This window comes from Gossypium hirsutum, chromosome A07 (genome assembly GCF_007990345.1).
Source record: "Gossypium hirsutum isolate 1008001.06 chromosome A07, Gossypium_hirsutum_v2.1, whole genome shotgun sequence".
Taxonomy (NCBI): Eukaryota; Viridiplantae; Streptophyta; class Magnoliopsida; order Malvales; family Malvaceae; genus Gossypium; species Gossypium hirsutum.
This window is the reverse complement of record NC_053430.1, coordinates 97,744,610-97,887,834: the sequence shown is the minus strand read 5'-3', so window position 1 is coordinate 97,887,834 and position 143,225 is coordinate 97,744,610. Positions and strand designations below refer to the sequence as shown.

At 32.6% G+C, this 143,225-nt stretch overlaps 12 protein-coding genes, 1 long non-coding RNA gene, 2 other non-coding genes and 1 pseudogene across 20 annotated transcripts; 8 read left to right on the top strand and 8 right to left on the bottom strand.

Annotated features, from left to right (window-relative positions):
• Positions 1-1,565: 1,565 nt before the first annotated feature.
• LOC107926421 (pectate lyase) lies at positions 1,566-3,286 on the bottom strand. Its single transcript, XM_016857275.2, has 3 exons — positions 3,143-3,286; positions 2,308-3,048; positions 1,566-2,225 (listed from the first exon to the last, which is right to left on the bottom strand). The coding sequence occupies exons 1-3, from the start codon at positions 3,256-3,258 to the stop codon at positions 1,865-1,867; spliced, it is 1,218 nt and encodes a 405-aa protein (XP_016712764.1). The 5' UTR covers positions 3,259-3,286; the 3' UTR covers positions 1,566-1,864.
• A 40,618-nt stretch (positions 3,287-43,904) lies between these two features.
• LOC107926566 (mitochondrial inner membrane protease ATP23) lies at positions 43,905-47,127 on the top strand. 2 transcript variants are annotated; one of them, XM_016857450.2, is made up of 6 exons: positions 43,905-44,153; positions 44,255-44,372; positions 44,867-44,988; positions 45,136-45,273; positions 45,361-45,444; positions 46,516-47,127. In XM_016857450.2, exons 2-6 carry the CDS (start codon positions 44,294-44,296, stop codon positions 46,648-46,650), a joined length of 558 nt encoding a protein of 185 aa, XP_016712939.1. In that variant the 5' UTR covers positions 43,905-44,153; positions 44,255-44,293; the 3' UTR covers positions 46,651-47,127. The 2 variants fall into 2 exon arrangements, with proteins under 2 accessions (XP_016712939.1, XP_016712940.1); XM_016857451.2 differs by having other exon boundaries at positions 43,958-44,153; positions 44,236-44,372.
• A 1,132-nt stretch (positions 47,128-48,259) lies between these two features.
• Positions 48,260-52,906, top strand: LOC107926567 (mitochondrial inner membrane protease ATP23-like; annotated as a pseudogene).
• A 3,372-nt stretch (positions 52,907-56,278) lies between these two features.
• On the bottom strand, positions 56,279-56,350 carry TRNAT-UGU (transfer RNA threonine (anticodon UGU)). The gene has a single exon. It is a non-coding gene; the product is annotated as a tRNA-Thr (tRNA).
• Positions 56,351-57,349: 999 nt separating this feature from the next.
• On the top strand, positions 57,350-57,421 carry TRNAT-UGU (transfer RNA threonine (anticodon UGU)). The gene has a single exon. It is a non-coding gene; the product is annotated as a tRNA-Thr (tRNA).
• A 504-nt stretch (positions 57,422-57,925) lies between these two features.
• Positions 57,926-61,589, top strand: LOC107926569 (proteasome subunit beta type-7-A). 2 transcript variants are annotated; one of them, XM_016857455.2, is made up of 10 exons: positions 57,926-58,068; positions 58,168-58,360; positions 59,225-59,366; positions 59,517-59,613; positions 59,702-59,771; positions 59,867-59,971; positions 60,193-60,291; positions 60,383-60,470; positions 60,804-60,855; positions 61,279-61,589. In XM_016857455.2, the coding sequence occupies exons 2-10, from the start codon at positions 58,217-58,219 to the stop codon at positions 61,307-61,309; spliced, it is 828 nt and encodes a 275-aa protein (XP_016712944.2). In that variant the 5' UTR covers positions 57,926-58,068; positions 58,168-58,216; the 3' UTR covers positions 61,310-61,589. The 2 variants fall into 2 exon arrangements, with proteins under 2 accessions (XP_016712944.2, XP_016712946.2); XM_016857457.2 differs by lacking the exon at positions 60,804-60,855 and having other exon boundaries at positions 57,943-58,068.
• Positions 61,590-63,072: 1,483 nt separating this feature from the next.
• LOC107926356 (ras-related protein RABB1b) lies at positions 63,073-65,662 on the top strand. The gene is made up of 6 exons (XM_016857195.2): positions 63,073-63,305; positions 63,411-63,550; positions 64,355-64,437; positions 64,613-64,817; positions 65,133-65,201; positions 65,397-65,662. Exons 1-6 carry the CDS (start codon positions 63,260-63,262, stop codon positions 65,484-65,486), a joined length of 633 nt encoding a protein of 210 aa, XP_016712684.1. The 5' UTR covers positions 63,073-63,259; the 3' UTR covers positions 65,487-65,662.
• A 75-nt stretch (positions 65,663-65,737) lies between these two features.
• Positions 65,738-68,119, bottom strand: LOC107926354 (pre-rRNA-processing protein ESF2). Its single transcript, XM_016857194.2, has 8 exons — positions 67,983-68,119; positions 67,536-67,800; positions 67,358-67,427; positions 67,194-67,261; positions 66,705-66,794; positions 66,461-66,591; positions 66,130-66,276; positions 65,738-66,039 (listed from the first exon to the last, which is right to left on the bottom strand). Exons 2-8 carry the CDS (start codon positions 67,789-67,791, stop codon positions 66,022-66,024), a joined length of 780 nt encoding a protein of 259 aa, XP_016712683.1. The 5' UTR covers positions 67,792-67,800; positions 67,983-68,119; the 3' UTR covers positions 65,738-66,021.
• A 1,416-nt stretch (positions 68,120-69,535) lies between these two features.
• On the bottom strand, positions 69,536-72,297 carry LOC107926366 (E3 ubiquitin-protein ligase RGLG2). Its single transcript, XM_016857206.2, has 9 exons — positions 71,643-72,297; positions 71,487-71,571; positions 71,258-71,398; positions 71,068-71,181; positions 70,812-70,989; positions 70,633-70,738; positions 70,413-70,540; positions 70,145-70,328; positions 69,536-70,067 (listed from the first exon to the last, which is right to left on the bottom strand). The coding sequence occupies exons 1-9, from the start codon at positions 71,910-71,912 to the stop codon at positions 69,927-69,929; spliced, it is 1,347 nt and encodes a 448-aa protein (XP_016712695.1). The 5' UTR covers positions 71,913-72,297; the 3' UTR covers positions 69,536-69,926.
• Positions 72,298-77,372: 5,075 nt separating this feature from the next.
• Positions 77,373-80,154, bottom strand: LOC107926408 (transcription initiation factor TFIID subunit 13). 3 transcript variants are annotated; one of them, XM_041116849.1, is made up of 6 exons: positions 80,009-80,154; positions 79,500-79,756; positions 79,304-79,341; positions 78,051-78,110; positions 77,894-77,968; positions 77,373-77,805 (listed from the first exon to the last, which is right to left on the bottom strand). In XM_041116849.1, the coding sequence occupies exons 2-6, from the start codon at positions 79,537-79,539 to the stop codon at positions 77,695-77,697; spliced, it is 324 nt and encodes a 107-aa protein (XP_040972783.1). In that variant the 5' UTR covers positions 79,540-79,756; positions 80,009-80,154; the 3' UTR covers positions 77,373-77,694. The 3 variants fall into 3 exon arrangements, with proteins under 3 accessions (XP_040972783.1, XP_040972784.1, XP_040972785.1); XM_041116850.1 differs by lacking the exon at positions 80,009-80,154 and having other exon boundaries at positions 79,437-79,723; XM_041116851.1 differs by lacking the exon at positions 80,009-80,154 and having other exon boundaries at positions 79,501-79,563.
• Positions 80,155-83,017: 2,863 nt separating this feature from the next.
• Positions 83,018-85,580, top strand: LOC107926549 (GDSL esterase/lipase At5g14450). The gene is made up of 5 exons (XM_016857433.2): positions 83,018-83,521; positions 83,599-83,808; positions 83,914-84,086; positions 84,804-85,077; positions 85,172-85,580. The coding sequence occupies exons 1-5, from the start codon at positions 83,284-83,286 to the stop codon at positions 85,417-85,419; spliced, it is 1,143 nt and encodes a 380-aa protein (XP_016712922.2). The 5' UTR covers positions 83,018-83,283; the 3' UTR covers positions 85,420-85,580.
• A 480-nt stretch (positions 85,581-86,060) lies between these two features.
• On the bottom strand, positions 86,061-89,463 carry LOC107926383 (SAGA-associated factor 29 homolog A). Its single transcript, XM_016857228.2, has 9 exons — positions 88,983-89,463; positions 87,963-88,056; positions 87,760-87,836; positions 87,251-87,360; positions 87,077-87,159; positions 86,924-86,977; positions 86,543-86,696; positions 86,391-86,404; positions 86,061-86,288 (listed from the first exon to the last, which is right to left on the bottom strand). The coding sequence occupies exons 1-9, from the start codon at positions 89,098-89,100 to the stop codon at positions 86,186-86,188; spliced, it is 807 nt and encodes a 268-aa protein (XP_016712717.1). The 5' UTR covers positions 89,101-89,463; the 3' UTR covers positions 86,061-86,185.
• Positions 89,464-93,364: 3,901 nt separating this feature from the next.
• Positions 93,365-99,219, top strand: LOC107926384 (uncharacterized). The gene is made up of 15 exons (XM_016857229.2): positions 93,365-93,633; positions 94,070-94,209; positions 94,748-94,859; positions 94,955-95,071; positions 95,187-95,291; positions 95,430-95,513; positions 95,761-95,876; positions 95,973-96,074; positions 96,568-96,684; positions 96,763-96,819; positions 97,232-97,298; positions 97,396-97,449; positions 97,736-97,810; positions 98,384-98,431; positions 98,900-99,219. The coding sequence occupies exons 2-15, from the start codon at positions 94,190-94,192 to the stop codon at positions 99,035-99,037; spliced, it is 1,212 nt and encodes a 403-aa protein (XP_016712718.1). The 5' UTR covers positions 93,365-93,633; positions 94,070-94,189; the 3' UTR covers positions 99,038-99,219.
• A 30,991-nt stretch (positions 99,220-130,210) lies between these two features.
• On the top strand, positions 130,211-130,603 carry LOC121203781 (uncharacterized mitochondrial protein AtMg00860-like). Its single transcript, XM_041074234.1, has one exon. The coding sequence runs from the start codon at positions 130,211-130,213 to the stop codon at positions 130,601-130,603; it is 393 nt and encodes a 130-aa protein (XP_040930168.1).
• Positions 130,604-135,355: 4,752 nt separating this feature from the next.
• LOC107926452 (uncharacterized) lies at positions 135,356-137,419 on the bottom strand. Of its 2 annotated transcripts, none has more exons than XR_005929971.1 (7): positions 137,157-137,419; positions 136,460-136,657; positions 136,293-136,369; positions 136,052-136,102; positions 135,885-135,971; positions 135,699-135,795; positions 135,356-135,606 (listed from the first exon to the last, which is right to left on the bottom strand). It is a non-coding gene; the product is annotated as an uncharacterized lncRNA (long non-coding RNA). The 2 variants fall into 2 exon arrangements; XR_001692201.2 differs by having other exon boundaries at positions 137,257-137,414.
• A 1,338-nt stretch (positions 137,420-138,757) lies between these two features.
• Positions 138,758-142,306, bottom strand: LOC107926348 (serine/threonine-protein kinase STY13). The gene is made up of 6 exons (XM_016857183.2): positions 141,553-142,306; positions 141,327-141,459; positions 140,436-140,631; positions 139,626-139,750; positions 139,382-139,540; positions 138,758-139,295 (listed from the first exon to the last, which is right to left on the bottom strand). Exons 1-6 carry the CDS (start codon positions 141,681-141,683, stop codon positions 138,975-138,977), a joined length of 1,065 nt encoding a protein of 354 aa, XP_016712672.2. The 5' UTR covers positions 141,684-142,306; the 3' UTR covers positions 138,758-138,974.
• Positions 142,307-143,225: the final 919 nt, after the last annotated feature.

The following is a 143,225-nucleotide window of genomic DNA, read 5'->3' as shown; positions in this document are numbered from 1 at the left end:
CGATCTCATCTGTATAGATATTCTACTAAGGTCATCAATCCTAGTATACTAAGAACTTTAGCAAACTCAAATAAACAACCAATTTCAGATAAATAATCATTTAATTAAATAATCAGTTGATCAATCAATCATGCAAGATACTAATTATAGCATCGATTTTATTCTCATATTTAAATAGACATTCAATTTATAATGTAATGAATAAGATATAAATAAAGAGACTAAAGAAGAGAATGCTCATTGTTAATTCAAGATGAGTGCAAGCATCTGGAACATTCTCCGTTTGCAGCGAATAAACTTCATAATAGAGAGATTCTGATTAAGAAAACATAGTGAAAACCTAATCTACTAAAAACTAAAATTCAATTTGTAGAAGTCTTAAAAGCCTCCCTTCATTCTGATTACAAAGTTGATTATATAGGTAATAGTTCGAAGACTAAAATGTCTTATCATTTAATACAACAATTAAGGCTTTAAATTAGAAAAGACCCTAAATTGCCCTTGAAATCACTATTGTCATGCATAGAGAAATGTCGGGACATGGAGTACTTCCTCGTCATGACATGGAACCAACATTGAGGCTTTCAGATCTCAATGTTATCAGTCGCGACAGTTTCATCTTAAGAGTTTGTTATTGTGTTTGTCTTCAATGTCGCGACTTCCATGGCCTAATGTCGTGACATCAACAACAATTTCGTCCGGAAGTTACATTTTTAGCTCCCGATCTATCCTCTATAACCACATAACCTTATTTAGATATCAAATACTATAAAAACTACTAGAAATCATAATTTGACTACTTAAACTGTAAAAACATAACTTATTACTAAATTAACTTACTTTTTCTGTTAAACAAGTTAAAATTATACGAAAATGGATACAAATAATATGATCAACTGTGACATTAAGATGGTGAAGGGAAGAGACATTCAACACAGAATGGATACTTTATTCATATCATTTTCTCTTTATCTATTTTTTTCTCACTTTCTTACGATGACTTCATCACTTACAACCTTTATATAGTTTTAACAAGTGACTATTTATTTCAATATATTCATCTAATAATTAATGTGTATCTAGGACATACATGCATATTAAATAAATACATTCATGCATGACTATTAGATTCCCTAGCTTTATCCATTCTAAACACATTGATTACATGCACACATTCATCACATCACATTATCCAACATAAACAACCCCAACTGCAAACCATGACAGATATGAAGAAGTCTACTTCCACTTCTAGACTTTTTTGTTGGTCAAGCAAAATCAAAGTTTTATGTATAATTATGAATTGCAATTCAAGTTTTAAGTGTACAATAGAACCAAATCATAGTTCATATATCAAGTTGTATATTACACCAAAATTAATGTATAAATTTAATATTTATCCTGTAAAGAAAAGTAGTAGCACTCAACAATCTTAGCGAATGATTCGTGCCCAAGTCAAAATATAATGATCTCCAGATCAAATAAGCAAACTTTCTTATGAATAAAATAGATAGTCATTATATCATGAAAAGTATATCATCATTTCATAGGAAATAACCGTAAAATCAACACTAAACTGCAGTTGCATGGTTTCATTACATTACATAAGAGTACAAACTGCATAAGATTGATCATATATTAATCCAATCTATATAGCAACATGCAGTGGTTGTCACTTCATCATATAACATTCTTAGCTATAACCAAACACGAAAACTAGAAATACATTTGATTATTTTAACTCATTATATCGTCATTAATCTCTCTTTTCCACTGGGTTTTTTCCGCATACATACATGCTTTTATATGTCTGCGTGCATGCAGGTATATATGTATGTATGGTTTACTGCTGCGTCAAAATTATCTAGCAGTGGGATCCAATCTTACAGCTAAGTGCACCAGCAGTGGCGGTAATTGGACCCACAAGAGAAGATGGTCTAGCACTCAGACTAGAAGCCCTAGCATAGGTCGATGATGCTCCGCCTCCGGTTTGCCTGAAGAAAGCTCCGTTCAACATCAAGTCTCCTTCCGACCTCCAGTTCCAGTTTCGCCACTCGCTCTCCGGTGCATCCTCATGCTTAGTCACCTCTTTCTTAGAACCGTCATCTGGCGCTAGGAATCTATTCCCTTGGCTGTTGATTGTAGGGTTTGCACTTCCTCCAATGGCATACATTTCCCAATGTGTATAATCATTGTTCACCACATGAAAATATCCATGTCGACACCTACAATTTACATGCATGCGATGCTGAATATAGATAATGGAAAGAATCGAAATTAAGGGTGAATTAATGAAGAAGTAATTACCTTGGCATTCTCTGAACAAGACCTTCCCCAAAATGGTTAAAGGCAACAGTGACTTGCATGTCTTTGTCTTGCGTATACTCATCACTGTGTCCCAAAAGCATGACTTTATCATGATGGGTCATGTAGTTGTTTGAGATGGTCACTGCTGTGGATCCATGGATCACATCAATCAATCCATCTTTACAATTAGAAAGGGTACAATGGTCAACCCATATATTCTTGCTATTAAAGATGGATACCCCATCACCATCCGACGGAGTCCAATGGCCAGCATGCTCAGGTGAGTCTCTTATAGTAGTACTCCCACCTGGTTTACAATCATGTATGTTGATGCCGTGGATGATGATGTTGGATACGTAATGTATGGTAATGCATGGCCCTCCCGATATGTGAACGCTGGCACCTCGTCCGTCGATTGTCTTGTAAGAGTTCATCACCAACTCTTCCTTCAAAGTGATCACCATATCCCTCTTGAATATGATCCACAATGGCTCGTCTTGAATCACGGCATGCCTCAAAGTACCCGGTTTAGGATTTACAGGGTCATCGTCACCGGCATCCGTAACGACATAGATTCGACCGTTCTTTCCGCCCATCGCGTCCTTTCCGAACCCGATTCCGCAATCAGCTAACTTTTGACGATTACTCTCCCAGTTGGGGTCACACCTCCAGCAGTCATCAATAGGGTTCCCCGTTCCACATGACAAGTAACCCAAGTGCCTCCTCGAAGCATTTATGCTCCTGCAAACCAAACACATATTAAAATACTAATCTTTATATGGCAAATCGAAACCTATAAGGAAAAATGTTAAACAGTGTCCAAATAAGTGGTTACTTATGAACTTCAGCTACGACAGATTCAGGGTCTCGAACTGCCGAAGAAGAAACAAGAGATGGAAAAAGGAGAGAAAGGATGAAAATGTGAAAGATTGAGAATGTTGAGAAATCCATTGTGTAGGTGAGAAACGAAGGAGGAGATTGGTGGGATAGGAAGGGCATGCAGAATGGGGTTTATATAAAGGGTAAAAAGCCGAGAGGTATGGCGTGATAGGTCCAAGTGAGTCGTAATTTCGGGGGGTTTTAGCTATGGGAGTCATATGGGTAGTTTAAACCGTTAATCAAGCCTATAGAAGTTCGTAATTAGCTGTGAATTAAAGTCAATTTTATTGAATTTATCCAGCGATGTATTTCATCTACAGTAGCCGTCATGTGTTGTATATTTCGGAACATGTTTATATTTGGTGGTTTATACCCATATTTTTGTACATAATGTTAGATATTATACTTTAAAGCAAAATAAAAAAAATCACAGTAGCCGAACTACATTTTACCTCGTGTATGAATCGAAAGTACCCATCATCAATCATCATTCTAGTGTTTGAGGAAAGAAAAACACTAATATTAGTTAAAGAGATCATCAAGCTTTTTTAATATTAGAGCCATAATGTGCTCTCCACAGGTTCAATGGAACATGTTTTGCAACCATTCTTTTGAAAAAATGCTGATCTTAGTTGACCTTTTTTTTCTTACTTTAAAAGATGAAATTTTGGAAATTTGGTTGCTTTTATTTGACTTGCTAAAAATTCGATAAAAAGCTACCATGCATGCACAGTGAGCCGCAAAGACACAAGCACCAGTGGAGGCATGAAAACACTTTATATACAGAGCAAAACCAGAGGGCCACCAAACACATCATATAAAACAATCATGCACACAAAAACCAGCAATGATTGGAAGATAGTGTAGAGGGTTACTTGCTCTGAAAACAAAAACTGTGATTAAAGTAGTGTAATTGGAATTATGATCATGGTTTCAATTATGAAATTAAAAGAACACTAAAATTAAAGATGAACATTGAGATGGTTTACGCAATTCCACTTCAATCTATGTGTGTGAGGTCTTATCCAAAGCAATGATCGACTATGTTACTCATAGTACAACCAATGATTTCAGTTTTAACACTGGTCTAACACTTACCAATTTAGTGACTTCACCGTTGTATAAAGACTAGATCACTTTCCCGCTAAGCTTCCCCTTGAAAGCTTAGCTTTGCAACTCAAAAGACTCTCTTGATTGCTTACAAAATCAATTGAGACATACACAGTTTTTTACTTAAACAAATTTGTGTTCTTTTAAACTCACGGTTACTCTCCCATCCACTTGACCTAGGCAAAACTTAAGTTTATATACTACTTAAGTTTTGTTTATATAAGAGTTATAATCTAATCACTTTTCTCTAAAGTAAGGCTAAAAATCAGCAAAAGATAATAGTTCTATAAGAGTATCTGTGCAATCCAAAGTCTTCAACTATAGAAAGTGATTTTACTTGTTCCGCAAGTAACCTGACTTAATTTGCAAGAACCCAATATTTAAGTCTTCGATTTCTACACAATTGGTCATCACATTTTGGGCTTTAATTCGTCCAAATAATTCCACAGTAGTTAGCCCAATACTTGTGTTCCAAAATTGACAACTTTTCAAATAGACAAGTAAGACAATGAAACATTGCCTGAAGTTGTGGCAATTGTTTTAGCCACTAAATCTTTCTTGCCATCAAATAATTGTGTCATCAATCTCCCCCTTTGGAAATTTTTGAACAAAACATATACAAGAAAAATAAATTCATTGTAGTTACATATTCTCCCCTTAAGTAACTCTCCCTTAACCAAACACTTTCATCTTCATTAAAGTATGTATTAAGTACAAGCTTGTTAATATGAACCAAAACACATGAGGATAGGAGTACAAGATTATTGGATTGGGTGAGCATTTGAACAAAAGAATCATCATGCCAAACAAGAATCGAAACCCTAAATTTGTGGTTATTGTTACAATAAAAATAATCATACCACCACCATCGTACCACCATTAGTCCCCTTTTTTGTTCAATGATTGCAAAGGGATCATCGAAGTTGTCTTGATAAGACTTCCAACTTCATGGCCAATAGCTTACTGTTGCGAGTTTTGAGGTCTTTATTTGCCTCTTATTAGAAACAATATAATCAAAAAGTAACTTGAGGAGCCTCTGATCAATAGTACCTGAGGTGCTTGAAGAATTAGGAACTATGCCAATAGTTTTAGACACTATTGTGTCCTCAGTAGGGCTTCTTCCTCTTAAATTTTTTCAAGGTCCAAGGGAGCATGTTTGCCTTCTAACCACTTGTGAGAGAACTTCAGATCAAGAGGCAACTTTTCATACTTCTCAATAAATTTGAAATTCTTTTTTCATTTTTCAAAAACAAGATTTGAAATATGAGAGATGGATAAGGGAAATCGAGCTTATTATAAACCTTCTCAGCATGTCATCATATCCCATTAAAGATCAAGTGTCCAATATCGAATTGGATTCAAACTCCTACCTTCCTTAACAGAGCAACCATCTTCTTTGTCACATTATGCTTCTAGTTGTTGGGAAGCCAATTTCTAGTTGTTATGGAATACAAGGTAACATAGGTTGGTTCCAAGGCAAATGAATGAAGTTCTGAACCAACAAGCCATGTGAAATGAATTCTATTTGTAATTTGAGTAACAATGGTGTCCTCTGATTCTCTACATCCTTGGTATAGGGGTGGTGAAGTAAGTGTCTAATTTTTACAAGCCCGAACTTGTACCATATACCTCACACAGAGACCTTGTGGTGTAACTTATTGGTTGGGTCATCAATGCTCTAAAGCAGGTTGGCATAGAACTCCAAGACCACTTTGTTAAAATAGGGCCTAACAAATTGAGTGTAGATGAGAAGATTATTGTTCTCTAGGATAATGTCAATACCATGATCACCAAAGCTTTTCTTATTGATATTTTACTTATCGATGATGTTGTCCTTGGCCAAGGAGGCATATCTCTTAGCACTTGTTGTGGTGATGTAGACCCTATCATAGGTTTGCAACAACTCTTCTTCATATTGCTTTCTATTTTTTTCATAAAGATTTTGAGAGTTTACATCTATTAAGTTGTTTATAGGTTGCATTGGAGTGAGTGACACATTGGGCCTCTTTGTTCTAGCTATTCTACCGAGCACTAGTTTCTTAATGGGCACATTGTCATCGGAATCAACCTTAGATGGCTTTGATTAACTCAATCTCTTCCTTTTAGAAATTCGAGTGGCCTTTTATTTCATTTTCTATTCAATAGTAGCCTTTTTCTTTAAACTAACTATTGATCTTGTGGTTATTTATCTAACCACATGAGCTTTTGAACCCGTTTCTGCATTTATGGTCACACTTTTGATCACAACTTCTTTCTCTGTCTTAGTTTCAATGTCAGGCTTGACCGCTTTCTCACATTGCTCCTCATCAACCTCCAAGGTAGGCTCTATAATGTTTGTAACAAAGTACCCAACCATAGAAGATGGACTAGCATCAGTTTCAAGTTGAGGAGAAAAAAGTGCATCATTCAATGGAATAGTAGAGGGATTGAAGCTACCTTATTCTACAACCCCCACTAGGGACTCCAAAAAAGATGTAAAAGATTCAAGAGTAGGAGGGTTGTTGAAAGTATGATTGATTTCAACAAGAACTTGGGAAATAACCTCTATTGAATGAAAGGTTTCTTCTTAGTCCTTTGCAACATCATGGAACTCCTCTTGGGCCACCTCAAATGATTCATCAACCCTTAGTATAGTCTTAGGAAATAATGAAATATGTGCAACACCGCCAGGAAAAACAGTGTCTGAGATACTGCCCACAGTTTGTGGCACTATTTGAGAACCTTTAGGGATTTTAGAAATAAGAACCTCAAGGCTGGTAATGGCTTTCCTTGAGATTTGGACATCTTGTACTTATGCTCTTTCAAGAAGAGACGAGATTTTCTCAATATTGGTCATTGGTAAATATTGTTAAGTTTTCTCGAACCCAATGAGGAGAAGAAAGTAAGAAGATCAATAAAACAAGGAATTGTTTAGGGCTTGAAATATTCAAAGAATAGATGTGAGGCTTTTCTTATGATTTGATCTTTATTTATAGCCCTTAAATTTATTTTGGCACGATACATTTTAATTTTTTCCTCCAAGAATTTGGAAAGAAATCTTTTCTCAAACATTTACCCCCAAAAGTAAAGAAAATACCACCAAAATTAAATGCCAAAAATTTCCATCAAAACACTTTAATTGGCAACCCGGATATGCTTTTGGTTTCCTTTCCAAAATAATAGACGTGAAAAACCCAACTGAGCTCCTCAGCACTTCAAACCTTAAAGCATCCAGTAGCTTCATAAACAAGTCATCTAATTGATTCTTTGTTTTCACATACTCTAGCTCAACCTTTCCTTCTTCAACAAACTCTCTGATGAAGTGGTGGCAAATGTCAATATGTTGGTCCTTGAGTGTTGAATTGGATTTCTTGATATTTTAATTGCAATCTTTTTGTCATGGAAAACAATGGCCACAAAAGTTGCCACACCATTGTTATCAAGCATTTGCTTTATCCAGAGAAGTTGTGTACAACAACTTCCAACTGTTATGTACCCTGCCTCAACTGTGGAAAGTGAAATGGAGTTTTGCTTCTTGTTATACTAAGAAACTAAGTTTCAACCAAGGTAGAAGCAACGACCAAATGTGCTCTTTTGATCATCCACATTGTTGGAAAAAATTGATTGGAAAACAGTTTTCTAGTGCAGTGGAAAAATAAAATTTTGAAAAACTGATTTGGTTTATGATATTTATAGCAATAAACTATTCTCAAAATAGTACTTGTGTTTTGGGCTAGACAAATTCTAGACGTTCTCGACTATCAATCGAATGTTTTTCTCTGTTGTTCTCGCACCACAAATTGCTTCGAGTGTAGGCTTGAATAATTCTAAATCAAACACAGAGCCATAAATAGTTTTCTTACTTTCAGTAGGAAAATAAATCTCTCTTATTGAAATTGATAGAATTGTTATTACCAAAAAAATAGAATTTTTTCGTAGAAATAAATTCTCACTATATTTGGGCAAAATAACATCTCAAAAGTTGTATGTAACTTCTTATGTTTTTAGCCTTAACAGTGCCATCTATTTATAGGGAAAAGAAGTGAAACCCTAGTTGAATTATTAGAATGCATTTATTTCATATTTAAAAAAAGAAAAAAAAAGCCAATCTCATAGTTGAATTAGGAGAGAGGGTGACTAATAGGGTGTGCCTCACCTCATATGTATTATGATGAGGATTCGAGCCTCTCCTGTATTGATCCCATCTATATGTGCTTCCTGAACTTTTAATCCAGCATTTTATAATTTAATTCAACCTAGTACATGTTTTTCTATTTCTCAAAATAAACATTATTTATTAAATTAATTTAAATTAATTGATTTTTTCAATTAAATACTTTTTTCAAAATGATTTTAATTATGTTAAAATCATGGTAACTTTACTGAAAAAGAATTTATGAGAAAATATATTTAATTTCAACATTCAACGGATTCACAATAATTAATTAATTTAATTCTATTTTCAAATTGAAATTAATTAAATAAAAATTTTAAAAACTTAAATTAGTTCTCAGGTCTTTTCCATACTTAATGAGAAACCACATTCATTTTTAAATGTAACTCATTTCTTTAACTTTATCATTTCTAGCCATTTTTATTCATTTGATTCAACATGCAACTCATTTCTAGTTTCAACGAACTAGCGGAGGGATTAATTAGACATATGTGATTAGGACTCAAATGATTTAGAATTAAGTTCAATTTTTTCGCCTATTAATTATAAACTCATTTATTCATGAAGTCATTCCACTATAGTATTGTGACTGAACTCTCCCCAATTACATACCATTACGAAAGCTATTCAATCAGTGCTAGTCCAATGACTTTGTCACAAATGTGGTACCCTCATAGGATATCCTTAATCTCTTTGGAATAAATGTATTCGCCCAATATGATTTTATTTAATCCCATAGTAACCATTACATCTTCCTTCATGAGAAGTCAACTACTATCAAATAGTAATTAAGCTATTCACCACAAAGACAAACAACTCATAGTCACTTTACTTTTCATCTATCATGTAATGTCAAGGAGAGAATATCATTTACCCTTACCTTGGGCTATGAATTCCACTATTGTGAATGATGATACATACTGTAGAAGTCGTATACCAAATGCACCAGCTTTCGATTCCTTATCTATTCAAACTCAGACTTTTACTTACATTAAAGTATCCAAGTCACACATACATAGTCCATCATCCACTCGGGATTAAGGTATGTCACACTATGAACGTCACAAGTGAATAAATCCATAAACGGATTCAAGATCTATTCAACTTGGTTCCAATCTGATGTACTATCATTTCATTCAGTCACATCTATGTTTCTATCTTTTGGGAGTCATCTCCTCTGATGCCGAACACAAAGCATCTCCCCAATTGGACTTGATAGACGAGATATTAGTCTTTCAATCGGTTTTCTCATTTCTGATTAGACTAAGGGCATGTTTAAGTTCGTTTACTAATATAAGTTGTCTTTCCATATTATAATCCAACCACGTAATACCGCTACAACCAATGAGTTAATATTTGCTTCTATTTTCCTTTACATGCAAAAACCACGTAAGGAAAATATACAAATGGTATTAATGTAATTCATGACTAATTTTATTAACCAAACAATTTCAAAAAATTACAAGTGTACAAACGAATATACTATACTTAGGGAACTAGATCCAACAGTCACCTAGTTGCCCTAGTGTAGTAGATGAGACATATTTCATATTCTCATGCTCTTCACGTGTTTCTTAAAACTCCTAACTTGTAAATTTTTGGTACATGGGTCCAACAGGTTGTTCTTTGATGTAACTTTGACTCAAAACTCCTAATTTCCCTTGAGAAGTATAAATGAAACATTTCTCATGTTTTCTATTTTTTTCGCTATCTTAGGATAGTCCTCTAAAAAAAGATGAAATCTTGATACAAAGGGCTGAGCTCCCTTATTAGAATCAGTCATTGCATAACATTTTATTATCTTGTCTATGTATGAAACTTGAGATAATGCCATCACTTTATTCTTTTTATCCCTTAGGATTCGAATACCTACAACAAACTTAGCGTCTCCTAAAACCTTCATGCTAAACTATTAAGTTAACCACAATTTAACCAATGACAATGTCCATACATCATTTCTAGTGAGTAGATTGTCATCGACATACAGAATGAGTAAGACCACCTTTCCATCCCTAATACATTTATAAACACAAAGTTCATCAACATTTTGCTCAAATCCAAAAATTTTGATTGCTTGATCAAATCTTTGATTTCATTAGCAGGATGTTTGCTTAAGTCTATATATGGATCTAAGCAGTTTGCAAACTTTATTCTCATTTCCTTTAGCTATATATCCAGTGGGTTGCACAATATAGATGTTCTTTTTAAGATAGCCATTCAAGAACATTGTCTTGACATCCAATTGCCAGATCTCGTAATCGAGAGTCGTCGCAATGGATAACAATATGCGGGTTGACTTGAACATGACAACTGGATAGAAGGTTTCTTCATAATCGATACCTTCTTTCTGAGTATAACCTTTTCCTACAAATATGGCCTTGTGATAAATATAAATATATATATTTTTTCATTGTATAATTACATATTTATTGTTTTGTTTATATAAATAAAAGAGATATTGATAAAAACATGAATTAAAATACAATTAAAAAACTTGAAAGCAACATGTTTATTAATTAAAAAAAAAGAAAGAAAATGCTTGAAACAACATGAAAAAAATAATAATAATAAGAACCTTCTGTATAAAGTGCTTTTTGAAAGTCATAGCAAAAGATCCCCTAAATAACAATATATCTCACAAATAATAATATTCTCTAACAACTACCAAAACCATCAAGTAGTTACTCAAATTCCTAATGAAAACAAAATTTCCTAACCAAATACTTAAAGTCCTAATGAAAGCCCAAGTTTGTAAAGTCCAGTTAAAAATTTTAAAAATCATAAAATTTATCTTTTTTTTTGGCGTTATAAATTTTAAAATTTTTAATTAATAAAATTTTTAAGAATTTTTACAATGTTGGGTTTTCAATTGAGTATTTGGTTAGAAAATTATGTTTTTTTATTAGGAATTTGAGTAAATAGTTGACGATATTGGTAGTTGTTAGAGAATATTTGTATTTGTAAGATATAGTGTAATTTAAGGGATATTTTGTTATGTGTCACATAAAGAGATTGTGAATTGACGATGTGACACATTGACCCCGGAAGTTGATGGTGATGGTGGCATTGGCGGCGGCGGTAATGGCTCTTAATGGTGACCGTGGTTCGAAGATAGATCCATTCGATGTTTTTTCAAGTCTTTTGGATTTTAGGAAACCCAAAACCATGATATTTGACTTTCAACCAAAAGACCTAAAAAACGCTTTGAGATAATAAATGTAAATTCTTTTATTATCTATTTTCTATGATAAAATTATGGAAACTTTGGATGGGTAGAGTCATTTAATTTTATGCTTTTATATGATAGCATGATGTTTTTTAAATTGACTAGAAAAAATATGTTTATGGATATGTTTGACAAACATGTAATATAGTTCAGGAAAAGAATGTCGCATGTACTTGTCATGACATATTAATTATATATTATTTAAATTGAAAATAAAAACCTTGCATGTTTTCTAAAAGACTGAGTGAAAGAAGGTCCTTAAACAAGACCTACAGGCTCCATTAATGATCTACTGTGATAGCATGACAATTTTTTGGCTTTAAGGTAGATATTGTCATGTAGATTTCACTGAGAAGATTTCCTTAAAAGAGATAATTATCCTATGATAGCATATGATAATTTGTCAACCTTAAGGTAGGTATTATCATGTGGAATTCACTAAAGAAGTTTTCTTTTCTTTTTTTTATAGAAGACAACTAGTCACACATGTTACTCGTTGAAATTGTCCTAAGATGACTTGCTCATGGTACATGTTATGATAGATGTTGAGTTAAGTAACTTCCTATAAATCTCTACTTAAGTTATAATGATGGTGAAACATAAAAGGACTATTAGTATGTGTAAATAATTAAGGGATTAAGTTCATATATTAATTGGATGGAAATCCAAGTTCTTACTAGTTAATTAAGATTCCCCTAAGGTGACTTAATTCAATGGGTGTAGGAATTATCGTTGCACTAGCTTACAAATGTTCTTCAAGGTTTAATGTAAGACACATACATCATTTTCATGCATATTGAATGTCACAAAAAAAATTCAAATATTTGCTTAATACAAATATATTAATAAATGAATATTTCATTTTCAATTCAAAAATAACACCAACTGTAACACCCTTCACCCATATTCAACGCCGAAATAGGGTTACAGAGTATTACTAGACTTACAACATAAACAACCATCCAATTTGAATAAAAAATCATCAACCAAAAGTAATTCCAATCAAATACAATCACATTGTCCCTATTACGAGCCTACAAGGCCCTAAACATACTTTGGGAGTAGTTCGTGACTAAATTGAAACTCAAGAAATTTTTACAAAACTTAAAAAATTTTCTTAAAAAAGGGGACTTACGCCCGTGTGGCCCGGCCGTGTGTCTCACACGGCTAAAGACATGCCCGTGTCACAGGCCGTGTGGACAATCGAAATGGGAACACATTGCCGTGTCCCAGCTCGTGTCTGACCCTGTGTAACTCTCTGACTTGGGTCACACAGCCAACACGTGCCCTAAAAATGGCAGTACACGCTCGTGTGCAAGCCGTGTGCTAGGCCGTGCCAAACCTGTACGGTATACTAACTTATGCCACACGGCCATGTCACACGCCCGTGTGTGAGGCCGTGTGGAGCATACTAATTTGATTTCTAATTCAACACTAGGGGAAATATGGCCGTGCAACTTGAACATGTATCGTATACGGCTGAGACATACGCCCGTGTCTCTACCCGGTGGATAAAAATAGGCTATTTACCAAGCCAATTTGCCACCCAAAATTGCATGTACCTACACAACCCAAATGGTAATTCATAGCATAAATGAACATCTAACTTAACCTCAATCAAGGCTAAATCATACCATTTCCAATAATAGCAACCAACATGCTTATAAACTCATATTTTACTTATTCAAAACATACCAAACACACATATACGAATCAACTAACTAAACCTTTCCCAAACATATATCATTTTGCACCAATTCACAAGCATAATTCATATCTAATATCAACCATTTAACAACCATATTACCTATCACAAACAATTATGAACTCATCAATAAAGAGCATTAACACACATATATATACATCACCGTCTTAGACAACATAAACCAACACAAATAGCCAAAATACATATACCAAAAAGATCAAATCCCTATACATGCCATATACTTAAAATATCAAAGTTCATAGGTACCAAGTGTAGGTGGATAGTGTGAAGCGATCTCCGACGATCCTCGAGTCCGAGCTATCTTGATAACACTATAAAACACGGAAAAATAAACAAAGTAAACTATAAAGCTTAGTAAGCTTGTACACCATAAACTTAATTCATTCTCAAGATTATAAATCAACAATTTGAATATATTAACATTTAGCATATATTAGCTAACAAACCTTTCATATACACAATTATGATATTTATCACATTCTTCACAAGTTTCTTCAAACCAAAGCTCATACATATGTACGTACATGTACCATCTCATATCATGCTCATACTCAATCACATCTTTCGTTTACCCATTGAACCATTCGGAATAGAAATCGGATACTCAAGAGTCTTGCACACTAAGTTCCTATACCACGGCTCGAAGCCAAATCAAGGTGGCTTATATCTGAAATACTGATATCATGGCCCAAAGCCAAATCAACTGATATTCATGGCTAGAAGCCAAGTCGGTATAACTCGCACCTGAAGTGCTAATATCATGGCCCGAAGCCAACTCAATGTATCCCCTAATGACTTGTCACTAGTATCCTAAACTATTGCTAAGGTTCAACCGGGATTTCGAATGTCGAATCACTATCGATCATATCCATAGTCTCGTATTCACAATTTATGCAATATCAAAGCATATGAAATACATTTGTATTAAAACTTATGATATACAAACTTACCTCGGATGTGAAAACGACAAAATACGTCGATTAGTCGATAACTTTAGTTTTCCCCTGATCTAGATCCGAATTTCACTTTTCTTGATCTGAATATATTCAAAATTAACTTATTTAATAATCTCTGCATTCATTTAATCCAAAACACACATTTAAGCACATTTACATTTTTACCCTTAAAATTTTACAACTTTTACAATTTAGTCCTTAGGCTCGTAAAACAAAATTCATTCAATTTCATCATAACCCAAGCCTATCCGAATTGCTATTATAACCCTAGCAGCCCATATTTTTCATTTATTTCACATTTTAACCACTAAATTTTCACATTTCACAATTTAATCCTTAATTTGCATTTTCACTGAAAAGCACTTAACAAAACTTGCATATCTATCAACAAGCATTCATAATCTATCAAGGAACCTAAAAAAAATGCTATTTCATCAATGGAAACATCTAAAATCTTTAAAATTTTTGCAAATTAGTCTCTAGGCTAGCTAGAATAAGCTGCAACGATCTCAAAAACGTAAAAATCATTAAAAATGGGACAAAAAAGGACTTACAATTAAGCAATGAAGTGGCTGAATGCTTGAACACCAAAAATGGCTTCCCTTAGGCCTAGTTTTCGGTTTCAAGAAGATGAATGAAAAAAATAATTTCATTTGTTTTATTTAATTATACTTTAATTACTAAATACCAATTTTAACCTTAAAAATATTTAATAACTACACCAAATACCACTCTACCTACCTCCACTATCTCATAAATGAGTTAATAACCATATAAGGACCTTTACTTTGAAATTCTATAGCTATTAGACACATATAACTAATAGCATACAAGTTTTACAATTTATGCAATTTAGTTCTTTTTATCAAATCGAGTACTCAAACAATAAAATTTTTTAACGAAATCTTCACACAACCACCCAAATGCTTCAAATCCGCGTATGATTTTTGTTTATCTGAAGCTGCTTTCAAACTGTCGCGAATTACTTTCACTTTCTCTTCAATCTCTCGGATCAAATCAATCCCGTGAATCTTTTTCTTTCTCAACTCGGTCCAGTATAATGGGGTTCGACATTTGCGACCATACAAAGCTTCGTATGGTGCCATTTTTATGCTAGATTGAAAGCTGTTGTTATACGCAAATTCAACCAACGACAATTATTCTCCTAGTTGCCTTCGAACTCTAAAACACAAAATCGGTGCATATCTTCAAGAACCTGAATTACTCTTTCAGACTGTCTATCAGTTTGCGGATGAAATGTTGTACTAAAATTCAACCTTGTGCCCAGAGTCTCTTGCAATTTCTTCCAAAATCGCGATGTAAACCTCGGATCTCTATCTGAAATAATCAAAACTGGCACCCGATGCAAACTATCTATCTTAGAAATGTACAACTCAGCTAATTTATCAAGCAAATAATCTATTCATACCAGAATAAGATGTGTTGATTTCGTCAGTCGATCTACGACAACCCAAATAGCATCTTTCTTCTTCGGAGACAAGGGTAATCCCGATACGAAATCCATCATAACTTTATCCCACTTCCATTCTGGTATCATAATAGGTTGTAACAATCCCGAAGGCACTTGATGTTCAGCTTTAACTTGTTGACACACTAAACATCTCGATACAAATTCTGAAATGTCTCGTTTCATACCTAACCACCAATACAATTGTTTCAAATCATTGTACATTTTGGTACTCCCTAGGTGAACAGATAAACAACCATTATGTGCTTTATGCAGAATTTTCTGAATGAGTTCGGAATTCTTTGGTATGCAGATTCCGTTTTGGAACATTAAACAATTACCATCTTTGATCTGATAATCTGAATCATTATTCAACTTATATAGCATTCTTTTGGCTTGTAACTCAGCATCACAATTTTGAGCTTCAAAAATTTACTGAAGAAAAATCGGTTTAGATTTCAACTTGGCTAATATCGAACCATTATCAGACATATTCAGTCTTATATTCATCGCTCTCAAAGCAAACAGAGATTTTTTTACTCAAAGCATCTGCGACTACATTTGCTTTCCCCTGATGATAATCGATTACTGACTCATAGTCTTTTAGTAGTTCGAGCCATCTCCGTTGTTGCAAGTTCATATCTTTCTGAGTCATAATACACTTTAAGCTTTTATGATCGGTAAAGATATGACATTTTCTACCGTAAAGATGATGTTGCCAAATTTTCAATGTGAAAACAATAGAGGCCAATTCTAAATTATTCGTCGTATAGTTCTTTTCATGCGGCTTCAACTGTCTAGAGGCATAGGCTATCACTTTTCCCTTTTGCATCAACACATATCCCAAACTGTTCAATGATGCGTCGCTGTAAATCACAAATTCTTTACCCAGCTCAGGTTAAACCAATACTGGTGCCTCAGTTAACAATGCTTTCAACTGATCGAAACTCTGTTGACATTTCTCGGACCATTCAAACTTTACGTCTTTCTGTAGTAATCTGGTCATCGGTGTAGCTATCATCGACTATCCTTTAACAAAATGTCTATAATAACCAGTTAACCCCAGAAAGCTTCTGACTTCAGATACATTCCTTGGCAGTTTCCAGTCAACAACTGCCGAAATTTTTCTTGAATCAACACTAATACCTTCTGCTGAAACAATGTGCCCCAAGAATCTGATTTTTCTAAGCCAAAACTCATATTTACTGAATTTAGCATACAGTTGTTTATCTCTCAAGGTTTGAAGCATAATTCTCAAATGTTTGGCATGCTCAGACTCATCTCGTGAGTAAATCAAAATGTCGTCAATGAACACAATAACGAATCTTTCTAAATACGGTCTAAAGATCTGATTCATCAAATCCATAAAGACTACAGGAGAATTAATCAATCTGAAAGCCATAACAAGGAATTCATAATACCTGTAACTCGTTCTGAATGCAGTTTTAGTACATCTAAATCTTTAACTCGTAACTAATAATAACCGAATCTCAAATCTATCTTCGAGAACACTGTTGCCCCTTTCAACTGATCAAATAAATCATCTATTCTTGGCAATGGATAATTGTTCTTTATTGTAACCTAGTTGAGTTTTTGATAATCAATACACATTCTCATTGACCCATCTTTCTTCTTTACGAACAATACTAGTGCACCCAAGGACGAAAAACTCGGTCGTGCGAAACCTCTATCTGTTAACTCTTACAACTGAGATTTAAACTCCTTTAATTCTATCTGAGCCATTCTGTAAGGAGCTATAGATATTGGCAATGTTCCCAGTACCAGTTAAATAGCGAACTCAACCTCTCTGACCAGTGGCAACCTAGGCAATTCTTCTAGAAATACATCCGAAAATTCACAAACTACAGGCACTGATTCAATCTTCATTTTAGACACTTTGTATCTAAAACATATGCTAGGTACGCATCACAACCTTTTCTCATATATCTTTGAGCTGACATCGATGAAATTGCTATAGGCAAACCACTCGATTCATCGGATTCAATTAGCGTGATTTCACTATTCTGACATTTCAATTCAATAGTTTTTCTTTTACAATTTACAACAGCATCATGCAGAGCCAACCAATCTATACCCAGAATCACATTGAACTCATCAAATGGTAAAAGCATCAAGTCAGCCGAAAAATAGCAACCTGAGTTCTCAAAGGGAAATCCTTGCAAACTTTATCAACTGGAACATACTTGCTTAAGGGGTTAGATACTTTAATCATAAACTCAGTAGACTCAACAGGCAAATTCTTACTAAACACTAAATTTATACAGATATACGAATGAGTCAATCCAGGATCAATCAATGCAATCAAATTAGTGCCATAAAGAGAGAATGTACCAGCGATAACATCGAGTGACGAAGCTTCTTCACGAGCGCGAATAGCGTAGCAGGTGCTCTGGCCTCGAATCTCAAAGTAGAGTCTTTCATTGTACCTCTACTACTGGTCACATTTCCAGCATTTCTTGGTGGCCTCCCTCTAGTGGTTGTATTACCGGGTCTTACATTTTGAAATTGGTCTTTCTCAGCCAACATAGGACAATTGCGATTAAAATGATCTGGTGAACCACATTCAAAGCAAGCTTTTATTAGTCTTTTTCCAGCACTCTCCAAAATGTCTTCTCCCGCACTGTTGACACTCGAGTTTGTTGTTTTTCACACTGCCAACACTCGAGACAGAAGTAGCTTGAGCTTTAGGAATCACATATTGATTTCCTCGATCTCTATTCTGGTATCCCACTAATGCATTTGATCGCCTATACGAATCTCAAGATTTCTTTAATGAAGAATAATATGGCTTATTCATCAGTCTTTTTATTAAGTCTATTGCCTTTGAATCTGTTTTTCTCTTTTCTTTGTTAAGTTCCTCGGCTTTGCAAGCTTTGTCAACCAAGACAACAAATTCTTTCAATTCTAGAATTCTGACTAGAAGTTTAATATCCTCGTTCAACCCATCAACAAACTGCTTGCACATGATTTCTTCAGTAGAGACATACTCCCGAGCATTCTTTCTCAACCGTACAAATTCTCTTTCGTACTCAGTAACAGTCAAACGGACCTGTTTCAGTTTTAGAAACTCTTTATGCTTTTGATCAAGAAATCCCTGGCTTATATATTTCTTTCGGAATTCAGTCTGGAAAAATTCCTAGGTCACTCTTTCTCTCGGTACCACTAATACTAGAGTATTCCACCATTAATACGCTGTATCTCTCAAGAATGAAATGGCACACTTTAAACTCTCAGGTAGAGTACACGACAGTTCATTACATACCCGAATAGTATTTTCAGGCCAAAATTTAGCTCTCTTGGGATCGTCATCAACGGTAGCTCTGAAATCCTCGGCCCCGTACTTACGGATTTTATCAACCAGAGGCTAATTTAGTCATTAAATTCCACAACTTGAAGGGCTACAGGGATCGATTGAGGATTAGGTAGGGGTGGAGGTTGTTGAGTAGCCGGATTGGTCCGGACATATTGAGTGAACCACTTATTCATCATTTGGAAGAAGGCTTCTTAAGCCTTTCCTCTTTGGCTACCCGATATGGGTCTAGATCAAGATGGTGCTGTCTCTTGAGTGGGAGTTGGCGCATTACTTTCAACCTCATTAGCTACAACTCGATTGGGATCCATTTACTATATGAAAACACATTTTAAAATAACATGAATCATCGCACTATCACAATTTGTATATGGCATGTATAGCTAGACTCTCACATATGCTATGTTAGTATTAAAATAGATTAAATCGTAGCTCTGATACCAATAAATATAACACCCATCACCCATATTCAACGCTGAAATAGGGTTACAGAGTATTGCCAAACTTACAACATAAACAACCATCCAATTTGAATAAAAAAATCATCAACCAAAAGTAATTCCAATCAAATACAATCACATTGTCCCTATTATGAGCCTACAAGACCTTAAACATACTTTGGGAGTGGTTCGGGACTAAATCGAGAACTCAAGAAATTTTTACAAAACATAGAAAATTTTCATAAAAACAAGGGACACACGCCTGTGTGACCCGGCCGTGTGTCTCACACGGCTAAAGACATGCCCAAGTCACATGCCGTATGGACATTCGAAATGGGAACACATGACCGTGTCCCAGCCTGTGTCCGACCCCATGTAACTTTCTAACTTGGGTCACACGGCCAACATACAAGCCCATGTGGCTAGCCCATGTGCCCTAAAAATAGGTATGCACGCCTGTGTGTCAGGCCGTGCCAAACCTGTAGGGTATACTAACTTATGCCACACGGCCATGTCACACGCCCGTGTGTGAGGCTGTGTGGAGCATACTGACTTGATTTCTAATTCAACACCAAGGGACACACGGCTGTGTAACTTGACCATGTATTGTACACAACTAAGACACACGCCCGTGTCTCTTCCCGTGTGGACAAAAATAGGCTATTTACCAAGCCAATTTGCCACCCAAATTTGCATGTACCTACATAACCTAAATGGTAATTCATAGCATAAATGAACATCTAACTTAACCTCAATCAAGGCTAAATCATACCATTTCCAATAATAGCAACCAACATGCTTATAAACTCATATTTTACTCATTCAAAACATACCAAACACACATATACGAATCAACTAACTAAACCTTTCCCAAACATATATCATTTTGCACCAATTCACAAGCATAATTCATATCTAATATCAACCATTTAACAACCATATTACCTATCACAAACAATTATGAACTCATCAATAAAGAGCATTAACACACATATATATACATCACCTTCTTAGACAAAATAAACCAACTCAAATGGCTAAAATACATATACCAAAAAGACAAAATCCCTATACATGCTATATACTTAAAATACTAAAGCTCATAGGTACTAAGTGATAGGTGGATAGTGTGAAGAGATCTCCGACGATCCCCGAATCCGAGCTAGCTTGATAACACTATAAAAATACAGAAAAATAAACAAAGTAAGCTATAAAGCTTAGTAAGCTCGTATACCATAAACTTAATTCAATCTCAAGATTATAAATCAACAATTTGAATATATCAACATTTAGTATATATTAGCTAACAAACCTTTCATATACACAATTATGATATTTATCACATTCTTTACAAGTTTCTTCGAACTAAAGCTTATACATGTCACGTACGTACTTGTACCATCTCATATCATGCTCATACTCAATCACATCTTTCGTTTACCCATTGAACCATTTGGAATAGAAATCAGATACTCAAGAGTCTCGCACACTAAGTACCTATACCATGGCCCGAAGCCAAATTAAGGTAGCTTATATCTACAATACTAATAACAATTCCCGAAGCCAAATCAGCCGATATTCATGGCCCGAAGCCAAATCAGTATAACTTGCACTAGAGGTACTAATATCATGGCCCTAAGCCAACTCAATGCATCCTCTAATGACATGTCACTAGTATCCTAAACTATTCCTAAAGTTCAAACTAGATTTCGAATGTTGAATCACTATCGATCATATCTATAATCTCGTATTCACAATTTTTTGGAATATCAAAGTATATGGAATACATTTTTATTAAAACTTATAATATACAAACTTACCTCGGATGTGAAAACGACGAAATAGGTCTATTAGTCGATAATTTTAGTTTTCTATCGATCTAGATCTGAATTTCACTTTTCTTGATCTAAATATATTCAAAATTAACTTATTTAATAATCTCTACATTCATTTAATCCAAAACACACATTTAAACACATTTACACTTTTACCCCTAGAATTTCACAACTTTTACAATTTAGTCGCTAGGCTCGTAAAACAAAATTCATTCAATTTCATCACAACCCAAGCCTAGCCGAATTACTATTATAACCCTAGTAGCCCATATTTTTCATTTATTTCACATTTTAACCACTAAATTTCCACATTTCACAATTTAATCCTTAATTTGTATTTTCACTAAAAATCACTAAATAAAACTTGCATATCTATCAACAAGGATTCATAATCTATCAAGGAACCTAAAAAAAATGTTATTTCATCAATGGAAACATCTAAAATCTTTAATATTTTTGCAAATTAGTCCCTAGGCTAGCTAAAATAAGCTACAACGATCTCAAAAATATAGAAATCACTAAAAACGGGACAAAAACAGACTTACAATTAAGCAATGAAGTGGTCGAATGCTTGAACACCAAAAATGGCTTCCCTTAGGCCTAGTTTTCGGTTTCAAGAAGATGAATGAAAAAAAAATTCATTTGTTTTATTTAATTATACTTTAATTACTAAATCCAATTTTAACCTTAAAAATATTCAATAACTACACCAAATACCACTCCGCTTACCTCCACTATCTCATAAATGAGTTAATAACCACATAAGGACCTTTACTTTGAAATTCTATAGCTATTAGACACATATAACTAATAGCACACAAATTTTACACTTTACACGATTTAGTCCTTTTTATCAAATCGAGTACTCAAACAATAAAATTTATTAATGAAATCTTCACACAATCATACTATCATGCATCAGACACTAAATTAAAAATAAAATAATTATTTCAAATTCAAATTTGTGGTTTCAAAACCACTATTCTGATTTGACTAAAAACGGGTTGTTACACCAACTCCCTTACTAAGCATACTCACTAAGAACAAACTAAATAAAAATAACTATAATGAATGGAAAAGGAACCACACGAATGTCCTAAGATGTGAGAAACTTAAGACAATTCTTGATAACAAATGTCTTTCGGCCAATCAAGCTAAGGCTAGAAATCACTAGGAGGAATCTAATGAGATAGCTCGTTGCTACATGCTAACAAGTGTGATCATCACCCTTTGTAAGCAACTAGAGAGTAGTAAGACTACCAAAGTGATTATAGAAAAACTAGAGGACATGTTTGGAGGTCAAGATATCTTGGCTCGAAAGTCAACTATAACTAGTTTGATGAATGCCCAGTAGGAACCTAGTACTCCAATCAAAGACGATATGATTACTCTTGTTGCTTTACTGAGGTTGTAGATAATAAGGCCAATTTGGACTAGAATACAAAAAATGAAATGGTGTTCAAAAGCTTATCTAAAGACTTTGTAGGCTTTAGGGCAGCATATAACCTTGGAAACAAGAAATTGATGCTTACATAACTCATGAAGGAGTTATAATCCTATAAGTTGATGTTTAATGGTGATCAATTGATCCAAAAAGCAAAAGTTAACTTAGTAGTTGTTTTTTCCTCTAAAGGGAAGAGAAAAGCATACTAAGAGAAACAAGATAAAGTCCTCTAGGCCACCTAAAGTGGAAAAGAAAAGAACTAAAAAGCCTAAAGACATATCTAAGTATAAGGTTTTTTTTTTGTAATAAGAAAGGGCGTTTCAAGGCCAACTGTAAAGAACGGGATGAGCACCTAGCCATTAAGGGCATAGGGGTTTAAGGAAATGAAAGATCTTAAAGATAAAAAGGTTATCATTGTAAACTAAAGATAGGACAAGTGTGGCAGCTGAAGTAGTGGAATATGTACATTTTTATTTTAATAATTTTAGGAAAATTAATTTAAAAGATACTTTCTATGTACCTAGTTTCTTTTGCATGTTTATTTAAAGATCACTTGATAGTGACTTTTAATAATAATTTAGAAATCATGCTATTATCTATAATGGATGGTTTTCTAATAATCTCTACTTTATCCTTAAATGTCATTTTAATCTAAAAATCACTTAACAAAACTTGTTTATTTTTCAACATATATTCATAATCTATCAGCTAACACCAAAAATCATACAAAATCATTCATGGTAAGTCCTTCAACCTTTAACAGTTTTGCAAATTAACCCCTGGGCTAGCTAGATTAAGCTAAAACGAACTCAAAACATAAAAACCATTAAAAACGGGACTCGAAATCACTTACATGCAAGGAAATAAGCTTGGATGAATACCCTAGCTTTTTTCAATGGTGGTTTTCAGTGGAGATGTACACAAATGAAGAAGATGAACCTTTTTTCTTAGTTATGCTTGTTTTATTTACCAAATTACTATTTTAACCTTTAAAATCTATCATAATTTCATCAAAACCATGTCCGTGCACATCCATTGTCACCTTAAATGGTATATTTACCATTGTAGTCCTTCAATTTAAAGTTTTATAGCCATTTGACTCATTTATCTATTAGAACTCAACTTTTACACTTTTTTATGATTTAGTCCTTTTCACTTAATTAACTATTTAAACATCAAAATTTTTTTACGAAATTTTAATACGACCTTAATTATATCACATAAACCTATAATAAATAATAAAATAATAATTTACTCACCAAATTTATGGTCCGAAACCACTATTTCTAATATCACTAGAAAACGGGTTGTTAGAGGTAAGATGAATAAACGATCTTTTAATGCAAAAGGAACAAGGCTCATGAACCCTTTAGAACTTATGCATACTGATGTATGTGGCCCCATAAATGTCAATGCTCAAAGGGTTACGATTATTATGCAACATTCATAGATGATTATTTCAGATACGGGTATGTGTACCTAATGCACCGCAAAAATGAAACCTTTTATAAATTTAAAATGTTTCATGCAAAAGTGGAGAAACAACTAGGTTTACCCATAAAGATGTTTTGATCTAGTCGAGGTAAGGAATACTTATCAGATGAGTTCTTAAGTTACCTCGTAGAAAATGAGATATTATCCCAATCAATCGCATCAAGAACTCCACATGGCGTAGTCGAGAGAAAGAATTGAAGTTTGTTGGACATGGTTTGATTGATGTTAAGTTCAGTTCGAATTATATAATTCAACATTGTCTAACCTTTACAAAGAAAATAACTAAATTATTTATAGACTAGCCTAAGTAGATGAATGGTCAAATTCAGCCATAAATCTTGTACATGAATTGGACCGTACAATGAACCAAGCAAATTCATGAATTCAACATATTTACCCCGCTTTTAATGTGCATGTTGTTGGAAAAAATAGGTTTGGAAAACACAAAGGAAAAAAAATTTAGGGAGAAATCAAAGTTTAAAAAAAAATTCCAAAACAAGATCTTGGTTGTGATATCCAAAAGTAATAAACACTTAATTGTACATTTTTTATTTGTCTAGGATGAGCACTTCGACCAAGTAGTCTTCTCTGCTATCCTCAAGCTCACGTCTACTGGGTGTAGGCTCGGTTCGAATAAAATAATTTTCATAAAAATTACCAATGGGCTAATTTCGTAATTTCTCTAAACTTTTGGGTCAAATTGTAAATTAAAAAAATATCTCTAGAAATTTATTTAAATTATCTCTTTAGAGAATTTTTTCTCTACAACTTTCTTGAATTATGTGTAAAATATAATATTTAAATTAAATTTAATATTAAATCTTATCTACAAGATAAACATTAAAGTAATAAAATCTTATCTACAAGATAAACATTAAATTTAATTTAATATTAAGATAATCACTTTAATATTAAATTAATAAAATACTATTAAGATAAGTATTAAATTTAATTTAATATTAAACTATTAAAATAATATTATTTTTAAAATAGTTAATCTAAAATCAAATTTTCTGGTAGAATTCCAATAGGAGTGTAAATCTTTCACTGCTCAACCACCGAAGACCAATTGCTGCCGGCCAACGGGACACCGTCATCACAGCCGTCGGCACCGTCGTGTCCAGTGATGCAGATGTGACACCCTTATGGCACCCCGAGTCGATTTAGTTGCTGCTAATTCGGTCCTGGTCAATAACGACCCGACCAGTCTGATCTAGCCACCGGTTGGATCGTTGGTCTCGTTTCACATACCGAACCCGATTCGACCAATTTTTAGGTCTTGATATCGATTTTGGGCTCTCAAGCCCAATTATGATCTCAAGTCCAATTTTCAAGTTCAATTACCCATTAGGCCAATTGTCTGGCTTGAAAATTAGTTTTCAAAAATATCATATTAATTTTAATTAATTTGATTAATTTAATTTTACTTAATCAAAATTAATTTTCCCAAAAATCACTTAGATTTTCCAAATTAATTTTTCAAGAAAATTCTTTAATTAAATTCTCTAGTTGAACAATTCTCACGACCACCTAATTTAATTTCACATTGAATAAATCGACTCAATTAAATTATTTCCAAAGTCATAGAATTTTCTTCTGATTTAAATGCAATCTGATCAAGTTTTTCTTGAGCTAGCGGAGGGACCAATCGGACATATACAATTAGGCTCTAGTAATTGCAATTATGTCCAGAAGCATTGTTCCGATAATTTGCAATTACTTAATCATGGAGTTAGTCCACAAGAAGTACCATGATTGAAAACTCTTTACAAAAGCAATTCATCCAACTACTTTGTCCAATGACCTCATCATGTGTGTTTTACCCTCATATGATATCGTTGATTCCTTTAAGTTAAATTTGTTTACTTAATACAATCCGATTTTATCTCATTGTCACCATTGTGTCTTCTTAATGATTAATATGATTACTATCAATAAATAACTGTGATGAATTGCTTGTTCAAGAACGAGCAACCCGTGGCCACGTTCCATATTTATCAATTCACACAATGCCAATAAAAGGCTATCATTAACTCTTTAATAGAGCTATGAATTCTACTGTTGCTAGTAAAGCCAAGCCATACACAAGTCATGTACCCAACATATCGGCTATGGGCTCGATCATCTTTAGAGCATAAGCCTCCATTTTTATCAAAGCACATGAGTTACATACGCATCGTCAATGGCTAGCTGAGGATTTAGGTAAATCACACCATAAACGTCACAAGTGAATTAATTCACAAACGGATTTAGACTTAATTCATCTTAGGACCAGTCTAATGTATTGTTCTACCAATGAATACATCTATGTCTTTATCCATGGAGTCAACTGCTTTGATAGCCAAGACTAGCTATCTCCCCAACTGGAATTGTAGACGACATAATAATCCTTCTCAACATTTAAATCAAATGCTCACTTCGATTCTTTTACGGGATTACGAACTTATTTAGATTATCTACTGAAGTAAGTTGTCTTTCTCGCAATGTAAACATTCTTACAATGCCATTTATCTTCAGCTTGAACTTAGACAATCAATGAGCTAATATTTGCTCGTCACAATTTCGCTGTGCATGCAAAATATGAAAGATAAAAAATACAAAAGACATAATAGTGAAATGTGAAATTAATTTTATTTATTTATTCATCGTTCAAATAAATTAAAAAATAGTTATATATTTACTACAATATGAGCACAGTTCCCAACACATGTATGATGAGATTCATCCCACTTGTCGAATGTACATGCATCCTTGAAATTCATGTATCTTTAAGCATTAATGAATGGACAAAAACATCTTCCCTTGGTTGTACATGCATTTGGGTGTTCAATGAACAATTTAATTGGTTATTCACCTTCCTTGAACGTCCATACAACTCTTAATTGTCATCCATGCATCTTTAAGGTACAATGTAACTTCATTTAATTACCCTTGAATGTATATGAACTTGGCAGGTTCATGAATCAGCCAAAGATCATGTTAATCCCCCTTTGTGATGCATGAATCTTCCAAAAAGGCATATACATCTCCCTTAGGATGTCCATGTATGGCAAATGAATCTATAGGTGCATTGGATATTCGGTTGCATGAATTTGGAGAAGAATACAAATGGTCACAGGTTGCCCTTATATCACATATAAATAAAACCAACATAAGCTCATTTTCAACATAAGACATGACTCAAATAATAAGATGATGTATGATAAACAATCAAACACTTCTATGACTCAACAATGCAAAACACACGTAACTTGACTTTAAAATATGTATCAACATTAAAAGAAGCATATATCTTAACATACAAAATAAGAACGATAGACACATAATAAGTAATCAAATGACATAATCATTTAGTCTAAAAACATGCTTAATCATTGTTGAAACAAATAAATATAGCTTAAAACGAATATGCAAATATCCACGTCTAATGATATTTCATTTTACACTTGGACCCTTCACACTTGGGCCAATCGCGAGTCTTTCTAGCTGAATCAACACATGATGTGACTGAGATCACATCATACTCGAGGAACTTTTCAGAAATACACTAAACCCTATAATAATGGTTCTAGAACCAACTCTTAATAGTAGACCTGCAAATGATTAACAACATAAGGAGCTTCGTCGTAGTGGGAGGGTCCCTTGTAGGCCTGAGTTATTTTAGTCTGGTGGAAGTGCTTTAAACACCGAGTTTGTCAAATAGGAAGATAATGACCCACTCACATTTGACAAAGTGATGCAGACGCTGATTCCAAGCTCTAGGAAATAACTATGAAAGCTAAGATAGATGTTATGAAATCCAATTCAATATGAGAACTTGTAGACTTACTAGAAGGGATAAAACCCATAGGGTGTAAATAGATCTACAAGAAGAAAAGAAATGCATATCGAAAAGTGGAAACTTATAAAGTTAGAGTTGCAGCAAAGGGTTATACTAAAAAAGAAGGTATCGATTATGAAAAAACCTTCTTTTTGATTGCCATACTCAATTCAATTCGTATATTGTTATCCATTACAATAGTTCTCAATTACGAAATTGGAAAAATGGATGTCAAGACATTGTTTTTGAACAATTATTTTGAAGAGAGCATCTATATGATGCAACCCACCAAATATATAGCTAAAGGAAACGGGTATAAAGTTTTCAAATTGCTTAGATTCATATATAGACTTAAGTAAGCATCCAGATCATGGAATCAAAGATTTGATCAAATGATCAAAACTTTTGAATTGGAGAAAAACGTAGATGAAACTTATGCTTATAAACGTATTGAGGATGAACAAGTGGAATTTCTCGTTTTATATGTCAATGACATTCTACTAATTAGAAATTATGTAAGGACATTGTCATTGATTAAACTGTGGTTAACTCAACAGTTTAGTATTGAGGACTTGTGAGAAGCTAGCTTTGTTTTAGGTATTTGAATCCTAAAGTCATTTTATAACCTACCTCTCGATTAGGGGAGGGACTCAATTTGGACCCGGTTGGAATTGGGTAGGAGCCCTCACTTACCTATAAATACCCTAATGATCAACATAGTAGGGGAACTCCTCTCATTCCCCCCAAACCCTAATACTAAGCATTCATCTTAATTTCTACTTTATCGACTCTCGACCTTAGAATGGGTGAACTGACTTTCCTCGACACCCCTCTCTCCTCTACTTCTGTTTATACTACGTATCAACAATTATATATGATCAATAATGATTTAACAGCCACATCAGTTCAGTAACCATTTTATAACATTTTAAAGTTAAGTGACCAAAGTGTAAACTCAATAATATTTCATTGACCTCGAAAGTAATTTAGCTTGTTGATTTTTTCTTCATTACCAGTTGTTTAGTGGCTTGATTGCAAATTTTAACCTTAATATTTGGATTTTTTTTAATTTCACCCTAATCTGTTTTTTAGATTGCATTTCTACTCTTTCAATTTTTATCAAATAGATCAAATTTAGATGAATAAGCTGATTTAATGTGGTCAACCATTTTACTGATGTGGCATGACACATTTGTTCCAGGTTTACTGATGTGGCATAACTCGCCTATAACACCCCTTACCCGTATTCGTCACTGAATAGAGTACGGGATATTACTAGAGTTCACCGAATTAATTTTTCGTTATTACAAGTTAAATACTATTCATTTACCGAAACATGTCATGACGTCCTTTAGATGGGCCTCTAAAGCCCAGAACATACTTCGGGACCAAATCAGAATTAAATCGAAACCATAGGGAATTTTTTGCAAAATCCCAAAGTTTTTTTTAATTTATAAGCTCAATATAACCCCTTTATAAATATTTAACCTTCCCTGTAATTTTAAAACTAAGACCAATCCAAACCAACCAATCCATTTCAAGCAATTTGATACCAAATCATACTTCTATTATAATTATACCGTTTAGCATATTCATCACTCTTTACTTTAATACATATTCATTAAACAAATCTTAACATTTATTTAATCATCAAACCATATACATGCCATATAAACCAAAAAGGAAATTTACAAAAGTTACCATAGATAATCTGGATAGTGTGATAATCAGTGTTGATTCGATCCTCTGTATATTTTTAGGTCAATCTGCAAGAGACATTGAATACACTCAAGTAAACTTATAAAAGCTTAGTAAGTTCATAGGCATAAAACATAAATCTTACCAAATATTCATACACTTATCAATATACACAATTATTAAGTTCACCTGTCAACCACAATCATTAGTGAATTCCCTTGTATAAACTCACTACCACTTATCCATTTACTTTAATTCTTTTGGGCCCATTTGCAACATATCATTCTTAATCAAATTAGGGAACGGTTACGAAAAATTGAGTACTTCACTACCACTTTGCCATAGTATAACTACAATCTTAAGTATGATCACCAAATCTAACAAATGAGTAGAAAATATTATTAATTTATTGAATATAAGTTAAATGTGAAGTTAGGAAAATTTTTGAAATAGTGAATAGTGTACTAGAAATAAATATTAAAATAATTAGAATCGAAAACGAGGTATCGAGACTTTGGAAATTTTAAACCGAGCCATAAATATTTTTATAAATATTTATGGAGTGTTAATAAGTTATTATTAAAGTTTTTTTAAGAAATTTTAAAGTTCCAATAATTAATTGAACAAAAAAGACTAAATTGTAACAAATGTAAAATTATGGGAAATGATTAAATAGCTTAAATGATAAAAGAAAGAGGGTTTAAAAGGCAAATAGAACCAAGGTCTATTTGGACTGGATGGCAAGGGCATGAAACCAGCTAGGACTAAAGGGGAATTATCTAGATTTCTCTTTATTTTCCTGCATTCTCATCAGCAAAAAAACCATAGAAGGGTTTCCTTAAGCTGGTTTTTCATATTTTTGCTGCAAGTAAGTTCAATTCTTGATTATTTCTTGAAATTTTTATGTTTTTGTGACTTTTACAACTAGGTCCACTTGTTGAATTCATTAGTTTTTGATTCTATGAAAGAAATTGAAAGTTTCTATGAATATTTTCTGGAAGTATATGATGATTTAGCATGGAATTAGAACTTTAAACTATTTATATGCTGATTTTATTGAAAGAATTGAATAGAAAGTGAATGTTTGGGACCTAATTGTAAAAGAGTTTGAATTTAGGGTTTTATGTGGAAATTATGAATTTCAATAGTTGTGAAATAACTTATAATGTCTAGGTAAAGTATTAATTGAGAAAAATTAGCTTAATTGAGGGGTTAATTGAGAAAGGACTGAATTGTATGAACTGTGAAAGTTGGGGCAAAATGGAAATCAACATTTTGCACTAAAATAGTTTTAGACAGCAGCAGTAGTCTAACTTTGAAAAATCACCAAAAATTTTAGAAATCGAATTAGAGGATGAATAAAATATGAAATTAAAGCTTATTGAGTCTAGTTTCTTATAGAAGAAATGATGTAAGCAATAGAATTTTAAATCATGAGATATAATAAATTTTGTGAGACAATGTCAGAATGATTTTGGGTTCCCCTATTTTGACTTTGGAAAATCATAAAACATTGGATAAAAACAATTAGGGGCTTAAATTTACATTTTTAAAATCCTGAATGAGTCTATTTTCAATAGAAATAAACAGGAACATCATCTGAATCCTGTATGAGCAAATAATTAATTTTTAGTGAAGAAGGGTCGGAACTATTAGACAGCAGAATAGGGGTGACATTTAAGAATAAACTGTACTTATTGGCTAAATCAAAAAATTCTGAAAATTTTATGGTAAGAAGATATGTGAGTCTAGTTTCAGGAAAAATTAGCGGATCCTAATTTAGAGTTCTGTAGCTCAAGATAAAAATAATTTAATGACCATGACATGGATGGACAACATTGAATATACATAAGTAAATTGTGAAATTATAGATAATGTTACTTATAAACGGGATATAAACATTAAGGATGTGAAATAGAGTGAAAGTGAAGTCAATACTGATAAGTGAATGATTTTACAATGATAGATCGAGAACCCGAAACAAGTCAAGGAAAAGAAAAAGTAGCTGATTTGTCCCCGAACTTTCACAAAATTTTACAAATCGACCCAGGTAAGATCATATGGCTGAAATTTAATGATTAAATGTTAATTTTATGAATTATATAATGTATGATGAGATATATTTATTGATGAATTGAGAATAAAATAACAATGCAAGAACCGAATAAATGATCAAATTGAGCGAAACCTCAGAATTGAGAGCTTCACTTCCACTTTGCCATAGTATAACTACAATCTTGCGTATAATCACTTATCATTTTCCGAACCATAACCCTACCACGGTCTTACACAGATCACATTTATCACTTGTCACTGATCAGATAAGTGTAGCTAAAGCTACCACTTATCACTTGTCACTTGTCACTGATCAGATAAGTGTAGCTGAGGCTACCATTTATCACTTGTCACTTGTCACTAATCAAATGAGTGTAGCTGAGGTTACCACTTATCACTTGTCACTGATAAGAAGTACTCAATTCCGACATCCCACTCAATTTGATCATTTATTTGGTTTTTCCATTGTTATTTTATTCTCAATTCATCAATAAATATATCTAATCATACATTATATAATTCATAAAATTAACATTTAATCATTAAATTTCAGCCATATGAACTTACCTGGGTGGATTTGCAAAATTTGTAAAAGTTCAGGGACTAATCAGCTACTTTTTCTTTTCCTCGACTTGCTTCGGGTTCTCAATCTATCATTGTAAAATCATTCACTTATCAGTATTGACTTCACCTTCACTCTATTTCACATCCTTAATGTTTATAACTTGCTTATAAGTAACATTATCTATAATTTCACTATTTACTTATGTATATTTAATGTTGTCCATTTGTGTCATAGTCACTATATTTTTTGTATCTTGAGCTACAGTACTCAAAATTAGGATCCGCTAATTTTTCCTAAAACTAGACTCACATATCTTCTTATCATAAAATTTTTAGAATTTTTTTGTTTGGCCAATAGGTATAGTTTATTCTTTAAAGTCACCCCTGTTCTGCTGTCTGACAGTTCTGACCCTTCTTCACTAAAAATTAATTATCTCCTTGTACGGAATTCAGATGATGTTCTTGTTTATTTTTCTTGAAAATAGACTCATTTAGAATTTTAAACATTTAAATTTAAGCCCATAATTATTTTTATAATTTTTTTATGATTTTCCAATGTCAGAACAGGGGAACCCAAAATCATTCTGACCTTGTCTCAAAAAATTTATTATATCTCATGATTTACAATTCCATTGCTTACATCATTTCTTTTATAAGAAATTAGACTCAATAAGCTTTAATTTCATATTTTATTCATCCTCTAATTCGATTTCTAAATTTTTTTTTGATTTTTCAAAGTTAGACTACTGCTGCTGTCCAAAACTATTTTAGTGCAAAATGTTGATTTCTATTTTGCCCCAAATTTCACAGTTCATACAATTCAGTCCTTACTCAATTAACCCCAAAATTAAGCTAATGTTTCTCAATTAATACTTTACCTAGACATTATAAGTTATTTCACAACTATTGAAATCCAAAATTTCTCCTTAAAACCCTAACTTCAAACTCTTTTACAATTAGGTCCCAAACATTTACTTTCTATTTAATTCTTTCAATAAAATCAGAATATAAACAATTTAAAGCTCTAATTCTATGCTAAATCATCATATACTTCCAGCACATATTCATAGCAACTTTCAATTTCTTTCATTGAATAAAAAAACTAATGAATTCAACAAGTAGATCTAGTTGTAAAAGTCACAAAAACACAAAAATTTCAATAAATAATCAAGAATTGAACTTACTTGCAGTAAAAATATGAAAAACCAGCTTAAGGAAACCTTTCTATGGTGTTTTTGCTGATGAGAATTGTAACACCTCTAACCCGTATCCGACGCCGGAATGGGGTTACGAGGCATTTCCTAACATAACACAACTCAAAATAATATTCATTACATTTCATACTTCGTAACTCAATCTCATGACAAAACTTATCTTTTAAAACTTAGACATAATCAAATAGGTATTAGCAACTAACAAAAACTTATGCATGTGATAAAATATACCATTTCATGATTGATACATTTACTGTAACACCATATACTTTCCTTATTCATACATAGCCGAAACACATCATTAATCATCATCAAATTTAATCAAAACAAATAAATATGTATTAAACTTATAATAACCCTATCATACGATTTGATCCAAACAATCCAAAATACTAGCTCAAATTATATACTATAATCATATATAGAATACCAATTTACAGTTAATCACTTATATATATATATGTATATACTACATATAACTTCCATTCAAACACATGATATGATAATTTGAAAGAACTTAAACATTGTCCAAAACGTATAACACTAATCATATATACCATTTTAATAACATATAGCATTATATCCAAAACGAATTAAACCATGACTACACATAACCAAATTCAAACTTAGTAGTTAAGCCATATTCGCATGGCTGAAGTTTTACATATTAAGGTTCGAACAAAAATACATATTTTCCTATACATGCCATAATGTTAAATTAATATTTACTAAAAAGGGTACCAAAACGTTGCAGGTAGGTGTGATGACTTCGACGATGGTTCCGAGTACGCAAAATGGGTCGAAGGAAAATCTAAATAAGAGACAAGTAAAAACACCAAATGAATTTTCAACTCAGTAGTCGTAAGTAATAAAATGCAATAATTGACTCAGATAGTGTCGAAATAGAATTAAAAAGGTTCATATATTACCTAAACCATTAATTCAATACTAGTCAACTACCACTAGTAAATCAAAATATTACATAACTGATTTCTCACATGTAAGGCTCAATTAAGGAATTTTGCACTCATAGTACCATGCTAACCCGCACACAAAGTGCTTTAGAAATCCACACGCGAATCTACGATTCAACTCCGCACACATAGTGCCAAATAATTCTGCACACATAGTGCCTTACATATATGCACACATAGTGCCATACAAATACGCTCACATAGTGCCATACAAATACGCTGACATAGTGCCACTTAAATCCGCATATCTAGTAACCAAAGTCATTTCGTTATAAACAAATGATTGATTCAATTAACTAAATATAACTAGCCACAAATCTTTCAATCAAGAATACATGAACGTGAGTAATTCCTTTATGACATGTATATACCAATTATGTATAGAATAGCCAACTTCAATTGCTTATAGACTTACCTCTTGTTGGATAAAAACAGTTCCAATCGGCTACTCGATGTTTTTCGCTTTGCCCTTGCTTGATTCCCCTCCTTTAAGTTCTTGAGCTTAATCAAAATAAGTTAACTAGTTTAACCACCTTGCTAGTTATTTGTATCCAAATAAAAAAAATGATTTTTATATCATGAGAAACACATGGTAAAATTTGATTCCTTTCTACTTTATGCTTTTGAGCTATTCGGCTAATAACCACATAATATCATATTACTATCAATAATCAAATCAATATTTCCATTACACATACATATAACACACACACACACACATATATATTTGTATATACAGTAACTACCCTTGCTAATTTCTCACATATATAGTTTAATGATTTTCACAACACTTTATAACCATAATTGATCAAGACATTAAAACTTCCACACCTATTCATCTAATGCCTCAAGGCCGAATGCATTATCACCTTCCAATATAACCTTTTCTCAAATATGTTCACAAAGGAAATATATATAATCATGAATCAAACTCAATTTATAACGAACCTCACTCGTTTGATCAATTATATATAATCAAAGATAATATCACAAATGTGCATACCTATATAACCGAATGTGCAAGATCAAATTCAACATCACCTATGTACTTAATTAGATGGCCGAATATACAATATTATTTAAAATATCATTTTTATTTCATTTAAACACATAGCTTCATCTCATGAACCTTTTGACCGAATTCTCCTAAACTAGCATAGCTCACATCAATTTATATCATCATATAAATCCACATATATCTATATATTTAGCTAAATTTTCTTTCACCTTTCTACTATTTCCATTCACAACATCAAAAACACCTTCCCCTTAGCATTTACTCCATCTAACCGTATGCCCATTTAATCACCGATTTAAGTAGAATATCAACATATGGGTTATAACAAGACATTGACTACTAACTAGATTTTCAATAAAATTTAATAGAATTAACAAGAACCTTACCTTAATCAACCCTTTAGGAAGGCCGAATGTCCTAGAAAATTTCCTCATTCTTTCCCCTAGTTACGGCACTTGCAAGAGGAAGAAGATGACCACACTCTCTCCTTTCTTATTTTATTCATCTTTTTCTTATTAATTTATTTATTTTATTTAATTTATTTTAACCATTAGCTAATAGAAAATTATAACAAATTCAACTTACTTGGCCGGCCATTACTTGAATTTTGGGCAATTTAAGATGCAAATCCAAACTTTCACACTTTGTAATTATTTAATCCTTTCAATTACCTATCATAATTTTCTAAGTTTCTCAACTAAGTCCTACTATGAAAATTTACATTTCTTAGACTAAATTAATACATCAAATTTGCACACATACACCACCACACATAGAATATACGTAGTTAAATTTAAATTAAATTTTTATGACTCGATTTTGTGGTCCCGAAACCACATTCCGACTAGGGTATAATTAGGGCTGTCACAAGAATGCAGAAAAATAAAGAGAAATCTAGATAATTCCACTTTAGTCCTAGCTTTATTAAGTAAATTTTGCAATATTCTAATTTCACCCTTAATTCTCCTTATTTTCTTGCTGATTTCATGCCCTTTCTGTCCAGCCCAAATTGACCTTGGGTTTATTTGCCTTTTAAACAGTCTTTCTTTTATCATTTAAGCTATTTAATCATTTCTCATAATTTTATATTTGTTACAATTTAGTCCTTCTTGTTCAATTAACTATCGAAACTTTAAAATTTCTTGACGAAACTTTAATACTAACTTATTAGCACTCCATAAATATTTATAAAAATATTTATGGCTCAATTTAAAATTTTCAAAGTTTCGATACCTCGTTTTTGATTCTAATTATTTTAATATTTATTTCTAGTACACTATTCACTATTTCAAAAATTTTCCTAACTTCACATTTAACTTATACTCACTAAATTAATAATATTTTCTACTCATTTTTTGGATTTAGTGATCTTGAATCACTGTTCCAACACCACTGAAAATCCAGGTTATTACATCACCTGTAATTTTTAAATTAAAATTTTTTTTTTAAAATACATTAAATTTTTTACATTAAAAATTATAATATTTTTATATTTCTTTTCCCTTCTATTTTTTAATAAATAAATGGATAAACTACAAAAATAGTCACTTTTGTTTGTCTTATATTACATTTTAGTCACTTATGTTTGAAATGTTACGCTTTAGTCACTTACATAATTGTTTTGTTACGAAGTGGTCACTGTACCATTAAGTTTCATTACCTCCCTAATGGCGACCCTAAGTGGTAGTCCAAATGGATTTTAAATGCGAATTTGGATGTCCTAGTGTCACGGAGCTAGACCTTTCGTCTCGCAATCCATGCGGCCTTAGGCGATTTGCTCGTCCAAACTCGCCCAAGTCAGCCTTTTCTCGAATAAGGATTCCTTAAGAACTCCTCCAAGGCACCAACTCATACAGCGGAAGCAAACTTATGCCAAAAGAAGCTTATAAAGAACAACAGAAAGGGACGCTCGCAAAGTATTTGAGTAAATGCTCTCTATTCTCTTATTCACAAAGAATAATGAAACAATGAATGGAGTCTGTACAAATGAGGGGGAGGCTCTCTATTTATACTTGAGCTCCCCCAAAACCGACGGTCAAGATACAATTACATCGACGGACGAGATTAACTAATCCCATAATTTAAGGGATTTACAAGATATTGTGATATCAAATCCTATCTAATCTTTACAAGATATGATTCTCTCTATCTTTAAAGATTAGTTACCATAGTTGCCTAAGTTGCCATATCTTCGCTATCGAGCCAACTAGGCTTCAATCTGATAGGCTTCTCCAATAGTTTATTGAATCGGGCCAGCTCTCGTGGGCCAAATGATCCCCATCTAAGCAATAGACCTCCATCGGATGCATTTGGTTCGATGGTCACGGGCTCTGAACTCTAGTTGGTGACATTCTCCCCCACCCATTCTCGTAACGTCCTCGTTGCAACTCCCGAATGGCATTGACTTGATTCACCTCGGATCCCACTCGTTGCCTTGGCTCTTCCCTTCCTTTGAGACTTTTGGTTTGGCTTCTGTCGCTTCTTAACTCGAGCCGTCCTACTCGTTTGTACATCTCGACGACAAGGAGTTATGTCACTCCCTTGCCTACATTCTAACTTCCCTCGAATAGAATCCTCGTGATTCACAACACATGGCTTCACTTTGCCCACAGTCTCTCGGCCTCCTTGCTCAAGAACTTTGAAAGAGCCCCTACGTTCTCGCCAAGTACACAAGTTAGAATGCAACACACTATCAGAGCGTTCGGAATGCACCTTTGCATTTACTCGAGTCAATTGTCCCCCATGCATCACTTCTTTTTCCTTGAAGTCGGATGCACCACCCACCTCTCCTATAGGTGGAAGCCTTGTCGATGACTCGGCCAACTCCGACGCTTCAATCGACTCGAGCCTCATTGGTCCCAGCTTCATTGTTTTCATCGCAACTTCTTCCTCTAAGTTCGATGACAAACTCACCTCTTCCTTGGGTGGAAGCCCCTCCGACGACTCACTATGCTCGGATGTTGCTTTTCCTTTGACTACGGCTTACTTTGGACAGTTCCACAACTCATGCGGACCATGGCACAAGAAGCACTTTACTCGCTTCTTTTTGCTCCTCTTAGCCCTCTTGGCTTCGGCTTTACCCTTGCTCGAACCAAGCTTCTTAGGCTCCTTGTCTGCTCCATCGTTCCCTTTGATGACAGGCTTGCTCCTGTTTGCCCTCTTGGCTTCGGCTTTTCCCTTGCTCGAACCAAGCTTATTGGGCTCCGTATCTGTTCCATCGTTCCCATCAATGACAGACTTCCTCAGACACTTTCGCAACCTATGCGGACCATGACATAAGAAGCACTCTACTGGCTTCTTCTCGCTTTCGGCCTTCCTGGCTTCGACACCCCTTGCACTCGAACCAAGTCCCAAGGCCTTATCCACTGGCTTCTTCCTAAGCGCGGATTTCATCAGACATTTATTTAACATGTGTGCACCGTTGCAGAGAAAGCATTTCAGCTTGTCCCTTTTCCTCTTGGGTTTCTTCTTCCCAACTTGTGGTTTCCCATTACCACAATTGTTGCCATTGCCATTGCCATACTCATTCGTATCTTCCTTGTGATTCCTTTCACGTACGCCCCTTTCCTCGGACTTGGAAGATCCAAGCTTGTCTTTTCCTAGACCAAGCTTAACCACAGATACTGCTACCGTCATGGCTTCCGACAGCTTTTGGACACCTCTTTGTTCTTTGTTCCCTCCTGTTTGACCCACGTCTTCAATCCCTCTTGAAAAGCAAGCATTGCTTCTCTCTCGGTCACATCTGAAACTTGGAGCATGAGTTCCTTGAACTCACGAACATACTCCCCTACTATGCCCCGTTGCGTTATCCCTTGCAACTTTGCCCGAGCTTCTTCCTCGGCAAACTCTGGGTAAAACTGTCCCTTCAACTCACATTGGAACTCTTGCCACGTTCCAATCTTACCTTGCCTTTTATCCATGGTCCTACCTCGCCACCATAAAAGCGCAATATCAGTAAGAAATAATGAAGCAGTGTTTACCTTATCCGCATCATCCACGATGCCTTTGGCACGAAAGTAGTTTTCTATCCTCTACAAGAAATTGTCCACATCACATGCAGACTTTGTCCCCACAAACTCTTTTGGCTTTGGGACATACTTGTAATGACCCAAAATTCACAGGCACCGGAAAAAGTATATTATCGGGCCTCCGTCTTAGTAAATCGAGTTCGAAATAATTATTAAAAATATTTATGAGTCTAGTAGTGTGTTTAATTAGGTTTTAATTAAGTAAATTTAGCTTAATTTAGAGTAATTAGTAAAAAGGATTAAATTGAATAAGGGTAAAAGTTTAATTATAGATTAAAGAAAAATTAGAAGGACTTAAGAGGAAATTAAACCATTTCCTATAGCTGAGGCGGTTTAACGTGGAAAATATCAAAGATTTTATTGATTAAAAAAATATATATTTATTTAATAATTAAGTATATTATATTATATTATATTATATTATATTATATTATATTATATTATATTATTATATATATATATAAGAAACAAATAAGTTAAAAGAAAAGGAAATGAAAATGAAAACAGAGAAGAAACAGGGGAGAAAGAAGAAAGAAAAGGGGAAATAGGGTTTATGAAGCTTGGAGTTAATTGGTAAGCTCAATCAAGTCCTTTTCTCATAATTTTGATATTTTAGAAGTCTTAAAACAAGTTTTTTATGAAATTAAGTTGTTAATTTGGAAGTTCTTAGGTTTTTAAACAAAGTTCATGTTGAATAAAATGATGAAATAGGGGTTTAATTGAATGAAATTCAAGTTAGAATAGATATAAGGATTGAATTGCAAAGTAAGCTATAAGTTTTGTGTTTTAGGGACTAAATTGAGGAAAATTCGGAATTAAGAAAATATGTTGAAAATTTAATAGTTAAATTTGAGTTTAAATGAAATTTGAATAGGAATAAGGTGTGAATTGGTGTTATAAATTTGGTTATTAACATTTTACATCAAAACAGTTTTGGGAAGTAGCAATGGTCTGATTTTGAAAATTCACTAAAAATTGTATAAATTGAACTAGAGAATGAACAAAATATGTAATTAAAGCTTATTGAGTCTAGTTTCTTATAGTATAAATAATGTAAGCAATGAATTGATGACTTAAGAGATATTTGAAATTTTGTAAGACTGGTTTGTGGTGATTTCAAGATGCCCTGTTTTAACTTCGGAAAATCATTAAAAATTGTACAAAAATTATTATGGAGTGTAATTTATATATGTGAACTCCTTAATGAATCTAGTTTCAAAATAAATAAACAAGAACCTTATTCGAGTTCTGTACAATGAGATAATTTATTTTTAGTAGAGAGAGGTCAGAACTGTCAAATGAAATAACAGGGGAGTATTTAACGAATAAACTGTACTAAATGGCTAGACCAAAAATTCTGAAAATTTTATGGTTAGAAGATATATGAGTCTAGTTTTAAGGAAAATTTACGGATATTAATTTGGAGTTTTTTAGATCAAGATATAAATAATTTAGTAACAATGACTCAAGTAGACAGCTTAATGGTGAAATTATATATATACATTAAAAATGGTTAAATTTGCATGTTTAGGCTCATGAATTAAATTGAATCATGTTGTATTGATGATTATAAATTATTATTTTCGTAGCCAACAAAGAACCTGAAGCATCAACATCGAAAGGAAAGGAGAAAGTCATCGAGGACTAAAACGGGAGAATTACGGTGTGTATTACTATAATTCGAATTTTAATTATTATTGATTGCTGAAATTTTAATTGTTATGTATGGTAAATAAGACTTGAGGTAAGTATGTGAAATTGAAATTAGAAAAAGTAAAATAATACCCTATTAACTCGTCGGACTAGATTCGATACAAATGGCATGCCATTGGATTTGTGATGTGATAAAGAGATTGTAGTTCGGCCGAGAAGATGTTTCTGTTATTATATACTTCGGTTTATCCGAATAGGCATTTAATGCCTTATTAGTGTGTTTGGGAGGATATATTATACCGGTGTGTTATGGAGGATTTACAATATTCCGGGTGTGTTTGGGTTGGATATTCTGGTGTGTTTGGGTGAAAATCCGTGTATCTGTCATAGTCCGAGCTTTGTTAATAGGGTAAATAATTGAAATGAAATTTTGAAAATGAGATTATTTGTTAATAGGGTAAATAATTGAAATGAAATTTTGAAAATGAGATTATTTGTTAATAGGGTAAATAATTGATGTTTGTAATTTATTAATGTTAAATAGTCTTGGATTATAGTAATACCACTGAGTATATCCATACTCAGCGTACGGTTGTTTCCGTGCGCAGGTTAGTAGAAGTCAAGTGTCCCGGCTCAGCATCCAGAACAATCCCGACTCCAACACAAACTTGGTGATGTATATTTTTCTTTTGGGTAAAGGTGGCATGTACATAGGTGTTATTTAGTCACTTGAATATGTATATTACTTTGGGTAGTGAAGGATGAATTATAAAATTTAGATGGTTAAATGAAATGGTAAGGAAAGTACATGATATTTTGATACATGAACATCAAGTTGTTAAATGAATGAAGTTTTTAATCAATTTTGAATGATGCTATAATAGTTATTAAATTAAAATTTTGTTAATAATATAAATATTAGTATATGAATGTGAAATATTGGTGTTGGTTGTTTTGGTTTGAATTTGCAGGAGGTTTAGGTAAAAATAAGCAAAAATGCTGCCGAAATTTTTATAAAAAAATTTGGAATACTCGAACAAGTCCCGTTCTACTTTTAATACGTGTTTGAACTTCGAGAGTTCAAGATAGGGACTTAATTATTATATTATACTATGAAAGTTATATTAATTGTAAATTATTCGTAAGTTGTCTGATATGTCCGGTAATGCCTCATAACCTCGTTCCGGTAACGGTTTGGGGTTAGGGGGTGTTACAATACTCATTAATGAGTGCTGCACTTGACACTCCTTCCCCCACCGCTGCTCGACATAAGGCCAGCTCTCCCTCGAGCTCCTCTATTCTTGTGCTTAAAGCCAGCGTCGTGGCCATTGTTTCCTCCTTCAAAGCCATCAACATGGCCTCAAGAGCATCGTTCCTGTCCGACAGTTTATCTTTATGTGAATCAAACAACTCATTTACCTTATCCATGGTCAAACTAAGAGACATCTTTACATAGTCTCTGGACTGTTCCTTCCAGTTGTCTATGTGACCCGCGAACCCATCGAGTGCCTCCTTTACGTCCTCCATGGATCCTTCGAGTTTACCCACACGTTCCTCTACTGCCGACAGCATCTCCCTCAAACCTTTTCTTGCCCATCTTTGTTCAAACTCTTCTTTCGACATCCCAACAGTGCCTTCGAACCAACAGCTCGGATACCACTTGTCACGGGGCTAGACCTTTCCTCTCGCAATCTATGCGGCCTTAGGCGATTTGCTCGTCCAAACTCGCCTAAGTCAGCCTTTACTCGAATGAGGATTCCTTAAGAACTCCTCCAAGGCACCAACTCGTACAGCGGAAGCAAACTTATGCCAAAAGAAGCTTATAAAGAACAACAGAAAGGGACGCTCGCAAAGTGTCTGAGTAAATGCTCTCTATTCTCTTATTCATAAAGAATAATGAAACAATGAATAGAGTCTGTACAAATGAGGGGGAGGCTCTCTATTTATACTTGAGCTCCCCCAAAACCGACGGTCAAAATACAATTACATCGACAGACAAGATTAACCAATCCCATGATTTAAGGGATTTACAAGATATTGTGATATCAAATCCTATCTAATCTTTACAAGATATGATTCCCTCTATCTTTAAAGATTAGTTATCATAGTTGCCTAAGTTGTCATATCTTTGCTATCGGGCCAACCAGGCTTCAATCTGACAGGCTTCTCCAATAGTTTCTTGAATCAGGCCAGCTCTCGTGGGCCAAATGATCCCCATCTAAGCAATAGACCTCCATCGGATGCATTTGGTTCGATGGTCATGGGCTTTGAACTCTGGCCCATAACACTAGGTGGCAATCTAAATTAAATCTATTTAATTAAAATTTTATTTTCATCCTAGCTACTGGACATCTAAGCTGACATTTAAAACCCATTTGGACTGCCATATGGGTCTGCCATTAGTGAGGTAATAGAGTTTAATGGTAGAGTGACCACTTCACAATAAAACGATAACGTAAGTGACTAAAACGTAACATTTTAAACATAAATGACTAAAATGTAAATTAAGACAAACAAAAGTGATGGCTTTTATAGTTCACCCTAAATAAATAAATAAATAAAACTAAACAGCCGCCTTCACCTCACCACTTCCCCGACGCATTCTCAGGCGACTTCCTTTTTCTTCTCCGACTGCTGTTTCCCCTCACACCGATTTCGATTCTCACGAGTCGCACTCACTTAATTCCTACACAGTGCTGCGACATCTTCAACTCTGCTTTCGAAATCCAACGACATTCTTCGGCAGCCATTGATCTTTAGGTTTTATCTCTCATCTATTAGATTGATTCTTTTATAACACAACTGAGAAGAGTAATCTCTTTTTCTTAATAAAAACAATTAGAAATACCCTTGCTATATAGGTGCTCCATTTTTTGCCCAAAAACCCAAAACAGTACAAAATGGAAGAAGAATCTTACAAGAAATCTGAAGGCTGCACCATTAAGGAATGCCAAGACATGATTCAAAGAAGTCTACGGAGTAATATTTCAATTCTTTTTTTTAATCTTTTTTTTGCTAAAATGTATTATTGCTAATAATCATTTCTGAATTATTGGTGGTTATTCATTGGGAAAACTGTGGGAAAAGTTAAATTTTGTTGCTTTACTTTCTTGAATGGAGTTTTCAGGATTTTTCATTTTAGGTTTTTTTCCTTCAAAAAATTTGGGGGGGTTTTACCTAATATATTCGGAACTAATGGTAAATCTTTTTTTGGCTTTGTAGATTGAGGTATTCAGTGTTCAAATCTAAGGGTTTGGGGTTCTGTTTTTTTATCCTGTTTCTGAGATTTATCTAGAAAGAAATCAAATAATTCAAGGTTTTCATGATTTCTTTGCTACGAAAGAGTGAATTTCACAGTTTCCAAGTTCTATGTTTTTCTCCTTTTTTTCCCCGCATTTCCTAGCACCGAACAGGTATATATATGATTGAATGGATCTAACTATTATTATTTTTTGTGTGTATATTTGGAATAGCTCCAATGGTGAAATTTTTGATGGAGCATATGGAGAAAACAGGGTGTAAGGTAGGAGATAATTTCATCAAGGCAGTTAATTGCAACAGGAAGATGGGTGGAGGCTATGTTCGTGGCGAAGGAGTAAGAATCTTTATACTCCTTTATGTTAGAAATATTGCTTTAAATTAATCCAATTAAAACAGTTTCTTGATCAGTTAATGCAATATGATTAATGGTTTATTTTAATAGATACCTTCTCTTTAGATGATTTTGTGTGTGTGTTTCTAGATAGTGGTGTGTAGCGACCAAGTGAAGATACAAGATGATGTCAGTCAAGTAGTTATACATGAGCTTATTCACGCATATGATGAATGCCGTGCTTCAAATTTGGACTGGACAAATTGTGCTCATCATGCCTGTAGTGAGGTTTGTCAAGTTTCTCCTTATATTTAGGGTCTCTCAGTACATTTGGTAAAGTAGATGTTTTAACTTTTTTTTCTTCTATTATTGCAGATTCGTGCTGGCCATCTAAGTGGTGATTGCCACTACAAACGGGAATTTCTGCGGGGTTTTATGAAGATAAGGGGCCATGAACAAGTGAGTTCTTTCCCCTCTTATATTGTTTCATTAGGAAACTTTAGTGTTTTCTTTTCTTTTTTTTTATTTACAACTATATCAACGCTTCCAATTAGAATCAATCATTACAAGCATTGAATTAAATAACTAATTCAACTCTATTTAACCAACTAATTAGAATAGATATGGAAGAAAACTCACATGATTTACACAACCCGGGTTTCATTGGCCAAAGCTTTAGATTTGAATCTGTCTATACGGGCATCAATTTAAATAAGTGTAAGGGTGGTAGTGAGATGGTACTCAATGAACCCTTATCTCTAAAACTTAGTTGTTTGTTATTTATCTTATTTTACTCGCGCAATACCTTGAATTTGCAGTTAGGCTTATCTCTAGGCTGTATGTCAGTTGGTTTGATTGCAAAGGTCTGATTATCAAGAGGGTTAGCATTGTATAAACTGAACTCTCAAGTAGGAGTTTTGCTATGAGCTCATCCTAAAAAGAACTCAGCCTCTTCAATTCCTTGTTCAATTCTTTAAAATATGAACATAGCTTTATGAGGCAAATATTTTGAAGAGGAAGAGGACTTGACACCTCTTTCCGTAACATATTAATGTTGAGAAATGCATGTTGGACCCTCCCTTCAAATATACTTCTTCCCAATCTATGTTGCTCTGATTTTTCATTTTTCTTGAAGTACCCGTGTTTGACACATTTTTGGAAATGAGTCTAGGATATGACTCTTTAAGGACCCATTGGTATATGGAAAAACTTAAAAAGTGCATTGGACTCATACCCATATCAGACACTCAAACCTAATTCTGAGCAACAAAGTTTCCACTTACCCACCCTTGGTTCCAGCTAAGCTAGAATAAAGAAATTTGTGATGGAAACTAACCTTATCCTATTAAGGACTTATTTATGCTAAACTTGTTTTTGTTCCTATTGAGTTCTGTGTGTTTTTCTTTACATTTTGTTGAAGATATCATGTTTACTGTTTAATTTAAAGTTTAAACTCAGTTATGGTCTTTCTGATATAGTTTCTTCTGTATTCTTTATCAAATCCAAGTAATTTATGTTTTGATTTTGAAGGACTGTGTGAGAAGAAGAGTTATGAAATCGGTGATAGCTAACCCTTTCTGCTCCGAAACAGCCGCAAAGGATGCCATGGAGGCTGTGTGGGATATCTGTTATAATGACACAAAGCCCTTTGACAGAGCTCCTTGAAAGACCAGTTTTTACTTAGCATTTTATTTCAATCAATTCTCAAACAAATCCTTTTTGTATCATAGAGTAGGAAAATGCCCTGTTTTTTCAATTACATGCACATTTCAATCTTGAAGAGAAAATTCATTTCCCTAAGAAAATATTTTCCGCCTCTTGGAGAAGGCTGGAGAGGAAAGGATTGTACCATTGCTAATGTTATTTGAGGTCAGGTTTGAGAGAATGAGAGGGCCTCAGTATACCATTTCAACCTAGTTGAGTCAATAAGATGCTGGTTTCAGATTTGTTCATTTTCACACGAGGTGTCCTTGGAGTTGAAAGTTATGATTCCAAAACCGTAAAATCATTAGCAGATCTTTTTCATTGTGAGATTCTGGATTTATTTGCCTGATTTGCATTTCTTGACACATTTTCACAGTCTTTATGTATTGATGTTCATATGGTTAAGTGATGAAATGAAAATTCAGATGAAGTTAAGGATGTGGGTATTTGAGGAGACATTTGCAAAGTGGTGAGAAGCTTACAGATGTCATTAACAGAAACTTTGTTGGGATTGTATTAGGGATTACTTAGAGATTTTTTAGCTAATGTAAAGCTAAGAGGTATAAATTATCAATTCAATTTATTTCTCTGCTTCGGAGAATATGAAGAACTGGTTGGCAGTTCTTGGGAAGAAGAGAAGTAAGGAGAAAGCCAGGAGTCACCAGCCATAGAGTTGCTTGATTCTTTGCTCAAAATCCCAACAGTGAAAAACAAAAAGCTAAAAGGCGCTTCCAGCAAATATGTTATACAAAATGCGTTTTCTTTAATATATCAGTCCTTTAGTTAAATTGTAGTTGTTTTGCCCTTGAGCTCATGTTGTTTTAAATTTTTGTTTTATTTTTTATTAAGACATCAACTCTTCTTGTTAGATAGTTAAATAATAGTGATTTTATCTTTGAATTCCAGGTTTAATTTTTTTAAGCATATTTGTATTTTTTATTTTTAATTAATGTTTTTCATTAATAAATATATTGTTTTCAACTTTTTTATTTTTAATTGATATTTTTAATTAATTACTCTTTTATTTATAAAATCAAATAATTATTTCAAACAATTAATTAAAAATAAAAAAAAATTAGAACAGCATGAAATAAAAAATACAAATGTATTTAGAAAATTAATCAAACCTTGAACTCAAATATGAAATTATTATTATTTAACCATTTAATCATAGGAGGAAATGCGTAAAAACACATTTTATAGAAAGTGTTTTAGAAAGTGCGCCCTGTAGCTGAAAATGTTTTCTATAGAATATGTTTTTTTATTTTTCTCCAAAATCGATTTATTTCTTTATATATCGAAAAATTGATCTATTTCTTTAATTTTTTTTAAATCAGCCTTTGCCTATTTATTTATTATTATTATCATTTTTTGTGTGCATATTTGGAATAGCTCCAATGGTGAAATTTTTGAGGGAGCACATGGAGAAAGCTGGGCGTAAGGTAGGAGATAATTTCATCAAGGCAGTTAACTGCAATAGCCAGATGGCTGGATGCTATACTCGCGGCGAATCTTTATATGATTAATCCAATTAAAACAGTTTCTGGATCGGTTAATGCAATATGATTAATAATAGATGCCTTCTCTTTATATGGTTGTGTGTGTGTGTGTGTGTGGCAACGATGTGAGGAATCAAGATAGCATCAATAAAACAGTCATGCATGAGCTTATTCATGCTTATGATGACTGTCGTCCTTCAAATCTAGATGGAGAAATTGTGCTCATCATGCTTGTAGTGAGGTTTGTTTAGTTTAATGTCCGGCATTTGGTTTCTCAGTACATTTGGTATGTAAATGTCTTCACTTCTTCTTCTATGATTGGAGATTCGTGCTAACCATCTAATTGGTAATTGCCACTACAAAGGGGAATTGCTGCAGGGTTTTATGAAGATCAGCCCCCCCCCCCCTTATCTTGTTTCATTAAGAAACTTTAGATTTTCTTTTTGAAGTTGCAACCATATCAACAATTCCGATCAGTACCAATCATTTCAATCAATTGAATTAAATTTCTGACTCAACTTTAACTAACCAACTAACCAGAAAGAAAACTCACACATGATTTACACATACTGGGTTTCAAACTTGAGTGTTCAAAGTCCTAGGGACTCCGCCTTTTACAAAACAACATGGGCTTCATTGGTAGAAACTTTTAGATTTGAATCTGTCTAAAGGGGCTTCAATGGACCCTTATCTCTAAAACTTGTTTGTTATTTATCTTGCTTTACTCGTGCAATACCTTGAAGGTTGTATATCAGTTGCTTTGACTGCAAAGGTCTGATTATCTTGCAAGAGGGTTAGCATTGTATGAACCGAACTCTCAAGTAGGAATTGTGCTATGAACATGATTCGAATAAAACATTAAGGGGTTGAGTTCCCTAAAAAGAACTCAGCCTCAATTTTTCAATTCTTTCTTTGCATAAAATATGAAAATAGCTCAAGTGGCAGATATTTGGAAGAGGAAGAGGACTCGACACCTCTGTGCATAACAGATTCATGTTGAGAGACACACGTTTGACTCTCCCTTCGCATCTACTTCTTCCCAATCTATGTTGCTTTGATTTTTCATTTTTTCTTAGAGTACTTGTGTTTGACACAAATTTAGAAATGGGTATAGGATATGACTCTTTAAGGACCCTCTGGTACTTAGAAAAAAGAACGCATTGGACTCATCCCAATATCCGACCCTCAAACTTGAGTTGAGCAACAAAGTTGCCACTTACCCACCCTTGGTTCCAGCTTGTTATAGTGTTGCACTTAGTGAGCTAGAATAAAGAAATTCGGGATGGCAACCAACCTTATCCTACTAAGGACTTATTTTTTGGTTCCTACCGAGTCTTAACCTATGTGTTCTTCTCTACATTTTGTTCAAGATATCATGTTCGTGATTTACTTTAAACTCAGTTATGATATATCTGATATGGTTTCTTTTATATTCTCTATCGAATCTAAGTAATTTATGTTTTGGTTCGAAAGGAATGCATGAGAAGAAAAGTTATGGGATCGCTGAGCGTTAACCCTTTCTGCTACGAAACAGCCGCAAAGGATGCCATGGAGGCTGTGTGGGATATCTGTTATAATGACACAAAGCCCTTTGACAGAGCTCCTTGAAAGACCAGTTTTTACTTGCCATTTTATTGCAAACAATTCTCGAATAAATCCTATTTTTGCATCATAGAATAGGAAGATGCCTTGGTTCTTCAATTTTAAGATAAAATCCATTTCTCTAAGAAAATTTTTCATTTCCTGATGATTTAACCGAAAATATTCCTTTTGAAATTGGGAAATGATATGATGGCATCTAATAAATGTAGGAATCGGTTTAAGGCAAGCCAATTTTACTCGTTCAATTTTGATCAAATAGATCAAATTTAGATGAATTAGTTGATTTGATGTGGTCAACCATTTTACTGATGTGGCATGACACCTTTGTTCTAGGTTTACGGGATCTGGCATATCTCTCATCTATTAGATTGATTCTTTTATAACACAACTGAGAAAAGTAATCTTTTTTGCTTAATAAAAACAATCAGAAACCCAAAACAGTACAAAATGGTAGAAGTATCTTACAAGAAATCTGAAGGATGCGCCATTAAGGAATGCCAAGACATGATTCAAAAAAGTTTACGGAGTAATATATCAATTCTTTTTTTTTAATCTTTTTTTTTTGCTAAAATGTATTAGTTTTCTTTTATTGGGGTTTTAGGCTAATAATCATTTCTGAATTATTGGGGGTTATTCATTGGGAAAACTGTGGGAAAAGTTAAATTTTGTTGCTTTACTTTCTTGAATGGAGTTTCAGGATTTTTCATTTTAGGGTTTTTCCTTCAAAAAGTTTGGGGGGGTTTTAGCTAATATATTCGGAACTAATAGTAAATCTTTTTTTGGCTTTGTAGATTGAGGTATTCAGTGTTCAAATCTAAGGGTTTGGGGTTCTGTTTTTTATCCTGTTTCTGAGATTTATCTAGAAGGAAATCAAATAATTCAAGGTTTTCATGATTTTTTGCTACGAAAGACTGAATTTCACAGTTTCCAAGTTTTATGTTTTTCTCCTTTTTTTTCCCCGCATTTCCTAGCACCGAACAGGTATATATATGATCGAATGGATCTAATTATTATTATTTTTTGTGTGTATATTTGGAATAGCTCCAATGGTGAAATTTTTGATGGCGCATATGGAGAAAACAGGGTGTAAGGTAGGAGATAATTTCATCAAGGCAGGTATTTGCAATAGGAAGATTGGTGGACAGTATGTCCTGGCAAAGGAGTAAGAATCTTTATACTCCTTTATGTTAGAAATATTGCTTTAAATTAATCCAATTAAAACAGTTTCTTGATCAGTTAATGCAATATGATTAATGGTTTATTTTAATAGGTACCTTCTCTTTATATGATTTTGTGTGTGTGTTTCTAGATAGTGGTGTGTAGCGACCAAGTGAGGATACAAGATGATGTCAATCAAGAAGTTATACGTCATCTTATTCATGCATATGATGAATGCCGTCCTTCAAATTTGGACTGGAGAAATTGTGCTCATCATGCCTGTAGTGAGGTTTGTCAAACTGAACTTTGTTTAATGTCCTGCACGTGGTTTCTCCTTGTATTTGGGTTCTCTCAGTACATTTGGTAAGTAGATGTTTTAACTTTTTTTCTTCTATTATTGCAGATTCGTGCTGGCCATCTAAGTGGTGATTGCCACTACAAACGGGAATTTCTGCGGGGTTTTATGAAGATAAGGGGCCATGAACAAGTGAGTTCTTTCCCCTCTTATATTGTTTCATTAAGTAACTTTAGTTTTTTTTATTTATTATTTTTTGAATTTACAACTATATCAACGCTTCCAATTAGAATCAATCATTACAAGCATTGAATTAAATAACTAACTCAACTCTAGTTACCAACTAATTAGAATAAATATGGAAGAAAACTCACATGATTTACACAACCCAGGTTTCATTGGCCGAAATTTTAGATTTGAATCTGTCTATAGGGGCATCAATTTAAATAAGTGTAAGGGTGGTAGTGAGATGGTACTCAATGAACCCTTATCTCTAAAACTTAGTTGTTTGTTATTATCTTATTTTACTAGCGCAATACCTTGAATTTGCAGTTTGGCTTATCTCTAGGCTGTATATCAGTTGGTTTGATTGCAAAGGTCTGATTATCAAGAGGGTTAGCATTGTATAAACTGAACTCTCAAGTAGGAGTTGTGCTATGAGCTTATCCTAAAATGAACTCAGCCTCTTCAATTCCTTGTTCAATTCTTTCTTTAAAATATGAACATAGCTTTATGAGGCAAATATTTTGACGAGGAAGAAGACTTGACACCTCTTTGCATAACATATTCATGTTGAGAAATACATGTTGGACCCTCCCTTCGAATCTACTTCTTTCCAATCTATGTTGCTCTGACTTTTCATTTTTCTTGAAGTACCCGTGTTTGACACATTTTTGGAAATGAGTCTAGGATATGGCTCTTTAAGGACCCATTGGTACATGGAAAAACTTCAAAAATGCATTGGACTCATATCCATGTCTGACACTCAAACCTAATTTTGAGCAACAAAGTTTCCACTTACCCACCCTTGGTTCCAGCTAAGCTAGAATAAAGAAATTTGTGATGGAAACCAACCTTATCCTATTAAGGACTTATTTATGCTAAACTTGTTTTTGGTTGCTATTGAGTTTTTACCTTGTTTGTTGTTTTTCTTTACATTTTGTTGAAGATATCATGTTTATGGTTTACTTTAAAGTTTAAACTCAGTAATGGTCTTTCTGATATAGTTTCTTCTGTATTCTCTATCAAATCCAAGTAATTTATGTTTTGATTTTGAAGGACTGTGTGAGAAGAAGAGTTATGAAATCGGTGATGGCTAACCCTTTCTGCTCCAAAACAGCCGCAAAGGATGCCATGGAGGCTGTGTGGGATATCTGTTATAATGACACAAAGCCCTTTGACAGAGCTCCTTGAAAGACCAGTTTTTACTTGCCATTTTATTGCAAACAATTCTTGAATAAATCCTATTTTTGCATCATAGAATAGGAAGATGCCTTAGTTCTTCAATTTTAAGATAAAATTCATTTCTCTAAGAAAATTTTTCATTCCCTGATGATTTAACCGAAAATATTCCTTTCGAAATTGGGAAATGATATGATGGCATCTAAAAAATGTAGAAATCGGTTTAAGGTAAACCCATTTTGCATCCAAATGCAAAAAATTTATCTATGTTGGTAATTATTTGTATTATTGTAGAAAAATACCCCCATAACACATCCAACACTCTAAACAAGGGTGGCAGTGACACCCACGTTGGCTTCAAATCAAGGGTCAATGTTGTTGGTAGTGCCAATTGGGGCAGTGTTGCTGCTAAACTCATTGCTTCTAACACGGTCAAGCTCAACTCTTTTCATGGTATTCTATTCTCCCATATAATATATATATTGATGTTGATATGGTTGAATGATGAAAATTTTGTTCATGTAATGAAAATTCAGATGTCATTAACAGAACTAATGTAAGCAACTAATTTGCAATTAGGGGTGAGTAAAATCCGATTCGATTCGAAAAACACGATAAAAATTTAAATTTTGAATTAAATTGTTTGAGTTATTTGAGTTAATCAAGTTATTAAGATCAACTCGAATAAAGAATTAAGTTTTTCAGTTTAACTCGAATATAAATTACACAATTCGAGTTATCCGAAAATCCGAATAAGAAAAGATAAAATTACGTCGTTTTGATAAATATTTACTTTTTTAAAAGTTAAAATTCAAAATAATTAAGTTAAAAGACAAAACTACGTTGTTTTGATAAATGTTTACCAATTAAGTTAAAAGATTAAATTATTATATTGTTCATGTAGTTAAATAATCTTGTACTTCATCTACTAGTTAAATAATCGGTCCATCTAAATACAACATTAAGTATAAATAATATGATTCGTCAACTTGACTAGAATTTTTTTAACTCGATGCAATTCGATTCAAAAAAAAAATTCAAATTGAGTTCGGTTGCTAAAATAGGATTTGTCAACTCGACTAACTCGAAAATTTTTTACTCGACTCAATCGAATACTTACCTCTATTTGCAACTTCTTCGTTTGTGTAAATGTCTAAACGGTGACCGGTTTGATTTATTTATTTTTAATGGGATCATGTTAGATATTTTGTTTTCTTTGTTCTATCTTGATTTGAAGTACCCATAACTAAAATTTATATTGGACATGTATCTATATCTGGCACTCATACATGAGCCTCGGTACCTCAATATGCTTAGTTCGATCATATTGCATGGGATTATGTGCAATACTAATGGTCAATCTATTGTCACGGTATAACTTCATTGGTCCACTCAATTTTATCTTCAAACCTTCTAATATAATTTTAACAACTCACAAATTCATTGGGTCATTGCTTTAAATTTAACTTCCACACTTGATCTAGCTACAATGTTCTATTTTTCACTCAGGTCACTAAGTTACTTTAAATTTAAGCCATTTTTTTAATTTGATTTAATTTTAATTAATTTATTCATTCTTTTTTAGGCATATACTTTCATTCTATGAATAATTGAGTTTCCAATTTAGCTTTGGGTCTCGGAAGAGAATTGTGAAGCTCATAATTTGTTAAACTCAAAAATATAAAAAATGAGGTGAATTCGTATTTTAAATCTTTCGTACACTTTTTTAAATGACGAGGAAATGAAAGAAATGTTTGGACATTTTAATTTATAGTGATTCAGTCCCAAATGTCTACCTCAACCAAAGATTTCTCAATCGACTATACTTGAATTGTTATTTTTTAAGAAAAAGATATAGACTTCGCAAGACTATCTTTTACTTAAAGCTTAGATAGAACCTTTCCCCCAAGCTTTTATAACTAAATTAGAATCCTTCCTAATTTTCGTGGCTCAACTAAAATTATTTACAAATTACTTAAGGTTTTATGCCTCAAAAACCTTAAGTAGTTTTTTGCAAGTGCAAGAAAAGATGTAAACATGAAGGCCTCTCAAAGGTGTGTGTGTGTTTACAAATGTTTAGCTCTCTCAAAGAATTGAAATGAAAATGATAAAAAGATCTAACAAAAAGCATCTAAGAGATATGTACAACCGAAAATATCAAGAAATAAATAATTTGATGTTTTTCTCCTTATTTTTATGCTTGGACATTCATCTTTTATGTCTTGATGTGTCTTTAACTTGTATTTATATCTAGGAACAAGTTTGTGGACGTTGATGACTATTGAGGATGAATTCTAGTCATTGAGAGCATTTATTTTACGCATTTAATGCAACTTGTAATAGTGTGTCTCAAGATAGACAAACATCAAAATTAAAGGTTACTTCTAAGCTAAGTCATGAAAATTATGTCATGAATCGAGATAGTAGCTTGATATAATTGAATTTGGTTGAACTGCTATTTTAATTAAACAGTTAAAATATGTACTTAATGAGTTTAAGGATTAATTTGTTTCTTTTCAGTATAGTATGCCATAATTTTTTTTTTGGTATAAATATTATGCCATAATTTTAAAAATATTAATTATGCTTCTCTTATGTTATATGGATGTATTTGGTCGATGCAATCATAAATGGAGACTATACAAAGTTTCTTATCATCATTTAATTGTTGTAAAGTTATATTTTTGATAAGTTCATTTTAAGATATAACAATCGTGTTTCGAGATAAATAATACATAGTCTTGAGTTAAGAACCTTTTTGCCTTTAGACAAGGCAATATAGAACCCTAAACATAGTTTGTTTCGTTTAGATTTCGAGACAAGAACTCCTCTATCTCGAGATACACTGTTTAAATTTGAAGATTGAGTTTTGTTTTGATTCTCAACTCTATAATTTAACCTATTAAGCTCCTATTTGAGTATAAAGAGATTAATTGATATTTGATTAGTGGCTATTTATGTATAGTTTCAAACTTTGAGAGAATAAATCAAAGTTGCTTCGACAATGTGATGTGATATGATGTGATGTCACATATTTAAATTTGGTGACTAAGTCGAGTTTAGGGTGTTACACTCCCGCCTTTTGACAAACCCCCAAAAAAATGATGAATTCAGACAGAATCTATTATGAGGCCTCAGTCAACTGGCCTAGAACAATACCGTAGAAATTCAGCACCTTGGATGGAGGGGAAGTGTGAACCCACCCTCCCAAGCATGGAGGGGTATGAGAAACCCAGGACGATCAAGGTCATACTCACAGAGGGCACTCAATGGCTCCGGTTCAGGGCATGGAAAAACTTGTGCTTGAAGTGGGGAATTTGCAACCACTACAATGAAGAAGGGCTTCGTACTCCTCTTTTCAAGTGGTGCAAGGAGTCAAGGGCCCAGTCACCCTTTTCTTGCACATTAGAGGAGGATTATTCTCCTTCTTCATCATTTCAACGGTGGAACAACTAGTTTCTCCTCCACGTCCAGCGAAATCCATGTTCGATTCAAAGAAATAAAGTAAAATAAAAACCAACAAGAAAACAAAAAATTTTATTTGCATTCAAGTCGAAAAGTGAGCAGGAAAAGTAGCAATTGAATTATAAGAAGATAAACAGAGAAGATTCGGAAAAAAAAATGACAGAAAGCATGCCCCCATGCAGGATCGAACTACAGACCTTCAGTTTACAAGACTGACGCTCTACCACTGAGCTATAGGGGCTTTGATGGAAAGAGAAATATTTTATATTTTATATTCTAATTGGCTCGCTGCACGTATCATGAGGATTTTTAATAATTAATCTTGGAAAAGATTCTGTTTTTTCCCCTGCATTACATGTCAAACCCAGACATGATATTTTTATTTTATTTTAATTATAATAAGTTACCAACTCAGATCAGATAATGGCCATTAACATTACATGCCAAACACAAACCTTGTGAGACTAAGGTATAAGAGAATTTTAAGTCCCATGCAATGAGTAGTGTATAAAGGGGCAATAAGGTCGAGGAAGCTTTGTCATGGTTTCATCCACATTCATCATAATCACTCAAAGCAGACAAAACTTTGTTGGAATGGGCATTCACCACTATGCTACACCCTTTGCTAAGCACTTCCCGTCCACTTTCTTTACCATAGCTAATCAAGCTTCTTTATCTGTTGCATCTTTGTGTTCAAAAAGTAACATATCATGGATGCATTTTTTCACTGAATTTATTTAACTATTACTCAAATAAAATATATTTTTAAAAATACTACGGAAGTTTTTTAAAATACTTGTTTCTAACACCTGCGTTTGATCTAATACTCAAAAATGAATATAAAAATACGATTTTTGAACCCTTCAAATACACAAGTCCAAGACATATAATCCATTAGTATATGAAAGTAATTTTATTTGATAATAATGAAAGCAATACATTAATACATATAAATGCTACATGTTTAAATTAGAGCTAAACCTTTTTATGATTTGATCATATAATGGCTAAACCTTTCAAAATGAGAAAAAAAATTAAGATGTGCTTAAATAAGGGCCAAATATTTCAAAATGGTTAAATAAATGACAAGAATATAAGATATTATAACGTTTTTATGAGTTAAATAGAAAAAATCCTTTTTATGAGTTGTAAACGTTTTTATGCTGTATGTAGGGGGAAAAAGATCTTTGCCAATTAGTATATAAAATATTAAAATATGTTCCGTACATTAAAAACAAAAGCCCCTATAGCTCAGTGGTAGAGTGTCAGTCTTGTAAACTGAAGGTCTGTAGTTCGATCCTGCATGTGGGCAATATTTCCGAGTTTATCAAGGCATATCTGTAATTTTTTTTTATATTTTGAATATTAAAAAGTCATTGAAAGAAAAATAAAGGTTAAAATGTGCCTATAGTTATTGTACTTTTGAAATTTAAGAATTTAGTCCTTATACTTGTATTTCTAGTAAATTAAGCCCTCTATTTTTTAGAATTTTAAATTCAGCTCCAATTGTTAACACTACTATTTTTTTTAAATTCAATATTAATCCAATTGTTAACACTACTATTTTTTTGTTAAATTCAATTTAATTACAATAATTTGTAATTACATGCTACTGAAATGTCATAGAAAAAAAATTAACCTAAAGCAATTAGCATTGTTAATAGTTAGACTAGAATTGAATTTTGAAATCTAAAATGTAGATGGACTAAATTTCTAAATATACAAGTACAAAGACTAAATGCATAATTTTCAAAAGTACAGGGACTATAGGTACTTTTTAACCAAAATAAAATCCCAAGCCGCACGAAAAGAGCACCTGATTGAAAATAAGTTATAAAAGAGACCCTTATTTGCAATCAATTGAAAAATTTGTTTCTTGTCAAATAGGTTTCCTTCCCTTTTTATCCTTCACTCAACTTCCAGTCTCTGACTCCGTTTGCATTCTCTCTCAGCTTTCCGGTGAGCTCTGCGGCAGTTAGTCTTTACTAATTAAAGTTTTAGTCTCTCTTTTTTTGCTTTAAATTTTATTCAGATTTGAAATTGTTCCTTCTTTTTTAGGTCGAAGAATCATTCAATTTAAGGGGAAAAAGAAAAAAAAATACCAAACATGTCGAAATCGGTGATTGAAATGCCTCCAAAGGGTGGGTTTAGCTTCGATCTTTGTAAAAGAAACGAGATGCTTTCAAAGAAAGGCGTTAATCCGCCGTCATTTCGTAAAACGGGTACCACAATTGTCGGCTTGATCTTCCAGGTACTGAATTTGAGGGGAAAAGTTAATTTCTGGGTTTTGGCCTTGTTGCTTGTTTTACCATGAAAAATCTGTTCTTTTGAGCTGATTTTAGTGTATATTTAGGTTCCACTCTTTTAGCTATATTTAGTGTGTTATATGGATACTTTTTGGGGGTTTTGATTGGTTGATAGTGGGAGGTTTCAATATTTTATTGCAGTTTCTGTTGATTTTAAGATTAAGGAGTCGAAGAAGGGATGAATTGTACTAATAGTTTGCTATATGACATAGTGAAGCTTGATTTTTAGTGTTGTTAGCCATTGCCTACTGGGTGATTCTTCCAAGTGGGTTATGTGAAGGTGAATCTGGAAACATTTTGGTTATAGTTGTAGGCTTTAGGATTTTTGTTTAAGTGGCTGTTTCATGAGATATGTCTCTGCTATCGTGAATTCAGGCTCGAGATTTTTATCACTGCAACTAATGATGAGCCCCTTGAAAAGCTGAAATAATGAGAATAATTATGTGAATAAATATAGCTGGAATATTAACTGATGTGATTGGCTTCTTGGTCTGTTTAAGTTTAATGGCGATCATGGTTCTTTGTGGTTTATAATGTTGATATATATAGTTTATAAGACTGAAACTGAGATGATGATTGTTGGTTAATATCTGATGCGGAACTTAAAAAACCAGTAGTTGCCACCATGTTATTGTGAACTTGCCGATTGCTTTATCTTTTCCTTTTATCTTCAAGCATATCATAAATTGATGTGCAGATATCTGGAACTTACTTCCCCTTATTTGTTTTGTATATCTAGGTTATTATGTTGACACTTGTTGTGATGCTAGTTATGCAATGCCTTTGATTTTACTTGAATTTTTGTATAGGATGGTGTAATTCTTGGAGCAGACACTAGAGCAACTGAAGGACTTATAGTTTGCGATAAAAATTGTGAAAAAATTCATTACATGGCCCCGAACATTTACTGTTGTGGAGCTGGAACTGCTGCTGACACAGAGGCTGTAACTGGTACTTTTTGAAATTGGCCTTTAATATAGTTCTACAAAATCAGTAGTTTCTTCAACTTGAATGCTTGAACACCTCGGTTATAAGCTGTTATTTTCACATTCTCATTTTACTGTTACTAAGCCATTGTTATACTCTTATGCTTATGCTCAGACATGGTCAGTTCACAGCTCCAGTTACACCGCTATCATACTGGTAGAGAGTCCAGGGTTGTGACAGCATTGACCCTTCTCAAGAGACACCTTTTCAAGTAATCTTTTTTTGCGTTTCGATATTTTTTGACTGACAACATAACTCTGCATGGTCATGTGATTCTAATTGCTTACCAATTTGCCCAGCTACCAAGGCTATGTTTCTGCTGCTTTGGTACTAGGTGGTGTAGATGTCACTGGGCCTCATTTGCATACTGTGAGTTTTCTTTATCCATTTGGGCTTCAAAATGACAATAGCTTTCCTTCTCTATTAGTTTAAATTCTTATTTCTGCAATGCTTAAATTCTGCAGATATATCCCCATGGGTCAACTGACACATTGCCATTTGCTACAATGGGTTCTGGTTCCCTGGCAGCAATGGCTGTATTTGAATCAAAATACAGGGAAGGCCTTACTGTAAGTTCACCTATTCCCTTCTTTTGGTCTCTTGAAGATTAAAGAGTTAGACTACCCTAACATGTTCTCTGATTATGGGGTTCTCTTATGTTTTCCATTTTAATAAAAATATTTCATGCCTTTATAGCTACAGAAGAAAAATAAATCAGCAATATTCAATTTGCAGCAACTACACCTATTTTGATCTATTGATACTAAGGTCACTGGTTTTTCTCTTTCAGAGAAACGAAGGAATAGAACTTGTCACTGAGGCTATATGCTCTGGTATCTTCAATGACCTCGGTAGTGGAAGCAATGTTGATATTTGTGTAATAACTAAGGTTTGTTGTTATGAACCAGCCTCTTTTTGTTAAGGGACATCCTAGGTTCATTTTGATCTCAAGCTTCTCATTTTAATGAATCATGTCTCAGGGTGGCAAAGAATACTTGAGGAACCATTTACAACCTAATCCTCGAACTTACACCAGCTCCAAAGGCTATTCTTTTCCCAAGAAGACAGGTTAGTTTTGTGCTTTACATTTTCAATCCATTTCAACTATGAAGAACAATCTCATTCTGTTTCCATTTTTTGAAAAAAACAAGAAGATGCCATATGTCTACTATCAGAGGTTTTGATGTAGCATAATAAAACTGTGGTTACTAGTATGTTTTGTTGATAGCAAAGAATTTGAATGTCAAGCAAGTCCACTCAAATGACCTTAATAAGTGATTTAATCTACGTTATTCAGACTCGTGTGTTGGATATGGGTATGCATCTGACAGAGTATATCCAATTATTTAAAACTTTTCTATATATTTGGAGGGCTTTTAAAAGGTTATATCCTTGTAACTGTGTCCAAAATGGTGTTGGAGTTAAGTGCTTCAAGAAAAACTAAGACGCGAAGGTAAACGGGTCAGGTCAATTTGGATTTTAAAATTTACGGGTTATTTAGGGTTCAGATCCTTTCAAGTGTAGGTTATTTTGGTTTGGGTAATTTTCTGCTCGGGTTATTTAATTCTGCTAGTTGGTTTTTTTCAGATTAGGTCGTCTCAGGTTTAGGGCATTTTGGATTAGTTGTTTAGCTCATTTCCGGTTTAAGTTATTTTGAGTTTTAGCCATTTTGGATTTGAGTTATTTTCGGGTTCAGATTCAGGTTTTTGGCTTTTCATAATCAAATTAGATTGGGTTGAGTTTGGTTGACTTAATCTGAATGTTGTTTGATTTTAATCAAGTGAAGTCTACAGAGTTTCATGGACGAACAAGATAATGTAGCATGTTCCAAGTTTAATATGATATGTTGCTTGATTTTAATTTCTATGGTTTGCAGAGGTCCTCTTGACAAAAATCATACCCCTTAAGGAGAAAGTGGAGATCATCGAAGGAGGCGACGCCATGGAAGAATGAAGCACTTACGCAACTGATGATTAGTATATCAACTCTCTAGCGTTCATTTATGCTCTATCAAAGAACTATTTTCTGATCAGTATTGTGCAATTGCTCATCTGTTTGACCAAAGATTTTGTTGGTAATCAAACCTTTTGAGTTTGTTTTAACATTGCAGTAATATGGTAATTTACCCTCAAAAACCTTCATTCTATGCCTAATATTTCAATACATAAAATTCCGGATTGTCATTTACTTTTTTTTTTATATATATATTTTTTATTTTAGGTTGGCTATTAGTAAGTTTTCGATGACTAAAAATAAAATTATAAAAAAGTAATTAAATTTTTACTAAATTATTAAAATATTTAACCGACGGTTGATGTGATTGTTAAATCATTGTTTATTGTGTATGTAATTTTTTACTTGGGTTTAAAACACCCTTTTTATTATTTAATGAATTACCCTAACTTACTATGTTTTAGGTTTTTCTAAGGTTAGTATTTTATTGAGTAAATTTAACAAATTAACCGAAAATCAACAAACTTAAGAAATTACTCTCATATAAATTAAATTATATTTTCATTAGAGTAATTTTGTCTCTTATTATATAGAATAATAAATTAATAAAGATTTTAAATCTAATACACAACATATAATAAACAATTAACTTTACAACTATAATCACCCTCCTTGAGAAAAAAACCTACTGCTAATTTTTAAAATTATCATTATATCAAAAAATGTTATTTTCTAAAAGAAAATTAATCATATGTATATTCTCACTTGTTACATAACCTAATATTTTTAATTATTCTTCATTATTATTTTTACTACTTTTAATTATTTTTCCGTGATTTGTAGTGAACTATAATTTATTTTTTAGGTTAGAATATGTTATTAATTCTCTATACTCTTTATAAATTTAAAATTTATCTTCATATTTTTATTTATAGGAATTCAGTTCCTATACTTTTCAGATTTCAAAATTTAAGTTCAACAGTTAACACATTCAAATTCATTACGATGTCACCTTTTGTAAGTTATATAGCTATCAAATGAATTTTTTTTTATTATTTCACACAAATAAGTTTAACCAAAAAAATTAACAATAGTAGCAATAGAACTTGAATTTTGAAATATAAAAAGTAAAAAGATTAAATTTTTGAAAATAAAATTACAAATCACCCTAACCGTAACAAATCTATTAGATTAAATTTTTTTCCATATTATTATTATTTAGATATGTTCATGGGCTAAATTACTCGCATAGATCTAAATGCCAGCTTGAAATTTGGGATAATTTGAGTAAAATATTAAGCTCCCTTAAAATATAGGCTGGGCTCAGGTTTGAACACTTTATATTATATAAGGCCCAATCTCGACCCGGCCTGTTTTTAAATTTATGATATTTTATATTATGTTATTTTTATATATTATGTAATTTAGAATATATTAAAAAATAATTTATATTAAATATATAATACTACTATAATATAAACATTAAAATGATGTTAAGATAACTATATAAAAAATTTAATAAATAAAATTATTAAATGTTAAAATAACATAATATAAATATTTTTAAAAAAAAATAATATGAATGGTTCTAAAATTGGTTTGAATTAATCATTAAATAAGTATTAAATATGATAATATCATGCTTAAAACTGACCTAAACCCGACTCATGAGCCCCTCTATTATTAGTATTAGTATTGCAGTAATTAAAACTTTAATTCATTGTTAATTAAAAGAGTTTTATTAAAAAAAAGAGTATTAAAATGAAAACAAGAAACCAAAACTTGAACTAAACCAATCACAAATCATCATCTTCTTTAATATCCTCCTTTTTCGTCGTCTGAAAGTATTATTTACAGATAGAAGGAAGAAGAAGAAAGCTTGAGAAACGTCATCCTATTCAACCATGTCTTACGACTATCTTTTCAAGTACATTATCATCGGTGACACTGGTTAATTCTCTCTCTCTCTTTCTCTGCGTCTGCTTAAATCTCCCCATTTGGGTTTTCTTTTCTTTTCTTTTTTAAATTTCTTTTTCAATTGGTGTGTTGGTGCAGGCGTGGGAAAATCATGTTTGCTCTTGCAGTTTACAGATAAAAGATTCCAACCGGTTCATGATCTAACCATCGGTGTTGAATTCGGTGCTCGGATGGTCACCGTTGATGGCAGACCCATCAAACTTCAAATTTGGGATACTGTAATTACCTTCACTCTTAAGTCATATTTTTTTATTCATTTTTGTATTTTTTGGTGAAAAGGGTATGAATAACTTAGGAAAGATTTGGATTTCTTTTAAAATCTTTTCTTGTATAATTTTATATGTTTTCTTTGGCTGTTTATAGAAATGGGTGCTTAAAATTAATGGAGTTTTTGGCTGTTAGGCTTAGATGATTTCAGTTCAGGATACAAAGAAGATGGTGACAGAATTCCATAGGAGTTTAATTTTGTTTTATGTGAAATGATTGACATAGTGTTGGCTGGCTTATGGATTATGTTTATCAGAGTGTGAGTGTAGGATATTGGTATATATTTAACACGTTCAACTTCCTTTTTTATAATTTTACCATGATGGTCATACTGAGGTGTTAAACGTAAGTGTCAGACATTAGTACTTCAAATAAAGAATCAAAACAAGGGATTTAGGGTTTATGTGTTGGGAATTTGTGAGTGTATAGAAAGTGCATTAGTCCTTCTAATGCCTTTTCTTTTATGAAATTATATTTTTAGCAATACATCAATGCATTAGGTATTTTGTTCAGTTGTGTCATAGGAGTTCCTTTTGATGAAAAGGAGATCATAGTTATTCATTTGTTAGTTACTTCCTACTCAAGCAATGGTGAATCAGTGAAATGTAGCTTATTAATGAACTTAATGGCTTCTTTTATCTCAATCACAATGTTTTTGTTGATCATTTTTCCTTCCGTTATTCAATAATTTGATGATCTTTTTAGAAAAGAGCTTTTCTTTTGCTTATATCTCTCTCTCTCTATATATATATCAGGCTGGACAAGAATCCTTCAGATCCATCACCAGATCTTACTACAGAGGAGCAGCAGGAGCTCTTCTTGTCTATGATATAACCAGGTGAGATATCAATTATCTTTGGCTTCTATGTTATAACCGCCTGATATAGATTAGAAGAAATGAACGCTCCAACAGCTTGCGTCTTGCCTGTTGTAGCTTTTGCTTCGAGATTTTTCACCAGTTCTTGTATATTTGAAGGGTCTTGTACTGAACTGCAAGTTGTAAACTTGATCAGGAGAGAGACATTTAATCATCTAGCTAGCTGGTTGGAGGATGCTCGACAGCATGCGAATCCAAACATGGCGGTCACGGTCATTGGAAACAAATGTGATCTTTCTCAACGGAGGGCTGTTAGCAAAGAAGAGGGTGAACAGTTTGCAAAGGATTATGGACTTTCATTCTTGGAAACTTCTGCAAGGACATCTCAAAATGCTGAAGAGGTAAGTGTCATCCTCCAAGGATCTCCAAATATAGTATCATATTGTTTTTATATTAGTAAAAACACCATGGAGGCTTTGTACTAGGAGTCAAATTGTATTTTGCCTCATTTAATAAAAAATAGGCAAATTAGCTTGTGCATTAAATCGAAAAGTAAATTCATCATTTTTGTTAAAAATTTCTCCATTTTTACTGTTAAAATTGGAATGATTGGCGTAATTACCAAACGAAGGCACGTAAAAGTCACATTGTGCTTTTACCACTGTTTTTGTTACTTTTGATGAATGATCAAATGGTAATATCGTATTGTCTTGTAGGCATTCATAATGACTGCTGCAAAGATCCTTCGGAACATTCAAGAAGGAATCTTTGATCCATCCAATGAGGTAAATTACCAATGTTGTTCTGATCTTTCGTTTTTTATGTTATCTTTTAAAGACCCTCAAAATCTTAAAAAAACTTAAACCCTGTGCCGGACACATTATTCCCATACTCACACTTAAGTCCAAGTAGGCCTTACTCCGTAAACAGTGTCAGCGTCTCGTGTATCTTACTGAAACGACTGATGAACTAAAATGCAGTCATGCGGCATCAAGACCGGCTACGGACGTGGACAAGGTACATTGGGTACAAGTGGAACCGTTGGTCAGACAGGCGGCTGTTGCGGTTAGCAGGCAAAAAGAATATATGTGCCTGTATTTGATCCTTCAATTCATTACTACATCACATTTCTTTGATTCATATATTCTTAATGGTGTTCTTGAACTATAGCAAGCACACTGAATGTACAAAACTGTCTTCTTTTTTTCTTTGTACCGAACTCGAATCGAAATATTCATATTTGCCTAATTTTAATCCGAGTTATTTGCATATTAATGATTGTTATCCGAGGGTAACTAACTGATACATGAAATAGAAAGAATTCAACCAAGACTTGTTTCTTTATTGAGACATTAATCATATCGAAAATACAAGGATAGGGTTGTTCTACATTGGTGTAAATCCGGATTAAAACTTGGAACAACTACAAAAGTTCGATGGACCTAAGCTAAGAGCAAGTATTCGTTCGAGAAAAATCGGGTATCAGAGGCTTACTCTATTTCCAAAATCCCCTGATGAGAAACATAAAGTAATTGAATAATAAATAGAGAAATACCTATATAATATGACTTGTTGTGCCAACCTAGCGCTTTTAGACCTTGATTACTAAACCCGAGAAAATATCTGCAAATGCCATTGGAAGAAAGCTTCAGGGATCAATACAAGAGAAAACAAATAAAATTGTTAGTTACTTGCTTATCAAGCAATACTCACCCCTGCAAGAACATCTTTAGAGAGTCTCGGTTTGCCTTGAGATGTATCGACTACAACTGATTTTTTCTGTGGAAATTGGCGGATCACCTTATTCTGGCTAACCGGCAGCTCGGAGTTCATTCCAGACTCCTCTTGCACCTTTTGCTTCTGCAGAAAGTCAAACACAAAGGAATCAAACATGCATGCAAAATCGTGTATTTGGTTTTGTTCGAGGAAATTACAAGAGTAAACTAAGCACGTGAAATTCAGCCAAGAAACTATGAAGCATCAAGTAGATATGGATTTACATTGATCACAAGCAATGAGTTATATCGAAAAAGTAGTTGTTTACCTTCTTCATTCGCTCTTCAATTGAACTTAGCTTACGAGATTGGTCAACCTTCGAAAGATAGAAATCACGCTCCCTCTTGGCAGCAGAGATTTCTAAAGCCAACTTCTGCTCCCTAATTGCACTCTTGTAAGCTATATGAGAAAAGAAATCAACTCAGACACAATCAATATAAACATTGCACATATATAATTATATATAGCACCAAAATCATTGCAAAACAGAGAAATATAAACCAATGAGTTACCAATTTCTTCAGTAAGATCATCCCATTTGAATTTACTCAAGTATTTGATATTCCAAATGTCATAATAGAACGATGACCTCTTCCTCCCACCTAATCACAGTGAAAAAGACCAAAATCGTAAGGACACACAATATCATCACAAAATGCTAATACATAAGGTAATAGAATCACAGAAGCCCCTGTATTAGGAATCAGAATGCATTTCACTCCCTTTACTCAAAAAATTGGCAAATTAGTCATTGTACATTAGATCAGAGAGCAAATTTAAATTTTCTGATATGTGTATATATCGGACACAATCATATTTAAATTTTCTTTTTAAAGATTATCAATATATTTGGAGGATTCTTGGAGGGTCATATCCCCATTCCATATATGAAAGAGTTAGACATGGGTGTAGAACACGGGTATTTCAAGCAAAAAGAAGAGTCTGACAGACATAGATAGAGATTATAAAAAAGAAACACAATATAACATTTTTTTCCATACCAATTTGTTCACCGTTTAACATATTAGCAACCCTCTTTGCAATCCCTTTTCTAGCAAATTCAACCCACCTAGAGAAAAAAAAAACAATGAACTCATTGTTAAACCATAAAAAGCCTTATAAATTCACAATAAACTATGGTTAGCTAAGCTATACAATGACATACCCTTCAGAAAATTCTTGTTCTTGAACTTTAGAAGGTCTAGGGCGTTTACCTTTTACTTGGGGTTGATGGCCTGCATTAATAAAACTAATAAAAACCCAATCCTTTTTCAAATATAATAACTAAAGAAGAACAAAAAGAAGCCATTTTTGAGGTGTGAATTTCACTGATATTAACTCACCGGAAGGAGTGAGATAAATCCTAAGAATTTCACCATACTGAGAAAGCAATTGGCGTAGTTTAACATGATCCATATGCGGTGGAACTCTGCTTAAATAACAAACCCCACGATTATCAGCATCACCACCTTCCTTCAACAATTTCTTCTTTTTCCTCTTCTTATTCTGGCTTTTGGGTATATTATTTTCATCTTCAAAGCCATCATCATCATTATCATCAACATCAACATCAAACTCTCGGTTTTCTTCTTCAGTCATTGAAGCTTCCTTTTTTTTTTCAGTTTCAGCAAAAAAACCCATAGTCAGATTTCAAATACCCTTCAAAGGGTTCCAAATAGAAGTATGTAGCGGTGTCTCGGCAGCTATTTCGCGCCGTCAGCCAGCGCTAAAGAACTCAACAGCAGATAACTCAAAATTTGATTAATCAAGTTTAGGGTTTAAAAAATTACCTTATTTAATATCTTGGTCTGCCGGAAAAAGAGGGCTCCGGTGAGGCACTGGAGGAGAGCGGTGAGAAGCTTGTTTGGCGGCGGGGAATGTGTGATGAGATGAGAGTGGGTCGAGAATTTTTGAAGGAAAATTTAGAAAAAAAAAATAAGTAAAATAAAATTTGTATATAATTTGGGTGGGTAGCCTGTCTGGCCCAATGGGTTCGATTCGAATTGGACCGGGTTTTTAAAGTTTAGTTCGGCCGGCTCGTTTTATTTCGAATTTAAATTAAATAGTAAAATTATTTTATTTAAATTTAAGTTATGAACTAATTAAATTATCACACATACAGTTTTTAATTGAATAAAAATATTTAGAATTTTTTATCCAAATATTGTGAATTTAATAAAAAATTATAAAAATAGTGTTTTTTTTGCCGAATATGATATTATTGTTATTAGCAATTGTTAATATATATTATTACAAGTCCTAGGTAGAGTTGATTGTGGACTGGTCTAGGTCTGTTCTCAACAAAATTTTAGGTTCAGACCCGGCCTAAAAAATAAGTTTAAATTTTTATCTAATCCTGACCTGAATTATAGAAGTCAAACCCAAGTCTAGCCCGGCTCAGCTCATATTAATTTTTTTAGATTATTTTATTATATACAACAAATTTAAAATATATATAGTATATCAAATACACTTAAAAACATTAAAATAAATATTAAAACAACAAACAAATTGAAAATACATTAAAAAATTTTATATTAAGATAGTTGCAACTAAAACAATAGCAAAATTAATAATAAAACATAAGTTCTACAATATCTAAATAATATTAAAAAAAATAGTGAAACAACATTATAAACTGTAGCAAAAATATAAAAAATCACAAAAAAACACCGAAACAAAAAAAAAGTAAAAGTAGAAAAAAAAAAGCACCAAAACACCAAGAACAATAAAAAAATAGCAAGATAATTTTTATTAAAAAATAATTAATTTATTCTGGCTTGGCCTCGGCCAAAAAACTTTTACTCAATGCAAGACCTATTAATTTTTTGTCCAAACTCATTTTTCATACATATATTTTTATCCAAATCTTCTCCTTTTTTTGGGAGGGCCTTCGGGCCAAGCTAAGCAACCCAAACCCTGATCAAGTTTAATCTTATGGTCTCAATTGACATGCTTTTGACATGCAAGATACTTATCATAGCAACATAATCTATCTAAATATCCATTTTTTAAAATTAATAGAAGATAATCTTAAAGTTATAATAATTAGATTTTACACCCCGGGATGTCAACCATTAATTATAAATAAATTTATCTTATAATAATAATTATTTTTTAATATTTATGTAAATAAATTTAGAAATATATTCAAATGAAATACAATAAACTAAGAAATCAAACCCTAAAATAATTATAATTTGTCAAACCTCTTTAAATATTTCTAACAATCTCTAAAAATAAATAATATAAATAAACTCTCGAGTGATACAAATACAAGAAAATTAATTAAAACACAATCCAAAAAAATCTACACAATGTGAATAAATAGATAATACAAATATATATAATAATAATTTTATATAAATTAATTAGTATACATTATATGTGTATATATAATATAAATAAGGTTTTGATTATATATATGCTCTTATAATGCCTAGAACTACCCATAATCTATTCTCAACTCTTAAATAGGTGGATAATGCGCTTCAGTATACTTTAGCCTATGTCCTCCTGTATTGGCAACAATGTCAATGCCAATCGAGTTAAGACCCAACCTACAAAAAGTGTTTAATATTATGCTATGGAGCTTGAAAATACAATTGATTGTAATTTTACAAGGAAACAATGAGAAACAAATGAATTTTCAATCAAAATATCAGAAAATCTAACATCATCAAACCTATTTACTATTTGCATCTTATCAACAACAAATTACTAAAAGAATATGATCACAAGTATAGCTTCAATTTCGTTCCGATCGGACTCCGGCATATCGGACATGTCTCAAGATCTTTCGAACATTCTTCACATGTCTGATGGCCGCAACCAAATGCCATGTCTTTCGAGTTATCAAGACAAATGGGACAAAGCTGTTCCAAAACAACCGTAAATAGGATTAAATTTCAACATTAGTTAGTTATACATGTATATATATGAAGTTCCATACCTGGCTATCGTAAATGGAAATTGGAGCTGAGGGTGTTGGGCTGATATGACTCGTATTTTCTGGACAGGGTGGGACGCTTGGTTGGAAACCGGTACGGCAAGACGGTTTCGAGCTGTTGAAATATGGGGCATCGTAAGTACGCGGAGGTAGGGGAACTCTATGCGGTTCATTTCCTGTCCGATTGCTGCCAGAAAATAAATCGGAAATCGTCATCATAACTTCGAGTTTGCAAAAGGTTCAAAATGGATAGCGAAGTAAGTATTGTTACCCCAAAATGTTAAGCTCAATGGTAGCTTTGTACTGTGATGGAATCTCCATTAAGGCAGTTTGTGCAAATTCCGTTTCCTTGCGCGATGGAGTTGTATTCTTCGACATAATTTCCGTGAAATTCACGAACTAGAAAAACCGAATCGCAGCAAGAACGAGCTTAATAACTGAAGCATGAACGATATCGAACGTTAAACATTTTGTGTGCAATCAGAAATTACCCGGAAATTATCAAAAGCTCGAGCTGGAATGTTGTCGTCGAACTCTTTCATCATGTCCCACGGTCCATCTCCGACACCGACCAATATAATCGACAATGGAAGCTTGCTGTAATAAACAAAACAACATGTAAGACAATGAGAAAAACGAAATCGAATGAAGCAGGATCCATAATGTTTACCTTGCTTGTACTATGACATCAATAGTTTTCTGCTCTTGCGGACTTAGCCGATCCCGTCCAGTATCGGTACTTTTAGTTACCTGCCCATCGGCGATTATCACTAACACATGGTACTGGCCACAGCTCTGCTCGACAATGGTCATTGCCATTTCGATGATAGGAGCGAACGACGTAGGTCCTAAGTAACAATTACTAATCGGATTAGCTGCAGAAGGTAACTCGAAACAGGGATGAAAAAGGGAAGATTAGCCGAAACCTGCAAGACGTAGATGAGGCACGAGTTCTCTATATCGGCTTAAGACTTCCTCGAATCCGTTACAAAATCGGTTATCCGGGCAAAAACTGAAGACATCTTGATCATGTGTTGATGCTGTCAATGAATAGTGTCGAAATTTAAACCAATTGGCATCTCAAAAGGGAAAAACAAACACGAAATTAGTCCGTACCATCACCGAATCCGAAACAAGGAATCAAATTATCTTCATCAAAGACAGATAAGGTTTTCCCAATGATCGATATTGCCTGTTCATATGGATTCAAGTCATTTCCGATATGGTGTAAACTTTTGCCATTGAATGATCTTTTACCTACAAAACAAGTCATATTCAGCACGTAAAACGGCGCATAACATATATTACCGGCGCGGCGGCGCGCTTTTAAGACATCGATCTTAACCTGTCCACATATTGCTCTTCGTGAAATCGATACCGACAATGAGATTCGATGATTCGAGTCCAGCATTCGCAAGAGCCTCCGTTACCTATGTAGTCAACCGGGGAAAAAAATAAATAAACTTGTAACACAAGTAATCAATATAACAGATATACATACCTGATCTAAGGAGTTGTAGCTATCTGCAATACTAGAATACCTCCTCTGCAACATCGTTTTATCATTTCCATGGTCTCGTGTATGCGGATAATATGGCGGCTCGTGTTGCAAATGCGGATAATATTGCGGAGAAGCGTAGCTGTACTTGGGGCTTTCTGGATCATATGAAGACTGAGGATAGAAAAAATACGAATCCCATGACGATAATGAATTAGAACGATTCGACGAACTCTGTCTCCAACTTCCCTCTTTCGAATTAGTACTTCCCATCAACTCCAAATTTTTCCAGAAATTCCAAAAATCAGTGAAGATCAACAAGTAAAGCTAAAATATAAGGATACCCTTTAAACCAAAACGACTATATATATACAAGCTAGCAAGAAATGAAGAGATAAAAGGATATGGAATATTTGTGACTTTCCAAGAAAGTTCAAAATTTTCTACTTTACCAAACAATCAAGTGATCAATTCAGAAACGGATGCCAGCTAAAAGTATATTCTCAAATGAAGAAAATTTTGAAGATTTTAAAGCGTAAAAGTAAACTACTTTAAGACTTAAGGGATCAAAGAGAAAAAAATTCACATGGCTTTGATTGAATCATAGGAAGTTGCTGAGTTTTTTACATTGCTTCAATGGAGGATAATATAGGTGTCTACTTTGCTTTTGAATTTCTAGATCAATTATTGATTGAAACCCAAAAAGAAAAACAAAGGTTAAATTTTGTTATTAGTTCTTATACTTTGTAAAAGTTGTGAATTTAGTCTTTACACTTTAATTTGATTAATTTTAGTGTTTGTACTTTTTTGACACAAAAGTAACATTTAAATTCACTTGGTTGAATTCAATTACTAATTTTGTACTATGTGTATAATTGTAGATTTAGCCCATATTCTCTAATTGAATAATTCTAAGTCCTTATATTATTCAAATTTTGAAACTTCAATTTCGATGCAAATGACTATTGTTAATTTATTAACTGAATTTTTAGTGAGTAATATGTGAAAATAATAAGTTGACATGGTATTACACAGATGATAATATTTTTGCAGCAACAAATTTAGGAAATAGTAAAACTTAATGAATTTAATAAATTATCATTTGGTGAGGAATGGAATTTAAAAATTTGAAAATTTAGGAGTAAAAATGACCAAATTAAAGTATAGAGACTAAATTCACAACTTCTGTAATGTATAGGGACTAATAGCAGAATTTAACCGAATAAAAAACATTTTTGATGTTTGCAAGCTAAACTCACGTCTCAATCATGTCTTGTCCTTCTTTCAATTATTTTTTTCATCAACTTCAAAAGATGTCGGGACAGGGGATATTGGGATAGTTGATAAAATTTTATTTTTTTATTTTTTAAATAACATAATGCTATCAGAGTATTTATTTATTATCTCTTAAAATTTATTCTAAGATAAATATATCTTTCTCCATAATTACAAATAAAAATAAAAATTTTAAAAATTTATTAAAATTGTAAATTTTTTTATTATTAAAATTATAAAAAATGTAGAATATTGTTTAAAATTATTACGAAATTACAAAAATTGTAAAAAAATATTTAAAATAAAAATATTAAAAATGGTAAAATATATATTAAAATATAAAAAAGTAATAAAATTATAAAAAATTGAAAAAATGATTAAAATTTATAAAAATTACATTATTAAAAATAATAAAAAATAAGAAATTATAAAAATTGAAAAAAAAAGAGAGACTGGAATTATAAATAAGGAGCCTAGTTTACGCTAAAGGGAAGAACAAGTGGAATAAGATTAACAAAATGATTTTTAGTAACTTTTTTTATTTTTTTATAATTTCTTAATAACTTTTAAATTTTTAATAATTTTAAGAATTTTATAATTTTATTGTAATATTTAATGCTTTTAAAATTTTAATACTTTTTTATTATGACTTGGGCATTAAATAGATTTCGTTTGTTCTGAGTTCGATCTACTTTATTGTGGCATATTTGATAAAACTAGAAGCATGGATCGACTAAGGTGCTAAGACTCTCAATTGAATTGTTTGAAGTGATTGACTAAAGTCTTATTATCTCTTAGGTGATTAAAATGCTATGTTTTAGAAATAACTATCAGATTTATTTAAGAGAGGTTTGGAGCAATTGGAAGATTGTTTTGTAAACACTTTTATGTGATAAATACTCAAAATATTTAATGAGATAATTTCAGCTTTTAAATAAGTGTTTAAGGCTTATCATGACTCTGTTGAATGGACTCTTGTGTATAAGTATATAAATAAGTTGCTTGTGACGTCATTTAGAGAGCAACTTTTTGAAGTGTCTTTGTTGACAGTTTTGTTATGTTTGTATTATGGTTATTTTGTGACACTTTTTTAAGTATTCTTTTGAAAAGTTTATTGATTGTATTGTGAGGTATTTTGGTGAGCCAATAATTGATACATACGATTGTTGAATAAAATTATTCACCGAGAGAGATTTTGCAGGCTTAAAACCGTTTTATCTAAACTACATTAACAAAAGTCGATTGTGTTGACTCTTTTCTACTCTTATTTTTTTTAGTCTATTTTCGATCTAACCGTCATCACAACGAACGTTAAGCAAAGTTGATTTATCATATTGATAGACAATCAAAGTGGGAAAAGTGATATACTTTATAGTCTAAAGTATGAATTAAACCTATTTATATATAAAAAGTATAAATGATATAAAATTCTAATCCTAATGAACATAGAGTCCTAAAGTTATCAAACTTGTTATCCTATGGACATCCACTTATAATAAATATATTGGTAAACTACACTGATAATCATTCAACTATTAGTAAATTTGCAATTTGGTCACGTAATTATGAAAAAATTATAATTTTAATCACTCAACTATTTGAAATTAGCCAATAAAGTCATCCCTCATTAACTTGCTAATAGAAGTCAATGTAGGTCATTAAATCACTATTCTTCAAGTTTATCATTAGTCATCCAATTATTAGTAAATTTTCGTTGTGATCACCCAAATATATAAAGTTACAAAATGATTAGTAATGTTATTGATTTATAATATTTTGATCACTCATCTGTTAACTCAATAAAGAACTGATGACATGACACTTTAACTCTTGGACTTAATAGCTAATTTGGTCTTTGAACTATAACTAAAATATCAATTCGAATCTTTTAGATTTTTTAAAATTAAATCCAAAAAAATCTAAAAAATTTTAAAAATATCACAAATTCTTAAAAATATGAAAATTCAAAATTTATTTTATGAAATTCTGAAAATATTTTTTAAATAAAAGTTATAAGTATATGAAAATTTCTTGAAATTTTAAAATTTTGCCTAATTTTTCAAAAAAAAAATCTAAAATTTTGATTTTTTAAAAATTAATTGCATTATTTTTTTAGCAAATTACATATATTTGATGCTTTACTATAAATATATTAATTTAGTAAAGTCATACTTTACTATAAGTTATACCTTCCTCCAAATGCATTCTTCTCAATCTAGGTGAATTTTTAAATGTTCTTAACATGATAGTAATAATATAATGATAGAAAACTATAAATATGGCATAAATTAGATGATCCATCAAGCAAAAAAATAGAAATTGCTCTCTTATTGTGTTGATTATTTTCCACTTAATTTCGAAATTAGAATCATTGAGAATTAAAAAAAAAAGAGCTGAAAAGAACACAGATTTACTCTGTTAATCGTTAAGCTAATATGCCATGTCATCAATTCGTTAATAATTATTTAATAATTATTTATAGTCAGGTGACCAACATAAAAATTTATTAATAATTGGGTGACTAATAGTGTAACTTACCTAAATATATTTGAGGAATAGTGACTTAACTACCTACATTGACGTCTATTAACAAGTTAATAGAGTAACTTTAATGATCAATTTCAAGTATTTGAATGATTAAATTGTAATATTTCATAATTGAGTAATTAAAGTGAAAACTTGATGATAATTGAGTGACCAAAAGCGTAATTTACCCTAAATATATTTGAAATATTGTAGTTTCTAGAATTACTTGAAAGTATGTAAACTATTTGACGTGCATGGCTGGCTGCCCAGTGGAAAGTCAAAATGTTTGGGGGATAATTGTTGAATTTTCATTGTGATTTTCTTCATTTTCCATTTTGGTACATTGCATATGCTACATAGTGTGGGGAAATTATGTTAGGGTTTCTTGACTTTGGGTTATCAGTACGACAAAGGTTAATTTTGTTATTCAAAGTCTTTGTTTGGTCTCCTTTTATAGAAGCTTCTATCAACTGAAATATATATATATATATATATATATATGAATGAGTAAGGTATTCAGAACTAGATCAGTAATTAAATCGATCAGTTCATTGGTTCTCAATTTCATCAATTAGTTTAGTTAAATTGAATAATTATCTCAGTTTAACTCTCAATTTAACCGATGTGTAACTGATCTAACCCCTTATTCTAAATTGATTCCCTGATTAATTCCCAATCCAATTGATGTGTCTGCTATGGTTTTGGAAAAAAAAATTTACATGATAATTTTTTAAAATTTTTTAATAGGTATTAATAATTTCTTAATATTGAAAACACGAAAATTTAGGATAAAAAGAATGGCAAATATGTAATATGAAGCAATCCATCGTTGAAAATTCCAAAAACAACGTGAAAGGAGTTATGTAAAACAATTGAAATTGGGGACCTAAAAGTCAAAGTTTATTGGTATCACGTCACTGAAATATGAAAATAAATAAATGTAGTTAAGTTGATAACTTATCAAATGGAATGTTATTTATCATATATAAGTATTTGGTACTTGTATTTTAGTGAAATTCTTAATGTGGTCCTTTTATAATTTTTTTCGATCACTTCAAGGGTAAATTTAGATTTTTTTCTAGGGACAAAGCTTAAGTTATATATATTTTTTATAAGAACTAAACTACAATTTCACCATTTATTGACTTATATTTTTATAGTTTTTAGAAGGAGTAAATCAAAATTTTATTATTTTAAGAGGGAATAAATTATAATTTTACCATGTATTAACTTCTAAAATTATAGTTTCTTTTGATTCACTTTACTTTTTTATTATAGTTTCTTTTGAAGAACTATAATTATTATTTATAATAATAAATATTATTTAATATTAAATAAACAATAGTTTAAGTTTAAAAGTTGCGTCTCGCAAAATAACACCTAGATAAAAAAAAGATCAGATCATGGCTCGACCCATCAACAAAGTCTATTGTTCATCTTAGAAATAATATAATTTTTAGATTCTAAACTTAACAGCTAGATTTACTTTGATATCTATATTTGTTTTTATCCACTTTGGCACTTGGACGTAAAACTAAGTCGACATTAATTCTTAAAATTGAAAAATATAAAAGTTTGATAATATTGTGTCATATCATCACTTGAAAATTTAAAATTTTATAAAATTTTTTAGGTGATGATGCAATATAATCTTAAAGCATCACATTTAGTGTTTTAATTATCGAACTAGTAGTTGAAAAACTCAAACCGCCGATTTTCAATTTAACCAGTTTGTTCGATTTAATAGTCAAGCTGACAATAGTTAGATAAATAATTCAAATTTATAAAAATCTAAAAAATAAAAAAAATTAAACCGATTCAACACATTCAACAATCCATTTTTGTCCTAATTTTTTTATTTTTACCAATTTCAAGCAATTTCAAAGTTATTTTTTATTTTTACCAATTTCAAGTAGTTTTTGAGTCTAACAATTCAACCCATTTGCTTATACTCTTATATCAATCAATTCTCGATCCATTCAATCAAGTTCTATTATAGTAACACTGGTCACATCATTAAATCTTGATAGAATCCAATGTAATGACCAAAATGGATCTATCTGTCAAGTTCAGAAATCAAAGTGGACCAAAAAAAAAAATACCAATATACCAAAGTAGACCTAAATTCAGGGACCAAAAATTATTTCTAAAACCCTAAACCCCTTTTATCTTATAACAAAATCATTATAAACATTTGTTTGCAACGCTTAATGCACTTGGCCTTTTGACCTAAACAAATAAAGAGCCAATTAAGCTACTCTAATGTTGCTAGCTTGTCTTCATCAACCTCAAATGCCTTCCTTGCTTGCTTCAGTTCCTCTTGCATTGACAGCAATTCCGTACACCGATTTAGTTTCGGCAAGTCCTGCAGATTCAAATCGGTTTTCAATAAAAACCAATTCCAGGAACATACTCAGATTATAGTTCCTCACGTATTCGTATTAAGAGTTTACCTTGCGAATTAGAAACAGAAAATCCTCAACCGATAACTTTCCTCTCTTTGATCCGATATCTTGAGCTTTATGTGCCTTTGAACAAGTCAAATACCGACATGTTACCAACAATGCCATCTCATTAACCAAAGATACAAATCAGTAAACGGAAACTTACCAGATCTGTTACATACTCCACGACAATTTCTTCGACAAGGGTCACAGTCTCGGGAAGTGGCTGAAATGCAAGAAATGGAGTTCAAAATTATGATCAAATACATATAACAATCATATTTCTGGAAAATTATACACGAACAATGTGTTGTTTTCATTACTTCAGTGAACAAAAGCAGACAACGATAGGCACGTTATGCACCTTTCTCACAATGAAGCATCCATAACATGAGATTTCAAACTTTATATGCGTGTATCGAGCAACTCATTTGAATTCGTGATGGAAGAATATGTGAAGCTACGCATAGCAAAGTTATAAATATGCTGCAACTGGAAATTTCCAGCTTTCTCAAAACAATCACTAACATATGACAATATCGTGATTTACAGTATACGACATTGAAAACCAATTGTTCTAGACAAAAACATGGGAAGGAATTGATAACTACTAAGTCTACCAAAAGGTACGAAACCATATGCAACGCCAACGAACGATATACGAACTCATCGATGACATTACATGGATTCACAACCTCTACACTTCAAGTGAAATAAGTTGTAATTCATTGCAGTAACACTGGGAAGAAATTGATTACCGCTAAGATCCATGTTGTTCTGACTCTATTTTTCTTTTAAGTACTCATTTCTAGCAAGGTATCGAGTTGTAACCCTCAAAAAATCCTCCAAATATATGGGAAAATATAAAGAAAATGAAACCCGAATCCAAGTAACATAGGCTAAGGTTAAGAGCTCCCTAAAAAAGCCAGTATACAATAAAGATGAACATACAAGAATGAAAAACAACATTCCAACGTAAAAGAATGGGTGAAAGTACCGGGAAGTTCCTGTATTATGGGGTGTTGGGACTGGATCAAATTAGTCTCTCTATTATTAAAACCAATTTAATTCTTATACTATTAAAAAGAATCAAATAAGTTCAAATAACATTTACAAGATAAAAAATGTCCTGAAAAATTATTATTTTAATAATAGTTAAAGTCCAAATAAAAATTCTATTTACAAAATCATAAAAATTACTAACTCTATTTCAAATTGATCTTATTTAACTTTTATTAAAAGTACAAAAATTAAATTCATACATTTAATAATAATTTAATAATAGAGGGAGTAATTTCATCGGTTCATATGAGGAGCTCTCATTTTCATTGAGATTTCAATCATAATCCATAAACTGAAGCGAAAAATAGAAAGTAATGAAAAGGGCGGTAGTGAAAATTTCTGAGGAATAATACTTACATTGGGATCATCTCCAAAACCATACATCATATGCTGAACTGTAAATGAGAAAAACAATGTAAATCATTAAAAACTTGCAGGAAAAAAAAAACTCAGAGAATTGGGAATATAAAAGGAAGAAAAATTGGGTTACAATCTTTCTGAAAAACTCCTCTTTTGCGCTTGAAAGAAGTTTCTCAAGGTTGTGAAGACTCAACTTTTGCTTTCGAAGAGGGCCCTGTTGATGGGTTAATCATTTTTTTTATCCTCTCTACTTTTTCACAGAATGTAGGAAACAAACAAGTCCCAATAAAAAATGTGACAAAAAGGTTAGAAAAAGTAATTGATGTCCCTGACCCTTGAAGAGGGGGAAATGGCACAAAAAGGAAGAGAATTCTGGTATTTGTAAAAATGGGTATTTTGATGGGCCAATCTTGGGCTCACCAATGCCCTTCCGATGTGTTGGTGCTCGGCCTGCTTGAATCATATTGAATTGGTTAAAACATGTCATAATATTTATACTTTTCGTAAATTTAAAATTTCTTTTTTATGTTTTTTTTTAAATTTAATTTTTTTAATTTTAAAATTTTAAAATTTAGATCCATCTATTAAAACTGTTAAAATTATTTGAAATTTAATCTACACAATATTCGTAAATTTCAAATGAAACCTCCAGAATTGAACTAATATAAATCATCAAATGTCAAATGAGCATGATTAGCTTACAAAATGTCCATATATAGAGGGTTTTTTTGAAGGTGGCTTCAATGCCTCTTATTCCGTTGTGACCATCGTTGCTCATGGCATCAGTAGAAAGGTAGAGATTAGAGACTCTTACTTTTTAGTTTCCCTGCAATAAAGCGATAATAATTTTGGAAGATGCAATGATAATCATATGCTTTTAAATTGAAGGAGCTATTATCACCAAGGTGGTTAAATTTGAGCTTGAGCCAAAGACGAGGAGGTTACTCGGTCATTATCTCGACAACAAGAGATATTTAAAAAGCAATTGAGTAAAGTTGACAAGTCGAGCATCCACCAGCAAGCGATATCAACAATGAAGAGTTTGAAAAATATGTTAAAGCATACATACTGTGCATCATCGGTGATTGCTTACGTCAAATAAATCCAAAAACCTACCGCTTAATGTATCTGCCATTGTTGGAGGACATCGCTCGTGTCGACACAAACAACTAGAGGTCCATAATGCTGGCATTCGTATACTGGGCCTTTTGACAATGAGACGGATTAAAAATCACAACAGTTGAACTTTTGTTGCACCATCCTTAAAGTTTAGGCCCGGATACCAATGCCATTTATTATGTACATCCCTTATCATCCATTATCTTTTCCACTTGTAAGAAGGTTAGGAGATATTACATTAAATTTTAGAACATATTTAAAATGTTTTTAAATTTAAGGTGAATTTCATTCACACCACATATTTTTAAGAATTTACCCATATTCGAATTAATGTTTTTCTTTATTAACTTTTTTTGCCCTCGAGGGCAGTAGCCGAGGAGGAGCAGACATTCTAGGAGGATCTCTACAATTTCACATATGAAGTGACAGCTAAATGATTTTAAGAAATTCAATATTCAAGAGTGTTGAGTTCATATTTATCTTGAGTAACAATCAATGTTGATTTTTCTACATCTATCATTTTTGAATGGTAAGAAAAAAAGATTATTGCCTCCTCTATAATTTGTCTTGGATGTTACTAGTTTGACATTCGTCAATTTAATACATTCGTTCATTATTGATATCAATATCAAATATAAGGAATAGATGATATATAAAATGCATATTTGTCTATTTCTAATATATCTCCTCATGAGCGTTGAAGGAGTTTCAATTATATTTATGTCCTAAGAAATATTTCCTTATAAAAAAATTTAAAAAAAATTCAATTCAAGAAGAAAGCATCACTCGATTAAAATGTTAATGATACATTTTTATACTTTTTTTTTCTTGTATTCATCAATTGTATGTAACGTTATATATACTAGTGCCCATGTCTAGAGTTTGATTTTGAAGATACTTTCAATTCGATGGTTAAGCCTACAACCATCCGACTTCTATTGTCCATTGTTATTGCTCATCAATGGTCCATTAGTGAAGTTAATATCTTGAATGCATTATTACATGGGAAGCTTGATGATGAGGATGTATTAATGACTCAGCCTCATGCATTCATTCATTCTGGTAATTTGAATTGTGTTACGGCTTAAAGTAGGCTTCACTAGTTTGAAAACAATGTATTGTAAATGCCTTATACGATTTTGGTTTTTCAAGTTTTAAACTTGATGTCTCTTTTTTTTATCTCGCTATCGATGACAAATTGTTATGCCTAAAAAGGTTTCGCATGGCAAACCCAGATTGCAAGCAAGCAACGAGAAAATCAGCAATAAAAAAAATTAGATCCAATCAAACTTAACTTCGTTTAATTTCTATGAAAATCAGTAGAGGTCACCTATTTATAGGGTAAGATCTAGAGTAATGAAATCCCCATTTTACCCTTCATAAATCTAATGAAATCCCCATTTTACCCTTCATAAATCTCATTCCGTTGTAAATAATTTCCCCTTTATGCCTTCAAATAACTACTCTCAAGTAGTGGAAATTAAATGCAGAATATTTAAATACTGAATTTAAGTTATAAAATTATTTGATATATTATTTAAAATTAATTGCAGAATATGTTTAGATTATTTTATAAATATGTATAAATTTTAAATTATAAAAAAATTTCATTTTATTCTTAAATTTTAAAAAATTCACCTCATTTAAAAAAAATTCAAAATTTAAACATAGAATAATATAATATTAAAGTAAATAAAATAAAATAAAAAAGATTCCCGTTAAGTAATAAATAGTGGCAAAGTCAGGGGCTTAAAATGAAAAAATTTCTATTTAGGTTTTAATAATTTATAAAATTTTAAATTAGTAATAATAAAATTATACTTTATCCATAAAAATGATAAAAATTTGATTTAATTTCTTAAAAATTATCAAGATATAAATTATTAAAATAATAAAATTATATTTTTACTATCGTAAAAATGTACAATTTAATTATCACTACTGATAAATAGCTTCTTTCTACTTAATAATTTTTTTTATACCTTTTAAAACACCACATATTCTAACTAGTTGACAAAGTAATATAATTTGGTTGAAGAAGAGGGTCTTGAAAGTCCAAAAATAGAGTAAATTAAGAATATTCCCATTTGGATAATTTAGAGATGTTTTTGGTTTTTACAAAAAAGATCATAAGATTTCAAAAGAAATAAAATATGAGATTTGGCACCTGATTTGTAGTTTAGCTTAGAAATTGGTGGGTTAGTGTACATGCACATGGATGATGTATCCCATTTTCTAGAACCAAGAAAATACTACCCTTTTTTCCACACTGTTCTTTTCTCCCTTTTCCCTAACACCGACAGGAAGCTTGTTATTATGATGAATAAGTTATATTATAGGATTGGATTAAATTAGTCTTTATATATAAATTGATGAAGAATATAGGAACTTAAAAAATAATTTAACATCCTTTTCAACTATAAATGGATTAATTTGATCAAGTTCCTAAAGTAAAGGACTTCTAAAATAACTCTACCTGTAATAATAACTTGCAATCTAAGACAGTAAAAACACTTCATCAGCACCACACAATCCCCCATCTAACGGTGCATAGCTCTCAGTACAAAACAAGTTTTAACTACGAAAAAGCACATGGTCCATGCTCCATACAGTCTGCTGCAATCTTTGACATAAAAGAGACATAAAAGATTACTCTGTCAGTCTGGCAGGCTTGATTCTAGGCCACACTTGGCTGGATATCATTAAAAAGGGTAGATGGTGAGGCTGGTGGATAAGTTTCTACCACTGAGATTACTGTCCAATACATTAAAAATGGGAAAGTAGTAAAAAAGTGAAATAGCTTTTCATATACATATAAAAGAAGTTCCTAGAAATGAGCTAAAGTAGCTGAGAAAAAAATGGAGTTTTGGGGAGTTTTAATTTCTGGGGTTTTAGTTTCTTGGTGGGTTTTGAGTGTAAATGGTGCTAATTTACCACCATGTCAATTCCCTGCTATTTACAACTTTGGTGACTCAAACTCAGACACTGGTGGGATTTCAGCTGCTTTTGAACCCATTAGAGCTCCATATGGTGTGCCCTATTTTCACAAACCATCTGGTAGAGACTCTGATGGTCGCCTCATCATTGACTTCATAGGTAAAAAAGCTCAAAAAAAACACAGTTCACAGTGAACTTTTATTATATTGATTGCTGTTTTCTTCTTCTTGTGGCAGCTGAGAGACTTAAGTTGCCATATCTTCATGCATATTTGAATTCCTTGGGAGCAAATTTCAGGCATGGAGCGAATTTTGCTAATGGTGGATCAACCATAAGAAGACCGAATGAAACCATTTATGAATATGGGATAAGTCCATTTGGTTTAGATATGCAGATTATACAATTTGAACAGTTCAAGGCAAGGGCTACTGAAATTTATAATCAAGGTTAGATTTTTCATGTTTTCTGTTTGATAAAATGTTTACATGAAGTTAATAATTTGATATTTCGACATTATTTTAACCCCCCCTTTTTTTTTTGGTAATTATTAGCTAAAGATCCTTCTGAAAAAGATAAACTTCCAAGACCTGAGGACTTTACAAAGGCGCTTTACACCTTTGACATTGGCCAAAATGATCTTTCTGTTGGGTTTAGGAAATTGAGCTTTGATCAACTGCGTGCTGCCATCCCAGATATCATAAACCAGTTAGCATCAGCTGTCCATGTATGTTTCGTTCTTCGAGTCTATGTTGCTCTGACTTTTCCTTTTTTCGAGGATATTCCTGCAAATGGATTGAGAAACTTTGGAGAAAAATGAACAAATTGGATACACACCCAAGTACGAGTAACATAACTTCTAGTTTTAAAATTGCCTGTATTTGACATCTTTAGCAATGTCTAATATGTGTGTGGCAATGGCTTTCTAACACTTTGCCTCATCAAGTGCAAATAGTAGTCTTTTTGAATAACATGTTCATAGTCTGTAAAAGTACTATGAAGTCACTTGTATTAGAAGGCAAATTATATTTTATCTCTTCTATTAAAACATGAGTAAATTAGTCATTTTATTAAAAGTTTTATCCATTTTTTACAGTTAAAAACTAGTGTACACCGACATGAGGCATATTCCTATGTTAGTTTTTAACAGTAAAAATGAATGAAATTTTTATCATAAAAGGATTAGTTTGCTCTTTACTTTAATGTGTAGAGGCTAATTTACTCATCTTTTAAAAAAAGAGGGCAAAACACAATTTGACTCTTAGTACAATGATTTTCATGATACTTTTACCGTTGATAGTCTAATATCTGTGTGTCAATGGCTTTCTTTGATCAAATATGTGCAAATAGCAGTCTTCTTAGAACTTTCACAAGTAATTGCAACATTTTAGTCCATACTTGTGACAAGGAACAAAATCTAACTTATCAGTATGTTAAAATCCAGCATCTGTATGAGCAAGGAGGGAGGAGTTTCTGGATACACAACACGGGTCCGATCGGTTGCTTGCCGGTTAACTTTTTCTACATCCTTAATCCCGAGCCTGGTTATGTTGATCAGTACGGTTGTGTCAAGAAACAAAATGAAATGGCCATGGATTTCAATAGACAGCTTAAGGACAGAGTAATCAAGTTAAGAACGGAGCTCCCAGAAGCTTCGGTTACTCTTGTAGACGTCTATACCGCTAAGATTGCAATGATTGGCAATGCTAAGAATCTAGGTAATCATCATCATCATCACCATCATGTCTGATCCTTAATCTCCATGCTATGCAAGGGTAACTTTATTTATCAGTTTGTGCTTATTTTTTACAGGAATGGCGGATCCATTAAAGCCCTGTTGCGGATATCACGTGAACTACGATCACGTATGGTGTGGGAACAAAGCAATCATCAACAAAACCGAAGTATTTGGAGTTTCGTGCAAAAACCCGTCTATGTTTGTAAGCTGGGATGGAGTTCATTACACTCAGGCTGCAAATCAATATGTTGCAGATCGTACACTCAATGGCTCGTTATCAGACCCTGCAATTCCTGTTACTCTAGCATGTCATAAGCAGTAAGTAAGAGAATCTTTTGATCTCAAATGTATTGAAATCTCCATTTTGATGTATGGAAAGATCTGTTACGTGCAAATTGATCTCAAATGTCATATAAAAAAGACTTTAATGAGAAGTTTTAATAATGTTGGGGACCAATAAAAAATATTGAAGCTTATGTGGAATGTCATCATTTGCAAATGAGTACCTTCATTTTTCATATAACTTCACCAATAGACAAGAATCTGATTGCATTTTACCCCATTTATTCAAAAAATAGGTAAATTAATTATTGTATATTAAATAAAAAAGTTAAACTGATTTTTTTTAAAAATTTTTTATTTATTTTTACTGTTAAAAATTAGCACGAGTAGCTAAATTATCAAACAATTGCACATTACATAAGGATAAAGATTAATTTTTAACAAAAAGACCAATTTACTTCTTGATCTAATATATATGGATTAATTTTTTTATTTTTTGAGTAAAAAATAAAATATAATTCAACTCTTAATATAAGAGCCTTCTTACTTGAGTCTCCTTAGTACTTTCACCTTTTCCTTCTGCATATTTTTTGGTTATATGTCCAACACGGGCATCTTCAAGTGGAATCGAGTGCAATGGCTACCCTAACATACTAACGAAGAAACATACAGAGCTTTAAGTAACAAAAATAGATATCAGATTGTCAATCTTCCATTGCTAAGCCAATACATGATAATCAGGGTTCAGATTCACATGTTTAAAACGCCAAGTTCTAAATTAATATACACATTTTTATACACAAATCTCATTGCCTATGCCCATCTGGCAATGGAACCACCTTGTGAAACGGTACCGTCCTTTGCGGCAAAGCTCCGTCTTCTTCATCGTCATCGAATTCCAATAGATACCTATAGACGATTGGAAAAGGGTATCATGCATTTCAGCAACACACAACAGGTAAAACAATTCCGGGTTCTTTTAAATAAAAGGCCATGGAAAATGTTACTTACTCATCGGATTTCCTCTGGAAAGAAATGGTAAGGTGTAGAGTACCCCGCGAATATGCACAAAGAAGATTGTTAGTCAGTTTATAAAGGAGAGGAAATGATCAAAACGTGTATATTATGTACTGAATGATGACGGTGGTGACCAGAATAGTCACCTTTCGAGGTGTACTAATGACAGTTGCTTTATAGAGTGCAGTTGTTCCCGGATAAACAGCCAAAACATTTCTCCCTGCAGGGAATTCTTGAGTACCGGAAGGATCATTTCGTTTCGGGAATGGTATGATGCAAGATGCAGGCAGCTTGTACTTCCTGAAATCGCAATAACCGGAAAAAAGAATGACATCTTCAAGACTAATTTCAGCTATGCAAATAATTGAAAAATAAAAGCAACCAATGAACATTGATTCTTAAGACTGACTACATAAAATAAATTGAGCCATTGATATAGGTATTCTTGTAATTACAGTTAAACCACGATAGAGTCCTCCGGACCGGTCAATATTAGCATGATAAAGAACAAAGTATAAAAAGCTTACTTTTGGACACCACCCTCTTCATCATCACCTGGTTCCTCATCGAGTACTTCGAATCTGGATATGGAGATTCAGCTTAAAAACAAGAATAAAGAAGTCCCTGGATGGGATTTTCGTACGAGCCGAAACGAAACATCCTATATGACCCGTACTTACTCTTTTGTTTTCTCATCAAAATTGATCACTTTTACGACAAACCACTCATCCTTCTCGGCGTCTGAGGTGACTCTCGCAGCTACCTGAGTTCCAAAGCAAAGGTAAATTGGGTCTACAAAAAAATATCAAAGATTGTGATAGAGCTACACAGACAACTATGCTCTACAAGCTTACCTGTTCGTCTTTGAGACTAAGACAAGCCTCAATATGACTCCGCATAGAAGGAGAAAGGCGAGAGATATCTGAATCAGATTTCATTCTTCTCCTTTTCTGGTCACTACCATCTGCAGTATTTGATGTCAGTAACATAAACAGGAAGTTCAGATACCCTCATTCTAGTATGTGAAATCTAGAGATGAAATTGACTTCGTTTTACACATGTCATATATTCAATTTTCTAGCTTTGAAAGAAGAGAAAGATGATAGACACTTGATCGCTTCAACTAATTGCTGAGTCTTTATTTGATTTTAACCATCATGATATAATTTTGTACACACATATCAACTTGAGAAACTCTTTAGTAATCAGCCAAGCAATTCCGTGTTTCACTAAAGGTTTCAAGGAGAAAATCAAACTGCAGAAAATTAGTCTTATCTTAACATTTTTTTTTTCTGGTAACATCGTAACATACTCTTTGATTACAACATAACTAAAATGAACATTAGTGGTGGATAACACGCACCCATTTTTCTTCGCTGTTGTCCTGGTGCTCCAGATGGCAGGAAAGTGTCAAGTTTACTTACTAAGGAATTGGAAATCCTGTATCGATGACAAAACATCAGGAATTCAAGAACAAGAGAATACAGTAATGAAAATCAAACCAGAAAGTTCATCACTAAATACAAAGAAAATGGTAGAAGCCTTTAACAGAGATAATGGACATACACTACTTCTCGCTCTGAAAGGTCTTTAGCTTGAATATACAAACTTTTTAGCCTTGACAATGAAGAATCACCGGGTTTCTCAACTACCTCAGGAGCTGCATTGATATACCAAAGTTCAAAATGTAGCACACACTCTCAGTAATATATATTCCCCGAAATTCAAAATAATGCATCCAATAGTTCCCCAATATAGCTTTTAAATCGTAATGACTATGATCTCAAAGCTCCATCTATAATACTTCTAAAATACTCCAAGAAACTACAGATCAAATTTAAACCTTATTGAGTTGACAACAATAATTTTCATTTACCATCCTTTTCCGGTTTCAACAATTAGCTGTTATTTTGTAGAATATTCCGATTTCTGACCTCTTTCATGCAAACATTCTCTATTAAAGCAATCAAAACATTATGGAAAAACTGATATCAGGAGCACGTTTATGATATGATAATATCAAAAGCTTACCTGAAGCAACTAAACGGATATTCCGAGGCTCACCGGTTATAAGGTAATATTATACATGAAGCACTGTTATATAAAAAAAAAGTGAAACCACTACAAGCTGAAAACCACAAAATTTCCTTCTCCATGAAAATGAAGCTCCAGAAGCAACTAATCCAGCTAAGTCGCGTGTTTTTAGATCGAAAAGGCGAAATCTTTACACCGAAATTACATCAAAAACTTGCTACCTTTAAAGTTTAAACCACAATTTAGATTCAAACATATAAGTATAGCTAAGTTTTAAACCAAGTCACACCAGTTAAACTACAAATAGAAACTATTCCTCTCCTATTTGGTCAAATTTTAACCTCTTTTAACAACAAACCCACCTAAAAAGAAACATAACTAAAAAACCCCCAAAGAACCAAAAAAAAAAAAAACCTTAAAACCATTGAATAACATCATATTTTGATAATATAGAACAAACCCATTAATCTAAAGAACAAAATAAATAAACCCAGATCATAAAATTTGAAGCTAAAGGACAAAAAAATTTAAAAAGAAGTTAAGAAAATTTACTGGCTTGAAGCTTTTTATGAAGCTTATTGATTTCAACAAGCACCTCTTCTTGATCTTTCCTTAATCGATCGAGTTCCCTTGAGTTGTCCATGATTGAAGCAATGTCCGGCGACGACATCGTTTAACGTTTCTTATCTCCGTCGTCGGAGATACAATGTTTGTTTTTACCAGATTACTTTCCAGCTAGATTTTTTTTTCACTTCATTCAAACCTTAGTTTGATCAAAAGTTTTTTACTTTTTTTTTATTATTTTCAAATAAAGCTTGAATTAAAAATTAATGCTATTATAAAAAAATTTAAAAATAAATAAATAAAGTTTGGGGAACCTTTTAAAAATTGTTTTAATATTGAAATATAATTAAAATTTAAAAGAGAGGGAAAGAAAATGAAGAAAAAGAAAAGGAAAATCGGTGGATAAGTTTTGATTTTTCTTTTTTGGTTTTCACTTATGTTTTTAGTTTTGTCTCTCTGTTATTAACACGTGGAAGAAGTACAAGTCAATTTACATTTATTTTCCTTTTCGCCAATATTTTTATTGCCACGCGTTAGACTCGAATGCCACTTTTTACATATTTGGTCCTCCGCTGGAAATTAAACATTGCACTTAGGACCTAAAATTAGGTTAAAATACCTGTGAGATCCCTGTAATATAGGGACTAGATTAAATTAGTCCTTCTATTACTAAATGAATCAATTTAGTCTTTGTATTATTAAAGATAACCAAATAAGTTCAAATTATAATAGAGTTAACATTTACATTAAAAAAATATCTTGAAGATTATTTTTTTCAAGTGCAGTTTAATTTTAAACAAATTATTTCATTTACGGAACCATAAAAACTTAAAAAATAGTAAATTTGTTAAACAGTAAATGATATTTTTTAAATAATAAATGTTAACTCTATTTTAATTTGATTTTATTTAATTTTTTTAATAGTATAAGGACTAAAATAATCTATTTAATAGTAAAAGGATTGATTTGATCAAGGCCCTAATTTGATCACCCTTAAAATTATAATTTTTTTTCCCAAAATCCAGAATCACTTGGGCCAAGTAACCAAATTATCTCAGCTAAATAATTTGTTTTACTCTTCTTAATCAATTAACTTAATAACTTGATCGAAATAATTTAGATAAGTCAAGTTGATTTTTAATTATTATTGTGGCAGTTGTGTGAGCAATCTTTATTTAGTGCTTGTTGTTCTTAACACTGAGTAAGTTACATAACTTAGCTTTATATAGTTTTAACAATCTTTAGAAACAAAATCTTTAGATTGTAATCTTTACTGATATTTTGAATGCATGATAGTCTATTTTGGATATCAATCCATTTGAAATAACATATTTTGATCTGATTAAACAATCGAATTCCTTAAAATAAGGATATTGGATTGTATCTCTATTATCTCCTCAATATTTTGGACTTCATTAGTATACAACATATGCAAAAAAATGTACCAATACAAACCAAAAAATGTACCCTAAGTACCGAAAACTCAGTTTTAATCATGTACCAATACAAGCCTCACTTGTTTCACAATTTTGGATACTATTTTCAAAAGTATCGACACTTAGGATTTGGATACCGATATCCACTATAAATTTTCGGTATATAGGTATAGGGTACTGATACCTCATGTAAAAAATGTAGAAAAAGAGACTAGTTCAAGACTTCCAAACATGCTCCTTAATGCACTAAACATACATGACATGCAAACAAAATCATTCCAACACATTAGACATTATAAAACACAACTAAAACATGCAATTTCAAGTGTGATTAACTTCTAAATCATAATATGATTAGTTGTTTTCAACATCTTGAATAACACTAAACCTTTCAACAAAATTCAATTCAAAAGCCACAAAGTCCCCTATGATATGACAAGCCTTGCAAAAATACCAAGTGATAAAAATGTTAAAGCAAACAATAACCAAAGATTCAAGGCTAAGAATTGAGTAAAATTTAATCCTAGTTACATATCATTACATCAATAAGGAGATCATGTTGAGACTCAAACATTATCCACTAAATTACACTTTACTCTTATAAATTATGCACAAAATATAAATCTCTACATTAAACTTTCCTTAAAACTCAATGGTGTTTTACTACGATCCAATGATACTTTATACATTCATTAAGTCAAGAGCATACCGATAAACAACATTATAAACTAAATTTAAAACAATTACATAAATCAGTTGACATGTTATAACATTATGACATCTTATTATGCATCCACAATTGAAACTATATACTAACAAATGTACATATCACAAGGTATGGCAAAGTATCTTCCATTCACTTAGTTTACACAAGCCTCATCCTCAATTAACATTAACATTAAAATTAACATTAACTTATTCCAATTGCAATAACAAGATCAATTTAGATTTGACAATTAAGTCTTCCCCTATCAATTGAACATGAAAATAGAGTATGGATACACAGATAAATACCGTAACTATCCAAAGTAATCAGAAGGCTGAAGCAAGAAAATGAAGAAAAAATTTGGAAGTAATGAAGAAGGCAATGAGTCATGAGACTAGAACTTTAGTCTGGCAACTGGCGCGGTCTTAAGTAATTTTTTGGGTTATTCTGCCTAAGTCAGGTTATTCTCGAAAAGTATTTTATTACTTTAAAGATTTACAATTAAGAGAAAATTTTTTATTTATAGTTGAGCTCTCACAGATCCAATAGTATAGATTAAATGAAATAGACGAGCAAGATTTTGTCTATCTACAATATAAGAGTCTTAAGAGATTTAAGCTTTATGTATCCTTATTCTAATTTTACTGGAGTGTTTAACTGGGCCACCAAAGTTTTAAATAGACGAGTTTCTTCGTATATTCCACGAGTCAGGTCAATTCAAACAGATCAAATGAGTCTCATTTAATAAGTTGACCTCCATAGAACTTTCTATGCACAATGATTACGAGTTTTGATCTGTAGTATGTGACACTAGAAGATAAAAAAAGTTGACAGAAAGCAAGCCACGAGGGGAGCAAATAACCCCTATTAAGGAATCTCAAGCAAGATTGTGTTCTTAACGACCCTTTCAGACAAAAGAATCCTGATTTGGCATGTGGTCGGATCAGGAGCTTATGCTCCAATTTGAAACAGCGCTGTAAAAGGCCTATCAAGTCTTCCTGTGAAAGAACATGATGAAGGTTGCCTATGCTGTTGGACCCAGCTCATCATAAATTCCTCAACCCAAATGCCACTACTATCATAATTGAATTATACAATCTTCGTCTTATAGTTGTTGAGTGGGAAAAGTAAGTATCCTCTCACCCTGATTAATCCAATTAATTCGGAACCAGTGAAGTTGTTACTGCTCCTCCGACTCTTGACATTACAACTCCCAGGAAATATGATAATGTCCTTCTAACTCTTCTGTAATGCTTCCTACACTTTAATCCCGAATATCTTATATAAATATTACATAAAGATATAATAATATGTGAATATCAATTTCACACCTACAAAAAAACAACTAAGAATGAAGTCTTTTGCTTGGCCTGGTAGCTAAGTTTTATCCATCCATAAAACTCACCTAGATTCGAACTTTCGAAAAAACAAGTAATAGACTTTTATCTGGGTAGCTCTAAGTTTCTTAAAGTGAACATTTTAACTTCCGAGTATTTTTTTTTTACAGCAATACTAAATAATTTAAATTAATAAATAACTTATTGTTACTGTACTTTTTAAAAACACTTTTCAAAATTATTTTTCAACCTCAACAACAATGAAAAACTAACCCTTAAGCTATCTCAAATTTATAAAAGATTATTGTCTAACTTATTCTTCATTTTAGTCCATTGAATTTCATCAATTTGTTCACAAAAATGATTTAAAATGACCAAACACTTAGATAATATTTGATAAACTGAAAAATTAAGTACTAAGTTTAAGTTATAAAATAAAAATTATATTCTACATTTTATCTTTAATTTTTAAAACATTTGACTTTATTCTAAAAAAATTAAAATTAAAATATAAATTTTTTATAGGATAATATAACATTAAAATAAATAAATTAAAATAAATTAAAATATTCTCCATTAAATAATAAATAACTTTTATCTACCTATTATTTTCCGTATTTTTTTATGATAAAAAAATTTTATTCCTATTATTTTTATTTTGAATTAACAAATATAAAAACTTAGATCATTAATTTTCAACACGCAGCTATTAAGGCTAACGGAAAGGTGTACTTGAAGGTCTAGAATGAAGAAACAATTATTCAACGATTCGAAAAGTAAACATCAAAAGCATAAGGCCAAAGAGTTCCTATTCCAAATATGGTCAAAAACAACAAAAATGAGATTACCAAAGAAAGGAATTTTATAGAAATATATATGGATTTCATTTCCTTTTAGCATCAAATAAAGGGTCTCTCACTTTGAACCCTTTGATAAGATTACCAATTGTCAATCAAAGGCACCTCAGACAAACAGAATCGGTTAATGAATAAGATTTAAAAAGAAAAACCAAACCTTTTTAACAGTTTGCTATAAAAATCTGAGTACCATTTTTTTGAGGCGGCTGATTGATTTATTTGGTTCCCCAAAGTTTCTAACTTTTTATTTGATCTCACTCTTTTAAGGAAAACCCAATTTAAGAATTGTCATTTTGGTTCCAAGTATGTTGTTTTTCTCTTTAGATTATGATATTTCTCTTCCAAAGGAATCAGCTTTTTTTGTGTGTGTTTAAATTCAATGTTTGAGATTTTCTTCTTGGTTTTGTTTCCAATGGGTTGATGGGGATTTCTTTTAGCTTGGGTTTGTTATGTTAATGTAAAATTTTGGGTACATTTTCCGGTTTAGGAAGAACATAAATTCTCTTCTTGATTCATGTATGGTGTTTTGAGTTTTCAAATGCCCTTTTTTGGTGTTATTTTAGCTTATTGACATTGTTGATCAAGAAAAATTCAAGCTTGTTTTGGTTGATTTTATTGGTTCATCAAAAAAAAAAAAAAATTCTTTTCACAATAAGATTTCATGCATGTTGTTTTACATTTCTCAAACCTAAAATAACCACTAACATATTTTTTCCCCTTAAAACCTTTTTTTTTTCAGTTCTGGTTTATCAAATTATCGTAGTTTGAATTTAAACCCTAGATGAAGGCATTTGGTCCATTCAACTTTTGTTGGATTTCAATTTGATCTTGGTAAAAGTAGACTAAGATCCTTTCCATAATGAGAGTTCCCTTGAGAAGGTATTGCCTTTTCTTAAGTTATTATCTTATTTATATTGTTCCCACTCTTTTTTTTTTCTCGAAATACTTTTATCATAAACATATTCGGATATAGATATACAATGATATGAATATAAACCTTCAAGTATATTTCAAATACATTTAATAACCATCTCCCAATATTTACATTAGACTTGTACTAGAAACTAGAAAGGCAGTAAAAGTATCATGAAAACCTTGTACTAGGAGTCTGATTTTAGTTTGCCTCCTCTACTTAAAAATGGGCAGATTAGTCCTTTTACATTAAATTTTCTACTATTAAAAACTGACGTAGCTGATGGAATAACAAAAAGATTAGTTTGATCTTTGATTGAATGTAAATGATATTATTTGTTCATTTTTTGAGCGGTGAAAGTAAAATGCAATCTAAGTTTTAGTATAAGGACTTCAGGAGTACTTTTACCTTAGATGTATTGGCACTTTTACTGGTAGAAAAGATTTGAATTGACACCTAAAAAGGTACTAATATGAATTGCATTTCACCCCTGTTGAGTTGCAGTGGTAATGTTAGGATACCAAATGAGACAATGAGGTTGATTATAACAACATTTGGTGGAGTTATTTTTGGCTTCTTTTTAGGAATAATATCTCCAAAGCTTTCTTCAACTAAGGTTACACTCATTTACTGTTTCAATATGTTTACAGTAGTTGTTTTTTAATTCCCTTGAATGACAAGTTTATTTCATTACATATGTATCTTGGTTAGATCAATCTTACATACATTGAGAGCAAATATCATGGTCTTTCGACTCAAGCACTATTCGATGCTTTGAACCCTCTCAAGGCTAATAAGGTCGGGTCTAACAAAGCCAAAGGAGCAAAGGTAAATCCCCCTTTTATTATTGTGATTACTGCAATGAATGATGTGAATTTGTTTTACTCGTTGCCCTCTATAGTTAATGTAAAAATAATAACTGGTAGTTCCTTAATTATGGCAGATATGGACTCCAACAAATCCAAAGGGTGCTGAAACACTCCCCCTTGGTATAGTTTCGTCTAGATCTGATATATATCCTCGACGATTATGGGGTCATCCTGATAAGGTATGCATCTTTATACTATATTTTGTATTTATGCTAATCTGGTATATGTCAGCTATGTTTGAGGCAAATGATGGTGTATCTTTATCCGAATGTATTCAAAATTTGTTTCTCTGATATAATCCGGGTTTGCATTTGCAGGACTTAACCATCAAACCAAAGTATCTTGTAGCGTTTACCGTCGGTTATAATCAGAAACACAACATAGATGCAGCTGTGAAAAAGGCCAGTTCTCTCTCTCCCTCTCTCACACACCCAGTTCTCTCTCTCCCTCTCTCACACACACATACACGCATGTATATGCTATGTTACTTTGACTTGTCATTTTGCGTCCTATATAAATTCATCTTCATACCCATATCTAATACTTACACCCGAGTCCAAGTAGCATAGCATATATCTATGCATATTGTTGACTATCTCTGGCCTCACATGTATATACTATTTTTTCATTTTCCTAAAATGTTGACAGTTCTCAAACAACTTCACAATTGTATTGTTCCATTACGATGGAGTGACCAGTGAATGGGATGAATTTGACTGGTCAAAGAGAGCTATTCACGTGAGTGCTCCAAAGCAGAGTAAATGGTTAGCAAGCAACTAATCCTTTAGCTTTTATCAATAGTATATATAAGCCTTGTTTATGCTGCATTTCACTTGAAACTCCATTGAAATGTTTATAAGGTGGTTTGCGAAGCGCTTTTTGCACCCCGACATTGTTGCACCGTATGATTACATCTTTATATGGGATGAAGATCTCGGTGTGGAGCACTTTAATGCAGAGGAGTAAGTCCATAACTTCCTTGTCTTTCTTTAGATTCAAGAACTATGTTGCTTCGACTCTTCAGTCTCTCGTATACCGCATATTTGGATGTTAAGTATAGGGATATAATTTTCCAAATATATGAAAAAAACAAAACTCACCCTCTTCGTCCAAGTAACATAGCATGGAGACCTTTATACTAAGAATCCAATTGCATTTCGACTCTACTTATAAAATTTCAAATAGCATATTAGTCCTTTCCGTAAAAATTAGTGTGGTTAACTAAGTAATCAAACAGTGATACATGATATGCCATGTGTACATTATGTTGATATACAGAGGCCAGTTTTTAACAGTAAAAATAAATAGAATTTTTAACAGAATAATCAATTTATTTTTTTATTTAATATATAAGGACTAACTCATTTTTAAGTAGGGAGAATGCAATCCGACTCCATGATACTTTTACATATATATATATGTGCAAGTAATGTGAAAATAAACTGAAACTCTCAGATACATCAAAATTGTGAGGAAACATGGCTTAGAGATATCCCAACCGGGGTTAGATCCGGATAGTGTTGGGTTGACATGGGCAATGACAATGAAGAGAAACGACACTGAAATTCACACGTAAGAGCGTTTGACCGATATTTGTACGTCCCACATAGGTTGAAAATGGAAATTAATGTAGGTTTTTTTTTTCTTCAGGAGAACTCAAGAGAGAACTGGTTGGTGTACTGATTTGCATTTGCCTCCATGTGCAGCGTATGAAACATTATTAATACATATATAAAATATATGCTATTACTTCGAATATTCGTTTTTCCAAAAGTAGTTGCGACAAACACCCGTATTTAATACATATTCGAACATGAGTTTAGTGGCAAGGACGGCAACAGGGTACCTGAATTTATACTTCTATATACATATACACACCTGAACCTGTGTCATCCCAAATTTTATTTATTACTTTAGCTTTCAACTCCAACCCTGATTTTAAAACCATATAGGGTCGGATGAAAAACACTTAGAAAAATTGAACATGTCATAGACACTTATCCATGTTTCACACTCACACCAAATCCAAATTATATATAATATAGTATACTCTTTTCTTTGTTAAAATGATGTTTAAACATATTGCTAAACTGTTGTTGCATTGGATGGTTGGTCACAGATTTGTTGAGATCATGGCTACCGTGTTCTCTCGGAATGCATGGCGATGTGTTTGGCATATGATTCAGGTAAATTGATTAAGCTTTAATCTCAATTGGATGTTCATTTTTCTCAGCTTCCCCCCCCCCCCGGATTTATGATATAAACTCTTGTTTGAAATGCCAGAATGATTTGGTTCACGGATGGGGTCTCGATTTTTATCTTAGAAGATGCGTCGAGGTTAGTAGCTTCCTTATAGTTATTCGTATGCTTGTGTGTAAAATAGATTTGGATATGGATATTCAAGGATTAATATCTATGTCATCTCTAAATCTATTGCAGATAATAATTAGAATATCTGAATTTGCAAAATACGAATCAGATATACATAAAATAATAAACACTTCTAAAGCGGATAATATCTCGTAATGAAACACAATCAGACAATATTTACTCAATATGTGTGTACATGTATATAACGAAGGAGTTTTGCTGATATTTGCTGATAATGTGTGAAATGAAACAGACTCCACATGAGAAAATAGGAGTTGTAGACGTTCAGTGGATTGTACATCAAGGTATTCCTTCTCTACGGAACCAGGTATCTTAAAACCCCCTTTTAAACCCCCTTTTTTTATTATTGGGTAAATAAACCCAGTGTTACTAAATTATTAGTAACTTTACATTTCAGTCACTCAATTTTAAAAACTTATAAAATAGTCACTGAACTATTCAAATGATTTTATTTAAGTCACTGGACTGTTAAATTATTTTTTTTTAAAAGTTCGGTTGGGCGAGCTTCAAGCGACGAGTTGACTATTAGTTTGGTGAAACAGTACTCATCGACGAGTAGAAGAAATCTATTTGGATTTTGGTTCATAAATTAGTGATGTTCAAAGTTGTTTAATAAAAAAACTAAATTGTAGAAGAGGAGGTCGAAGTTTACTCTTTCGATTGATATCGGAGGTGAGAACGAAGAATGCTATACATCAGCGACTTAAATGAAAACATCCGGATAGTTTAGTGACTATTTTTTAACTTTTTGAAGTTTAATGACCGAAAAATAAACTTACTAATAGTTTCATGACTTTGAATGTAGATCTTACCCTTTTATAATTTACTTACTCCCATTTTGCACACTATAATATTACCTTCTTATTGTTTGTTTTTCAAGACATTTTCCATGGGTCAAGAAGACATTGGACTGGCACCATGGAAAGGGGTATGTCTTAAATATTCCTCTCTCTCTTCTTCGACCCCATCCTCGCCACACATAAATATAGGGTTTTCATAATGATTACAACATATTTAGTGCAATTGTGGATGTAATGAATGTTATTGAGATAAAGCATGATGGAGGTTTTTGTATTAGGAATCAGATTGTATATTGCTTCTTCTATCAAAAAGTAAATTGGATATTTTTTGTTAAAAATTTCATTCATTTGTATTGTTAAAACTAGTGTGACTGATAAAATAATTAAACAGTAATATGTGACATGCCGCATGTATTTTATGCTGACGTGTAAGAATCAATTTTTAACCGTAGAAATAAATAAAGTTTTTAATAGAAAGATCATATTGACAAATATATAGTAATTAACTTACTCTTTTTTAAAAAACAAAAAGACTTTCATAATATTTTTATAACTGTTATTGACGATAGCTACCTGAAAATTGTTGTTTGTGGCAGGTTAGGGAAAGGTGTAAGAAAGAATGGAGCATGTTCCAAAATAGGATGACTGATGCAGAGAAAGCATATTATGAATCAATGGGGATTAGTACTACCGACATAACTTATGGGATGGACCCTTCTGATTTTAGGAGATAGACAATTTCTTATTTGTTTGGTCTTTAGGTATTTACTCATTTTATAATTAATTTTACTCAGTTCGTTTTGGGATAAATTTTAAAACTATACATGAATTCTAGTCTAATGTGCAATTCTATACATATATTTTGATTTTGTGTAATTTTACACATGAAATTTTAATTTGATTCAAATTTTATAAATTATTAACACAATTATTGATATAGCATAATTTTATGTTTATATATTGCATACACATATAATTATATTTATTCAATATAAAAATAATTGCTATATTTATTTCTTTATATGTGCATGAATGAATCAAAATTAAAGTGTCATGTATACATTTGAACTACAATCAAAGTTTCATGTAATTGCATCAAATTAAAGTTCATGTATTGAATTGTACATTAAATCGAAATTCATGTATAATTTTAGAATTTATCCCATTTGTTTTTCTTAAAAGTATCCCTATTTGATAAATATTCGTGTCTCTCATGCGTTGAGTCAGGTTAGGTTCTATGCTTGTCCAAACTCGATCATAGTTGCAAAAGATGAACTCAAACCCATTTTAAGCCCGTTCATATTATTTTTAATTTTTTTTAAAAATATTTATATTATATTATTTTAATATTTAATAATTTTATACATTTTTTATTTATTGAAATTCTTTATGTAGTCATTTAACATTATTTTAATGTTTATATTAGAGTAGTATTATATATTTAGTATAAGTTTATTTTTTTAATGTGTTCTAAATTAAATAATATATAAAAATAACATAATACAAAATATTATAAACTTAAAATAAGTCGGGCCGGGTTAAACTTGAACCTTGAATATTTAACCTCGAGCTCAATCTATATTTTAAATGGACTTAATATTTTTCTTCAAACCCTCCTAAAATTTGAGCTAACTCCATGCTAGAAAAAAGCTATTGAGGAAACTGAGGTAGTTGAAAAAGAAGAAGCCCATCAAGAAGAAGTTAGACTTGGCAAAAGGTCAATAATAGACAAATCTCCAAAGAATTGATGATCCCAAAAATTTCAACTTTACAACTCTAGGAGCAACAATCAGACACTGACACTAATTGGTTAGATTCGAGTTTATCATCAGACCCATCATCAGAAAGTCAATCGGAGGAAGAAAGCTTTTCAAAAGTTTTACAAACCCACCCAAAAGTGGAACAATCAGATGATGAAGATATGCCAGAAGCACCAAAATCATCTTCATCATAATACCATCCTACACAGAAAACTTCTATTGGTAGAACCACATTTACTCTCGATGATATTCCACAAGAAAAATGGCAAGATAGAATTCAAGAATTCCATTCCTGGCTTGAGACTCGCAAGCTTACTGAAGAAAGCAATTACAACATCCTTAAGGAGTTTGTATCCAAGTTTACTGGAATGTTGCGAGATTGGTGGAATTCAATTAGACAACAAGATCAAATGCAATTTTTGGTTCTTCAACACCTTGCCCAACCAATACGAATCATTCACCATCATTTTGTGGGCAATCCAGACGATCTTTTACCTCTCAAAAGACGAGAGTTTTACAAAGGAAAATGTTTCTCATATAGCAAAAGAGGTCTAGCAAAGCATTTTAAAATAATGACTAAATTATTTTGTGCTTTAGGTCTCAATTCAAATCTAAAGCCAGTAATTCTTTCATCTCTACCGGATCCTCTCTAAGTTGCAGTCAATCAAGCTCTCCAAAGGCAAAATAGAGATATTCTTCATTTGACAGTTGGAGAAATCCAACAAGAAGTTTTTATTGCCTTGGAAGATATTTGCAACAGGAGAAAAAATTCAAATACTATCTCTATGGTGACAAGAAAATTGATTGTGCATGTGATGAATCCTATTTGAAATACAAGTGCCCCAAATACAATTCTTGTGTCTGCCATTCCAAGAAAAAGAAACATTTTAGAAAATATTCTTCAAAATGGAAGAGGAAGAATAAGCCATAATGGAGGTATCTCAAAAAGAAATGAGAATCAACAAAGTCTGAATGTAATGACCCGAAATTTATGGTTATTAGAAAGTGTATTTTCGGGTCATTGTTCTCATAAAACGGATTCGTAAATATTTATTAAAAATATTTACAAAGTAATGTGGTTAATTAGGTTTTGGTTAGGTGAATTAGCTTAAATTAAGGTTAATTAGGCATAAGGATTAATTGAACAAAATGAGAAAATATAATTATAGATTAAAGAAAAGTTGATGGTACAAAATGAGAAAGTATAATTATAGATTAATTGAACAAAATACATTTGTACAAATAATGTACATAAGTATAAAATAATTATAAATGTAAATATTTAATATTTAAGTATTGGTATCAGAGTCAAGGTTTTAGTTAATTAACTCATTTGCTGAATTTTGTTAAGATAGTAAGATTTAGAGAAAATCCTCTCAATGGCTAACAAAATCTTATAGCGACCCTCAACTTCTTCTACTACTATTTCGATGCCTAATTTTCCTTTAAAATCTCATTCAGCTAAAAAGATTTCATCTCTATATGAGATATAATATTTTGATGAAAGAGATAAAGTTCAACCCACTGATCTCCCTACTGTAAATCCTTATGCAGCATATAAAAAGGCTCCATTTTCTCCTATCAGGTCTATTAGAACCTTGATACAGGGTTCTTCTAAACAAGTGAGGGAATATATTCAAGCCTCTAGGTTTGATAGTTATCCCATCACTGCAGCTTCACCTGAACAGTTTGTTAATTTGGAGATTCCTGCAGAATTTCCAACAGAGTGGGCTCGAGCAGGATATACTCACATCCATTTTGGAGCTATTCGTCTAGCCTTAAATTATCATGGTATAGTTGGAAAACCTGTAGTAGCAAGAATAGTATTGCTAGATTCCAGATATTTGGAAAATCAAAATGCTTGTATTGCTACTATTGAAGCAACCTTAAATTCAGGCCTTGTGATAGTCACACTTTTTCCAAATTTCACCATGGCATTAGCAGATCCCAACCTGACCACCTTTAAAAGTCCAGATCCAGATTGCAGGAGCGCCACAAGTGACATCAGCTATAGCTGCTACTCTTCATTACCAGATTGTTTACAAGGTTCAAGATCATGCCTTTAACTTATCAAGACATGGAACAGAAGACTCTTTGCTGATCTCTGTGAACACAAATGACCAACCTCATTGTGTTCATGTTCTAAGAAAGATTCTAAGAACTGAACTCATTAAACTTCTCCTAGAAAAATGGGTTACTAGCTATGAAAAACTGCTTGAACATAGCCAACCAATCCAATCGGCAGAAAGCAAGATCACATCAAAGGAAGATGGAACAATAAAAATAAAGTTTGATCATAGTCATTTGCACAGTCCTAAAAATTCCAATATTTTTCCTACACAATTAATGATGCAACCAGTGGAAAGCTTAGCGAAAGAACATGATCGAGAAGATCCAGATTGTTGCTGTGCATTATGTGAACTTGGTCCCGAAAGAAATCTAATACAAAGCTTTTCTGCAGATGGAAAGCCTTTATATATGTTTAAAAATGAAAAAACTAGACATTGTCCTTAAGATCTTAGCTGCTCATGTGAGTAATGTGCTGATGACGGAATGAGTGCCTGGATTGATGGTATAGACAACACTGCTTCAAAGCCAGGAAAGAAAAAGAACAAAAAATCTACTCAATCTTAGTTCTACAGAAGATGGATGGAAGGAGATCCAGATATTGGCCCACTTGGTGAAGACAATGGTAAATTTATTTACCTTGTAGATTATTCAGCTGACAGACCTTTACCAGACAAAAAGGCTCCCTCAGAACCTTGTAATTCTTTTTTTCCTCTTATAAAACCATCATCTTCGCCTCCTCCACAAAATCTAAAATTTTCAAGAAAACAAAAGCCTTTTTCACAGCCTTGTTACAAGAAAATTAACAAATGGATTAGAAAAAATCCTTTCCCTAAACAATCAGAAATTCCTACTGTCTTATGATGCAATCTTTGTCAAAAGCCTCATATGACAAAGAATTTCCACCTCTTGAAGAATATTCTGAGAAAAAACTATACTTATGCACCAAAAATCCCTTTAAAAATCCAAACAGATATTTCAGGTGCACCAACAAAGATAAGTGCTACAGAAGCTACTCTCAATTGGCAGACAGAGAATGCCATTGCTCAAAATCATGCCTTAAAAAAGATTGATTCAAATATCTCAGCTGTTGAAGCAAAAGTAGATGACAACACCAAAATGGTTAGAGATCTTATTCATCTTTTACAAAAAAGGCTAGATGCAGTGGCAAAAGAATTAGCAACACCAGGACAAGATTTCTGTTGTCATCTTGCTCAGAGAGAAAAGGAAATTCAAAATTTAAAAGACCAAATCAAAATTCTTCAAGAAACATGAAAAATTCCTGAACCAGTTCAAAAAACAGAAACAATTGAGTTGTTTCCCTCTATACGACAAAGAAGTTCACTTCCAGTAGAAGGAGTACGAATTACTTTTCCAGAATTTCCAAAACGTATTAATCCTAGTACGAATGAAATCTTTCTAGAAATCAAGAAACAATAAGCTGAGAAAATGAAGAAAAAGGCTACTGAGAAGGTTAAAGTAGCTAGTGAAAGTGAAGCATATCAGATGGAAAAGAAACTTGGTAAGAGACCAGTCTCAGAAGAATCTCCACCAAAGTCACCTCCTCCAAAACAAGCTTCAAAGTCCCTGATAATTCAAGATAGACATCAAAATCCTTTAACAACTTTTTTAAAGGATTACAAAGAGTCCATAACCCTAGGAATCTTAGCCTTACAAAATCAAGAATAAAAAGCAGATACTAAAACTGATTCGTGGAGAAATTCAAGTACACTAGAAGAATCTAAATCCACATCAGAAAGACAAATAGAGACAGAAGATGAAATCCTCCAAAAGGCTTTTTAGACAGCTAAAGTTGAAGAACAAAGTGATGAAGAAATGCTAGAATCATCTTTTGCACCACAAAGACATTATTCCACACAAAAAACTTCCATTGGAAGAACCACTATCACTCTCGATGATTTACCACCAGAAAAATGGCCAGATTGAATCTAAGAGTTCCATTCTTGGTTAAAAACTCGTAAGCTGACTGAAGATAGCAACTATAATATTCTTATGGAATTTGTTTCCAAATTTACTAGAATGTTGCAAGATTGGTGGACTGTGATTGATTAGCAAAATCAAATGCAGTTTTTAGTCCTCTAAATCTGGCTCAACCAATCAGAATTATACACCAACATTTTATGGGCAATCGTAAAGATTTGTTGACACTGAAAATAAAAGAATTCTACAAGAGAAAGTGTTGTTCATACAGCAAGAAAGATTTAGCAAAGCACTTCAAAGTAATGACTAAATTATTTTGTGCTTTGGGCTTAAATTCAAACCTTAAGCCAGTTATTCTTTCATCTCTTCCTGATCCACTCCAAGTTGCAGTTAACCAAGCCCTCCAACGACAAAATAAAGATATTCTCCAATTAACAGTTAGAGAACTTCAATAAGAAGTCATTATTGCTCTAGAAGACATTTGCAACCGAAGAAAGATATTCAAGGACTATCTCCATGGTGATAAGAAAATTGACAAAGCCTACGATGAATCCCATCTGAAATACAAATGTGCAGAGAAAATTGACAAAGCCTGCGATGAATCCCATCTAAAATACAAATGTGCAAAGGATAAATTATGTAACTGTCGCACTAAGAAAAAGAAGCATTTCAGGAAACATTTTTTTCTAAAAATATTTTAAGATGGAAAGGGAATAAAAGACCTCAATGGATATATCTCAAGAAGAAACGAAGAACAACAGCAAAATTTGATCGATGTTACATTTGCAATAAAAAAGGATATTTCTCAAAAGATTGTCCAAAGAATAAAAAGAAGGCCAAAAATATTGCACAAATGGTTCGACAATTAGGAATTAAGTTGCAGGAAGAAGATGACATAGATTCTGTTTGCTCTGTTAAAGAAGAACCTTCAGAAAAAACAATGTGTGCTATTCTTGCTTATATTGATGAATTTTCAGAATCAGAATCAGATTATTCAGATATTCAAATGGTGCAGGCCCAAGTTCAGAAAATATCAAGTAATATAATTCCAGTTCCTCAGATACTAGTCAAAATCTATTTAGACAAGAATAGTAAACCCATTACTATAATTGCCTTTATAGATACTGGAGCAGCGGAAACCATTATAAATCCAGATGTTTTGCCTTCAGAATGGTGGAAACCTCATGTAAGGTATTTCAATTTTGTTGCTGATCATCCTTTTGCTACCCATATGATTAGTAAGCCCATTACTATTCAGTTCTTTCTAGGCTGTTGTGTCAAAACTACAGTACTGGGTTCAAAACTTCCAGGAAAAGATATTGTAGTAAGTTTTTACCTCTACATAAAACCCCACTATTTGAGAATCCTCCCTAAAGGAGTCAAATTTAAAAATCTTTTCCAGCCTTTTGTGAAAATACCTAAATTTTTTACCATCCAATCTGAAAAAATCCTCCAAATTATTCAGGAATTAAAAACCCAATCATGTGCAGAATCTCACTTAGAATTCCTGAAAAAATGCCCAAATCTTTTGTGGAAAAACCTAGAATTCTTCATCAATTTTCCATTCAAGAAAAATGAATATATCAATCCAAAAAAGGCCAACCATACAGGAATGAATCCAGATCATTTATTGCTAGTAGAACAAGAATGCAAAGAATTACAACAGCAAGATCTGATTGAACCATCAAATTCCTAACGGGTATGTGAAGCTTTCTTTGTAAATAAGAGATTTGAACAAATCAGAGGAAAGTTAAGATTGGTAATAAATTATCAACCCCTTAACTATTTCCTCCAAGATGACAAGTTCCCACTGCCAAATAGAAATTCACTTTTTTCAAGTTTGGCCAAGGAAAAAGTTTTCTCCAAGTTTAATCTCAAAGTGAGATTTTGGCAACTGGGAATTCATCCTGATGACAGGCCAAAAATAGGATTTTGCATTCCCAATAGACACTTTCAATGGAAAGTAATTCCATTTGGTATAAAGATGGCCCCTTCGCTCTTCCAGAAAGCGATGATAAATATTTTCCAACCCCTTATGGAAAATAGTTTAGTTTACATTGATGATATCTTGCTTTACAGTTCAGATGAAGAATCTCATGCTCAACTTCTTAAAGACTTCAAATTCATTATTTCCAAATATGGGATAATGCTTTCAAAAAGGAAGATACAGATAAACAAATCAGAAATAGAATTTCTGGGAATGAAGTTGAAAGATGGGCAATACTCTCCAGGTCATCATATTGCTCAAGAACTCCTTAAATTTCCATCTGAAAACCTGTCCTTAAAATAGGTACAACAATTCTTAGGGATTGTTAATTACCTTAGAGATTTTTTTCCTAAAATTTCTAAGTATATTAACTCCCTGAGAAAGAGGCTAAGAAAGAACCTCCATCATGGTCATCTTATCAAACAAAAGCTGTTCAATGATTAAAAGAATTGACACAATATTTGCCACCACTCCAAATTCCTTCTGACGGGAAAAGAATTTTACAAACAGACGCTAGTGATAAATATTGGAATGCAATTTTATTTGAAGAAAGGAACGGTAAAAGACACCTCTGTGGTTATAAAAGTGGAAGATTGTTAGATGCAGAAATCCATTACCACTCCACTTTCAAAGAAATTCTAGCAGTAAAAAAAGGTATCATAAAATTCAAATTTTATCTTGCAGAATACCATTTCCTTGTTGAAATGGACATGTCTTCTTTTCCCCAAATGCTCAAATTTAAATAGAAGATATTCCTTCATCCTCAGCTTCTTAGATGGGCTGAATGGTTCTCACAATTCAAATTCAACACCAAACACATAAAAGGAAAGGAAAATGTCATTGCTGAATTCCTTTCTAGGCCTAAAACTAAAGTTTTTACTTACAAAAGAGTTTTTTGGCCCAGACCCATCATGATGTATAGACCATAATCTTCCTCATCTCCTACTTTCCCTACATCCCATCCTGTTGCTCCAAACCTCAATCCAGAATTCCCACCAGAAGTCATGACCCTTGTTGAACAACGAAACTTTCATCCAAAGATCAAAGAAATGATGTTTTAATATCAAATTCAGGTTTTTAAAAACTTCGGAGGACTTATCCTTAAGCCATGGGATCTGCATCTTGATTATCCCTTCATCCATCCAATTAAGTTTGAATTTGTGGAACAACCTGATGAATTAAAATGGTTTTTGTGGTACCTCACTCATCTTTACCATATTGTCATACAATTCCTGATTCCTGATCTTCGTTATTACTTGACAAAGGCCATTAGAGGAAACATTGAACCTGAACACCAAAATTTCTTTACTTTTTTATGTTGGTTTCATCCTCTGGCAAAATGGTCAAATATAATTGATCAATATTGTCAAGAAAACAAGGGAAATTATGTGATCATTATCTTTTATAAACCCTAGTACATTGTTCAATGTGAAAGATCAACTTAGTTAGGATCCTTTCCTACCGCATAGATTCACAAAGTTCTTGATTATGACATTAGAATATCTGATTACCGTTACCGGAGTATGCAAAAGTTCCTTTGCCAACTTAATAGAATCATTCTATTAGAGATATGGCCTCTTCCAATTATTGATGCTCCTTGGGACACCTGGCCGATAAAGTATAAACCTTATCGCAAAGGAATCTTAAAAGCCATCCAAGACTATTATGAAAGTATTCCAAATCATTTAGAAAGTCTCAAGAGTACCGATGGTATTGTAGTCAAATCAATCTTTCCAAGGTGAATACTTATCAAGAAAAAGAAGAAAAATCTAAAAATGAGGATATGGATGAAGACATGGACATGACGATAAATAATGAAGATTCTATGGACAGTGCACAATATCCCCACTCAAATGCTAACAGCTGAAAGCATTTGATAGGAATCTATGCTTTTTAATTAGTGGTATGCTTATACTTAGCTACTTTATGTCAATAGCTTTAATAATAATGTTTGTACTACCAGTAGTGGTTGTATTACTTTAAATATTGTTTGCTTATGCTTTACACTGTTTATAGTACTATATGTACTATTTACTATTTTGTTGTATTACATCCCCTTCAGCTATAAAAGGAAGATGTTATCAGCTTGTAAGGATATTAAGTCTTCTCCTAATAAAATATCAATGTATTTTATTATCCATGGCTCTCTAAATTTTCTCTATTTCTCTAGATCTTCTTCTTTCAAAAGTCCAACAAATGAGTTAGCATAGAATTACAATAAAGTATGCTTTGTGCTTGCCATATAATGGATCCTGCACATCAGAAATATTGAAATTCTAATCGATGATGACAATATTGTTGAGGATAACATATGCCTCTTGATTTAAGCATTTGTAGCTAAAAGGCAATGCCTGTTTGAATGACCTAAAAGGAGAGGTTTGTGTTTTGGCATAGCATACCTGCTACAAATTCTTCTTTCTTGCAGTCCCTGTGTTTATCTTATCTCGTACTGGTATCAGAGCCAAGGTTTTGGTTAATTAGCTCATTTGCTGAATTCTATTAAGATAGTAAGATTTAGAGAAAATCTTCTTAATGGCTGACAAAATCTTATCGCGACCCTCAACTTCTTCTACTACTATTTCGATGCCTAATTTTCCTTTAAAATTTTATTCAGCTAAAAAGATTTCATCTCTATATGAGATAGAATATCTTGATGAAATAAATAAAGTTCAACTTACTAATCTCCCTTCTTTAAATCCCTGTGCATCATATAAAAAGGCTCCATTTTCTCCTATCAAGTCTATTAGAAACTTGGTACAGGGTTTTTCTAAACAAGTGAGGGAATATATTTAAGCATCTAGGTTTGATAGTTATCCCATCACTACAGCTTCACCTAAACAGTTTGTTACTTTGGAGATTCCTGCAGAATTTCCAACAAAGTGGGTTCGAGCAAGATATACTCACATCCATTTTGGAGCTATTCGTCTAGCCTTTAATTATCATGGTACAGTTAGAAAACCTATAGTAGCAAGAATAACATTACTAGATTCCAGATATTTAGAATATCAAAATGCTTGTATTGCTACTATTGAAGCAACCTTAAATTTAGGCCTTGTGATGGTCATACATTTTCCAAATTTCACCATGGCGTTAGCAGATCCCAGCTTAACCACAGCTTTAAAAGTCCAGATCCAGATTGCAGGAGTGCCACAAGTGGCATCAGCCCTAGCTATTACTATCATTACCAAATTGTTTACAAGATTCAAGATCATGCCTTTAACTTATTAAGACATGGAATAGAAGACTCTTTGCTGATCTCTATGAACAAAAATGACCAACCTCATTGTGTTCATGTTCCAAGAAAGATACCAAAAAATGAACTCATTAAACTTCTCCCAGAAAAATGGGTTACCAGCTATGAACAACTGCTTAAACATAGCCAACCAATCCAATCTACAAAAAGTAAGATCACATCAAAAGGAGATGGAACAATAGAAATAAAGTTTGATCATAGTCATTTGTACAGTCCTAAAAATTCCAATATTTTTCCTACACAATTAATGATGCAACCAGTGGAAAGCCTAGTGAAAGAACATGATCGAGAAGATCCAGATTGTTGCTGTGCATTATGTGAACTTGGTCCAGAAAGAAATCTAATACAAAGCTTTTCTGCAGATGGAAAGCCTTTATATATGTTTAAAAATGAAAAAACTAGACATTGTCCTTAAGATCTTAGCTGCTCATGTGAGTAATGTGCTGATGACGGAATGAGTGCTTGGATTGATGGTATAGACAACACTGCTTCAAAGCCAGGAAAGAAAAAGAACAAAAAATCTACTCAATATTAGTTCTATAGAAGATGGATGGAAGGAGATCCAGATATTGGTCCACTTGGTGAAGACAATGGTAAATTTATTTACCTTGTAGATTATTCAGCTGACAGACCTTTACCAGACAAAAAGGTTCCCTCAGAACCTTGTAATCCTTTTTTTGCTCCTATAAAACCATCATCTTCGCCTCCTCTACAAAATCTAAAATTTTCAAGAAAACAAAAGCCTTTTTCACAGCCTTGTTACAAGAAAATTAACAAATGGATTAGAAAAAATCCTTTCCCTAAACAATCAGAAATTCCTACTGTCTTATGATGCAATCTTTGTCAAAAGCCTCATATGACAAAGAATTTCCACCTCTTGAAGAATATTTTGAGAAAAAACTATACTTATGCACCAAAAATCCCTTTAAAAATCCAAACAGATATTTCAGGTGCACCAACAAAGATAAGTGCTACAGAAGCTACTCTCAATTGGCAGACAGAGAATGCCATTGCTCAAAATCATGCCTTAAAAAAGATTGATTCAAAGATCTCAGCTGTTGAAGCAAAAGTAGATGACAACACCAAAATGGTTAGAGATCTTATTCATCTTTTACAAAAAAGACTAGATGCAGTGGCAAAAGAATTAGCAACACCAGGACAAGATTTCTTTTCTCATCTTGTTCAGAGAGAAAATGAAATTCAGAATTTAAAAGACCAAATCAAAATTCTTCAAGAAACAGGAAAAATTCCTGAACCAGTTCAAAGAATAGAAACAATTGGGTTGTTTCCCTCCATACAAAAAAGAAGTTTACTTTTAGTAGGAGGAGTACGAATTACTTTTTCAGAATTTCCAAAATATACTAAGCCTAGTACGTATGAAATCTTTTTGGAAATCAAGAAACAAAAAGCTGAAAAAAGAAGAAAAAGGCTACTGAGGAAGTTAAAGTAGCTAGTGAAAGTGAAGCATATCATATGGAAAATAAACTTGGTAAGAGACCAGTCTCAGAAGAATCTCCACCAAAGTCACCTCCTTCAAAGCAAGTTTCAAAGTCCTTGATGATTCAAGATGGATATCAAAATCCTTTAACAACTTTTTTAAAAGATTACAAAGAGTCTATCAGCCTTACAAAATCAAGAACAAGAATCAGATATTGAAACTGATTCGTGGAGAAATTCAAGTACACTAGAAGAATTTGAATCTTCATCAGAAAGACTAATAGAGACAGAAGATGAAATCTTCCAAAAGGCTTTTAGACAACTAAAGTTGAAGAACCAAGTGATAAAGGAATGCAAGAATTATTTTCTACACCACAAAGATATTATTCCACATAAAAACCTTCCATTGGAAGAACCACTTTCACTCTTGATGATTTACCACCAAAAAAATAGCCAGATAGAATCCAAAAGTTCCATTCTTGGTTAGAAACTCGCAAGCTGACTGAAGATAGCAACTATAATATTCTTATGGAATTTGTTTCCAGATTTACTAGAATGTTGTGAGATTGGTGGAATGCGATTGATCAGCAAAATCAAATGCAATTCTTAGTCCTCCAAGATCTAGCTTAACCAATCAGAATTATACAGCAGCATTTTGTGGGCAATCCTAAAGATTTGTTGACACTGAAAAGAAGAGAATTCTAGAAGAGAAAGTGTTGTTCATACAGCAAGAAAGATTTAGCAAAGCACTTCAAAGTAATGACTAAATTATTTTGTGTTTTAGGCTTAAATTCAAAACTTAAGCCAGTTATTCTTTCATCTCTTCCTGATCCACTCCAAGTTGCAGTTAACTAAGCCCTCCTACAACAAAATAAAGGCATTCTCCAATTAACAGTTGGAGAACTTCAACAAGAAGTCTTTATTGCTCTAGAAGACATCTGCAACAGAAGAAATATATTCAAGGACTATCTCCATGGTGATAAGAAAATTGAAAAAGCCTGCGATGAATCCCATCTGAAATACAAATGTGCAAAGGATAAATTATGCGACTATCACACTATGAAAAATAAGTATTTCAGGAAACATTCTTTTTTCTAAAAATACTTCAAGATGGAAAGGGAAGAAAATGCCCTAATGGAGATATCTCAAGAAGAAATGAAGAATAATAGAAAAATCTGATCGATGCTACATTTGCAATAAAAAAGGACATTTCTCAAAAGATTGTCCAAAGAATAAAAAGAAGGCCAAAATATTGCACAAATGGTTCGACAATCAGGAATTAAGTTGCGGGAAAAAAGATGATATAGAGTATGTTTGCTCTGTTGAAGAAGAACCTTCAGACAAAATAATTTGTGCTATTCCTGCTTATATTGATGAATTTTTAGAATGAAAATCAGATTATTCAGATATTCAAATGATACAGGCCCAAGTTTAGAAAACATCAAGTAATATAGTTCCAGTTCCTCTTATACTAATACGAGAGAGAATAAACATAGGGACTGCAAGAAAGAAGAATTTGTAGCAGGTATGCTATGCCAAAACATAGACCACTCCTCTTAGGTCATTTAAACAGGCACTGCCTTTTAGCTACAAATGGAGTTCTTGAGCAATATGAGGACCTGGAGAGTATTATCCATCTTTCAACTTCATTCCCAGAAATTCTATTTCTGATTTATTTATTTGCATCTTCCTTTCTGAAAGCATTATCCCATATTTGGAAATAATTAATTTGAAGTCTTCAAGAAGTTGAGCATGAGATTTTTCACCTGAACTGTAAAGCAAGATATCATCAATGTAAACTAAAGCACTTTCCATAAGGGGTTGGAAAATCTTTATCATCGCTTTCTGGAAGAGCGAAGGGTACATCTTTATACCAAATGGAATTACTTTCCATTGAAAGTGTCTGTTGTGAATGAAAAATCCTATTTTTTGGCCTGTCATTAGGATGAATTCCCAGTTGCCAAAATCTCGCTTTGAGATCAAACTTGGAGAAAACTTTTGCCTTGGCCAAACTTGAAAAAAGTGAATTTCTATTTGGCAGAGGGAACTTGACATCTTAGAGGAAATAGTTAAGGGACTCATAATTTATTACCAATTTTAACTTTCCTCTGATTTGTTCAGATCTCTTGTTTACATAGAAAGCTTCACATGCTCATTAGGAATTTGATGGTTCAATCAGATCTTGCTGTTGTAATTCTTTGCATTCTTGTTCTGCTAGCAATAAATGATCTGGATTCATTCCCGTATTATTGACCTTTGTTGGATTGATATCTTCATTTTTCTTGAATGGAAAATTGATGAAGAATTCTGGGTTTTTCCACAAAGGATTTGGGAATTTTTTCAGGAATTCTGTGTGAGATTCTGCACATGATTGGGTTTTTAATTCCTAAATGATTTGGAGGATTTTTTCAGATTGGATGGCAAAAAGTTTAGTTATTTTCATAAAATGTTGAAAAAGATTTTTAAATCTGACTCCTTCAAGGAAGATTCTCAAATAGTGGGCTTTTATGTAGAGGTCAAAACCTACTACAATATCTTTTCCTGGAAGTTTTGAACCCAGCACTGTAGTTTTGACACAACAGCCTGGAAAGAACTGAATAGTAATGGGCTTACTAATCACATGTGTAGCAAAAGGATGATCAGCAGTAGAATTTAAATACCTTACATGAGGTTTCCACCATTCTGAAGGCAAAACATCTGGATTCATAATGGTTTCAGTTGCTCCAGTATCTATAAAGGCAATTATAGTAATGGGTTTACTATACTTGTCTAAATAGATTTTGACTTGTATCTAAGGAACTGGAACTATATTACTTGATGTTTTCTGTACTTAGGCTAGCATCATTTGAATATTTGAATAATCCTATTTTGATTCTGAAAATTCATCAATATAAGCAGGAATAGCACAAATTGTTTTTTCTGAAGGTTCTTCTTCAACAGAGCAAACAGACTCTATATCATCTTCTTCCCACAACTTAATTCCTGATTGTCGAACCATTTGTGCAATCTTTTTGGCCTTTTTTTTATTCTTTGTACAATCTTTTGAGAAATGTCCTTTCTGATTGCAAATATAGCATCGATCAGATTTTGCTGTTGTTCTTCGTTTCTTCTTGAGATATCTCCGTTAGGGCCTTTTCTTCCCTTTCTATATTGAAGTATTTTTAGAAAAAGAATGTTTTCTGAAATGCTTCTTTTCTTAGTTTGATAGTTACATAATTTATCCATTGCACATTTGTATTTCAGATGGGATTCATCGCAGGCTTTGTCAATTTTCTTATCACCATGGAGATGGTCCTTGAATATCTTTCTTCTGTTGCAGATGTCTTCTAGAGCAATAAAGACTTCTTGTTGAAGTTCTCCAATTGTTATTTGGAGAATGTCTTTATTTTGTCACTGAGGGCTTAGTTAACTGCAACTTGAAGTGAATCAGGAAGAGATGAAAGAATAATTGGCTTAAGGTTTGAATTTAAGCCCAAAATACAAAATAATTTAGTCATTACTTTGAAGTGCTTTGCTAAATCTTTCTTTCTGTATGAACACCACTTTCTCTTGTAGAATTCTCTTCTTTTCAATGTCAAAAAATTTTCAGGATTGCTCACAAAATGTTGGTGTATAATTCTGATTGGTTGAGCCAGATCTTGGAGGACTAAGAACTGCATTTGATTTTACTGATCAATCGCATTCCACCAATCTCACAACATTCCAGTAAATCTGGAAAAAAATTCCATAATAATATTATAGTTGCTATCTTCAGTCAGCTTGCGAGTTTTTAACCAAGAATGGAACTCTTGGATTCTATCTGGCCATTTTTTTTATGGTAAATCATCAATAGTGAAAGTGGTTCTTCCAATTGATGTTTTTTGTGTGGAATAATGTCTGTGTGGTGCAGAAGATGATTCTGGCATTTCTTCATCACTTGGTTCTTCAACTTTAGTTGTCTAAAAAGCTTTTTGGATGATCTCATCTTCTGTCTCTGTTTTTCTTTCTGATGAGGATTCAAATTCTTCTAGTGTACTTGAATTTCTCAACGAATCAGTTTCAGTATCTGATTCTTGTTCTTGATTTTGTAAAGCTGAGATTCTTAGGATTATGGACTCTTCGTAATCCTTTAAAAAAGTTGTTAAAGGATTTTGATGTCCATCTTGAATCATCAGGGACTTTGAAACTTGCTTTGGAGGAGGTGACTTTGGTGGAGATTCTTCTGAGACTGGTTTCTTACCAACTTTCTTTTCCACCTGATATGCTTTACTTTCACTAGCTACTTTAACTTTCTCAGTAGCCTTTTTCTTCTTTTTATCAGCTTCTTGTTTCTTGATTTCCAGAAAGATTTCATACGTAGTAGGCTTAGTATGTTTTGGAAATTCTGGAAAAGTAATTCGTACCCTTCTGCTGGAAGTGAACTTCTTTTCCATATGGAGGGAAACAACTCAATTTTTTCTGTTCTTTGAACTGGTTCAGGAATTTTTCCTGTTTTTTTGAAGAATTTTGATTTGGTCTTTTAAATTATGAATTTCCTTTTTCTCTCTGAGCAAGATGAGAAAAGAAATCTTGCCCTGGTGCTGCTGGTTCTTTTGCCACTGCATTTAGTCTTTTTTGTAAAAAATGAATAAGATCTCTAACCATTTTAGTGTGGTCATCTACTTTTGCTTCAACAGCTGAGATCTTTGAATCAATCTTTTTTTAAGGCATGATTTTGAGCAATGGCAGTCTTTGTCTACCAATTGAGAGTAGCTTCTGCAGCACTTATCTTTGTTGGTTCACCTAAAATATCTGTTTGGATTTTTGAAGCGATTTTTGGTGTATAAGTATAGTTTTTCTCAGAATATTCTTCAAGAGGTGGAAATTCTTTGTCTTATGATGCTTTTGACAAAGATTGCATTATACAAATAGTAGGAATTTCTAATTGTTCAGGGAAAGAATTTTTTCTAATTTATTTGTTAATTTTCTTGTAACAAGGCTGTGAAAAAGGCTTTTGTTTTCTTGAAAAATTTGGATTTTATAGAGGAGGCGAAGAAGATGGTTTTGTAGGAGGAAAAGAATGATTACAAGGTTTTGAGGAACCTTTTTGTCTGGTAAAGGTTTGTCAGCGGAATAATCTACAAGGTAAATAAATTTACCATTGTCTTCACCAAGTGGACCAATATCTGGATCTCCTTCCGTCCGTCTTCTGTAGAACTCAAATTGAGTAGATTTTTTTTTCTTTTTCTTTCCTGGCTTTGAAGCAGTGTTGTCCATACCATCAATCCAGGCACTCATTCTATCATCAGTACATAACTCACATGAGCAGCTAAGATCCCAAGGACAATGTTCAATGTTTTCATCTTTAAACATATACAAAGATTTTCCATCTGCAGAAAAGCTTTGTATTAGATTTCTTTCTAGACCAAGTTCACATAATGCACAGCAACAATCTGGATCTTCTCGATCATGTTCTTTCTCCGGACTTTCTACTGGTTGCATTTTTAATTGTGTAGGAAAAATATTGGAATCTTTAGGACTGTGCAAATGACTATGATCAAACTTTATTTTTGTTGTTCCATCTCCCTTTGATGTGATCTTGCTTTTTGCCGATTGGATTGGTTGGCTATGTTCAAGTAGTTGTTCATAGCTAATAACCCATTTTTCTGGAAGAAGTTTAATGAGTTCATTTCTTGGTATCTTTCTTGGAACATGAACATAATGACATCTAGTAATGAAGAATAGTAGTTGTAGCTGATGCCACTTGTGGCGCTTCTGCAATCTGGATCTGGACTTTTAAAGCTGTGGTCAGGTTGAGATCTGCTAACGCCATGGTGAAATTTGGAAAATGTGTGACCATCACAAGGCCTGAATTTAAGGTTGCTTTAATAGTAGTAATACAAGCATTTTGATATTCCAAATATCTAGAATCTAGCAATGTTGTTCTTTCTACTACAGGTTTTCCAACTGTACCATGATAATTTAAGGCTAGACGAATAGCTGCAAAATAGATGTGAGTATATCCTCTTCGAGCCCACTCTGTTCTGTAGGAATCTCCAAAGTAACAAACTATTCAGGTGAAGCTGTAGTGATGGTATAACTATTAAACTTAGAGGCTTGAATATATTCCCTCATTCGTTTAAAAGAACCCTATATCAAGGTTTTAATAAACCTGATAGGAGAAAATAGAGCCTTTTTATATGCTGCATAGGGATTTACAGTAGGGAGATTAGTGGGTTAATCTTTATCTCTTTCATCAAGTTATTCTATCTCATATAGAGATGAAATATTTTTAGCTGAATGAGATTTTAAAGGAAAATTAGGCATCGAAATAGTAGTAGAAGAAGTTGAAGGTCGCGATAAGATTTTGTCAGCCATCGAGAGGATTTTCTCTAAATCTTATTATCTTAACAGAATTTAGCAAATGAGTTAATTAACCAAAACCTTAGCTATTAAATAATAAATAAATAAATCAAAATTGAGACAATTGTATAGTAAAAATAATGTACATGTGTAATAAATATAATAATACATTTGTGATACATATATATATTTACTTATTACTTAAGAAATAATAATTATTATGTTAATATAATAAACATAAACTAAATAAATAAACAAAAGAAACAAAAAGAAAAAAAGAACACGATAGAAACGAAAAACAGGGGAGAAAGAAAGAAAGGATAAAGGAAAAGAAAAAAAAGGGAGAAATTAGGTTTTAAGGTTTCAAATTCAATTGGTAAGCTAATTTAGTTCATTTTCTTGTAATTTTGATGTTTTTGGAATTCTAGAACAAAATATTACTTGATTTATGTTGAAAATTTGAAATTTAGTTGATTTTTAGATGTGGGTTCTGTTGAATTAATTGAATAATTAGGGTTTGAGTTGATAGAATTTCAAGTTAGAATTGAGAAAAGGATTAAACTGTAAAACAAATTATAAGTTTTAAGTAGTAGGGACTAAATTGAAAGAAATTCAAAATTTGAGTTATATGGCTAAATTAGAGGGTTGAAATTGATTTTAAGTGATAGTTGAATGAGAAATTGAGAATAAAATTATGAAGAAAATAAGGTTAAATTTGGATAGGGATTGAATTGGAATTTAAGCAAAAGTTGTGTATAAATTGAAATAATTGATATAAAATTGTGTTTTATTGATAATTTTTAATTGATTAAATTCTGTAGCTAACGTGGTGCCGAAGACCTCGGCTAGGAAAGGAAAGGAAAAAGGTAATGAAGAGTGACACGGGAATTACGATTTGTATTTCTATAATCTGAATTTAATTATTAATTGTTGAATTCTGATTTAAATATTTATGGTAAGATATTAAGGTAAGTATTAGCATTTTTATGTTGAATTTAATGTATGTGAACTTGTTATTGATACGATATTTGAATATTGGATAATTGTAATAATGAAATTGAATTGAGTTGAATTGAATTGTATTAATTGGAATATATGAATTTATTTGAATTGGTATTGAATGGAAATTGAAAAGTAATTTGAATACCCTATTAACAATGTCGGGCTAAGTCGGATATAGTTGGCATGCCATAAGATTGGAAGAATTCATGGATACTTCGACTTTGAGTCAATGAGGCACTATGTGTCGTATTATTATTGCTTTGGATAAATCTGATGAGGTATTGAGTACCGTATTGTTTTACTTCGGCATGGCCGATGAGGCACTGAGGGCCATACTGGTGTGTTTGGGTTGGATCCGCGTATCCGTCTGAGTCCGAGTCGTGTTAATAAAGGTATATGAATGAATTGATTAAATGATTGACATTGAATGATATTGAATAAGAAATGGATATTGATATGGATATTGAATAGAGAATTTTATTGTGAAATGCTACTGAATAACAATTGTGAGATTAAAATAGAAAATATGATTATTGAAAGTGATATGGATGTTGAATTTATGAAATTGATTATTGGTTGAATGATTTTTTTATTATGTATGAATATGTACTTAAACATTATAAATTTTTGCTTAATAATCATTTGGATTATAGAAATACCATTGAGTTATACTTAGCGTACAGTTTGTTTCCATGCAGGTTAGGTATAATCAGATCGTTGAATCAGCATCCAGAGCCGATCCCGAACTCAAGTGGTGAAGTATATTTTCTTTTTGGCAATGGCGTGTACCTAGAGTGTCGTTTGATATCTGAGTAAGGTTTGTAAATGATGTTAAATGATTATAAACTATTTATATACTTAAATATATGTATAATAAATTAATATAATAAAATGGCATGTTTATATTAATGCATATATAAGTATGAAATTGATAAACTTTGGGGAAATTGATATAAATTTAGAAATGGTTTAAATGGTGCTATATTGAATTTTTTTGGTTAAAATATGAAAAGTACCTATAATAGTACATTGATTTGGTTATTAAGTCTATCATTTTGTCATGATTTAGAAGTGTCTAATCGTGTTTTTATTTGGTTGAATAATTGGATATTGAGTTATTTGTTGTTTAAGATTTGCAGGGTTGGTAAACTCTAATGTGTATGTTAAATATTTATGAGATTGTTTGTATTTGTTCTGTAATGACTGGTAATGCTTCATAACCATGTTCCAACGACGAATAAGGGTTAGGGGGTGTTACATGATCGATGTTACATCTGCAAGCAAAAGGGGCATTATTCAAGAGACTGTCCAAAAAATAAAAAGAGGGCAAAAAATATTGTACAACTGATTCAACAATCAGGAATAAAAATTAAAAAAGAAGATGATAAATAGTCTGTTTGTTCCATTAAGGTAAACATTTAGAAATGACTATTTGCGCTATTCCTGCATGTCCTAATGAAACTCCAAATTCAGAATCAGAATATTCAGATGTTCATATGCTACAAGCCCAAGCTCAAAAAGACAATGGCAACATGATACCGATTCCCCATATTCCTGTTAAAATCTATTTAGAAAAATATAGTAAGCCCATTACTATAATTGCCTTTCTAGATACTAGAACAGCTAAAACCATTATGAACCCAGATGTTTTACCTACAAATTTGTGGAAACCATATGTCAGGTATTTAATTCTGCTGCAGACCATCCTTTTGCTACCCACTTAATTAGTAAGCCCATTACCATTCAGTTCTTTCCAGGTTTTTGTGTAAGAACTATAGTATTGGGTTCAAAACTCCGAAGAAAAGATATTGTCGTAGGTTTTGACCTCTACAAAAAAGCCCAAACTCTTCTCTATCCAGTCACAAAAATCCTCCAAATTGTCTAAGAGCTAAAAGAAAAATCTTGTGCAGACTCTCTTTCAGAATTCTTGCGCAAATGTTCAAATCCTTTATAGAAAAATTTTGAATTCTTTATTACCCTTCCATTTAAGAGAAATGAAGACATAATCCTAACAAAAGCTAGTCATATGGGTATGAATCCAGATCATTTGTTGCAAGCAGAACAAGAATGCAAAGAACTTCAACAACAAAATCTATTTGAGCCATCAAATTCTCAATGGGCATGTGAAGCTTTCTATGTAAATAAAAGATCTGAAAAAATCAGAGGAAATTTAAGATTGGTTATTAATTACCAACCTCTTAATCATTTTCTATAAGATGAAAAATTCCCATTACCAAACAGAAATTCTCTTTTCTCAAGTGTAGTTAAAGCAAGAGTATTTTCAAAGTTCGACCCCAAGGTAGGATTTTGGCAGTTAGGAATTAACCCAGATGACAGAGCTAAAATGGGGTTTTGTATTCCTAACAAGCACTTTCAATGGAAAGTCATGCCATTTGGATTAAAAACTGCTCCATCATTATTCCAAAAGGCGATGATAAATATTTTCCAACCTCTCATGGAAAATACGTTAATCTACATTAATGGCATCCTGCTTTATAGTCCAAATGAAGAATCTCATGTTTAGTTTCTAGAAGAATTTAAATCCCTCATTCTTAAACATGGGATAATACTCTCAGAAAAGAATATGGAAATCAATAAACCAGAAATCGAATTTTTGGGAATGACACTGAAAGATGGACAGTACTCTCCGGGACCACATATTGCATAGGAACTTCTTAAGTTTCTAAATGAAAACCTGTTTAAAAAATAGGTTCAACAATTCTCAGGGATTGTTAATTATCTTAGAGACTTTATTCCTAAGGTTTCTAATTATATTAACCCTTTAAGAAAGATGCTTAAGAAGGAACCTCCAACATGGTCATCCCCTTAAATAAGAACTGTACAACGTCTAAAAGAAATGTTACAAAATTTGCCTCCACTTCAAATTCCCTCCGACAGAAAATGAATTCTATAGACAGATGCCAGTGACAAATATTAGAGTGCAACATTATTTGAAGAAAAACAAGGAAAAAGAAACCTTTGTCGATTCAAAAATGAAAGATTTTCTAAAGCCAAAATCCATTACCATTCCACCTTCAAGGAAATCTTGGCAGTTAAAAAAGGTATCTCAAAGTTAGAATTTCATCTTTCAGGATATCATTTCCTTGTTCAAATGGACATGTCTTCTTTCCCTCAAATGCTCAACTTTGAGCAAAAGACAGTTCCACATCCTCAGCTCTTTAGGTAGGCTAAATGGTTTTCCAAATTCTCTTTTGACACTAAACATATCAAATGAAAGGACAATATTCTTGCTGATTTCCTTCCAGGCCTAAGACTGAAATTTTTGCTTTCAAAAGAACCTCATCTAGTTGGTCCAAGCCTATAATGATGAATAGGCCATCCTCGCCATCCTCATCCTTACCTATTTCTTACCCAATCACCCCTAACTTTAACCTAAAACTTCCACCAGAAGTCATGAACCTTGTTCATCAAAAAACCTTCCATTAAAAGGCCAAAGAGATGATGTTTGAATGTCAATTTCGATGTTTGAATATCAATTTCAAGTCTTTAAAAATTTTAGGGGTCTTATTCTCAAACCTTGAGGTGTACATCTAGAATATCCATCTATACACCCAATAAGGTTCGAATTTGTTGAACAACCAGAGGAGAGAAAATGGTTTTTATGGTATATCACTCATCTCTACCATATTACCATCCAGTTCTTTGTTCCTGATCTTCTTTACTATTTGATAAAAGTTGTTCGAGGAAACATTGAGTCTGAACATCAGAATTTCTTTATTTTTATAAGCTGGTTTCATCCTTTACCACAACGGTTGAACATAATAAACCAGTCTTCCCAAGAAAAATTAGGGTTTTACATGATAATTATCTTTTACAAACCTCAATATTTCATACAATGTGGATAATCAACTCAACTAGGATCTTTTCCTACTGTTTGGATCCACAGAATTTTCCCTAATGATATCCGAAATTCTGATAGCCATTCTAGAAACAAGAAAAAATTTCCTTTGCCAGCATATCAAGGTCATTCCATTTGAAATATGGCCTCCTTCAGATGCCATTGCTCCATGAGATACTTGGCCAGTTCAATATAAACCCTATTTTGAAGAAATCTTAAAACCAATCCAAGAATATCATGAGAGTATTCTAGATCCAACAAAATGATCTCAAGATTATCCTTGGTACTGCAACCTTAATTAAACCTTAATAAGAACTTCTTATTGGATTTCTTTAACTGTCAAATGAAGAATATCTCTATTTTGCCTTTGGAGAGCTTGATTGACTGCAACTTGCAGAGGATCCAGAAGAGATGAAAGAATTATTAGCTTCAGATTTGAATTGAGACCTAAAGCACAGAATAATTTAGTTATTATTTTAAAATGCTTTGCTAGATCTCTTATGCCATATGATCAACATTTTCTTTTGTAAAACTCTCATTTTTTTTAGAGTTAAAAGATCATCTGGATTGTCCACAAAATGATGATGAATGATTCGTATTGGTTGGACAAGGTCTTGAAGAACCAAAAATTACATTTGATCTTGTTGGCTAATTAAATTCCACCAATCTCGCAACATTTCAGCAAATCTGGATACAAAATCCATAAGGATATTGTAATTGTTTTCTTTAGTAAGCTTGCAAGTCTCAAGTCAGGAATGGAATTCTTGAATTCTTCTGGGCAGTTTTCTTGTAGAATATCATCAAAAGTAAATGTGGTTCTACCAATAGGAGTTTTCTGTGTAGGACGATATTGTGATGAAGATGATTCTGATACTTCTGGCATATCTTCATCATCTGATTGTTCCACATTTGGTTGGGTTTATAAAACTTTTGAAAAGCTTTCTTCCTCCGATTGACTTTCTGATGATGGGTCTGATGATGAACTCGAATCTGAACAATCAGTGTCAGTGTCTGATTGTTGCTCCTGGTGCTGTAAAGTTGAAATCTTTGGGATCACCGATTCTTTACAAAAATTTGTCAAAGGATTTTGATTCTAGTTTTGTTGGATCATCAGAGACTTAGAAGCTTGTTTTGGAAGAGGTGATTTTGGTGGAAATTTGTCTATTATTGGCCTTTTGCTAAGTCTAATTTCTTCTTGATGGGCTTCTTCTTTTTCAACTACTTCAGTTTCCTTAGTAGCTTTTTTTTTTATTTTTCTTTTCAGCTTCTTGTTTTTTGATTTTTAGAAATATTTCATAAGTAATGGGTTTAGTTCGTTCTGGAAATTTTGGAAAGGTGATATGAACAGCTTCAGCTGGAAGAGTATTTTTCTGATGAATTGAGGGAAACAACTCTACTGTTTCTAATCGTGGAGTTGATGCTGGAATTTTGGCCATTTCTTGTAGTACTTTGATTTGTTCTTTGAGATTTTGGATTTTATTTTATCTTGGCATTAAATGAGAAAAGAAATATTGTCTTGGGGCAGCTGGTTCTTTCGTTACAGCATCCAACCTTTTTTGTAAAAGACTACTAAGGTCTTTTACCATTTTTGTATTATCATCAACTTTGGTTTCAACAGCAGAGATCTTCAAATCAATTCTTTTTAAGGTATGATTCTAAGCCAAAGCATTTTCAGTTTGATAGTTAATAGTGGCTTCTGCAGCGCTTATTTTTGCAGAAATGTCAGTTTGGATCTTGGAAGGGATCTTAGGTACATAAGTACAATTCTTTTCAGTCAATTATTCAAAAGGTGGAAATTCTTTGTTATATGATGTTTCTAAGGAAGATTGTAACATACATACGACAAGAACAACATGAATTATTTTTGTTCAAGCAATGGATATTTCTGAACCAATTTACTAATCTTTTTGTAACGTGGCTTGGGAAAAGGTTTTTGTTTTCTTTGAGAAGCAGAATTTTACGAAGAATGATGTTTTGAAGTACGAGGAAGTTTACAAATATCTGAAAAAATTTCTTGGATTGGTGATGGTAATTTAGCAGAATAATCCACAAGGTAAACAAATTTACCATTATATTCACCAAATAGTCCAATATTTGGGTCTCCTTCCATCCATCTTCTGTAAAATTCTGACTGAGTGGATTTTTTCTTATTTTTCTTTTTCCCCGATTTTTAAGTTGAGTGATCCATACTATCAATCCATGTACCGAATCTATCATCAGCACATAACTCACATGAACAATTCAAAGCCCAAGGACAGTGTCCAGTATTCTCATCTTCAAACATGTACAAAGGTTTTCCATCAGCAAAAAAACTCTGTACTAGATTTCTTTTTGGACCAGGTTCACAAAGATCACAACAACATTCTAGATCTTCATTATCATGACTCACCGTTAGGTTTCCTGTGGGTTGCATCATCAATTATGTGGGAAAGATAAAAGGGCCTTTGGGGCTGTGAAGATTACTATGATCAAATTTTATTTACGTGGTTCTATCTCCCTTAGATATAATCTAACTTTTAGTAGACTGGATGGGTTGACTATGTTCATGGAGCTGTTCATAGTTAGTGACCGATTTTTTTAGGAGAAGTTTGATGAGTTCTTTCTTAGGGATTTGTCTAGGAACATGAACACAATGAGGTTGATCATTGGTGTTGACAATGATTAAAAGAGAGTCTCATGTACCATGTCGTGAGACATTGAAAACATAGTCTTATACCTTATAGAGAATCTGATAGTGCAAGATAGCCAATATTGCAGATGGCACTTTAGATGCTCCAACAATTTGAATTTAAACTTTAAGAGCTGTAAGCAGATTTGAATCTGCTAGTGCCATAGTAAAATTTGGGAAAAGAGTAACCATGACAAGACCAGAGTTTAAGGTGGCTTCAATAGTAGCAATGCAAGCATGCTAGTATTCTAAATATCTAGAATCTAGCAGAGCAATTTTTGCTACAACAGGCTTGCCTTCTGCACCATGGTAGTTTAGTGCTAGTTGGATTACTCCAAAATGGATATGGAAGTAGCCTGCTTGTATCTATTCTCTGGGAAATTTTGATGGAATTTCAAGAGTAATAAATTGTTCAAAGGCGGAAACAGAGATAGGATAACTAATCAAACCTGGAGGCTTGAATATACTCTTTTACTTGTTTAGAAGTACTATAAATCAAATTTTTTATAGACCTAATAGGAGAAAAAGTAGCATTTTTATAAGTAGAATAAGGATTTACAGTGTGAAGATCTGTAGGTTGAACCTTATCCTCTTCCCTAAGATAGTCTATTTTATACAGAGAAGAAATTTTCTTAACAGAATGTGACTTTAAAGGCATACTTAGCATTGACATAGAAGTTGAAGAAGTAGAAGGTCGTGACAATATTATATCAGTCATGATTAAAAGACTTCTCTCTAGATTATCCTTTCAAACAATATCAAAATTATGAGTTTTAACCAAAGTTAGCTCTAATACCAATACAAGATAAGATGTAAGACGGGATTCAAGACCTAAGAATTGTAGCAGGTATCCTATGCCAAAATTACAAACCATTCTTCTTAGGCATTATAGAAATATTCAAAAATTCCTTTGCCAGCTTAGCAAGGTCATTCTATTTGAAATATGGCCTCCTTCAGATGTCACTGCTCCGTGGGATACTTGGCCAATTCAGCATAAATCCTATCATAAAGAAAACTTAAAAGTCATCTAAGAATATCATGAGGGTATTCCAGATCCAACAGAATGGTCTCAAGATTATCCTTGGTACTGCAGCCAAATAAATCTTGACAAGATAAGGATTCAAGACTCTCAGTCACAACATAAAGATAAGAATGAAGATTTTGATCCAGATGTACGCTATGATGCTCTCCTCTTGGAAATCTATCAGAAAAAACAAGAAAAATAGGATCGTATCATTGATCTTAACCTCAATTAGATGAGTCCACTGACTATGATTTAAGAATGAAATCCTACTTTTATTGTTTACTTTCAATAAAGATGTCTTGTACTGTTTTCTTTATGTAAAATATATGTACTATAAGTTTGTCTGTTTGTAAGCCTCTCCATCTATATAAGGAGAGTTATACCCTCTTGTAAGGGCAGATCAAGTTAGATCAATAAATATCAGTATGTTTTCTATCTATGGCTTTCTAAATTTCCTGCTTTCTTTCTAGATTTCCTTCTAGACTAGATTAAGCTTATGAGTTAACTATGAGTCTATATAGAGTATGCTCTATGCTTGCCATATACATGGATCCTACACATCAGAAATATTAAACTTCGATCAAAGGTATCAATACTGCTGAGGATTAAGGAAGCTTGATTTAAGGGTTTGTAGCTAAAATGCAGTACTTGTTTAAATGACCGGGAAGAAGAATGGTCTGTGATTTTGGCATGGCATACCTGTTACAATTCTTAAGTCCTAATCCCATCTTACATTCTCGTATTGCTACAAATCTTGATGTCCTGCCACTCTCTAAGGCTTTCACTTGTTTTTCAAGGTGGTGATTGCTATGTTCAAGACTACTGTAAGCATCTGAAAGACTCTTAAGATCAGACTCTAGCTTTCCGGCCAAATTCTGGTATGTCGATGCCTTCGATTCAAATTTAGCTTTCTCTACCTTGAGTATCTCTACCCATTGTGATGGCTCTAGAAGATCTCTACAAAGTGTCTTTACTTAGACTCAGTTTAGGCCGCTGCCCGCCTTTCTCTCAGGTTGAGAATTCCCACTCCCACCTGTCCTTTCCAAATTCTCAGCCAATGTGGCATTTCAGCCAAGAATTTTCTAGGAATGAAAAACGCATGGAAAACAGAAGATGAGACAGGTGAAAACTAATTAACACGAGTGTTAGAGATAGATATCATCTTCGGCAACATCTTCAATCTCTAACGTACTAGCAGCAGCGAATCTAGTTAGCAGTTTATGGGACTTAACTGACTTTACCAATGACAAAAAGAGAGCTTCTCTACATCTCATCAAACTTCAGAAAGTATGATGCAAGACCAATTTCTGGCTTATGGCATCAGTTATGGTAATAGCATCATTTCTGCTTTCACTAGATTTATTGTAAATCACACATTCTCTCAAGATAACTACAGCTAACCCCCTAACCCACACGGTTGAAGATGTATTTGAAACCAACTCCAGCAAATACGTTAACTGGGGACATGAATCTCAGAAGCATTACACTGTACTTGGGCAATTTGCTAGCCAAGTGACAAGCAGTTTCAATATAACTGGTTGAACATATGAGTAACATGGCTTCCCATCTTTATCTTTCACGGAAGAGAACCATATGGTGCAATAGTAGCTTTGGAGCCCTGAAGGATGGAGTTGGGGCTTCAAGTTCAATTCGTAGGACCAACATAATCTCCATCAAAATTAGATTATAAAAAAATTGAGGCATGCAGTTAGTAATTTTCTTTAGATGCAAGTATAAAGGGGAAACAAAATGTCACAGCATACCATTTCTTTACACCAAAAATTGTCCTTAAGAATGTGAGTAAGAACACTAGTAGCCCTGCAACAAGTTTGTACTTTAAAATATCAGAGCTAGATAATTCTCAGGCAGTATTCGCCATTAAGAATGAATAAAATATAATACCATACATGATGGATATCGATATTTATAAAAAAAAACTTCAGGTAAGATCATGCGATGGTCCAAATTTATGATCTCTGTATCATTCATTTTCACTAAGTTAACGATGCAGAATGAAGACATGAGAACATTAAGTTACCTCAAGATCACCATTGCTTTCACTCAATGCAAGGCCATGTAATAGTATGCTGCCATACTGATGTGGATGTTTTCATAGGAAAACAATATTAGAGAAGGAATATGAATTAAAGTTTTAGATTTATTTAATTTCTTTAGGAATTTTAGTTTTACTTATTATATTAGGTTTTTTATTTCCTTATAAACTTTAAATTAAGAATTCTATTAGGACTTACCATTTGTAATTAACAACCTATAAAAAGGCTGCCAATATGAAATAAAGCAAGCAGTTTATTTTTATCACAAATGTTAATTTGGGAAGGGGGTTCAATCAAGGATGAATCTGCCTTTTGAGTAACCATAAGTCGAAGCAAGAATTCTTTCTCGTCTAGACTTATAACTAGATCCTACGCCAAGGCGCATAACAACTTGGTACTAGAGTCAATTGTCATGGGTGACGAAAAAACTTTGACAGCTAAGCTGAAGGCATTCATGGAACAAATGGCTACAAGGTAACAAGCATTAGAGTAGCAGATGGCAATGCTATCTTTTTCTGTCCATAAGACAACGAAAAGGGATTCAGAAAAAAAATAGTGAAGAACATGGCAATAGTGGAGGCAAGAAAAGAAATTCAAATTCGCAACATGGTGAGGGCATGGTACCATGACACTCTAAGATGAAATTTTCCATTTATGATGGTGTTGGAGATCCTTAAGGATGGTTAAAAAGATGCGAATTTTTTTTGGCAATCAACGGACCAATGAAGAAGACAAAGTAGGCTTAGCTTTATTCCATCTCTTAGGAGAGGCACAATTGTGGTTTGATCAAATCAAAGAAAAGGAGGCAAATCTGGATTGAGAGCACTTCAGAGAGTGTTGCCATGTCAGGTTTGGGCCACCTATGAGTAATAACCCCTTGGGGGAACTTGCAAACCTGAGACAAACTGGGACGGTAAAAGAATATCAACGCCAATTTCAATCGTTACTAGCTAGGACTATTGATCTTAAACCTTGACAACAAGTAAACCCTTTTACTGCCAGATTGGTAGAGGAACTTAGAATCGATATTGAGATGCAATAACTGGAAAACGTTGGAGTTTCAATGAATATGGCTCGAGCTTTAGAACGTAAGTAAAAAGTCTAATCCAAAATGTTATCTCAAACCAATCTAAATTGGTCAGCTTCCCAAAACATTAGCAGCACTTCAATTATTCTAACAACTAAGAGCTTTTCAAAGGGAGGAGGACAAACAACGAAACCAATGGGGAATAACAGCAAAATAAGTTCCTCCGCACCATTTATCAAGAGATTGACACGAGTAGAAATGGCAGAAAGAAGGGCTAAGGGATTATGTTATAATTGTGACGAGTCTTACTCCATGGGACACAGATGTAAAAGGCTATTTTGGATAAAAGTACCAGATATTGAATATGAACAAGATGATAAGGTAGATGATCTTGAAATTTCTTTACAAGCCATTAGAGGAACTTGCAATTCATATACTATGCAACTAACAACAAATGTGTCAGGAAAAACAGTGTTAGTTCTCGTTGATTCAAGAAGTACATATAACTTTCAACGTAAAGGTCTAGTGCCAAGATTGGGACTGAAAATACAAAAAAATCTGGGCTGCAAGTATGTGTGGCAAATGAAGAACGAGTTCCTAGCATAGGCATTTGTAAATCAGTATAGTTCGTTGTGGCCAAAAATAACTTTCAAGCTAATTTTTATACAATACCATTAGAAAGGTTTAATGTGATTTTGGGGGTTAAATGGTTGTGTACCATTGGTCTGATTTTATGGGATTTCAACTCCTTAACTATGCAATTTACAGTAAACAAAAAGTAGATAATATGGAAGGGTAGCACCCAAAGGAAGTTCCACGACTTAGTTTGATATAAGGACAGGATTTAACTAATATAGTATTGGATAAACTACTGATAGAATTTTTGCATTTATGCCAAGAACTGCCTGGGTTGCCTCCTAACCGCAAATGTAACTACTGTATAACTCTTAAACCAAGAACGGGACCAATTGTAGTCAGGCCTTATCGATATCCACATTTTCAAAAGGATGAGATTGAGAAGCAGTGTAATCAAATGTTACAACAAGGAATCATTCAACCCATTAGATTACCATTCTCTTCCCCAGTACTCTTAGTAAAGAAACATGACGAGTCATGGTATTTTTGCATTGATTATCGAGAGCTTAATACTTGCACTGTTAAAGACAAATATCTGATTCCTGTAGTGGATGAATTGTTGGACAAACTTCATGGGGCAAAACATTTTACAAAATTTGATTTACGGTAAGGATATTTTCAAATTAGAATGGCAGCTACAGATGTGGAAAAGACAGCCTTCCGAACCCACTATAGACACTTTAAATTTCTTGTCATGTCATTCGGGCGTACCAATGCCCCTTCCGCATTTCAGTGTTTGATGAATGACATTTTTTGCCCTTACTTGCGTAAGTTTGTTTTGGTCTTCTTTGATGACATATTAATTTATAGCAAAACATGGACTGAACATTTGCATCATGTAAGATTAGTTTTTTAACTATTGCGGGATAACATGTTGTTCTTAAAGAAATCCAAGTGTTTCTTTGGAGAGTCTCAGGTAACCTACCTTGGTCATGTCATCCATGGTGAGGAAGTCGAGGTTGATCACACTAAAATTAAAGATGTCACCGATTGGCCAACTCCTAAAACTATCAAGGCTCTACGAGGCTTTCTTGGGCTGGTAGGATATTACAGAAAATTCATTAAGAATTATGAAGAAGTGGTTGCACTCTTAACATCTCTTCTAAAGAAAAATGCTTTCAACTGGACTAAAGAAGCTGATGTTGCTTTCACCCAATTAAAAACTTCTCTTTCAACAGCCCCAGTCTTGGAATTACCCAACTTTAAGGAGGAATTTGTGGTTGAATGTGATGCTTCGAACAGCAGGTTTAGAGCCGTACTATAATAAAAAGGACACCCCACTGCCTTTTTCAGTTGCAAGACTGTAGATTGACACCTTAAGTTGGCTGCCTACGAACGTGAATTAATTGGTTTGGCAAAGGCAGTGACTCTTGGCGACCCTATCTTTGGGAAAGGCACTTCCTCATCCATACTGATCACTTCAATATTAAATATTTGTTAGACCAACGACTTACGACATCCCCACAATAGCATTGGATCAGCAAGCTAATGGGGTTTGATTTTCGGGTGGAGTATAAAGTAGGAAGGTTGAATAAAACTGCAGATGTTTTATCTAGAAAATACGAAGACTTACCACACCTCATGACTGTTTCATTCCCTCAAGTTGAAATTCTTAAAGCTATCAGACAAGAAATAGAAGCTTCCCCAAAATTATCACAACTCCAGCAAAGAATTCTACAATGAGAATTAGGGTCCAATTGGGTTGCACAAGATGGGTTGATTTTCTTTAAAGGGAGGTTGTACCTCTTACATACCTCACCAATTATTCCCACTATTATTTCCTCTATACATGTTATGACACATGAAGGGGGATTGAAAACATTGCATCGTCTTCGTCAAGATTTTTTTTGGAAATGAATTGTAACGACCCAAATTTCAGTGATATTGGAATAGTGATTTGAGATCACTAAATCCGACATGTGAGTTTAGATATTAGTAAGTAAAAGTTAAATGTGGTTTTAGAAATATTTTTGAATTAGTGAAATTATGACTTAAAGGAAATTTGTAGATTAAATGAGATAAAAATGAGGTATTGAGACCTCGAATTCATAAACTAAAGCATAAATATTTTTAGAAATATTTATAGAGTGTTAATAAGTTAGTATTAAAGTTTCGTTAAGAAAATTTACCATTTTGATAGTTAATTGAAGAAAAAGGACTAAATTGAATAAGATGGAAAGTTGTGGAAAATGATTAAATAGCTTAATTAATAAATAAGAAGGACTCAAAGAGTAAACTGGCCCAAAATAAAATGGGTTGGACGGTTAGGTGGGTATTAGTTGAGAAATGGTGTGAACTAAGGGTAAATTGGCTATTTAGTTAAAATTTAATAGTTAAAAATTGAATTAAATTATGAAATCTAGAATTCTCTTTATGTTTCATCATCCTCTCTAGCAAAATCACCATTGAAGGGTTTTCTTAAGCTGGTCTCTCATATTTTTACTACTTGTAAGCTCAATTCTTATTATTTCTTGTAATTTTTGTGATTTTGAGACTTTTACAACTAGGTCCACTTGTTTAATTCATTAGTTTTTGATTTCATGGAAAACATGGGTAATTTTGAAAGTTTCCATGAATAAGTGCTGAAATTTTATGATGATTTATCATGGAATTGGGGTTTTAATTTTATTATATGATGATTTTATGAAGAGATTTTTATAGGAATTGATTTTTAGGATCTAATTGTGAAAGTTGTTGGAATTAGGGTTTTGTGTTGAAATTTTGAATGTTAAATGCTTTGAGGTAGTTTATAATGTCTTGATAAAGTGTTATTTGAGAGGAATTATCTCAATTGATGAATAAATTGAGCAAGGACTAAATTGTAAAAACTAAAAAGTTTAGGGGTAATAGTGTAATTTCAAATATTATAGGGCATAAATTGTGAAGTGGAATAGATTTGAATTAGATGCTAATGAGGGAATGATTTTATAATTATAGATCAAGAAAACGAAATGAATTATGGAAAGGAGAAATTATAAGAATAGTCCTTGAAAATTCTATGACTTTTGCAAATTAGCCCAAGTAAGTTCATATGGCAAAGTTCAATGTTTTGTTATTAAAATCTTATGATTTCTAAGGTATCTTATTGTAGATGAATACTACCAAATTGTATTAATTACTAAATAATGTGTAACTAAAAGTACAAATTAGATGGAACAATGGTTTTGAGTGCTTTCATTTTTATGACTATGATGAATTGACGGAAAAGATGTGATATATGCTTCCGTATAAGACCATAGCTAGGCTATGGCATCGGTGCAATGTGATATGTGTTTCCGTATAAGACCATAGCTGGGCTATGGCATCGGTGTGATGTGATAATGTGCTTCTGTATAAGACCATATCTGAGATATGGCATCGATATGATGTGTGATCCGTGTAAGACCATGGCTGACCTATGGCTTCAGTGTGTGTGATATGTAACTATGTGCAAGTCTATGGTTTTACCATGGCAATGTGATAATGAAGCACTCAATTCCATTATTGTTCCCTAATTTGACAATGGAAGTAAACGAGAAATGGGCCCAAAGGAGTTAAATTCGTGAATAGAAACATGGAAATTATTCAAATGAGCTTATTAATGAATTTTTGATTTACAGGATGAATTAGTTAAATTAAAACATATATGATTGTGTACAATGTTCGGTAAGATTTATATTTTATGCCTATGAGCTTACTAAGCTTCTATAAGCTTACTTGTATATGTTATTTGTTTTGTAGATTGACTTATATACATATAGAGGACCGGATCTACATCAAGGATCACACTATCCAGATTTACTCCGGTAGATTTTATTAAACAACTTTTTGATTTATATGGCATGTATAGTGGTTGATTTGTTAATGTAATTGCATGAATGATTAAGTATATAAGTAAGTTGAATGTAATGTTTGTGTTAGATAATGAAATATACATGTTTTGGCTTGAATTGGTGGATTGGTTGGACTTTATTAGTATATAATTACGTTTTTATGTAGGAGGTTAGTATGAGGGTGAGAAAAGTGGTCTTAAATGGCCTATTTTCGTCCACACGGGTAGACACACAGGCATGTGTCTAGGCCGTGTGTGACACACGGTAAGCCCACGGGCGTTTGATATGACCGTGTTTCCCGTGCATCCTTAAATATGAAGTCAGGATAGTACACGGGCCAAAGACACAGTCGTGTGTCTTGGTCGTGTGAAGGACACGAGTTTTAAGTATGGTCGTGCATCAAAATCATGTGAAAATGGCTTAAAAATGGTGAAAAATTAGTTTACCACAGGCCTAATCACATAGGCGTGTGCCCAGGCCATGTGCCCCTTTGATACTTAAGAAATTGCAAGTCAGAATCCCACACGGGCTGGCCACACGGCCATGGGATCCCTACGGGCTGGCCACACGGATGTGTGCCCCTATCTTCAAGGTAAAATTTTCAAAGCTGCCGATTTAGTCTCGAACCATTTGTAAAGCATGTATTGGGCCCAGTAGGCTCATATTAGGGATTTTATCATAAAATTTGAAAAGTTTTAATCTAGAATGCAAATTTTTGACTTAGTTTTATACGAATGCTAGTGTATAAGTCCAGTAATGTCTCGTAACCCTGTTCTGGTAACGGATACGGATTAGTGGTGTTACAGGAATAGAGCTTGCAACCTCAGAATTTGTGCAACATTGTTTAGTATGCCAACGCCACAAATGGAAAAATTTACAGCCCGTAGGTTTACTTCAACCTTTTCCAATACCACAATATGTTTAGGTTGATATCTCTATGGATTTTGTGGAGGATCTACCCAAAGTAAAAGGGAAATCGGTACTTATGGTGGTTGTGGACATATTATTGATGTACGCTCATTTTTTACCCTTGTCTACTCCGTTTACTGCTATATCTATTGCTACTATCTTTTTTTCAGAGGTATTTCGACTTCATGGCTTGCCAGAATCCATAGTTTCGGACAGTGATAAAGTTTTCCTCAGCCTGTTTTGGAAGGAATTATTTCGTCAAGATGGTTCTAAGCTCCATTTTTCTTCAACATACCATCCCCAATCTGATGGTCAGACAAAGGTAGTTAACCGAACAATAGAAATGTACCTACGATGCCTCTTTAGTGATCGTCCACAACAGTGGATCGATTGGGTTTCATGGGCTGGGTATTGCTACAACACCTCATATCACACTGCCCTAAAGGGCACCCCTTTCCAATTAGTATACGGTAGGGATCCACTTTGACTTCTCTCCTATTCAGTTGGTTCTACAAGGATTGAAGATGTGGATAAGGCTCTACAAGATAGGGATGCACTTTTACAAAATACTCAGGATAGACTCTTGCAAGCTCAGCAAAGAATGAAGAACACTTATGATTTGGGGCACAAAGAGTTGAATTTTAAAGTCAGGGATTAGGTTTGGTTACGGCTTCAACAATATCAGCAGTTGACGATAACTAAACAAAAGCATCACAAGTTGTTGCCAAAATATTTTGGTCCTTTTAAGGTCTTGAACAAAATAGGAACAGTGGCCTATCAGCTTGAATTACCTATAGGCAGCAGAATACATAATGTATTCCATGTTTCTTTCCTCAAAGAATACAAGGGACCTCAACCAGATGCGGTAGGAGACTTGCCCCTAGTATATGATGGCAAGGCCTTGCCTACTTCACAAGCTATTATTAAAACTTGGCTTAATCGAGGTCAACAGGAACTATTAGTGCAATGGGCAGGATGTCCTCAAGAAGATGCCACTTGGGAACCAATTGATAGTTTTCAAGCAGCTTATCCTGAATTTGAGCTTGAGGACAAGCTCAACTTCGAGAGAGGAAGTAAAGATGTGGATGTTTCCATAGGAAAACAATATCAGAGAAGGAATAGGAATTAGAGTCTTAGATTTATTTAATTTCTTTAGGAGTTTTAGTTTTACTTTTTATATTAGGTTTTTTATTTCCTTATAAACTTTAAATTAGGAATTCTATTAGCACTTTAAATTAGGAATTCTATTAGGACTTACCCTTTGTAATAAACAGTCTATAAAAAGGCTGCCAATATGAAATAAAGCAAGCAGTTTATTTTTATCAACAAAGGTTAGTTTGGGAAGGGGATTCAGTCAAGGACGAATCTGCCTTTTGAGTAACCATAAGTCGAAGCAAGAATTCTTTCTCATCTAGACTTGTGACTAGATCCTACGCCAAGGCGCATAACACATACATACAACATAATTAAATCCAACAGAAGTTTTAGGATTTAACTGGCTCCATAGGATCAATACATTTTCTAGCAGATGGTCCAACGACTTTTTCTACAATCAAGAAAACCAGAAACAAGATAATCTATCAGTGAAACAGATAGCTCTTAGGCAATCAATTCAAGCAGAAATGATTTGTAATGAACCTGAACTAGGAACGTTTTATTGGTGATCTTGTTCAAGTCTTTTTGAGGATCAGCTTCTGAACCTCCCATCATCAACAAATTAATAGTCTCCAATTCACTATGAAGAACAGCAAATGACCTGTTAGCTTGTGATATCATGGAGAAAAAACAGAAGCCACATAAGCTATAAACAATTGAATATCTAACCTTCTGTTGACTGAAACTGTAAGCACTTCCTCTTAGTTTCAAGAGTGATATTAATGGGTCAAAGCCCACAGTCTCCCTTAGTAGTACCTAAAAACCACTTAAAATCAGCAGCAGATAAACCCTCACAAAAGAGATTGGTAACGATGAAAATAAAACATGGAGTAAACCTGATTTGATGCATTACTATGAAGAAGATTGTTCAGCAGCTTGAGACAGTCCTGTTCAAGAACAATATAAGAATCACATTCTTTCATTTATAGATTGCTCCCACATATCATAGCAAATTAGGATATACAACATGCGTGAATTAGCTACACAAGCTGCCAAAAAAAAAAAAGAGAGTGGTATAACAGCAAACCAGCCAGTATAAATTCACTTAACTCGAAAAAATTAAATGAAATAAATCACCTGCACAACAACACCCCCTTCAGAACCTCCTTCCTCCTTAATAATACTAAAAATCTTTTCAAATGCACCTTCGAAGACTACAATCAAATATATTAAGCAAGGTTCAGGTGCAGCAATCAAATATAAAACGGCTGAATACAAGGGGATTAAACAAACCAAAAGTTCACCTCAGCCTCACGAGTCAAGTAAGGAGCTCTCTGATACAAAGAACTCTAACCGGCAAACTTAGTGGAAGAGCAATGCTCTCTGATTCTTGGGAAAGCAAATCAGTATTCATTAAAGCTGGCTGAACCCCGTTCGTAGGCCCTTTTGCATGATCAATTGGTGTCAAAGCACTAACAAGAGTTTCAAGGGCCCCAACGAACCTGCATGAAGGGAATGAATGGTGATCAATCTTTTTTCCAATTTCAGGAAATTCTGGATCAAAAAGGTTACTTTGTGGGATAAAGGTAAACAAGAATATTTGGTTTATGAAGAAAACAAAACTGCAATATTATTTGCCAAGAACAATCACCAGAAACTTCTTTGGTCGTGAATAGGGACTAGGGAGGTAACCAAAAAAAAACAAGTTAGAAGTATAAACACAGATCATAGAGCTAGATCATCCCACTCTCAGGCTAATCACTGAACCCTTTAATCCTTCACTAGTAAATCTAATACACTGAGAACTACAAATTCCTCCTTGAAGACCATTTGAATATAGTTTTCCTCCACAAAACAACGGTCTTAAAATGCCACGAAAATATTCTTGATTGACAGCAAACTGCTGAATCAAAGTTCTCCAGAGGTAGCACAAGCACTAGTGAGAAACAGTATACAAGAAACAACAAGAGGAACAAATAGAATAAACATAGCATCACAAACCATTTCAACATCATCACGTTCATCCTTTAAGACACCCATGTGTACGGGAAACCCTGCAAAAAATGCAATTGCTAACCTTATTGAACAAATAGACACATACCGTTAAAAAACTGGAGATGATCCAAGTATAGTGTAAAAAAAGAATGAAATCGGATCTGCGTTTCATGTGGACCTTGATCGTCGTTTTGTCAAGTGAAGTTCCGATTATCAAAAAGGAAAGGCTTTGAGCGAAAAAGAAAAATACACGTAAATATAGTAGAATAAGACGATGCCATATTACTGGTCTTTTGGGCCCAACAAAGTCTTGTCATAAAAATTGAAATGGAGTAATATACTTAAACTTTATAGTTTTATATAATTAATGCTTAATATAACATTTGGTATTCTAACTTCGCACTTCAACTTTTTTAGTTTAATCTGACATTTTAACTTACACTTTTTTCAATTTTGTATCTAAGTATTTTTAGGCTCAATTCGATATCTAAATTTGGCATTTTTTTTAATTTGGTACCTAATTTTTAGGTTTAATTTGGTACCAGATTTATTAAATGTTATACAAATTAAGCAAAAAACTAACATTGTTTTTTTTTATTATGTTACAAAAATATTATCAGTATGAGAGGAAATTTATGTTAAAAATAGGTATTGAGCTATGCTTAATAAATTAATATTAAATAAGAAAAAGGAGTTTTAAAAACTCAAATTAAAAGAAATTCATTATTTTCAATTAATTAAATAAATAGAATTAAAAGTAATTGAACATGTAAAATACAAAAAAAATCATATCATCTGCCACATGTCAATCATATATTGATTATTTTTGCTACCTCATAAAAAAATAATATTGTTAGTATATTAGAGTAATTTGTAAAACATTTGACAAGCTCAAACACAAAATCGAACAAAAAAAAGATTAGGTACCAAATTAGGAGAAAGATTCAAATTCAGGTACCAAATTGAACCTCAAAAAAATTTAATATCAACTTAATAAAAAGTGTAAAGTTTAGGTTTAAAATTAGGAGGAAAATGTCAAATTTGGGTGCCTAATTAGACAAAAAAAATTTAGGTACCAAATTAGACAAAAAAAATTTAGGTATTAAATTAGGAAAAACTATCAAATTTAGGTACCCAATGTTATATTAAACTATTTTAAAAACAATTTGGCAAAATTAATTAAAAAAATTATGTGTTTATCCATCATTAGTTTAAATTCTCAATTTTTGTGAAATATAAAAACTATAAATTAAAGTAAATATATATAATATTTTAATTGATCAAAATTTTTTACAGTTGAATTTAGGCTTTACCAAAGATATTTGGGTTCTATTATATTAGAAAAAGTATTTGCTTTCTTAATAAAAAAATATTTTTTTCATTCTATTAAAAAATGACTAATTAATTTTTATACACATTAGATTAAAGAGTAAACTGATTATTTTTATTAAAAACTTTATTCATTTGTATTGCTAAAATCTAACGTGATTGACGGAACAATAAGTGGTCATATTGATATATAAAATACTAATTTTTAATAGTAAAAATAGATTAGATTCATATGAAATAATAATATTTAAAACAAAATAAAAAATGGAAGCAACCCCTGCCACCAAAAGTTCTTTGATCCATTGATTTAAAAGTAATATGCAAAGTTAACAATTATGAACTAAATTAATGTGATTAATTTTAACAATTTTTTTTCACTTTTTCTTTCTAATATCTAAGCAATTTATGCTAATTTTACTTTATTTAACTTGCCTAAAATTTTAATTTTGTGATAATAATACCCTTTGAAATACAAAATTGTGTCTTCAAAGGGGATCAATAACACTGGTTAAAGCAGAAGAAGAAACCTTTTCGCCTATCCTCTCCGTCCACGGTTTTCTGGGTTTCCGCTACATCATCTCTAGCAGCCATCAACGAGCTTGTTCCTGGGGATTCCGGCGGGAACACAACGTTCTCGGATGTTGTTCTTTTTGGAGGCATCATTACCAGCTCAGGTGGTGAAACCGTCGAGAGATAGTGTAATAGCATTTGTATGATTTGAGTGAAATTGGGTCGAGCATTCGGATCCTCTTGCCAACATGAAGTCACGATCGCTGCTAAATCTTCCGGAAGGTCTTCAGCACTAGGCCGAACATTCTGAAAACAACAAAGTTAAAACTTGAGAAACCATCCCCATCGTAGTTTATCGGTACAAAAACAAGGCTATGTGTTATTCATTTTACCTTAAAAGCGGCTGCATATGCGGCTTGTAAATTCGACATGCCCTCGAATGGTAACTTGTTATGGATGAGTTCCCATAACACAATAGCAAAGCTGTACGCATCTACTTTATGATTGTAATGCTTTTTCTCTCCCTGCCTTAGCGTGACCGTGCTATAAAGCTGTTACATATGTAAAGGTTAAGCATCACAAATGTAAACTAAAACCCAAAGTTTATACAGAAAAAAACATCGGTTTTAGGTTTACCTCTGGAGCCATCCAACGATACGTCCCGGTTTCAGCAGTCATCATTTCAGTTAATGACTCTTCCCTGGCTAAACCGAAATCCGCGAGTTTAACTGTTTTATGGTCTTCGGTCAATATCAGGTTCTCTACAATAGGATAGAATTTATTGGGATCATGCAAGCGTATTAAAGTCGACAACACAATATCTCATGGACTCAGCTTGTCCTCCTAAATTACAGTATTCGTATTTTTTGGCCATTTTAAAAAGGGAAATTTTCATTAGGTAAGGATGAAAAATCATTATAAAATCGATTCTTCTCTGTTAGTCAAGAGTTTCCACGAGATATGCTATACGGTATGAAACTAATGATCCATCAAGTAGCAAAATACAGAGAAGCAACCAACTTTTTGGTAAAAGAACCATAGAGACCTTGTACTAGGAGTCATATTGCATTTTGTCACTTCTACCTAAAAATGGGCAAATTATTCCCCCTGCAGGTTAGATCAAAAAGTAATATGGTCCTTTCTATTACAAATTTCATTTATTTGAACTGTTAAAAACTGATCTAGCTGATCTAATAACCAGATAGTGACATGCGGCATGCCATGTGTACCTCAGCACGAGGTATAGAGGGCAGTTTTTACCAGTAAGAATAGATGAAATATTAACAGAAGGACCAGTTTGCTATTTAATCTAAAGTACAAGGACTATTTTGCCCTTTTTTGAGAAAAGGGGACAAAATGCAATCCAATTCCTAGTACATTTATTTTTCAAAGCAAGCAACTCTAGTGCAGACATATAAGCACTGTTAGAAAAAGCTATAGTCATACCAGGTTTCAGGTCCCAGTGAATGATACCATGGGAATGTAAGCATTCCATTGCACGAGCAATATCGAGCGCAAATCCGATCGCCACACACATGTCCAAGCATTTAGGCCGCATATTCAGAAGGTATTTACGCAATGTCCCACCTAGTAGAAGCTCAGTTACAATCACCATAACAGGCTCCTTACAAGCTCCGATAAACTGGAAAAATAAACAAAAACTCCACTAAGATACAAGCCTATTTCCGCTTAACAAAACCTCAAACTTTCAGATTCGCGGATATTCATCGAAAATAAACCGAGACATCATATATAGTGATCCAACAAACCTTCACACCATATGCTAAGACAGAAGCCTATTGCCGCTTAACATGACCTAAAACTTCTCGATTCGGCAGATATTCATACACAATATCAACCTATTTCAGCTTAAGTATGCCGTAAAACTATGTGGATTTGCGGATATCAATCGACAATGTATTGATTATAAACCGAAACCAACACATATAATGATCCAACAAACCTGCACACCAAATGCTAAGACAGACGCCTATTGCCACTTAATATGACCTAAAACTTTCCGATTTCACAGATATTCATAGACAATATTAACCTATTTCGGCTTAAGTATGACATAAAACTATGTGGATTCGAGGATGTCAATAGACAGAAACCAACAAATATAATGATCCAACAAACCGGCATGCCAAATGCTAAGACAGACGCCTATTGCCGCTTAATATGACCTAAAACTTTCCGATTTCACAGATATTCATAGACAATATCAACCTATTTCGGCTTAAGTATGACATAAAACATTACTGATTTGCAGATATCGATCGATATTGTATTAACTATAAACCTAACAAACATAAAATTCAGCCACAGGAAATGAACCTTGACAAGATTTTTGTGTTGAACTTTGGATAACATTGCAACTTCCCTTGCAAACCTTCCTTCTCTTCTTGCAATTTCTTCAGGGGTTTCCCCTCTTCTAACAACCTTAATAGCAACATTTTGATTCTTGTATCTAGAAAAACAACAAAACATAAGTTAACTGTAATGTAATAACAAGTATTAAATGATCAAAAACTAGAATTCAAAGAGAAAAAAATTTACTTACTTTCCTTCATATACTTTAGCATGAGCACCTTCACCAATTTTAGGACCAACAAAAAGCTGTTGAGGATCAATTAACCATTTAGAATCTAAATTGAACTCTTGAGTTGAAAAAAACCCATTTCCAGATCCCATTGTTAAAAAAATAATAATAATAACTAAAGAACTACCATTTATTGATCAAATAAAAAGAAACCCTTTTTCAAAAATCCCACATTTTAATTTATTTAAAAAAAAATCATAGCTTTCGCCTACATTAAGGTACTAATACTCAAAGATTCATCCCAAAAATCATGGATTTCAGATCCAAAAAGACCCATCAAGAACTACCCATTACAAAAGTCAAAAACTCCCAACAAAACAAAATTTCATATATAAATAAAACAGAGAAATACAAGAAATAAATAAAGAAAGACCCTTTGAACAAGAATCAAACACTGAGATAAACAAAGAGAAATTAAAATAAAAAGATGTATTTTCTTTTAGGGTGGAAAAAGTGAGCTGTTTTAAGTAAAAAAAAAATAGTTGAATTATATAAAGAAGAAGGAAAAGAAGACTTTAATGAAGGACTCTGGGAAAAGTGTGGATCGAGAAATGGGTGATGGGATGTGGTTACTGGTTAATTGAAGACGAAGAGAGAGAGAGAGAGAGAGAGCTGAGATTATTTAAGATTGTGCAAGGAAGAATTGTTTTTTGGTTTTTGATTTTCAACGCGGTTATATTCATGTACTGTAATGGAAATGACATGAAAATAAAACTACCTACTACACTATTATGTCTTTCCTTTTTTTCTTTGCTCAATCTTTGTCTGAAAAATCATTGTTTATTCACCTTCCGTAATTGTTATAATTATTATAATTATTATTGTAAATGTAAAAGCACGTTAATTATTATGATTAATTATTAATTTTTTATTATCTTCTTATAAATATATATATTTTACTACAGTACTTAATATTAACACTATTAGTGAATTATTAAGTTAATTAATAAAAATTTTACATGTAAATTTTTTAAAAAAAAAACATTAAGCCCACATAACATAATGTAAAAAAACTATATAAAACAAAAAAATTAAATTAAATAAATAAATAACTAAAACATATGATTAATAAAAATAAAGTAAATACTAAACTCGCATAAGTAGAAGCGTTATATTGTGGATTTGAGCAAATGGTCATTTTTTAAATTGTTTATTTCTTCACATTAATCATATGTTTAGTTGCTTGTTTTTTAATTTAATATTTTTATTTTATTTAACTTTTCACTTAATATCATACTATCCAAGTGAACTTCATTATTTGAGAAAATAAATTTACATGTGGAATTTTTATTAATCGGTTTAGTCAATCTCTAATAATATTAACACCATATACCATAATAAAACACACATTGAATATTTTTAAAATATAAATACCATATTACACATTTTATGAAGTACAGGTATTAAATGTGACATATGTTCTTTTTAGTTAGTACTTGAGATTGACTTGATTATACTTTTACCACACAATAATAAAAGGGTTAATATAATTTTTAATCTTCCATATATTTTTTTGTTCACTTTGATCCTTGAATTTAACAATTAAATCCTCTTTAATATTTATATTTTTCATTTTAATATTTGACAATTATATTCAATTTTATTGCTGAACTTAAAAAAAAAAGTGTAAAAGT

Excerpts from the sequence above, each read along its gene's own strand:
- LOC107926366 (XM_016857206.2), bottom strand. The coding sequence starts at position 71,912 with ATGGGAAGTACTAATTCGAAAGAGGGAAGTTGGAGACAGAGTTCGTCG. Across the intron at positions 70,990-71,067 it reads GCCTCATCTACGTCTTGCAG|GACCTACGTCGTTCGCTCCT; the intron begins GTTTCGGCTAAT and ends ATTGTTACTTAG. Across the intron at positions 70,541-70,632 it reads GAGCTTTTGATAATTTCCGG|TTCGTGAATTTCACGGAAAT; the intron begins GTAATTTCTGAT and ends CGGTTTTTCTAG.
- LOC107926408 (XM_041116849.1), bottom strand. The coding sequence starts at position 79,539 with ATGATTAACCCATCAACAGGGCCCTCTTCGAAAGCAAAAG. Across the intron at positions 78,111-79,303 it reads GTTTTGGAGATGATCCCAAT|CCACTTCCCGAGACTGTGAC; the intron begins GTAAGTATTATT and ends CTTGCATTTCAG. Across the intron at positions 77,969-78,050 it reads TGGAGTATGTAACAGATCTG|GCACATAAAGCTCAAGATAT; the intron begins GTAAGTTTCCGT and ends ACTTGTTCAAAG.
- LOC107926566 (XM_016857450.2), top strand. The coding sequence starts at position 44,294 with ATGGAAGAAGAATCTTACAAGAAATCTGAAGGCTGCACCATTAAGGAA. Across the intron at positions 44,989-45,135 it reads GCTATGTTCGTGGCGAAGGA|ATAGTGGTGTGTAGCGACCA; the intron begins GTAAGAATCTTT and ends GTGTGTTTCTAG. Across the intron at positions 45,274-45,360 it reads CTCATCATGCCTGTAGTGAG|ATTCGTGCTGGCCATCTAAG; the intron begins GTTTGTCAAGTT and ends CTATTATTGCAG.
- LOC107926549 (XM_016857433.2), top strand. The coding sequence starts at position 83,284 with ATGGAGTTTTGGGGAGTTTTAATTTCTGGGGTTTTAGTTTCTTGGTGG. Across the intron at positions 83,809-83,913 it reads TACTGAAATTTATAATCAAG|CTAAAGATCCTTCTGAAAAA; the intron begins GTTAGATTTTTC and ends GGTAATTATTAG. Across the intron at positions 85,078-85,171 it reads TGGCAATGCTAAGAATCTAG|GAATGGCGGATCCATTAAAG; the intron begins GTAATCATCATC and ends TATTTTTTACAG.
- LOC107926569 (XM_016857455.2), top strand. The coding sequence starts at position 58,217 with ATGTCGAAATCGGTGATTGAAATGCCTCCAAAGGGTGGGTTTAGCTTC. Across the intron at positions 58,361-59,224 it reads TTGTCGGCTTGATCTTCCAG|GATGGTGTAATTCTTGGAGC; the intron begins GTACTGAATTTG and ends ATTTTTGTATAG. Across the intron at positions 60,856-61,278 it reads AGAAAAACTAAGACGCGAAG|AGGTCCTCTTGACAAAAATC; the intron begins GTAAACGGGTCA and ends TATGGTTTGCAG.
- LOC107926354 (XM_016857194.2), bottom strand. The coding sequence starts at position 67,791 with ATGACTGAAGAAGAAAACCGAGAGTTTGATGTTGATGTTGATGATAAT. Across the intron at positions 67,262-67,357 it reads GAACAAGAATTTTCTGAAGG|GTGGGTTGAATTTGCTAGAA; the intron begins GTATGTCATTGT and ends TTTTTTCTCTAG. Across the intron at positions 66,277-66,460 it reads TTGAAGAGCGAATGAAGAAG|AAGCAAAAGGTGCAAGAGGA; the intron begins GTAAACAACTAC and ends GACTTTCTGCAG.
- LOC107926384 (XM_016857229.2), top strand. The coding sequence starts at position 94,190 with ATGAGAGTTCCCTTGAGAAG. Across the intron at positions 95,514-95,760 it reads TAGATGCAGCTGTGAAAAAG|TTCTCAAACAACTTCACAAT; the intron begins GCCAGTTCTCTC and ends AAATGTTGACAG. Across the intron at positions 98,432-98,899 it reads GACTGGCACCATGGAAAGGG|GTTAGGGAAAGGTGTAAGAA; the intron begins GTATGTCTTAAA and ends TGTTTGTGGCAG.
- LOC107926348 (XM_016857183.2), bottom strand. The coding sequence starts at position 141,683 with ATGGGATCTGGAAATGGGTTTTTTTCAACTCAAGAGTTCAATTTAGAT. Across the intron at positions 139,541-139,625 it reads ATCGTTGGATGGCTCCAGAG|CTTTATAGCACGGTCACGCT; the intron begins GTAAACCTAAAA and ends CATATGTAACAG. Across the intron at positions 139,296-139,381 it reads CATATGCAGCCGCTTTTAAG|AATGTTCGGCCTAGTGCTGA; the intron begins GTAAAATGAATA and ends TGTTGTTTTCAG.
- LOC107926383 (XM_016857228.2), bottom strand. The coding sequence starts at position 89,100 with ATGTCGTCGCCGGACATTGCTTCAATCATGGACAACTCAAGGGAACTC. Across the intron at positions 88,057-88,982 it reads TCATAAAAAGCTTCAAGCCA|CTCCTGAGGTAGTTGAGAAA; the intron begins GTAAATTTTCTT and ends ATATCAATGCAG. Across the intron at positions 86,697-86,923 it reads GAAGAGGGTGGTGTCCAAAA|GAAGTACAAGCTGCCTGCAT; the intron begins GTAAGCTTTTTA and ends TTGCGATTTCAG.
- LOC121203781 (XM_041074234.1), top strand. The coding sequence starts at position 130,211 with ATGTTGTTCTTAAAGAAATCCAAGTGTTTCTTTGGAGAGTCTCAGGTA.
- LOC107926421 (XM_016857275.2), bottom strand. The coding sequence starts at position 3,258 with ATGGATTTCTCAACATTCTCAATCTTTCACATTTTCATCCTTTCTCTC. Across the intron at positions 3,049-3,142 it reads GTCGTAGCTGAAGTTCATAA|GAGCATAAATGCTTCGAGGA; the intron begins GTAACCACTTAT and ends TTTGGTTTGCAG. Across the intron at positions 2,226-2,307 it reads CTTGTTCAGAGAATGCCAAG|GTGTCGACATGGATATTTTC; the intron begins GTAATTACTTCT and ends TGTAAATTGTAG.
- LOC107926356 (XM_016857195.2), top strand. The coding sequence starts at position 63,260 with ATGTCTTACGACTATCTTTTCAAGTACATTATCATCGGTGACACTG. Across the intron at positions 63,551-64,354 it reads AACTTCAAATTTGGGATACT|GCTGGACAAGAATCCTTCAG; the intron begins GTAATTACCTTC and ends TATATATATCAG. Across the intron at positions 64,438-64,612 it reads CTTGTCTATGATATAACCAG|GAGAGAGACATTTAATCATC; the intron begins GTGAGATATCAA and ends AAACTTGATCAG.